Source organism: Calypte anna, chromosome 4A (genome assembly GCF_003957555.1).
Source record: "Calypte anna isolate BGI_N300 chromosome 4A, bCalAnn1_v1.p, whole genome shotgun sequence".
NCBI classification, from domain to species: domain Eukaryota; kingdom Metazoa; phylum Chordata; class Aves; order Apodiformes; family Trochilidae; genus Calypte; species Calypte anna.
In genome coordinates this window covers 8976448-9120626 of record NC_044248.1, presented here as the reverse complement: position 1 = coordinate 9120626, position 144179 = coordinate 8976448, and the positions used below count along the sequence as shown (strand labels likewise).

General features: G+C 40.6%; 1 protein-coding gene across 1 annotated transcript; it reads left to right on the top strand.

The window, feature by feature from the left end:
- The first annotated feature begins 72962 nt into the window (after positions 1-72962).
- Positions 72963-139313, top strand: PPARGC1A (PPARG coactivator 1 alpha). Its single transcript, XM_030449762.1, has 13 exons — positions 72963-73114; positions 78150-78329; positions 106330-106524; positions 107479-107601; positions 108504-108708; positions 112742-112787; positions 112896-112969; positions 120689-121601; positions 122165-122269; positions 122411-122531; positions 131914-132035; positions 132390-132541; positions 135411-139313. The coding sequence occupies exons 1-13, from the start codon at positions 73067-73069 to the stop codon at positions 135512-135514; spliced, it is 2388 nt and encodes a 795-aa protein (XP_030305622.1). The 5' UTR covers positions 72963-73066; the 3' UTR covers positions 135515-139313.
- Positions 139314-144179: the final 4866 nt, after the last annotated feature.

Here is a 144179-nt window from a genome sequence, read left to right as displayed (position 1 = left end):
TCTGTAAAATATATGTATAGTATGTTTGTCTCAGTGACTGAGTAATGGAGCTGGGCAGCCTGGAGGCAGCAGGTACAGATTCTCCTGTGGTCTGAGTGTTTCTGCTCAACATGAGCATCCTCAGGTGCTTGGTGGAGTTAAGTCATAGGTAACCTAGAACGGTGCTAGGAGATCAGGGCAGCATTCCTCTTCTTTTATTTCTCAAGGTTTCTCCTGAGATGAATCATGAATACACAGTTTAAAATGTGTCAGTATCTCCTTCTGTAGATTTCAAAGCAGATTATGTAAGTTTATGTATTGTTAGCTCATGCAAACTAGTGCACAGAAAGTTAGAATTTGTTTTTAAAAAAATGGTCTGTATTTTTGGCCGTCTAGTTATAGACATCTGTTGCAGCTTTTTCCGAGGCCCAAACATGCCCCAGCTGCTCTTGTTCAGCAGTCAACACTTAAAATAATAAACACAGTTTTATTACCCAAATACTTCATCTGGTGTCTGGCCCACCAAACCAATCCTGGGCTCTCAGAGTCAATGCTGTGGAACCCCCACGAGCTGTGAAGAGTATTTTGGAGTCTGGAGAACCAGCCTGGCAGGCACAGTTGCAGGGTGATGGCCTGGAGAAGTGGGGGGAAATATACCACGTGAAGAAAGAAAAGCAAGAAAATTTCGAGAAAATGAAATACCAGAGAGCTGAGAATATCATTTCAGGTGCTGTGTTTGGACAGACTTGTTTGAGCATTTTCAAGTCCAAATGAATAAGTGAATTTTAGACCTTGATGGTCTTCAGCCATCCGTAGGAGACCTGTGAAATATTTATACTGGATGTTTTCACCACCAGCTTAAGACCACAACTAGTAGTCTCACTTTGGTAGTAACCATTCCTAAACTCCTTAGAAATGGCGATTCAGAGAGATCTGCAGACCACAGACTAGAAAGTTCTGTTTCAAGCTCTCTGGCTAATTATAGGTTTGGAAACTGCTGAATCTCTAGAAAACTTCTATTTGGGGACCTTCAGATTGCCTGAATAAACAATAAATGCATCTGAGTTGCAGAAGAGTTTTCTGACACAAGCTCTGGGGTTATCTTTGTTGCTTTATACTATGAAAAGCTCAGTGGCTTTTTCTTCATTTACCTGGAAGGAGAGCTTAATTGAAGCTGAAGTGAAACCTTCTTCTAGTTCCTGAAGTCTGGATGTGGCTGTCATCTGGCTGGGTGTTCTCCCTTGCCAGACCATGGGTTACATGTCCCTTATCCACTCAATTCTTCCCTCTGCTTCCCCTTTTCATTTGTCTCCTTTCCTGACTCTCACCAGACCTAAAACATGTGAAAAAAAAAAAAAAAAAGCTGTGAAACTCCATGATGTTAAATTGTGTTTTTAATATAGTTTTCCCATTGAAGCTTTTTTGTTTATTTGTGCTGTATCTGTACTGAGTGTGTTCTTTCTCTGGAGATAGTCTAAGAAGATATTTTCCCTGACTATTTATTAGAGTTTTGCTGTACATTTTTATATATATTTTAAAGTGTAAGACACGAAGAGTGCAGAGCTTTAGCTGGGATTACCTTGTCAATAGTTGATTCTGAACCTTCAGAAATGGGGCATTTTGTCTTGTCATGTTAGCAGCTTGTTGCTGTAGATAGGGAAGATGACCCATGCTGTGATCATCCAAAAGAGATAATGGAAGGATCTGCTGAAAATGATGTCAATATCCCTGATGTTAGTTTCATAGGGATTCCAAAGCAGACAGTGTGATGTATTTCTCTGAATACAATTATGCTTATACTATGACAATATGAGGCAGAGAAATACATGCCCAAGTGTATGTGTGCTCACTTACTGCTTCAGAGGCCACCAGTGACAGTGAAAAATTCAGTTACTGAGGCATGAAAGGATGGTTTGAAGGTAAATGCTGTTAGTGCATGGAGCAGACTTTTGGGAATCAGGACATCACTGCATCATGAACCCAGTAGAAGGCCAGAGCTTGAAATGTGAGTGTCTGACATGTTTTTGTAGTACAGAGGGAGATTGTAAACCTGCTAAATGGGATTTTTTGCTTAACGGACAGAGAGAGCAGAATATTTTAATGCCAAGTAAATAACAGCTTCTACTGGTGTTTCAATTTTTACTGTACCTGTAAAATCCAGAACTTCCTACTGGCTGTAAAATTAATTATAGGCAAAGTCAATGCTAAATGGCCCCAAGAAAAAAAGGCACAAAAATCTTATGAAAAGTCAGGGTCGATAGGATCCCTCTTGCCATGCAATGTCGAGCCTTCTTTCCCCTTCTCCCAAAATAACATTGTCAGTTATACAGCAAAGCTTTTACTTACTTCTGTTAATGGAAAAGTGTGATAAGAATCTCTGAATAATGGGAGTATAGAAATAGCAGCTCCTGGGTCCTTATACCAGCTTTACCAGTCAATACTGTGGTTTTCTTTTCAGGAGGCTGCAGTTCTGGAGGCTGGGAAGAAATTGTTCCCACCCAATGTACCTCAAAGTTTTTATTTTATCTTATTTTATTTATTTTATTTTATTTTTTAATTTAGTTTCATTTAATTTCATTTATTTTATTATTATTTTCCCCTCTCAGATGAATTATTAAATGCAAATTCAGCAGTGCAAGGGAGGAAAAAGATTATTTTCCTTTTGAGTTTGCTGATTAGTCAATTGCTTAGTTGGTGGAGGATGCCACTTGTGTCAAGTTTCTGTATACTTCCATACAACTGGAGTATGATACTGTATCTCAAGTGAATGACTTTTCAATTAGCCTGCAGTTCTTTGGCTGTATCCCTTTCAGTCCTGCATGGCTGATGTAGAGCAAAGGTTTAAGAGGTTTTGGACAATTTATGATGTTTGGAGAGGCTATTGTTGAGAAACAATATCTGCAACAACTTTTATGTCCAATTTTAGTCCTTGGGTCTTTTGCTTATTTTTATAGCACTATTTTCTGAGTTGTTAAAGCTAACTGGAAAGTACTGTTTAAAGTGGGAAGGGGGAGAAGAAAGAGGAAAAAAAGGCAGTGTTAAAGTATCAAGATATCAGGGGGCACAAGACTGTTTTTATGATGGAGCTGCAGATGGGAGTGCACTGTGAATTGGTTTATTCTGCCAGCCAAACCAGGGAAGAAAGGAAAGATCAGAAACACTTGAAAATGAGATCATACAGCATGTGAACTATACAGACATCGTGCCCATGTTTTTTTTATGAGAAGTCTTACTGACATTTGAGAAGTAGAGACCTGTTCCCTAGTCTTAAGGTTGACTGACATTTAAGGGCAGCGTAAGGCATGATTTCCTTCCCCTCTTTTTAAATTGAAGTTTTCATAAATCAGGGTGAGGGAGAAGCCTGGTTACACCTTGCAAAGCGTTAAGATCTGTGTAGAAATACGAAAAAAATAACCTGTGACATTTTAAACACTTTGTTGAGTCTTGTTTCATTCTACATCTATAGAGGATATGGAGCAGCACCACATCAAGGAAGGGAGAGAACCTGAAAATGGGTTAACTTAAGGTATTTATTACAGCAGCTCATAACTCCACAGAATTGCCAGAATTAGAGAGATCTGGGGTAGTTTAATGTTACTGCTGAAGAAGCTGCTCCTCTGTAGCACACAGGGCACTGTGTTTTATCGTTGTCCCAAATGCTGGTGGGCAGCCAGGATGGCACCAGAGTCAGGACAGATTCAGGTGTGGGTGGGCAATGCCAGCACCAGCAAAGAAGCCTTGTTGAGTACCACTAAGATCCATAGAGCAGGTGCCTTTCTTCAGTCACTGAGTCAGTACCATCACTTAGAAAACATTCACTTTCTTTTCTTCTTCTTTGCTAATGTATTTCTTCGCTCCAAGGGGCTCGGGACACTTCCCTGGAAAGGGCAGTACCACAGGGTAATTTATAAAGCTACTTCTGTTTCCCAGCATCTTTGTTGAGGCTGAGCATCAGTCACAAAAAGCTTAAGTGGTAACAACAGACTCGATGTAAAGTCTCTATTTACCTCTCAGGTGCATTGCTTCCTTCCAGCAAAGTCTGAGCTGCTGTTTGAGAGGACTCTGAATTGTAGAAACCAAATCTGCTTCTTTGCAAGGTTTTAAAGCCTCTCTCTGAAATACCTTCTCTCTTTGATCCCCAAGCCAATTTAAAGTGGTGTTATGAAAACTTAACTAAGGGCTTGATCCTGACATCCTGGGTAATCAAAGGCAAAATCCCATGGAGTTGCTTAGGCTGGAACCTGGCAGGATATTCTGTGGTGGTTTGAAATTGGTTTCTGGGAGAGCAGCATCACTCTTCAGGTGGTGCTGCTTTTGTGGGTGACCAGGTGTTGCAGTCAGGCACTGAAACCAGTTTAGGACAATTGTTTTATAAAAAGTAATTAGCATCAAGGGATGACATTAATATTTAGGTGGGCTCTGCTTAAAACTAAAGAGGAGTGATATACAGTGATATAAATTTCCTGTCTTGTAATTTGAGTAGCATAGAGGAGTGACTAATGAACTGGAATGCTTAAATAGCTAAATAGATTGAGACCAGGTCTAATACATCCTCACTACACAATTATCATGGGAGGAATTTATATAACTTTTTGTATTTCATTTGCAATATCTTATATTGCACATGTGTGTCTGAATACTGGTGTCTTGTGTGCTGTGAACAAAAGCTAAGCAGTTCAGCTTAATATTAACTGTGTATTTATACCTCTCTCTAATCACAGAATGATAGGAGTTGGAAGGGACCTCTGGAGATCATCTAGTAAACCCCCCACTCCCCCTCCAATAGAGCAGGTTCACCTAGAACAGGTTGCACAGAGTTGCATCCAGGTAAGTTTTGAATATCTCCAGAGAAGGAGTCTCCCCAACGTGTTTCTGGGCAGCCCGTGCCAGTGCTAAGTCACCCTTAAGTAATGAAGTGTTGCCCTGTTGCTGGACACCACTTAAAAGAGTTTGGCCTCATCCTTTTGTCACCTGCCCTTAAGAAATGTGTAATGATTGATAAGATGCCCTCTCGGTCTTCTCTGGGCTAAACAGACCCAGATCTCTCAGCCTGTCCTCATACAACTGGTGCTTCAGTGCCCCAGTCATATCTGCATAGCCCTAATCTAGAAATCTTTATGTGTATATATAACTGAAAAGCACCAGCTAACAGTTTAGCAATTCTTTTTTTCACCAACAGGGGTGATTTGTGTATTTTTGTTACTATTGTTACCTTTTAAAAATAAACACCAGATATACCTGGCAAGCATTAGCCAGCAGGAGCAGGAGGAGCAGCAGTGAGCTATTTCTGACACCCAGCTTCCTGAGCAATTACTGCTCAGGACACCAAATAAATGGTTTGTTAGTTTTCATCTGGGGTTGAATTCACATCTGATGTAAGGACAGTTCATTGGAAATGTTCAGTTTACAAACCCAGAAGCACCCTTCCCTTTCCTCACCCCTGTGATTTTCCTCTCCTCACTGGTCCCAGCTTCCATTCATCTTCCCATCATGTAGAAGTTTCCTCCTTTCCTTTGAAGCAGTGGAGGTTCATGTAGAGCCTTGCATTAGCCGAATGGTGGCTCTGGTCACTACATCTTCATGTCCCATTGTCAGGAATATTTTTCCTCTTGGAAATAACTCCAAGGAGGATGCTCACAGCAGCACCCAAAGAGCAGGACAAGAGCTGAGAGGATGAAGTGAGGCCTTGGAGACAGGAGCTGAGATACTGGTGTCGGAAGCAAGTGAATCGGCAAAACTTCATCAAACCTCTGCCATGCTTACTTCCACTTTCCTTTACTAATGCTGGGGTTTATTTCTTCCATACTGCTATGCTGGTGGTACAGACTTATGATGAGAAAAGACTTGGTCCATCACCAAGGACTAATTTTCAGATAATTAATACTTGGCACTAGGGTAGTGCTTAACAACCATGACTGGAAGATGACTGACGAAAAGTCCAGGCATGGCATCATCTAATTATTGCTTCTTTTGTGTGTGCCAAGGACTTAATAATTTGATACTTTTTCTAGGGGAAGGGGAAGCGATTACAAGTTTCTTATGGGAAGCAGAGGCACCACTGGGCTACCATTAGCAGTGCCATGGGTAGGAAGGGCAAAGCTTGGTGGTCCTCCCAGGCTTATGTTCACCAAAGCCAGGCTCAGGATTTATAAATATTATTCTCTGGTGACATGTGTAAGTAGCCCTCTTAACAACAACCCTTTGTATTTTCTTCCCTTCTGTCCTTGTCCTCTACATCAGTTTTGTCTCTTAATGTTTTTGCCAGGACATCTTGATAGCTCCTTCTCAGCTGAGCTCACTGAGTCCATTATTTCCTTAATTTCAGTCTCCTCCTTGGTGTTCAACACTATTGCTCCATTACCTAAAAGAAGACAGCTCACCAGGTGGGTTATCCCTTCTCTTACTGCTCTAAGTGTGGCCCAGATTTTCAATATAAATGAGCTATCTGGTCAGCAAGAGAAAACTTGAGCATGTGGGACAGTGTGGCTCAATTCCTGGCTTTTTTGACCCTGGGCCAGAATTTTGCACTCTCATTATTCTCTTACCAGGATGTGGCTCACCCCCAATGCTACTTGAGGAGCTGCACTCTGGGTGAAATGCTGAGCTGAAGCACCTTGTGCTGGTGGCCAGGTGGAAGTATCCTAGAGAATTATTTTCTCTTTTAGCACTTTTTCAACAAAGATGTAATCCTCTTGTCCCAGTAATATTTCCTCTTTCACCAGAGCAAGTCCAGATGTGGATGTCTGTGTATAGAAGCTGTGGGTAAGCACACAGGGGCTTCTGTGTTCAGTTACATGGTCACTACCCTGCCAGTGTAGTAAAAAGTATTTAGGGTGCTACATATCTGAGAGGCAAATTATAAAGCCAAGCAGTATTCTCAAATATAAGAAAGCACAGAAACAAAAAAGCCAAGTGCTAAAGTGCTAGGTTTCCTATTGGATAGCTCATTAACTTAAGAACTGAGTACAAATGTAAATTATAACCCTTGTTATTACTCATAACTACAGTTCAGACGATAACTTGGCAGTTTGCCCACGACTCTTTTATAAACCAGTAACCTCCGGAATAAATTATACATCATACATAATACATAATTGTCCTTAAAAAGGCAATAATTGTTCTAAAAGGTACAGCTTGCAGTGTGTTTCACATGAAATGTGTGCCACAAAGCCAGCCTGGTTGCTTGGGCTGCAGGTTCCTGGATAACCTCTGTGCTTGAGTTTCAAGTTGTTGCCCCAGACCTGTGGTGTCCCAGGACAGGACTGTGTGACAAACCCAGTATATTTGTTTTTTCATTCATCCTCCTCTGCCAAGATTTTTTGTTTTTCTATCAGCTTGGGCTGTGGCAGATGCCCTCACCTTTCTTTGATTTCTCCTTGATGAATCCTGATGTGCACAGCATGCACCATCCTGGAAGGGTCGGTATCCTGGGGTAATCACTGTATTGAAAAAACAGTCTCATCTCTGTGCAGTAAACCTAAATCCTTCCATCTCCTAGGACAGTCCTCTTGTATTCACTTGTGTTCTGCAGGGGACATTGGGATGAAGGTAACCACAGAAACACACACCAGAAGGAGCATCCTCTCCCAAGTGTCAACACTCTGCATGTACACAAGATTCTGTGTACACGTAAGCTCGTCCTACTCTATAATATTCATGTGAAGAGGTAATACACTAAGAGTGCCATAGTTGGCAGATTTTGGGGTTTTGTACTGCTAATGGTCTGATTATTCAGAGATACTTGTTTTGTTGGTTTGTTTTGGGTTTTTTGTTTTTTGTTTTTTTTTTTTTGAGACTTGTGTTAGCTCAGTGCCAGTCAAGTGTTTTTAGCAGAAAAAGCATTCATAGTATTTTGCACCACTCACACCCTACCCTAACTCCCTGTTGAAACACCTGCTTCATCATGGTTTTTTCTTCAGATGTTTCTAGTTTGCAGTTTTAAAATGTTAGTGGTGGGTTGCCAGCACAAGGTTTTCTTTCTGTGATCAAACTTCCAATTAATTCTCTTTGCTTGTAAGTATTTTTGTAAGATAGACAGCAAGGAGGTTATGTGTACTTAGTCTTTCCCCCTCTGTGCCCTCCCCATGTTTATTTGCCTGCACAAGCACATTACAGGAAACCTTTCACACGGGAGTTGCCGTGTTGCTGTAATAATTGATACTGGAAAGTTATGTGAAGGTCTTACTGTGCTAAATAAACAAGCTTTTTCTCAGAATGAGAATATAAATGGTGGAACCTAAAAAAGAAAACCCTTTAAAAATGACTTACCATGTAAGATATATTAACAACAGGAAAAGTACCCACATATTTTTATCATTGGAAAGAAAGGTCGCTATTTTTCTACCCCAGTAACATAATAATAATATGTTCAGTTAGCAAAAGCTCGTACAAGAGAATGTTAAGATGCTAATAGATGTTGCAAGCCAGAACTTGAACAGAGAATTCTGCTTTCCTAATGTGGGTGTGCTGCCCTTCAAATGATTAGATTCTGTCAATCAAAGGCCGCTTTCACATATAAAGCTATTATGGCCTGATCTTCCTCATTTCTGAAGGGCAACCAAACTTGAATGCTGTTGGTGATAAAATACTGGTTGCTTTATGCCCTGATTTTATAGATGGTGTTAAAGCAAATTTAGTCTTAAACTCTCTGTGGAAATAATTTGAAATGCAGTTTGGTGGGCATGTATTCATCTTCTCTCCTCTTGCTCTTCAGATTTTTCCACTGATATACTGATCATAGTGGATTAAAAAGGTTATCTCCATTTTCCACCATGGGCCATCTCACCATCCAGTATTCCAGCTGACCTTACTCTAAGCTATCTAAATGAGGAGTCTACAAGAAAACACACTTTTTTGCTCCTGAGCTAGCAGTCTAAGTTTAGTGTGGTTAAGTGTGGTCTTGGAACAAGGCAGTGTAGGGCTTGAAGGTTGCCTGCATCTGTACTGTCCTGCTAATCCAGGTCTCCAAGTGACATGGAAGTCCTAAGTCTTTGATGGTTAACAATACCTCTCCCATCCTTGTTCTGAGGTGATCAACTCAGCTGGCCTTGGATTTGTGGAATTTTCCCCATGGTAAGAGGGGACAGAGGGGACCCTGGGGACCGAATGTGATGATGTCCCTGCGTCACGGGAAGGACATCTCCCCTCTGCTGCCAGAGTTAGGGCTTTCATTGGGGCTCACTGAGGTGCAGCCACAGGAGGTGGCAGCAGAGGTGTAGTTGATGGAGAACCACAACAGAAAAACACACAAACCCCCCTGGGACTGAATAATTTTAAGCAAATTATAGTTAAAATCTCCGTGTTTTCCAGTACACTGTTGTGTTTTTCCATGTAAACACTGGATGATAATAAGATTCTTGTGTCAACCTGTGGTAGTGCCTGTTGAGATTTCTTAATGATGTTTATTAGTTTAATTAAAGAAAGAGAATTCATCTAAAGGCATAAGCAAAAAGACAGAAGTACGATTGAAGTATCTGTTCAGGCTCTGTGTTTCCTGCCTTTTTGGGCACTCAATTTCAGCATTCATGTTGGAATAATATGAACAGTATTTTGGGGAGTTTTACATGTTTTTGACAGATGTTACATAAGGCATTGCTCTTGCTCTCTCAGGTCAAAAACTTGTTGGCTTTAGTGGTGCAACACCATCTCATCTACTGGGGGTAGGCCACAATTTCAGGGTAAAAATGAGTTACCTGATGAAGTATTGTAGGGCTTAACATCCCTAGTGATACAAAAGGGATAAACTACTGCACTCTAGTCACCTAAAACTTGCTCCTTCTAAACATGTCTGTCATTTTGCCTTTGTAAAATATTTCTGAAAGGGTACAAGAAAAGGTTTCAGACATGGCTAGACTTAGCCTACTTTAAAATAATAAGCATAGCTTTTAGCTATGATACTTGGTATAAACAGTCTGCTTTTGTAAGCAATGGGTGTCTGGGACCACAAACTGTATAAGGTTGTTGAGTAGGAGGCTAGATTCATCTTCAGCCAGGCAGGATGCAGGGCAGGCATACAGCCTACCCAGGACCTTTACTCTGAATTTACCCAAGTGCTGCATAAATGGGCAAAATTGTCCTGTGGGATGCATCCTCCTCCTGCCCAGCCTGAGCTGATGTTGGATGTCTGATGTGCTCCTGGCAGAGGCATCCCTCCATTTCCTGCACTGGGTGGTTTACTATGCTGTCTCATTTATCTCAGCCCCCATATTCCCCCCTGTGATCCATGGCTCCAGACAACTGCCTTTCTGATCTGCTCCACAAAGTTTTATCTGCTGTCTGTCCTCCCTTTGTCATGTCTCTTCTGGAGAAAACTGTGTTTATTGGGGCTTCTTAACGTGTGTTGTGGTGGGATGCTTAACTGCCTGCTCTGACACCATTCCCTTCCCAGAGGGACATCAGCAAGTGCCAGTTTTCAAGTCCTTGTCATCTGGAGGATGTCAAGTAACAACCAGCTTTCACTTGTGCTGCACAGTGCGTGCCAGGCAGCATGGGACAAGTAGTCAGGAGCAGCTTGGCATCTCCCTGCTTCAGCTGTGAGGAAACCCAATCCCAGTTAGGATGTGATTTGGAGCTCAGTGTGTTTTGTGGCAGATCCTGGTGTTGCCCATGGTCTTGCTCCTGTCAGGTTGTAATAGAGTTGTGATATTGCCTCCCCTCTCGTGGATGCCCCATGCCTGTGCGCCACACGCTCATTAAGGGCCGGTACCCAGCTGCAGTGCTTTACATTTCTTTGAGGGCTTTCATGGTGCTGTCACGTGGAGTTAGGTCTGTATGAAGATAGCCGAAGTTTAGAGCAGTTCCAGCTTTCAAAGGAGATTATGATAATTACAAGTGATCAACATTCAGCGCTTTCTCCCCCTGCCCAGCCCTTCCCCAGCACAGTGTATTTGCAGGACAGGCTGCAGAGAGGCCACCTGGAGAAAGTGGCCTGACAGTGACAGTCACCTGTGGACACCATGCCCAAAGGGTGACCTTGCTGCCTGCCAGCCAGACCATCAGGTTTCAGTTGTTGCTGTATTTCCACCCAGGGCACCTGAATGGGCACTGTGCTTAGTATTGCTGTTGTTGGTACCCCTTACCTTCATATCTGCATTTGTAGTTTAATCCTGACCTCATAATTTAGGTCATTGTGATTCTTGGTTAAATGGCATTTCCCATAGGATTGCTTAAGAAAATACCTACAGAAATCCTACTTAGCAATCTTCCCTTAATTACATCCCTTCCAGCACTTACTAGTGTTCTGAGGCAGTAGCTAGAAGTCAGGATAGTCAAAAAAGGGTTAAAAGCAAGAAATACAAGTACATCCTGGATAGATGAATCCATTTTTCCACTAATTAATAGCATACCTCTAACAATGGAAAGCTATTAAAACATGAAGGTATGTATTGTGAATCACATTTATCAACCACTGTACATGCTGAAGTTTCATTATTTATTCTGTATTTTTAACGGAGCATATGGATTTTTTCATTCAAATCTAGAAAGTACCAACAAAAAAAGATTTTTTTGCCTCCCATTTAAGTGTATATTCATGCAAAAAATGAAAATGTAATAAGAACAGTACATTTCTATGTCAACAGTAACCTTTCTATGGAGTTCTTTAGATAAAACTGAATATTGGGAAAAAAAAAAGAAAGATAAGTGGTTCCCGTATTCATCTCAGTCCAAAATCTATTTTACCCACTGCTGGTTGCTGGCATTGCTTGATAATATGACACAGTAGCAGAGTATCAGATAATCAGAAAGGAGATTCCCAATTTAGTAGTTAATTGCAGAAATCAAAGTATTTTTTCTGTTATCTTGACATCTCAAAAATAAGTAGCTTTAAATTTCAATTTAAAATTTAAATTTCAAATCATCTAGTCTTCCTGATTTATCATCATATCGTGCATGCACTTGGCTGTCTAACATCAGGGAATCCAATAAGTCCCATCACATAAGAAGAGAAGAGAAAATCCTATTGGATAACGGTTCGAGTTCTCCCTACAGTGATTTATTTCTGTCACAAGACTTAATTTTATCACGAGGCAGATGCTCCATCTATATCAATGCAATGCATTCCTGCATTCATTTGTTTCACACCAAAATTGTACCTGATCTATTTTCCGATGCATTTTGGCTTATTTAGTACAGGGAGTGATTAGATCGTGTTTAATCACATGTGTAATTTTCAGTTTTCATAATTCTCAAGCATAATAAAGCGAGGCCCTTGTGAGGAAGCATAATATTAAATTAAATTGCAGAGAGTAGCAGTTAGAGATGCAGCTGGTGTTAACGTTTCGATCTCCAGCGTGTCACAGCAGAGCACGTCAAGTGGAATAAGCTGAGCTTACTCAGGTGATCAGGTGACCAGCCCAAGGAGAGCATGGAAAACTTTGCTTTGCATTAATTTTGCCCAGGCTGTAATGAAACAAACAGTCCTATCACTTTCTCCTCTGAAATCTACAGTTCCTCCAAGCACAGAAAGCCTGTCCAGCATGTTTTAATGGGAAATGTGTGTCCTATCAACACTTCCCCCCTCCCCCTCACCCCCTTGTCTGCCACTTAATACAGATTATACTCTCCTGAATAATCATCTTTATTCAGCGGGGCAGCTGAGGTCCACTGGTTGGGCTCCCCTGCCAAGTGTCATTACTGGGTGGGAGTGGGCTGCAGCTGCTGCCAGCCAGGAGAGCCCCGTCGCCTCGCTGGGATGCTGAGCGGTCCCAGGGAAGGGCTGTCAAACCTCCCAACTTCTCAATCAGCAGAGGATATGTGTGATTCCCGTTTCTGACATTCTGCCTGGAGGACCATCTATTGTCAGCTGCCATTGAGAAGGTGACAGCAGAGCTGTGACTTCCAGGAAGTTTATTTTCTTCACTCTCCTTACTACGCGTCCCTTCTCTTTTTATAAGTAAGCCTTGACCAGCCACCCCTTCCTCCTGTATGTGTGTGAAGGTAGGCACGACGTGAAGTTGCCCAAATTTACAATTAGAAGTAGCACTGCAAGGGAATGAATAATGGGAAAGAGACTGAGTTAATGACAATTCTCTAAAAGCTTCACTACTTCAGTTAATTAATCAGCACCTTACTCTAGGGGAGATACTCGTTAGATACTGGTAGCAAACAGACAATGCTTTCATATCAAATATGTTCAACAACATCTAATACAGTGATAACTTCCACAAAAGAGGGCAGGGAATAAGGAAGCTCGTAAAGGCGCTCCCGAAGCAGCATTTAATATCCTTGTACACATGGATGTGCTACATATGTTGCTTGCTTTGTTATGCCTCTCTGGCTTAAAAAACTGTGGGCTAACAAATGCACGTTCTATGTGTTCGCTGGAGATATTTCTTTCAGATAATATTCCTGTATGTATGTTTCTGTAGGTACAGTGTATAAGTGCACACCATATATTGCTGTGTTTGAGTATTATTTCAGGGGAGACAGTACAAAAATGAAACTACTTTGTATTTTGCCACAGGAAGGAAAACAAGCAAACTTAAATCCTTAATGAAAATATATCTCCTAGAAAGTAAAAATGTGATTAAGATCAAAAAACTTAGTCAGGAGAGTGCTGAGTCTACACATTATGTTGGAAAATGACTGTTGTCTCAGAGATTTCCCTTCTTCCCTCTTCAGCTCTAAAAAGGAGATACATCCTACCTACTAAGTCGATAACAGCATTCATATTTTATGAGGAATAATGCACAGAAACCTTAAACCAATGAAATTACATCTCTATGTTTTTAGTTTATTTTTTTAATGCACTTCTAGACTTGCCATTAATGAACGTTAGCTTCGAGTTCAAGACAAAGCTGTTTTAAAAAAAAATGTTATGACAAAAATTTCCTTCTGCCCTGCTGATTTACTGGTAAATTGCAATTCAATGCACTGTAGTTCCTTTTCTGAGACCTCTTCTCTTGCTTTATTCACTTTTCTGACTTAACCCTCTTGTAGGGTAGGCAGTAAATAGCAATGAAAATGACAGTGCTTAAGAGACTGAAATATATTTGCTGTCAAATGTTCCATACATGCTCATTTTAATTTTTCAGTTGACTTTATTGATTTATTAAGAATGATAATAGCCTGGATATCGCTTCATATACATAATTGTCACATAAATCTTCAATATTACTGGCACATAATCGTGTCCACCATGAAATGTAGTGAATGGTTTTAAATGTTTAATGCAGTGTTGTTTGTGGAGTTCAGCACCAGGTGGTTTTATGGGGCTTGAGGTCATTCTGGGTCCATCCAAATCCCTGCAGAGCTGCAGGTAGTGGCATAACCTCAGGTAGGACTCACTGATAGAGTCACAGGAGTCACCAGTGCTTTGGAACAGGGCTTGGAATTGTATTAAGCAATTTATGTGGACAATTTATCCAGTCTGCTGCTACGTACTGATGTAGACAATTATAGCTCCAGCTCTTTAATGAAATGTACATTATGGTAGAAAGAATATCATAACTTCTATTATACTCAGGGGAACTATAAAGAGAAATGTCCTTTTTGAAATTAGCTTTACAGCACTGAAGCTTTTATGTATTTACATGCAAGTACACTATTAACCCAAACTACTTGTTTTGAACTCTCTCTCTGTTGTCAGCTCTCGGGAAGTGACACAGGCTGGTAGAAGAACTTCTTTTGTGCCTACCTTTAAACATTGCTGGCCTTTCATGTTGATGGGAGCTTGCTAAAACTTCCACTTTGCTGCAGTTGTTCACACGACAGTGAGAGCAGGATGCTTTCTTAATCCTCCCTAATCTGTAGCAAAAACCTCAGATAAAAAAAGGACTTTTGTCTAATCCGGCTTCTCAGGTATGGTTTACTTTAGATTTGAGCTATAAATATCTTTCTTTACTTTGTTCTTCTGAGAAGCAAACTGTTGAAAATGGGGCATGGATTCATTTTTCAGCTGCCTGTTCGAGAAAGAGAGAAAGACCATTTCTAATTTAAAAAAGAATAAAACAGAGACACTGCTTTGGTGTGTCTTGTCCGTTTGGTGACTGCGCTTGGAAGCAAGCCATGTTGCAGAGCTGCCTTCTTGTCTTATTAAACCCTGGGCAGCCATGGGCATGGTGCTGCCAAGCCTCAGGAAGGTTGAAACTCTGGTGTTTAAGGGTTTAGAATAGGTGCATCTCTACCTGATTCATTGTCTCCATAAACTTGGGTTTTAACTTTTTAAAAATATACCATTGTGTTTGTGCTTATTCATTATTGTATGCTAGAAATAAAAGTCACACTATGAAATGGAGAGATGGGGTGGGGGAGAGACTGTGTGCTTGGAATGCAAGAAAATTAACAGTTTTGTCATCGACTTCTGTCATCTCAATATTTCATCTGCATTTTCTCTATTTATTTACTCCACATGTCTCAGATATCCTTAAATCACAGTTGTTCTTCAGCGACAGGCCAATCCAAACAGAACTGAGCTGAACAGATTGTTTTCCTTCAATGCCTGCAATAAAGCTGGATGAAATACCAGTTGAGTTTCTTAAGTACTGTTTCTTGTCTGAGGACAAACTGTGGAAAAGAGGAATAGTTAAAAAGTGAAGTAAATGTGTAAGAAGTAAATTGGAATGACTTGATACAAAGGGCATAAAATTAATGGACTTTCTGAAGGCTTTCAGTTATTAGTTTTCTGTTACAAACTTTTTCTTTGGGGGTTATAGATGGATGTAAGAAAATTTCTGCTGAGAATTTACTTGATATCCAAAAGCAGGCTTTAGCAAGACTTTTGTAAGTCATTGCCTGGTAACAGTGTTACAATAATCTCAGTATCTGGATGAAAGCATCTCTTTTAAGGTTGTCACTGAGCTAAAAAGAAAGTACATTTATGTCATCTGCCTGGGTATGGCTTTTGCTCATCGTTTTCCACACAGCCCCAAATCTTCATCATAAGAGTCCCTGGATGTCTTTGTCCAGTCTGAATCAATTTTCCTTTCCCTCACTTTGAAAATGTACTGAAAAAAACCTTCTTTTGAGCAAAAAGATATGGCAGTTACCTGCAAATAGGATAATTCTGAAATCTGTAGTGTTTTCTATGTACTTAATATAGGGGAAAGGTAAAGGGTGGATTTAATAATCCCTCGAAACCATATGTGTATATCACAGATATAAAATGTATATAAAATTAGAGAGAAAAGGTTGAATTTGGATCTATAGCCATTTGGAGTCAGAGATTAACGATGACAATGTCATCTGGTAATGAGGGGCTAATGGGGCTAAACTTCATCAATTAAATCCCTTCTCTTTTATAGATTCATAGATTATAATGCCAGAAGGGAGTAATGTGATAATCTAGCCTGACCTCGTCTTACAATATATACTATCAAACTTCCCTGAAATAATTCTTGTTTGAACAAGAGCATTTCTTTCAGAAATAAAGCATCCAAGCTTGATTTAAAATTGCCGTGGCTGGAAATGCTGAGAAACCTTGATAAATTGTTCCAATGGTTAATTATCTCTCTCGTTTAAAGGGCACACCTCCTCTCTCTGATTCTTTCTCTCTTCAGGGGGACTTGGAGAAAATGGTGTCTTTGTGTGCTGTGGATGTGGCATAAGTCCCCTGGGGGTTTCTCATCCTCAAACGAGCATTCCATGTGGCTTGAGAGAAGAGAGGGTGAGCCAGAGCCTGCACTCCCTGTGCTGTACTGGCGTGCTTTGCAGTGTGAGGGATGCAGGCACTCCCCCGTGGGCAATCCTGGAGCAATTCTGTAGCACTCAGCATGCAGGCATTCCCTGTCAGCTGCCTGGAGCAGAATGCACTGTGTCTTGTATGTTTTTAGCATCCTGAGCCTTCCTCTGCTTATTAGGGAGCTACTCTAGTTCAAGTGCACCTTTTAATTTGGGGCATCTGCTGTCCCTGAATATTGATACGTGTGGCTGTCTACTAGGTACCAGCCAGTGAGTTGTCCCTTGCTGTAATCGATGAAGTTTGCATCCTGGGACTTACGTATGTTCACAGGCTTGCTAGTGCTAATTATTGGGGCAACATTCCATTGGAGGAGATGCTGTTGCTTACTTGATGATCTTTCTCTCTGCTGCCATGCTGTCTGTCTATGCTGCACCCTGCTTTGCTTTGAGAAACATTTTTAGAGTGGGCCTAGTGGTGCAGGGATGGAGTGGGGGATGTTTCTTGAGTCCAGGGGAACTTAGTTGTCCTATGCTGCTTCATTCCTAAATCAGTCACTTCCTTGCTGTTGCCTCCTAGCAGTTCCCCTGACAGGAGGCATCCTTAGGATGTGGCTGGGAATGGCCAAACTAGCTTCATGAAATGCTCAGCCCTGTCTTCAACTCAATTGATTTTGCTAGCCAGGAAGGAGGAAAGAATGAGAAGGATTTCAGGGTCCTGCTGGAGTGAAGAAGGGAATGTCAGTGCAGGGATCATGGATGTAGCAAATCTTTGTGTTACATCATCAGCCCAGCCTGTTCCTGTGCTGGTCTCAGCCCCAGTGTGTTCCTGCTGGGGGGATGCCATGGCCATTTAGGAAGCACTCATCTAGAAAATGGAAGTAGGAAGATTTTCTGAGAGACCCAGAAGAAAAATTACTTTAGAAAGTAATTAATGGTATTTGCACATGTCTAGCATTTTAATATCATACAAGATTTTGCATGCACTGAAAAGTCCTGTGCTGCTGATTTGAATATCTTGCAAATGAGGGACATAAAAAATAACAGGAATCATCAGTGAAAATGTAAGATCCTTGGATGGAGAACCTGGGTCTCCAGATCAAGAGACCAAAATTACCTCTCTTATTAGTACCTTCCTAGATTTTTGTATGGCTCATCCCAGTGTCTTTTCATGCTTTGTACATTTTTTGCAGGAGAAAATATCTTATATTGGCAGAATATTTTTCCTGTAAAATAGTTGTTACACTTCCAATAGGAGAAACTTGAGGAAAATGCACTTAATTAGCGGGCTGATAGCATTGTTGATGTGCTCCCTGTGGGACTGAGAGTCCTCTATTTAATGCAGTGAGAAAAGAAGATTGTCCATTTGGTGGCTGAAGACACTTGAATTCAGTCCCATAAAGGGACTGGCCTCTCAGACTGTGGTCTGCCATTGAATTTTTCCTAAGAACAGGAATGCTGAAACAATAAGGATTTCTTCCAGCCAGTAGTTGGAGCAGTATTCAAAACTGGTCAAACGAGGATTTTTAGTTTACATTTTTAGCCAAATGAATATTTATGGCTTTTTCTGTAAGTTGAAAAGCCCTGACTATCACAGGAGTAGTTCGTGGCCTTTCATCATTTTCATTGATCAGGATCAGCTTTAATCAGGTAAAATAATCAGAAAAAACCTTTGCCTCTCAGCATCAGAAAGCAAAGCTCCTCCTGTCCTGTCCCATCCCCCAGCATTTTTATTAAAATTATTAGGTTTTTTGCTAATGAAAAAAAGAGAAACCAGGAATGCTGGGTTGCTTCTGCAGCAAACGTTTCCCAAATAGCTTCCCATGTGGATGGTACCTATGCAGCTCCAATGAGTCAGGATCACCAGGGCACTGTCCTGAGCAGCTTTGCTGTTCCTGAAGTGCCTGGTGCTGCTCCTCAGCAGGAGCTCTGTCTCCAGAGAGGCCATCTGTGCTCCTCCTGCTCTGAAATGGCAGATAAATCGGGTTCTTGAAGGTAGATGGCAGTTTCTTATGGATAATGTAGTATTCCAGTAATTACTGTAGGAAAATGATGTAACCTAATGTGTATTAGTTCCGTCTACTCCAATCTAAAATGTATTAATATTGTGACAGTACTATTCTGTTTAATGGTTGCATTAATACATAGGCTATGGCTATTATGGTACACTTGCATTTATATTGCACACTTTATGGCATTATTTACAGTAGTACTACTTCCAAAATTATGGACAAAGTTGCCTGACTTCACAAGTGAGTCCTACCACAAATAGCAGATTTCATGGCTTGTTATAGATTATTAGCTATGCCATATGAGGGAATCATTTATATAGGTTAACTAGTTATCAATACAAATTTTATGAGCAATAAAAACAAACACCAGTCTTTGAGCAGTAGAGCTATTAGGATGCATGTTACAGCATTTGTATAGAGGCTTCTGACCACTTACTTATTCCCAGGTAGGAAGTTCAGGCAGTTGTGGGAGTGCTCAGGTGCTGAAAGCTAGACTGGGCTGCAAATGTTTCATGAGGACACAGACAGGATTACATGAGTACCTTGTTGCCAACAAAAATAGACCAAAACACAGAAGAAAATATCCCTTTTAAGGTATGTCCAAAAACACCATTCTAAACACCAACCCCTGGTTAGCATGTGCTTCCATGTGCTGTAGGCATAGGATGTTGGTACAGCTCAATGCCCAACTCTCAGGGGAATAAAGCAGTCCCAGGCCTCTAAGATATTAAGAACTTTGATTTCCAGTTCTTCAGCTATGAAGATGCTCATTACAGACTCCTGTGGGTGCTTTCTCACCAGCAGCCACCTCAGGTGCAGGCACTGCAGGCCCAGTCAGCCATGGGGCCAGGCTTCCATTTTGCCTTACTTGCCATTTCAGAGGACATAAAATCAAGCTGCACTGGGTGGAAACAAACCCATCCATAATTCTTACTGCTGTTTCTGATCTCTCAGTTTATTTTTCTGTTATCTAGAATGATACTGCATATTTTAGGCAATAACACTGGCAGGATCAGTTTAAAGGCAATTAAAATGCAAAATTTAAAGTTGCATGGGAGTATAATTTTATATGATTTATTGTCTGGCTTTTGCCAAGCACTCCACTGTCACAGCATAACATTTGGTAAATAACTGAATTTAAAGAGTGTGCTATCCACGAGGTATTACCACACCCAGTCTTTTTTTCTTCATACGCTTTGAACAAGCTGTGTCATACATTGGAAATTTGTTAACGAACAGAATAAGGTTTATACAAAAGGACTTGGCATTTAACATTTTCACACACTATTGAAATGTTAAACTTCAAAGATTTTTTCTGATTTGCTAAGCTTTAATTAAAACAGATTGCAAAAATATTAAGTGTACAGTGAGAGATTTGCAGGAGATATTTGGAATCAGAACATCTCAGGGATGGCTTAGTTACATTTTCTTCTGACCTTTGAGCACAGAACTTATCCCAGCTGAGGCTTTGAGTGCAAATCCTGACAGTATTAAAGTCAGCAGCAAATTCACTCAGTCTCTGGAAAATAGGCCCCACAATTACAGACTTAAGAAGCTCAATCTACTTACTTTGTCCAAGAGGAGGATATGAGATGATGGGATGATGGTCTACAAGGTATTACCTGAAGACAATACCTTTGATAGCAGATAGCTGCTTAATCTAGGCGAAAAAGACAAGGTGAGATGCCAGGGTTAAAAGATGATCCCAGCAAATTCAGAGGACATTTCAGGCATGCTTCCTGAGGAATTGGATCACTGGGTTCTGTGGTGAGTTGCCTGGGAGCAGGATGCATTCCCTGCATGCTGGGAGCTTTTCAGAGATATTACAACTTCAGAGCCCTTTTTTCCCCAGGGGGTGGAGGACTCTGCTGGGGCCCCTGGTGCCAGGACCTCTGGAAAGTCTCCCTTCACTAAGAGCAATCACCAGTTTGCTTCCAAAGAGTTTTATCAGTTTTGGCCTTGCAGTTTCCAGCCCTTTCAAGCTTCACCTGGGCATTGCTGTTCCCATCAGCTGCTCCATGGATATGTGAGTGCATGTCCCACACGTTAGTGACAAGAGAAGTGACAAGGAGCAGCCAGAAAATCAAACTTTAAAAGCATGTGGGTGATACCAACCTGTCCTAGGCTGCCAAAAGCTTGATGGTCCCAACAACTGCCTGTTGTAGGGTTATCAGGTGCCAGCAGACTGCAGCTATCACACTTCCCTGAGTCACACATCACTTCTGCAAGAAGGAAATCAGAATTTCCTCTCCAAAGCTTGTTTGGAGAGTTTGGAAGTTAGTTCTTTCCATTTACCCTTGCCATCTTGCCCTTCTTCTATAGGGAACTATCCTGGCAGCCCTGTACCCCACTGGGGCTGTGAGGGCCAGGTTCCCCAGGTCATTTCTTCCATGTTACTTGGGACCCAATGTGGCCCCAGGGCTGCAGTGGGAATGGGATGAGGGGAAGTTATCCTGGCATACAACCTCATTTGCAGGAGAAACTGGTTTTCTGTAATGACAGAAGTGATTATTCAGAAGATACAGTGCAAGGAGGATTAAGATAAGGCTATAATTTAATGTTTGGTATTGTGTGTTCTGTACATACAAGGGTGATGTACCTAAGTGACATGTCCCCAAAGTCTCTCTGACAAATATGCTGTGAGAGCCTTCAGGAGAAAAAAAATAAAACAATACCAAACCCAGTGTCTTCTAAACCTGACATTAAAAGTGCTATTTTGTTAAAAATAGTTCTGGGGAACTTTGTCAAGCCATGTTTTCTCAGACCTTTGCAATAGGCACTTTGCAATAGTCTAGTTCTGAGAACTTAAGACACAGAGTCACTGTATTAAAAGAATAATTGATGTGGATAGCTATCAGAAAAACTCTTATAGATAACTTTTTTTTTTTTTTTCCTTTCTTTCTTTTTTTTTTCTTTTTTCTTTGTTTTCCCGAGCTCTATTCTTCCCATGTTAATGTTTCAGAAGCATTTTTATTCTTCCTTAAGGCATTTCAGTTGATGCTCAGATCCATGCTGGTAAAAGCTTTACCTTATGGTTGTTTACTCTGAATTCCCCAGTATTCAGCAGCAGGTTTAGGACATCAATAGATACCAATGACTAACATGAAAAAGTGAATTAAATCCTTTTCTCTTGAGAGACCTCAGAGTTTCCACACTGTTTTAGGAAGGCTGTGCCTCCTCCCTTACTGACAGCAATCGGTCCCTCTGGTGGGGGCTCAGCAGTTTCCCAGAGGAATATTACTACACCTATATCTTGACTGTGGTCATGCCTGAAAGTGAAAGCTACGTTTTAGTGACATCATGGTTATGATTAAATCTAAGGACAAGACTGCTCTTAACTCATCCTGATGCAGCAAGGCATTGCAGTAATATTTATGATACGCAAGGGCATTTAGGAAGCGGCTGTGATAGTCTGTGAGTGGAGACTGCAGCTGACAGCACTGACCTGACAGATGTAAAGCTCTAGGTTAAGATAGTTAAAATAGCCTTTTATTTACTGCAATTACTCCTTGCTGAAATTGTACAATTAATTGTGAATCCCCTGGATTACTCCCTTGCCTCTCTAAAAGAGAACACAGATTTTTTTCATGCTCTTGTAGGTTTCTGTGGTTTATTTTAACTCTTAGAAGATCACTTTAAAAGGGCATAACATTCACTGGTGGCTTTCATGTGATATGACAAGTTGGTTTTATCATGAATTAATTTTAATATGTTAAGAGCAATGTTTATCCAGCGTGCATTTGTGGAGCCAGCTCTGTTCCGGGTGCTTGGAGAAGAAACTTTGTACATGCAGCACTGGGGAATTAAATGAAGTGTTTACATGCACAATGAGAATTTTCTGTAAGAGTCCTGTAATATTGCAGTATTATTGTAAAAATACCACTGTATATTTATGAAATACTGATATTTTCATATAGATACTCCCAATAATACTAGGGGCAGTCTTCCTCTCAGGCAATACAGTAAATTGAGTAAGACTTCTAAGTGTGGGACAAACTGAAAAGGTTGGTAGTGTTTGAAAGTAGATTAAAGGGTATCAAAAACTCCAAGCAAACATAGTCTAAGTGTTTTCTGCAGTGGTTTCACAATCTCTCAATGTTCTCTAGTTTGTTTTTTTTTTCTACTCTCCAGTATAGTGTCCTACTTCTATGGTGAAGTAGATGTTACTTATCTGCATATGGTATCATTTTATTAGTAGAATAATATAGACATATATATTACATTATATTATATTGCTGAGCAGAAGAAGAGAAGAAAAATCCATCATGAAGTCTGTGAAAGAGTATGTTATAGGAACCTAAGGAAAATATCTAGATTGTATCTCACCCTCTTGATTTAGGCACATAGTGAACCAGCCCTCCTGAACTAAATACCTACATTGTGAAAAGAGAGAGGTCCATGTAATTTAGGTTCCTAATCCCTAATTAATTAGATTCCTAATCCAGATCTCCCTCTCCGCAGGCTTTCAAAGGCACCTACTTTGCTTTGTTGATTACAGAGGAAATTTCCACCCTCATCTCCATAAACATGAAGGAGTAGGTTGAGCAGTAGTGGTGAGGAAAGCCTGGAAACTGGAGCGGCTGGGAGCAACGGCATGAAATGTGTTTTAAAATGTGGAGCAGGGATGTTATACAGAAGTGTGTGTGTGTGGATTTAGGATGGAAAGAGAAGACTTTTTGGAAGCAGCAGAAAGAAGGAAAAGAGAGTGAGCAGTTCCACATTGAGATTGCACAAGGCTGTTCAAAACCATCACTCATACAGCACTCACTTTAGTGGAGCTACTGCTTGATAATAGTATCGTGATGTCTATTTTAGACCATGTTCTTGGACCATTGAAAGTTTAAAGGCAGAAAACCTTGTCGAAAAATGTCTGTACTAGAAGCTGAGTTCCTGCAAAACAACAATGGCTTGAAAAACCTAACTCCAAAAGTCCAGTTCGTGCCCAGATTCCTCATTTGCTGGGAATCCAGTTAGCTAATAAAAAACGTGCAATGCTTTCTCTTACCCAAGTTGCAGCAGCTATGTAAATATCAAACCATTATTCTGGGTAATCAAACAATGGGAAAGTTGTTTGTGTGTACTACATTATTGTTAATTAATTTACAACCAGAAGTACTTTAAATGTATATGCAAACATACATTAATCATGTTTTACAGGTGAATGTGGGAAGAGCAGAGCTTGTGAGAGTAGCCATGTAGATGTAGAAATCCTTAATGTTTCCGATGCCCTGTGGCAGGAAGAAATATATTAAAAATTGATTTTTGGTTTCTGCCTTTTTCTTGGTAACATTTACAATAAAGGATATAGCAGAAAGTAGCCTTTAAATTGATATTTCAAAGCTTTTTATGTTCGGGATATGTTTTTCCGTATTGTTAATGGGTTTATATAGCAGAGTAAAAAGGTCAGCTTCTGAATATGACGGTTTTATTCTTCTATTAAAAAAAAAAAAAAAAAAGAAAAAAGATGAGTTTAGCATTCATGAATTATTTAAATATCTACCAAAATATTTGGCACACTGCTACAGTAAGCGGCGTCCTTAAAACCAGGCTCAGAATAAGTGTGCTGTCCTTTGAACGTAGCATGAATGCAGTGCAGGAGGGTGCTCAGCATTAACTCTCTCCCAGCTTGGAGCAAGGTGTTGTTTGCTGCTGTATCTGCTCCCTGTGAGCAGTGAGACGTGGGCTGATGGTACTTGTACTGCCGTGATTCGATCTTCACCCTTTTACGATTTTATAACTGAAGAGCCTCTCTCTTCATCCAAGAAAAGTGAAGAGTGTTTTGTAGCTTCTCCTGGTTCATAGACACACTGTATTGAGCAAGTAGCCCTGTCAGATTTTCCTCTTAATAAGATACTTGGGAAAATAGCAGCCTTTCCCCAGCTTTAAGTTATGTCTGAAACACAACTCTTAGGAACCACAGAGTTTGGAGTTGCTCTAGACAGGGTTTCATTAATTAAATGCTGTTTCTAGTAGTTTTTTTTTCCCTAAACTTTTGCAAATAAGATGTATTTTTGAGTAATTTAATAAAAGTAGTGCTGTCAGGTGGTAAGATTTACAGCATTTTGTTCTACTTCAGCAGAACTCTTCAGGGATATGGTTCTGTATATTTTTAACAACTATTTTTTAAACCTTCAGTATAGTCACATTGTTTTGAAGTGCTAATTGCCAAGCCTCCTAAAGTGTATAAAGAATGACATTTCATGCAGCATCATTGATCATATTTTTAGGGAGTCTGTTGGTGGATTAATAAACCGTTGTAACCTTCTGTGCAAAAAAATGTTGATAATAAATGGACTGTAATCTAAAAAGCCTACTGCTAAATGAATTGAAATTGCAGCAGTAACTGAAAAACTGAATAATTATAATACTGAGGTGACAAAACCCTGATGCAGAGGTTTACTTTCCCAGTTAAGTGTTCAGAAAGAGGTTGGGAGCACATTGTCCTCTGGCTGTCCCCACTGCTCAGCTTGCCAGTGGGGCAGTCAGGGTGGGTGGCAGTGGGTCTGGGCAGCCTGTCTGACCTGGAAAGAGCCTTTCTACAAATATTGACTGAAAATGTGGTAACTCTGATGCCATTCAGTGCACTGTTGTAAAATGTTTTGTGCCTTTTTAATGTTGGCATAGGAGCTGTAATACAAGAAAAGTGAAAATTTACATGGTAGGTGAAATAACATATAAAGAGTAGTAAATAATTTAAAATCAAACATAAAGGTATCATTTAGCACTGGATTATATTTTTACAAAGTTAGACTCTTGTTGCTTGAAGTTTGATTACCACAAAAACAGATGGATTCATTTTAACATTTAATCATGATGAAAATAACTCATTCTTATTTGCATTTATATTTAATTAATACAAGTCAGATAGGAGGTTGAAGGGGGAAAGAGAGGATTATGATATAGTCTTTTAATGCGTGCAGGCTAGGCTTGGATCAACTTTCTCCTCAAGCTGTAACCCACTAGTATATTTCTCCCCCTTTTTACCTCCCAGCTCATGTCTCATTAGCTGTGCAAGGGGTATTTTTGGAGGGGGTTTCAAGCCATTGTTCTCACACAGGACAAACATGACCTGGTGGGTTGTCTGTGGGATGCTCTATGTCCATACTAAATGCCTCAAACACTCAGCCTTCCCATGACAGTTCTGTATCTGCCTTTTTTTTTTTTCTTCCTGTGCTTTTAAAAAATAGCATTATGCTGTAGAGTGATATTGCTAACGTAATTCAGTGTCAGCACATGATGTTGAATTGCCAGAAAATCTTCCTGGACCCTTTTAATGTATATACAAGTATGTATACACACCTACACATGCATATTCACAGACATACACATGAATATTAAGGTTTTGCATTCTTCTCCCACCTGTAGTGCCCTGAGACAAGAGGATGCAGATACCAACATTGGTCCTTTTGTGTCCTGTTGAGCTGTGACAATGGGCCAGATCCTGATGATACCACCAGTACCACTGGTCACCTCTGTCCTTTCACGGAGGATTTTGGACAGGCTGGGATGAAGGTGGGTCAGTGGGGTAGAGCCTGCAGGTGACCCTGTCACAGCTGATGGTGCTGACCCTCTCATGAATGTGGATACAGAGCAGCCTTTTTTGAACGAGGACTTCCCCCTGAAAGGAAGGACACAGGGCAAACCAGGATTTTTACACTCTTTGTATCGTAATTGATGTTTCCATCTTATTCTTCTGTTCCTCTAAGTTATGACATTGTGTCCAAAACGACATTATGATATTCCCTCAAAATGTCATGGCATGAATGAGTAATTTCTGGTGAGCGAATCCCCAAAGGGACAATTTGAACTCTCTCTGCTCCTGCTATTGAATCCCATTCAATTAAACGTGGAAATCTGCAGTCAGTTAAATGTGGAAGAGGAAAGCTTCACGGGATCTGCCCTGAAAGGCAGCTGTTAGCGGTAGGAAAACATTGAAGTCAGCACTCTTTAGTGGTGTTTCTTTTGTGAGACATACATTAAAAGAGCTGAAATCTCTTGAGATGCTTCTGATAAGCACTGATATTAAATGCCATGGTCCTATCATGCTTCTTTAAAGGTGAGCATTATTAATAGAGCGCTGTGTCTTTCCATTGTGCTTCAGCTGTCTTAATCCTTTGGTTTCTCTTAGTTCCTTTGCCAACTGCTGTGTCCAATGTACCCATTTTCTGAAATCAGAGTAGCTGTCTCTTGATGCAGAAGTAGCTCTTCTCTACTTCACTTAAAAGACAACAACTGTCCCAGTTGTATGTCAGACAGGTTTGGTTACTTTAGTATCTCTTTTGTATTAAAGAATTAATTTGTTGTTATTATTATTAATAATTATTATTATTATCCTGGGACCTGTGGTTGCCAGCTGTACTGCAAGCCCTTTTCCTTAGAATGTCTCTGGAAGGCATCTGTGCTTTACTCTTCTGTGGCTGAAGCCTGCACATCTTTTCTAAGCCCTGCTTCATCTTTATCAAAGCTGGCATAATCTCAGGCAGCCTCCACACAGAGCTAACATACAGACAATGTTCGAAACAATCCTCATTTTCAGGCTGTCAGCACACTAAATAGGGAGATCTTTTTTGTGATTTCTTCTGTGTCACTTCCTCTAGATCTCTGCTCCGACTGCTGCAATTCTCTGCTGTGCTCCAATCTCTTCAACATAAGCCTTGCAAAGGGCCCATAGAGGCTTGGTTGAACACCTTAGTCAAGAAATTAAAATGCTATTGATGGAAGTTATTGGTTCATTGTTCAGCATTTCCATGTGCAATCAATAGTAATTCTTGTTTTCAAACAAAACTGCAAAGTAACACTGCCATTGTCTCACTTGTAGTGGGCTGTGGAAAATCTGTAGTGAATTACAGTTCAGCTGAAAAACAGAGGTTATTAAAAGAACAGTGTTTTTGGTGCTAGCTGCCAGCTTGTGTTTAGCCATGATCACTTCAAACTTCCATGTATTCTGTTCCCACAAAGCGTTCCCTGAAGTCTTTGTATCAAGTAGATATGTGTTGGTATTATAATTTTGATAAATTATAATTTATCAAAAATTTTGGCTGAGAGAAACCCTTTTCAACCTTGGATTTCAGTTTTGCAAGGGTAGACCAAGGTGAGGCCAGCGTTTCAGTTATTCAACTAAACTCCCAAAATAAACAGCACTGCTTTACATTTATGGAGCACATACTTCCTTTTGCCTGAGAGAATGTGTGTTGGGGAAGGTTGTGTTTACATTCAATTAAGACAGAAATGTTTAGTGCTTACAGGTGGATATTTTCAGCTGGGTGGAGTTAACTGAGTCATTGAAATGTATGTGAAAATTTACTGTGTTGAGAGAAAGCAGTTCTGTTCAACCAAAGAAAAGGGTGCATGAAATTTTCGTGTAGGCGGTTGGCTTTATCTTTAAGGAACATTAAAATGGACATCAAAAAACGTAGTAATGTAGTGGGTTTGAAAAAAAAAACAACAAAAACCAGCAAGCAGAAGCACGCGAATTTGTGTGACAACTGATTTCATAGCGAAAAACTTCTCAAGGAAAAATTATGTATGTCCAGTACTGATAAGGGACGTTGTGAGTGTACGGTTTCAGATGTGGTTCTCTTAGTATTCCACCCATCCACAACAGCACTCCAAGAATAGTAAGCACAGTCTCCATCCTTCTCTCCATGAAAGGGGAATATATATAGGGCATGAAACAAAACTTCTATGTACAGAACTGCCACTGCAAAGTTAAGGACCTGACACTGAAAGGAATTTGCAGAATTTCTTTCCCTGGCTCATCCCTACACTGAGAAGCTCTGTCCCTCTGCACGCCATTTCAGTTTCCTAATGGGGTATGTATTCCCTGTCTCTTCTTTTTCAACTCTGCTAGACTTCAGTGCACGAGCTGGTCAGCAGTCAGTAAAAATATATCTATCTAAAGCAGCCAGTGACTCCTGCCCATCCTGAATTCATTTTGTTGGGCACATTGTATTACAGTTTTAGCAAAGGTGCTTTTTATCCCAGAGCTTTGAGTTCCCTGACTGAGATACTGCTGTCGGCAAGGGGCAGCAGAAATACAAGTCAGGCACATAGTTGGTGGCATGAAAGAGAGAAGAGCCAGGCCTGGGACTGATGGCAGCACGTCCTGAGCAGCTGCAGTGTGCTTCAGCCGAGCTGTGGCCTGCCGGTACTCAGGGCTCCTTCCAACAGCACCGTCTGAGAGAAATCACAGCAAAATACCAGATCTCTGCATTGTTTTTTTGCCCCGGAATAACAATCCAGTCTTCTTCTTCTTCCACAAGTTATTTCACAAGTCTTTTAAAGAACTGCACTTAATAACATGCATTTGCATGTAGGTAGACAGGGATTTTGAGAAGGGTTTTTCCAAGTGTTTATTTTAGACGTAGGCTTAGTTATGACATTCTCGTGTGACATTGCTGGAGGCTTGATATTTGTGATCTTCACATAGTAATAATGTTCCCTGTGTTAGGTAAAACACAGCTATGGTAATTATACCTTACTGATGTTTGATGACAGGATGTTGTTTCTTTTTGTTTCCAAATAAAATCACGAGGAAAGAAAAGAAGAGCAGCACCCTGCTGCCAGAGAGGGAAGGAGTGTCTGGAGTGACCTGGCAGAGAGGCCAGCCCATGGTTGCTGCTTCTTTGCTGAGAAAGGATTTTTGTGTTGAATGTGCTGTCAAGAAGCTGCTGAAAAAAAGCCTGGGAGTCCCCATTTCTATGGCAGCAGGCCCTGTATCTATAAACCCTATCTATTGGGTTTATCTATAAACCCAATATGCAGACAGATGTAGGGCTTAGTCACAGCATCATTCTTGCTATGGTCTTCATATGTGTAGGAAAAGGCAGAGCAGAAAACTAATCACTGTTCAGTTAATGGCTTCTCTATGTCGTAGGCTTATAGGACCATTGAAGCAAAAAGTTTTAAAATCTCATGGACTGAAACCATCACTTTTTATTCCCTGTCCTCTCATACCAACCTCATTCAAAGACGTTATATACAAATATATCTATTTGGAGCCACCCATCCCTTTCCCTCACACAAATGGCATTTCATTTTGTTGAGATTTTGATAAATGTGCAGGCGGAGAGTATTTGGTATTTTCAGGCCCTTCCTTAATACTATTAAATAATAGTGTAATTAAAGGCTCCAGTAATATGCCATCTCTTTTCGCATGGAATTACTTCAGATGTCTGGCATACACACTCACCCCGTTGTTCAAAGCCATTACAGTCCATATAGTCAATAATCTGCAAATTAAAAATTCAATAAGTAGACGCATTAAAAATCGCATGGTTCCAATTCAGTCCATACTCCCTATTCAGGCTGCTTAGTGCTGGAAAGCAGCTTCTGAGAAGCAGGAGGTGGTGCCACTGTTGCAGGATACCTCAGCCCATCCTCAGCACATGCCTAACCACATCCTAGCTGCAGAACAAGGGCTTGCTTGCAGGCTGCACTGAATCTATAGCTATCATATGAGTAGACAATATAACAAATGGGTGTCTGTGGTGTTTTCTCTCCTAAAACCAAGGTCGGTGCTGGTCCATGTATAAACCTAAGGGAGGATAGATGTCTTACTGAGTTCCCAGCAGCCCAGGCTGGGTGTTCTGCAGCAGGCACCCCTGCTAGGTCTGCTCCAGCCCAGCCTCTCTGGATCTCTGGAGTCGGGAAGCAGTGTGGCTGAACGCCATCCATTCTCAGAAGCACCCGATGGGGATTATTGAAGGAGCTGATGTTAAGTCTCTGTAAACCCTCTTCTGTTTGTTTGTTTATTTGTTTTCATTCATCCTGTTATTATAGGTTGGCGGGAGGGAAGGGAGAGGTTGCAAACCATCCTGCTTAATGTTCTTGCTCCCACCTGTTTTGCTGGTGTTTCAAGACCTGGTTTCTAGCGGGGGATTTCTGTATTGAAGCTCAAACCATCAGTCTTGCAAATGTTGCTGTTCAGTAAGTAGTCCCTGCTAGCAAGAGGCCACTGTAATTCAAAATGTTCTTTTTCAAAACATCTCCCAGCCTTCCCCTGGTGGGAAAAGCCTGTTACCTTTGCAGCAGTCAAGTTGTTAAAGTGGGGTGCAGTGCAGGTAGTTTTCCTTTCAAACAAAATACATGACTAGGAACTAGCTAATACTCCTTAGCTGCACTCTGGGGGCTCTTGTGTTATGCAGTCTTTGGGAGCAGTTCTGTAGGCACGAGTTGCTTGCCCCCTTTTGAAGCACCATTAGAGCTGGCAAAATGGTTGCTCCCTTGAAAACAGAAGAGCCCTGTTTGCAAAGGGCCTCCTGTCTTTACTAAGGTTTCTGTTCCACCCACCAGAAATGCTATTTTCTGCAGCTTTGTCCATCCCCACCTTTTTCCCTGATGGGAAAGGAGCTTCTTACTGCAGTGATTGTCTCTCCTTTGAATCCCTGTCGGTCTATGCCTTTTACGCAAGAGATGCCATCAGACTGCACAGCATGCTTGGGAAGATGTAAAGCCCCAGATGGCTGTGCCTAGCACAAGCTCGACTTGACAGCAAAGGTAAAAAAAAAAAAAAAGCCTCACCAAAGCTACCAGATGACATGAGTTTTAATCATGAATGATCAATGCAAAAAATATTTTAGACCTTTACTCACACATGATATTGAGGGCAGTTTTATCTCTAATTCTGATTGATCAGCGCACTTTACACCAATGCTTTTTATGTCTCCTTTTTTAATCTCTGGTGAAACCTCTGCAGGGTGATTTATTAATTTTTTTCTCCCTCCATTGTGGTGAAAAGCAGAAAGACCACAAAACAGGAATTTCCCTCTGGTGATGGAATGAAGGCAGCCACAGTGCTAATGACAAAGGGGACTGCATATGCTGTGTTTGGAGGTGCAGGGACCCTCTCCAGATGCAGGAGCAGAAGCTTTGTATGCCATACGTGTGTGCTGAGTTTCTGTCCCAGCTGTACACGATGATGAGCAGGCTTGGGGATGCCTGGAAAATCAATTGTGTCAGTCTACTAGGCATCTGAGTGGGAGTAAAATTTTCATTCAGGACTGGGGAAGGGATAGGGATGATGAATTTTAGCTCTGGTAGGTTTCAACCTGAGCAAACTTGGTCTTCTGGAGAGCAAGAGGTGTTGGATCAGATAAGGATGTGCAATACTATAGCACGGCTGTGGTCCTCGATTCCTCTCCCAAGTGTATTTAGCCAAGCAGAAATTAGCCTGTTTATCCTGATAATTAGAATCTAGTTTTCTATTTAATATTTACTAATAACACCATGCACTTACAGGCCTTCCATCCAAGCACTTGACAAACCTTAATGGAATAAGTCTCATAGCACTCTGGGGAGGGAAGTGAATACTGTTTTGTTTATCATACTGAAATAGTAAGATGATGTAATTTTATCTCCCTGAGTTTATTTATTTCCTTTCTCCCATTGTCTGTCTGATAAAAACCACTAAAAAAATTCTACTCTTTTAGAAATTCTTCTGATAGTTTAACTGTAAGATAAGATTGGTAGACAGGAGCATAATTAGGGTAAATTTTTCCAGGAACTCTGTCTGATGAATGCTGCTGCATTTGGATATTCACTGGTAGGACGTGAAGCTGAGTAATAAATAGGTTTTCTCTACACAGAATGTATGAGTAGTGTCTGTGAATGGAAACAAGGCTTAACTGGGACTTCCTGAGCTTTTCTGAGACCAACTGTTGGTGAGCAGAGGCAAAGCCACATCAAGTGTAGGTTGCATTGGACACCAAGAGTGCAGAAGGAGATGCTGTAGGGCCTGGTGAGAGGTGCTGCAGAAGATGGGAGCAGCCTAGACAGCTCAAGCATTCGGTGGAAGATGCTGAGATCACCAAAATGTCATGCTGTGGTTCTGACTGGAAGAATAGAGAGAGAGTAATTATAAGGTTGTATATACAGTGGCGATGGGGAGGTCTCTATCAGGCACTTCTAGTGTAATTAGTATAAATAGTATAATATATATTAGTATAATAACCCAGAGAATTGCTAAAAAAAAAAAAGTAGAAAACAACTTCTATGGGTGATGTATACTGCTGATGTGAGTTGGGGCAGAAGAACTACAGGCTTTTCTCCAATATACATACATGCTGGGCTTTAGCTACAGGTTGGAATTACTTACCATACCCACAAAGTCTGTCATCTGCCCATGGCACTCACCATGCAATTGCTGGAATTAACACTGTGCTTTATGCAATGTAAAAAATACTTGTTATTTTATATCAGACTGGGACAGGACTTTATTAGTCCTAATTTGAAGGTAATGCACTAATAACTGTATTTATCAGATGGGTTTTTCAAGTGTGAAAGCTGGTAGGGACTGTGGGAAAACAATCCAGGACAATGATTTGGGCTTGTTTTCACATTCCAGCCTGGAGTGCTTTCTGATACAGCACAACAGCTGAAATGTATGAGGGAAACACATTTTAGTTCTTCTGGCTCAGAACAGCAGCAGCAATTTGGCGAGCAGGCCCACCATTCAGATACTGGTGCATTTTAAATGACCAGGTGTCCGCTCAGCCGCCTGCCTCATTCGTTCTCAAAAAAAAAAAGGAGTTTCTTGCTCACTGTAGAGTTCATTCCCAGTGACCACATGGTGCATGATACCTCCCCTTCAGTCAGTGTGATGGCATTTACTTTTCCTTTCTGATCAGACAGTGGAGGAGGACTTCTTCATATTGGGAAGGATTGTGGTTTGGTTTTTTTTTTCCAGTCGCTTTGCTCAGTGGGTGCTGCCAATGTTGGGCAATGCGAAGCAGCAGTTTGGGGGTTTGGAGGAATCGCTGCAGCAGACTGGTTGGATATCTTCTCATTAGAGCTCTGGAGATTTCTGCATGACCACTGTGTGTCAAGATAAAAATACTGTTAGGTTTCCATTTCAACAGAAATATTTGTTAAAAAGTATTTTCCAGTATGCACATATGAATGAAAGTCTTGCAGTAGAACATTACATCTGATAAGAAAAATGCTTTTTCTCCCTCTCTTCCTCTCTTTCTTATAAATGACTGTATCTGCTTCAGAGGGGAAAGCTGAACCAGCTTGCTGGACTATCTGTTAATTACAGGGATTATGTTTAGACTGTTGCATTCAAGATTTAACTCGGAACTAGAAATACATACATATTCTCATATGATAAAAATATATCAGTACTCTTGAACATACTATTACAGAATTGAAATTAAATCACCTTCATCTTTTGGTTCATTCTTAATAATGTAGCAGAAATATTTGCTGAGACTCCTTTAATTTTAGTAGGCAGTGGTAAAAGACCCTAAAAGAAGCACCCTGAAGGATTTCTGCCCTTTTTGCACCACTTTTAATACTATAACAAGAACAACAGTAGGAATAACAATTGCCAGTCTAGGACATGCTTTAAAATACCTTCCCTACACATTAAAAAATGCCAGGTATAATTTAGTTAAATATTTTTATGCCATCATAAGTAATTTTTTATTAATTATAAGCACATTTTAGTTGGATAAATCAGTTTTGGTTTTGTATTCATCGCAGATAAGAAAATGCATTTTCAAAGGTTTTCAGGGGTAAAAAAATTAGAAATTCTTAATAGAAATGTAAATGTTATCTAGTGGTTTTGATACAATTAGAAAGTATCAGCAAAAAATCCTAGCCTTGGATTTGTTTCCCATTTCAGATAATATATTACAAGACTAACAAATTTAGCAGTTGGAAATTGATTTATGCTGAACCTTTGTGATATTAACATTCTTGTTTTATAATTATGAGCAAAAGGAGCATAACCTTTCCTTAATAGATGGAGAAGAGAGATGTGATGTTTCAGGAAAAATGGTATGTCACTGGTTTTCCTTTTCTCCAGCTAATGCTGATGCACAGTGACACACAGTGAAAGCACCAAGGCTGCAGCAGAACTCGTTGCTTCTGTCTCCTTCTTGGGAACACAACGCGTGGTCTTTTGGCACTCTCACGAAATACTGAAGTAGCACACAGATCCTTGCAGGCTTCTGGGATCTTTATTAGTACAAAAATAACAAAACCCTTTGTAGCCTCTGCTTCAAAATGTTGACACAGACTAATAAGACCCGATTTAAAACTACCTTGAGTTGCATTGGTGTCATGTCTGTCTTTATTTCTCAGGACCGTGTTCAACATGATAATTCTCACAGTGGAAAATGAAGTATATTGAGATAAAAGATTTTTACATTGCATTATACCTGTGAAAGCCACAAAGTGCATGCCATTGTTCTGCTTTGGCTCTGATGCTGAAGGATTGTCAGATCAAAAATATTTTTTTTCTCTGTTTGGGTGGTATCTCTTTACACCTTAAGTTCCCATTAATATAGTTAGAGGGGTTGACACTTAAATCCCCAAACAACCTACACACAGCTGTGCTGTTATTTAAAGGGCAGCTCCTCTCCTCACCTCCTCCTAAGCCTGCCTCCTGGGCTGCCAAGGGCTGCACAAGTGGAGCTGTGTAGCAGAGCTGCTGTGTGGGGTCAGGAAACAAAAGCTGGTCAGGAAATAATTTAGAGTTGTTATTCTGTCTTAAAAAATATCTATGTGTATATATATATATATATATAAAAGAGGGAGATATTTTTTAAAATACTCCTAAGTCCCAAAAAATCAGAGCATTTTCTTCTTAACATTAGATGGGCATTGTTTGCCTTTCTTTGGCCAAGTACCATCTCCCCATTCTAAAATTATTGCAAAGCATCAGATACCAAACAATGAAGTGAGGAGCTTTTGGAGAATAATTTTTTTTTTGTCTGGAGAAAATGTGAGTTGAACAAAGAGATTTCTGATCAATAATCTATTTCTAAAAAAGGATGACTTTCTATCAATACATTTTTAATAGGCTTTAAAAAAACCCAGACATCCTGGTTCTCTAAGAGGCACCCATCTAAGCATTGAAAACAGCTGCAGTTTCCAATTGATGTTAAAAGGGACCTTTTCTGTGTCTCACCTGGGTGCTGTGTGAGGTCCTGGAAACACCTACAGGTGTCTCACCCTCTTCTCCTACATCTCCTCTGCAATTTGGGAGCCCCTGCAGAGATAGACTGTGTGCTATGCATAAGGGCTCCAATCCAGAAGAGCATTTAGTTCAAGTGTGTGAATAATCCTACTGAAGTAATTTAAAGTAATCATATGCTTAAAGTTAAGTGTGTGCTTAAAAGCTTTGCTAGGCTGGGGCATGGTCTGCCCCCCTTCCCCAAATACCACACAAAATCAGAACTGTGGCCAAGAGATGCACTGCAAGATTGCCTCCCAAGTCTACTGAACTTGAATTTCATCAGCTAATTCATACTGAGGCTACTGGAGTTTCCTGCCACATGAATACACCAAAATATTTAAGAAGGTTCTCGAGAGGTTAAAAATTATGAAGTATGAAACACATAGTAAGTGAAAATTGCAAATGTGACACAATTGCTAAAAAAGCAATTAAAGAAATTATTAATGCTAAAACCAAATATGTTTTGTGTTATACAAGCATATGCCTGGGACTTGCCTATTAACAAATCTGCAATACTTAGAAACAGTGAAAATCCCTGTACATTACTAAACTGCTAGAGTGGAAAAATTAAACATGCTTGGGTTTGTTTTTTTTTTTTCCTGTCCATATTCAGTATAGTCAGTTTGCTCTTTTTTTTTTTTTTTTTTTTTTTTGCTCTAGTATACTGTGTTGCTTGATTTTGGTTTTGATTGTGATTTTTGAGAAGGTAAATATCCTGGGTACAGTTTGACAGAAGATGCTATCGCAGAGATAATACGTGTCACATGTAGAAGCTGATAAAACGGATTCGGATTTCCCTTGCTCTGCTGCAGTGTTGGTGGTGCTTCTGAAAATGTAATACAAAGGGAATTCTATCTTCTTGTAATTTTAGATATTTTAAGACTGCTTTCAAAACCTGATTTTGAATGAATGTATAGGTGTTAGGAACATGCATGATACGAACTCCTTCTTTCTCTTCCCTGTACTGCAAGAAAAATAGGCTGTGTTATACCACAGTTTGTGAACGATAGTTTATATTTTTGAAAAGCTGTTATTTGTCTGGTTAATTCAGTTTTAGCTGTCCGTTCAATTTAAAAATGTAAGTGAGTTCTGTTTTCCTTATTTCTTACTGGGTGGATGCTATGGTGTGTGTTAAGTATATTTATGGTTTAAAAGAAAGATGATTCAGCAAACTTACTGCATAATAATCTTTACTTTATTGTTATAGTATAAATGGTTAAAGCCAAGTGTACATGAATATATAATGTGTTCCTCCAATTTTCATAGCACAGTAATACATTATGCTGGTGAGCTACTGAGACATTTATTCCAAAGGAAATGCAGAGAGTGATTTAGAAATGCCAATAACAATAATGCAATTACGGCTGCAAAACATCTTAGTTGACCAAACAAATCTTTTCTAAATGCACCTAGAATATTTCTTTAGCACATTTAATTAAGTATATATTCCGCATATTTAGTTTAGGACCCAATTAAAAACCAAAAGCATAGAGGTATAAATATATGGCACTTGCCTTCCAGGAACTCCAGCTTAAATTCAGCAACAGTTGCGTTTGGAGCTATAATATCGGTGCAGAGAGGGGAAAGACAATACAAGCACAAGAGGCCATATTGTAGACTGGCACTGGTATCTACAGCAATTATAGCAATCATTCAGATATTCTATCAGTCTATATAGCTGAACTTCAGGCATGTTGCTGCTCTTAATTTATTAATGCCATATTTTTTCTTTGTGAATTTGTCAAGTCAATCTCTACCTTGTACATATGCAGTTGATTGTCTTAGATTATCTTCAACTTTATATGAAGAGATCCTAGCTCAGTATTTACAACCATCTTTGAGGCTCTGGTTTGTATATCAAGGTGTCAAGTTGTCTCAGAGGCAAAGAGCAGAACACATGCAGCGAACGTGACAGTGACATGAAGTTACATCGCAGCAAACAGTAAATCATGCTGCTGAGGAAGCAGAAAACATTGACAATGAGGTCTAAACAGAGGAACAATTTGACCTACAGCACAACACCAGATTAATGACTAGCTGATACTAACTGGCTGTATTTCCAGGGGCTGATAAAAAGCTGCTATTGATGTTTGCTTAGCTCCTACCCTCTGGTGGGCAGGAGGAGGCAGGGAGCAGCACACAGGGTGCCTGCCAGGCAGCGGTGCCTCTGCTTCGGGTGGGCAAGGGGTACCACCCAGCTTCCCTTCCAGCTGGGGTTCCACTCTCACATGCTTTGCCAGGTACCGGGCAATGTTCATATGTTCCTACCAGTACTTTCCCAGGTGTTGGCCCGTATGCCCTTAAATCACTTGTCTCCTCCTGTAAAGAAAAGTGTGCTGGGCAAAAGTCTGCAGGTGCTGGGCTGTGTGTTTCTGTCTGGCTCCCCTCGCTCGTGGTCCAGTGGAGCAGCTCCTTGAGCATGGGGATTTTCACAGCTTCATCTTCCCCTTGCAGAGCTGTAGCTGGCAAAGCTATCAGTTTTCTTGTGCTGTCCTTGATCTGGTGTAAAGCCTTCTATCAGGGTTAGAGGAACAAGGTGCCTTTGTGGTGGGTGGTGCCTGTGGAAGAACGTGTCTTCCAGTACTGCTGTTGGGCCTGTGGCTCCAGTTCACGAGTGGATGCAAACACTGGGTGTGGTGTACCTAACAACAAGTGGCTCTGCCATCAAAACGGATCCTGTGGGGATCTCTTGCATGAGTACTGTAATTTGTGTGTGTTTTTATGATGGGTATATGTTGCATCTCTCTGAGATTTTTTAATTTTTGTTTTCATTCCTGACTGATGGTTCCTGTTACAGCAGCATGTCCTTAAACTCCAGTGTATGCTTGAGGTTTAGGTTAGGCAAACAATGGAAAAATGCTAAAAGGAAAACCTCTGAATGTCTTGTAAAGGATTTTTTGCCCTTGAAAAATTGATAGGCTGTCATTTAACCTTGTGGCACCTCTTCAAGCTGTCAATCACACACTGAACATTTAAGACTTGTGAAGTATGATAGGGAGTAACAAAACGGTATCTGCTCGATTAAAATAGTGAGTATTGGATTAATCTCTCAAAGTATGTTGATAACAGATGGAATAAAAGATCAGATGGCACAGCTCACATAGGCTCAGGTTAACCCCAATGTCCTGCTCAGTGTCCCTTTTCTAGTTTTATGCCAGTGCTAATTAACTGGCACGAGTGTTTGCAGCCGTATGTGGGACGTGGCTGAAAGCCTGCTGACTGCTGGCATACCTTAATAAAATTGCTACCTGTATGCCATTGCTTCCTATAGTTTAGTTTTGTTTAGCTTAGTGCTGGGAGCCCTTTTGCAATGGGTGCTTAGATTTACCCATTTTCCCTGGGTCTCTGTGTCTGCTTTCAAGTGGGGAAGTTCAACAGAAAGTGAACTGCTCTGCTTTTGGACTCGGGGTCAGCTTCTCCAGCAGCAGCAGAACTGGTCAGAGCAAGCTGAGAAAGATAGAGCAGATAACATGGAGATGCTGGTCCTCTCCCCAAATTTGCCTTTACACTTTGCATTATTTGCAGGTATTGATCATGGCTTGAAAAAGGGACTGTGGCACAGGGCCCTTCCTTTGTTATGGACAAGGAGGATGGTATTTCGTGGGAGCACAGCTGTGGTTTTAGTTTAGGAGGCTGCATAGTAAATATTTTTCTCTTAACTTATATTTAAGTTCAGGGTAAAACGATTTTTTTTTTCCTTGATAAGCAAAGGAAAAGCTTTCTGTCTTTGTTTATCTAATTACTTACATTTTAATATATTCATTCCTTATTTTGAGTCAGTAAGTGCCAAGTACACTTATGATTCTATGTATCCAAGAATAACAGGAGCATCCTGTAGATCATGGCCCATATCTCTTCTGCTTGTGCTATTTCCATGGCATGTTTAGTGACGTGACCCCATCAAAAAGGCAATGTACAATTCAGGTCATCTGTGTGCACGAAGGATAAATTCAGTTTAGAATGGGTACTGGGAAGATCAGAGGAATGGAGAGCCTATCATGTGAGAAAAGACTTAAAGAGCTTGGCTTGGGTAGCCTAGCAAAACAAAGGCAGAGAGAGGATCTGATTGCTTACCAGAAACACTTCAGGGGGATAAAACACCAGGGAGCCAAAGGGCTGTTGGAGGTACAAGATAGTGTTGCCACAAGAATAAGTGGGTATAAAATAGCCATAAGTAAAGGTAGGCTGAAAATTAGATAAAGCTCAGACCATGAACAGGATGAGGTTCTGGAAGACCTTTCTGCCAAGGATAGCGGGGGGAGATTCCTTACAGGGGCTGGTGATTGCTTTCCAAGAGGAACTGCACCACATTGTAGCCTGTGACACCAGGGGCCTGGATTTGAGGACTGAGAAGATCATTTCCATTCCCAAGTCCCTGTAGCCCTATTTAGTGCAAGGTTTGTCTTGTACAGATATGCTGGCAGGATTCCTTTTCCTCTCTTCCATCTAAGAGGGGCAGATACCAGGCTGTGACTTGCTTTTCTTTCTGAGCATCATGGTGCTGAGATTAGAATCAGGGCTTAAAAAGAAGGTACAGGACTTAAAAGAAGATACAAGAACAAGTAACACTGTGATCTTTCAGAGGATCTTTTATTTTTCATCTCTATTTTCTTCCTCACATGCGTATAATAGGGGAGATTTTGCTCCTTTGCACACCAGTGCTCTTTTTCCATTAGCTTTTTTGGCATGCAAAACTGGGCAAAGAAACTATCCTAGCATTAAACTAGAGACCCAGGGATTGGGAAATACTCCTGTGCTCTACATGTAGCAGTACAAAGCTATTCTTCAACCTGAAGGCACTATAGAAGGCAACACATTATGTTGGCAATTGTTGCAGTGAACGCTGCATCGTCTGGCAAGAGGCTCAGCTTGATGTGGACAAAAAGTGAATTTCTCCTTTGTGCCTACATCCTTAGCTCCCTCGTGATGAAAATAGAACCTGCTTTAATCTTCCCGAGGCTGACGGAAAGATATCTTGCAGACTGCAAGTCAGCAGTTGCCCACACAATTGTTTGGCAAAATCTATTTTTAAAAGTCCATAAATTCCCCAACTAGACAAACGGGGATCTAACAAAAAAAAAAATATCGTCACTAATGTACTATCCTTTTAAAGAAAGACAATACTCTCCCCTCTCCTCTTCCTCTCTTGTGGAAAACTTGCCTATTTTAAAATGTGAATTCTGAGTGCCCCTGAAGAGTCACGCTAGGCCAGATGCTGCCTCTCCACTCTTGCTTCAGTGATGCTTTGCTGACCCCTTGGGTGGCCGTGAGGTGGAGATGCTTCCTCCTCTCTCTATTCCTCCCTCCGGGCAGGGTGCAGGAGGAGGGGGTCCCTGCAGCAGCATCTCCGCAGATCGCATGCGAGCGACCTTCTGGAGCGTGCGTCAGCAGGGCTGGAAATACAAACTAGGAAATCAGGTTAAGCCTCTCCTCGGTCGCCGTTCCCCTGCGCATACCCTTCCCTGCTCTCTGGAGTGCTCTACGTGGGAAGCTTTTGCTGACTGTGGAGTCCGCCTGGTAATTTTTTTTCCACTTTTTAAAGCTGCAGACACGGAACGAGTTAAAATCGCCTGTCCTCACCACTGCTGAAGAAACCTGGGAGATGTAGGAACACACTGAGCACATGAGTCACCTGCACTAAGTACCCTGTGAAAATAGAGCCCTGGGCTTTGATGTGCAGGCTTGCATTATTTTCCCTATATTTTTAAATCATTCGTAAAGTGGTTTTCAGGCTTACCTGCTGGTCTTTTATGCAGAAAATTGTACAGATAACCCAAAGTGAATCTGTAGTGCAGAAGTTTATTACTCTCCAGCTCTACACTAGGAAATTCATATATGAAAGGGTTATTTGTGCATGAATGAGCTTGCACTCCAAACATAAATTGTTTATGTAAATACCCAAATCTTACTCTAAATCTTCAGTGAAGAAGCTTCCTTTTTGAATTAACACCTCCTCCTCCTCCTCCTCCCCTAAAAAAAACCCCTAAAACCAACAACCTGAAATGAGAAGTGATTATGATAGAATTATGGTTTTCAACGTGTATTATTATATGTGTCCACATTTAGATTCCCAAAGGGACCAATTTACTAATATTAAGTATTCTTGCAATAAATAGGATGTGATAAAGAGACAGAGAAACATATCTTTTTCTTTTTTAAACTTAAGAGTTTAATTTCAAATGAATAATAGTAGCACCAGAGTTCCAAATGAGTGGGACTTTTTCCTAAACCTAATTAGGAATTATCATAAGTCAAAACATCTGCATTAACTTGCCAAAGAGAGAATAAAGATTGGTGTATTGCAGTACTCACAAACTTATTCTGGCCGTGCTGCAATGCACAAAACTTCTAATAAATTGGGAAAAATTATGGATTTGACAACAGGCAATTAATGCTAATCTTTCCCTTTGCAGGGGTACATTTTATGCTGGTGTTTTAAGAACAGAATTATTAGCTCTTCTACTTTGTTTTCAGCCATACTGCATGCAACATTCTTCAGTATGTTGTAGGAGTCTGTAAAATGCCTCCTTAAAATAATGCTGGTGGCTCAAAAATGGCAAGATGCTGAATTTTTAGGGATAGCTCTGTAGACAGCAGACAGAGTAAGCCTGCTTGGCTACTTCTGGCATCCCCTTTGTAAACCTCTTGTCTTCAGCACTGAGATGATGCTTTCAGAATAGGTTGTGTTGTATACTTGAGCAGCTCATTGTTAAAAGACTGAAATTTGGATGGATGTGATTCATTTACTGAGGAAAAGAGCAAAGCACTTACTGAAGCAAATGGCAGTATTTTAGAAAGCTAATAATTCAAACTTTTCTTCATATATAATTAAAATCGTGTTAAAATATATCAGAAAAAAAAGCCAAAATTCTTTCTTGTGGTTATAATGGTGTCTGGTTAGCAAACTTCTGTTCTTCTGAATACCTAGTGCATGTAATAGAGCATGGAAAGAATTCAGGATCTTTGTGAAAATATCTTGATGCAGAACTGACACATATCATAAAAATAAATAGCTTAATATGCCTGTATGCATTCTGAGTAAGGGTTTAATTTTTAAAAGTGCCTATTGTTATTGGTTTTAATTTCTGAGCTTTTTCATATTGGAATAGACACATGGGACACTATAGTAATATTTGGGCATTGAATATTTGCAACTTTGATTTAATTTTTGTTGAAAATTCCTTTCATTTTATTGCAAGTTTCCTTTGGCAGAAGAAAAGTGATGCATCAGTCTCAGATCCCCTCTCCCTCTCCCTTTTCCTCTCTCCATCTGTCTCCCTGTACCTCTCTCTCTCTTCCTGGGTTTGAAATCTTTAAGGTACAAAGTGTACAGTAAACAAACACTATTTTTTTCTTTTTGTATATGTAGATACAAGGTGCAAAGATAAATAACTGTGAGTTAACACACCCGTGCTGAGTGACAAATCCTAGTGCTTCTTGACCTGTGATGGGATTACTGGAGTGGCCGCATTGTTAGGAGAGGAGGTTGAGTGGCTGGCTTAGCGTTATTGTCATGCTCTGTCTTGAAATTAATTTCAAAACTAATTACAATGCTTGCTTCTACTATTCCTTTTCTTGCTCAGTAATTTATCTGCATCTCTTGTGTCTATTTATAGATAGGCATGCATTTATATATATGCATTTTTTTTTCTTCTCTTGTCCCACCAGACACCTCCATCAAATGCCAAGTTCCCCTGCTCTAATGGAAGTGTCAATATGCCAAAGGCCAATACTTGTCCATTACTTTCATCTATGGTTTCAGTGCCAGAAACAACAGCTATTCACATTTCTCAGTGTATCTTTATAGGCCACTGTAAAGCAGTTGCTTGGGTTGTCTTGTATGTCTGACATGAAATCATTTAAATATTGCTCCTGTCACCCGTTGGTCACTGCCCCATCCAATGGGCACAGCAAATCCTGCTCCTGGTCTAGTGCAAACAGCTGAGCTGTGCCTGGGGGATCTTGGCCTGCACAGGGAGAAAAGGAAACTGCCTGTGGCAGGCTGGAGAGGAGGAAAAAGTCTAGATGAGATTTCAGATGATGTTGCTTGGTTTCTGGAGCGCTTGCAGGTTTATGAGTATATACGAGAAAATATACAAGTTCTCATGTGCCTACATGTGCACAAAAATGCCCCATGGCATCTGTAGATAATTTTCTGCCTGTTTAAGACATTGGGGTTTAGCCACAGGTCTCAGCCACCATCCTGTTGGATTCTGACATGCACAGTCCAGTGGCAAGCTCCATATAGGACTGGTAAAATGAGAAGTCAGAAGTGGTCCTTTAGAATGGGACCTTCTGTAAGCCCAACTAGACTTCTAGAGCAGAAGCCTCTTGGAGGAATATTAGGGCATAGGTCTTTCAGTAAGCAAATAGAAAGATTTTAAAGGTGTAAGACGCAGAGAAAGCCCATTAGGTCTCCCCGGATGAGTAGCTGTCCTCACAGTACAGTTAAATGACTGAGGAAAGAAAGTGGAGAATTCTGTAGCAAATCATAGTTTCTCTGCCAGCAGCTAAATCCCATATGGGAGCATCAGCTGCACTTCCAGACAGGAGTGTAGTCCTTTGGCTGCTAGAGAGATGGTGTTAGTTCCAGCCTTAAGATTGCTGAAACTCCCCACAGGGCTTTCCAACCAAGAATAAATCTGTTATTCCCTGACACAAACTGCTGAAGCTGGGTCTTCCCCATCTGCACAGTGCCCCTTTTTCCCCTGAACAGAAATAAGGCATCTCTTGCCTTCCAAAGCTCCTATGGTTCAAGCAGAAGTGGTATTTTACACTGAGTTAGGTTCAGTGAGCTTTACATATTCTTTTTGCCATATTTTGCTCTGCAGAACTGCTCAGGAGATGGGGGACATTCCTTCTACCTGGACTTTGCATAGGTGCAGTAAGGTCCAGGACTGCTTCTTGAGTTTTCACCCGCAATGTTACTTCACATTTGTTAGCACTCTATCATTTGTGCTGCATCTTAAAAATCACTGCAGTGCTCGCTGTGAAGGTGCCCCATAGACGTTGATACTGCAATTTTTAAGGAGCAAAGATCATTACATTTTTAAATGTTCATTTAGGATTCTGATTTAAAGCCAGAAGAAAAACCTAAAAGAATCTCAAGTTAAAGCAGGAATTGTTCCATGCTACAATAGCTGCAAATGGTAAATCATACACTTAGTTACGTTTGATTGAGAGAGTTTATTGCTCATGTGAGCAAAATGTCTAGCCCCAGGCACTGTGCAGGTAGTTACTGCACAAGCATACCACCTGCAGCCATGCCAGAATACTCAAACCCCCTGATACCCCAGCGTTTGCTGTCCTGAATAGGAATTGGAGGTCATGCCAGATTGCATTGCAGTGCAGTGAAGTGGACTAGAAAGAGGCCACCCACCTCATTTGCACTTTTGCCTTACAGTAATCGGTGCTTGAATGTCAGTGGGTGGTGATAAAAAGCTAATTTACAAAACCCCAGCACTGTGTGCACCCCCTTTCTGCACGTGTGGTGGAGATCACAAAGTCTGCAAGATTGCTCACTGTACAGAGACCTCCAGGTTATTTTCACATCTTTTAGAATTATTATTATTTATTTAATCTTATATGCTCCAGTTGAACTACATTAATGGATTAGAATACAGCGTGATCTTAGGAGAATTCCACTACAATAGATAGATAGCTGGATGGATGGACAGACAGATGCAAGTTTAAAGCACAAGAGGATTTGCATATTTAGTTCTGCTTTACAGTCTCCTTTAGAGAGTGGGATTAATGATCTGCTAAATTATCACAGTTGAGAGTCTTCAGCATTAGTGTGAATGTGTATCCTGCCAGAGCTCGTTTCACAACTTTTCCAGAGACATTTAAAAATTTTACATGGGGCGAGGTGGGGAGGGGAGAGGGGAATATCTGGTTGTGTATAAAGCAGGTGGTGACTAAAGGAGAAAGGAGAAAAATCAGAAAGTCGTCCCTTTCCTGGCAGGTCTGAGAGCCTTTCCATCACCCACTGCATGCATTTACAATGAGAGAGAGAAGAGTGTTCTCCAAGGACTGTGTGCTTTTTGAGTACCCGAGATGCTATGTCAAGCACTTACTGCAAGTTGGCTTAGAGGAATGTCTTCCAAAAACATTTATTTGGAAGGGGGAAAAAAAGCTTATGAAGGCAAGTGAACTTAAGATGCCTAGCACACCTTTTGGTCCTTGATTTTTAAGATTTTTAAAGTGTGCTTGAGCAAGGTGCTCTGCAGAGGATCTGGGGCAAATGCCACTACTGACTGAGCCAGCACCAGCCTCATAAACTTCGCTTTGATCTAGCCATTAAAAGAAAGAACATTACTTGGCATATTTCTTGGTTACACATATTGCATTCTTTGGTCCCATTAAATAATAATGAATAATAAATGGTGTCGTTTGGAACAAAATTCTCTACATCTCAGTAAGAGAAGAGGGCTAACATACCCTCTGCCTCTCATGAAGGGAGATGTAAGTGCATCCCAGAGCCCTGCCTGGGGTTAGAGGTCTTAAAAAAGCAGGGAGCTGTTTCCAGCCATTTCACTGTTGTGTAACACTGGTTTTGACATGTGTCAGTAAAGGAGAAAACATGCTCAGGCTGCAGTTTGGCAGGAAAAATGGGTGCTCACTCCTGAGATGACACCAGGTAGTCTCCCCTCAGTACTCAAACTACATCCTAGAGGTGAGTCTTCAGGAACTGGGGCCACCTAATTTTAGGAAACAAGCTTCTGCTCCTAGATTTATCTCACTTAATCGATGGTTGGTTTTGTTGTGCAGTGAAGAGAATGAAGCATGTATGTCCATAGAGTGATTCAAGTTTTATCTGAGCCAAGAGATGCCTGTTCGCATCCCCTGAGCGTAGGCAGCCTCTGCATGCAAGGCTTAATGTGAGTGCCCCTTTCTTCCTTCAGTGTGATACCCAAGAGACCTGGGAGTGCCAGGGAAGGGATTTCTTTCTGTTGTGCAGTTTTTCTCTCTTTGCTGAGGGTGTCTGGTGGAGTGGGTGAAAGACAGGTCATCATTCTTGGCAAGCCAAGGCCTGATCCTGTTGTTTTCTGGACAAAGTCTGGGTGAGCAGCCTCTGCAGCCAGCCCTAGCTGAGTGCTGGCAGATGGGTACCAAACACTTGCCCTTTTCTCCCTTTTGTTTTGAATTCCCTGGCTTCACCAGGCTTGTTTGACACCATCCTTTTTGGTTGAATGAGGGGCTAAATATGGGGATATGTTTGCTGCCCAGTAACAGTTTAATGTTACAGTGATTAACCTTTGCCAGGCACTTAGCAGTAAGATTAAAAATTCGAATCTCTGCCTCAGAGGACAAAACTTGAGAGTTTAAGAGATACAGATAAAATGTGCTGCAGTATATGACAGAGATAATTCAGGAAAATAAAGCAAAATAGATTTTGTTGCTATTTTCCCATTTTCTTCTAGCTTTTCTCTAATTCTGTTTCTCTTTCATATTTTTTTGCCTTTGCTTCACTCACTTTCCCTTTTTTGTCCCCTGAATTCCCTTCCTTCCAACAGCAGTTTCTTTCTACATTTTCTTTTCCTCCCCTTGCTCTTTCTGCAAGCTGATACTCTGCACTATTCTGCACAGGTCTTCTCATTTCCCAGTGGTCCAGCTATCCCCCTTGCCTTCTCTGGAGAACTTCTCCACACCGTGTGGCCAGGCTGGCAGCTGCCTGAATTTGGCCATATTGCTGAGGCACATCCTTGTAGAACCCAAGAGAGGGGCAGTAAGACATTAAGCAGTCCTGATGGAGCTCTGGCAGGTTAACACGATACTTTTCAAGGATGTCTTCACATCCCTTGTAGCTCTGCAAAATGACAGCCCTTCACCTCTTATTTAAACAGGTATTTGTACCATTTCCCTGGTTTGTTCCTAGCCTGCTGCTGGATTTGGCTTTGTATTATTAATTATTTTTATTTATTTAGCATGCTGGAACACCAAGGCACCATTGTACAGGAAAATTTATGCAAACAAAAGAGGCAGCTCCCTCAGAAAGAAGGGAAGAAAGGAAGGAAGGAAGGAAGGAAGGAAGGAAGGAAGGAAGGAAGGAAGGAAGGAAGGAAGGAAGGAAGGAAGGAAGGAAGGAAGGAAGGAAGGAAGGAAGGAAGGAAGGAAGGAAGGAAGGAAGGAAGGAAGGAAGGAAAGAAGGAAAGAAGGAAAGAAGGAAAGAAGGAAAGAAGGAAAGAAGGAAAGAAGGAAAGAAGGAAAGAAGACAAACAACAGATAGCTTGAGCTGACCTGACCTCTAAGTGGTGGGTATAAGCTGTAGTTCAGAGTCCAGACCCTGTCCCTGGGTCTGGCCGTAGGCACCTTATGAGTGGGTTCAGACTAGATGAGGCATCTGGAGCTGGAGCTCTTTTCTTTTTTTACATTTTCCTTGTTTCTTTCATTACTCGGGGCCTGCAACAACCAGTTCTATCCCTTTCTATTTTATTAGCCTGATTTCTTGCACCAGTTTATCTGTTCCTGATACTTCCTTCCCTTCTTTTGACCCCTACATCTCGCCACTTTTTGCCCTTCCTCCCACAGCTCCTCCCATTCTTGCCCACCCTTCCTCATGGCACCCGCTCTCCTCCACTTACCTCTCCCCTGCCCCTGCCACCCACCCTCTCCCAAGCCGGGGTCCCCGCTCCTGCCTTGCCTCTCCCCTGCCTCTCTGCTCCTTTCTTTGGCCCAGGGTAGCTGATGCCTCCCTGCAGCCCTGGAGGCAGAGGAGAGGTGGGAAGCACGGGTCAAAAAAGGAAATGTCACCCCGTGTGCCCCTGCCAGAAGTGCCTCCCTCCCCCTGGAGACTGCTGGTAAAAAAAATGGAGGGAGGTGTCCAGGGGCTGTCTCCGGCAGTCAAACCTCCTCTCTCTGCAGAGGAGAAGCCACAGGGTGCTTGAGGGGTGGCGGAAGGTTTTCCACCACAGGTAGAGGGAAGCGTCCGTAACGCCGGTGAACCTTGTGCTGGTGTGGAGCTATCTAAGCCAAAGTTCAGGTGAAGGGCAGCCATGTAGCCAGAAAGTCATGTGGCTCTCATGTTGGTTAGTATGTCACTTTGAACAGCTCTTATCTGATATTATTATGACTAACCCGGTGCTGACAGCATGGAACAGATTACAGGAGCCATGTGATGATTATTTAAGGCATCGCTGAGTATAACAGGGAGCTAATATTAACCCGTTCTCTCCAGGGCAGCTCTGTGAGTGAGACCTGCAGGCAGTGTCCTGCCCTGCCCGGGAATGCTCTGACACCGACCTCACCGTGGGTGCTATATTTCAAACACAACTATTTTTTAACCATTCCTCTCTTTTAATGTGGCCTTACGGTTCAGAGGAGTTCTGCAGGCTATGATTGCTTTTTTTTTTATTATTTATTTTGTGTGGGAGTTGTGACACAGTTGTGACAGGTGCCCCTACTTCACGTTTCTTGTGGCAACATGTGCAAATGAAATTCAGAAGCCTTTTTGTTTTGTTATTGTTGATCTTTAAAGTTATTGAGAAAGGCCCTGAAGTCATAGCTGTCAAAAATAGACCTCACTGTTCTACATAAATGTCAGCAGCAGCAAGGCGCTGCATTCCGAGAGGTAACGATTCGCGCGCTGATGGGGACGGTGAGGTGAGCACCGCTTTAAATGCACCTGCACAAGGCATTTCAAAAGGAATGCCAAAAATTTGGTGGTGTATAAAGCATGAGAGCAACCCTGCCTCTTAAAGCACTTTTATAGATGTCTTAAATGCCAGGTTTGAGGATACTGAGTGAAAAAGCTTGGGCTCCTGGTGATGAAGTGCAGCGTGCTGACCCCGCGCTGCAGCCTCAGGCAGGCTGAGGTGGCTGGGCCTGTGGTGTCTTCCCCTCATGGGGTAACATCAAAGGTGTGAAGGATTTAAATTCCACGCCTGGAAACTCTGGTCACATGAGTAGCATTACTCATGTGGTAACCCAGTGGGTAATGTTACACCAGGGACTGCTGGAGCATAAAGGGAAGTGCTGGTGGGATGGGCTTGTGGCTTTTCTCCTGAGGCAGCCCCAAGCACCAGCCAGCAGGGCGGGAGGCATTCGCTGCCTGCAGCCTGCCCCATGCCCTCCCCTGCAGCATCTGAGCAGGGTGACAGGAAGTTTAGGCATTGGGATCAGCTTCTCTTGGAGGGAAGGGGAGATGTGGGAGTGTGAAACTAGCATTATCGGGGATGTGAAAGCCTTTTCCTGCATTGCAAAGCCAGAGGGAGTTTGTCTGCTGGCTTGGTTGGGAAGCAGGAGGTAGTCCAACAAAAAGGTGTAATGTGAAGGAGATACCCTACCCCTTCTCTGGCTATCTATGTGCAACCATTTCTCTTCCTCTCATGTCTGCAAAACCTCTGTCTTAGGGAAAAAAAGGCAAAGGAGAAAGGTTAAGAAAGTCAGGAGCAGGAACACGCAGTTGCCACCAACCTTGCCCTCCATTTTAAACTGGATGATACCCAGTTGCTATCTATCATAAACAATAAGAACTAGAAAAACATAGTTGAGATGAATAACAAGTGAGACTTAAAGGCCCAAGAGCTCAAAAATCCCTGAGATGTGGCCCTGAGCACTTTTTTATTTTTTTTAATTAAAAAAATAACCCTACCAAAAAAAGCCAAAGCAAAAAGAGGGAAATGAAAGAAAAACAAAACCCCCTTGATCTTACTGATGCACATGCACATGTTAGTATGTTGTCAGAGAGCATTCATGTGGGATTTGTATTGCTTCAGAGACGGAAACTGCAAAAGCCCAAGGATGTCCGTGCTGGTGTGGGACTTTGCTTCCTTCTCCAGCAGAACAGTGAAAGGTTGAGACAAACAAGAGAACAAGTGATTGAACTGGGTAATAGTATATGTAGTTGTAATAATAGTCATAGGACTAATTCCCTGTGAGCTTTGGTTGGTACTTGAGCCCAGCTCTCAAGGTGCTCAGGCATGCTGGGTAGTTCACTCTGCTGGCGTGAACTGTAGTTGTTCCCTCTGTAAAACAAAACTGATGAATTCCTAATGTGAAGACTTGTGATGAGATCAGATCATTAATATTTTGCATTGATTAGAAATTGTAGGGGGGCTAAACCGTTAACTTTCTTTTCTTGAGCTGAATTACTGACACTGGGAAAAAACGAGAGCTGCAGAGGCTCTGTGAAATGTTTGTCCTAATGCTCAATTATCATGAGTGGCACTGACAGAACGGCTGCTGGTGTGAAGCAGATGTATCTGTGTAATAGTTTACTTTGATGACTCCTTTAAAAGGCTTCATAATCTTTATATTTTACCATTGGGCTTGGAATTTTATGCTCCTTTAACAGGTGTATTACCTTGATCAGATGTTTTCATTTTAAACTATTGACTTATGAGCACATGGCCTGCAGGGTTTGATGAGCAGCAAATTGATTCCTTTTACGAGATTTATTCTTATTTTCTCTTTTTATTTAGTGTAGGAGTTCACTATAAAACATAAATGATTGATAATGACAGTTCATGAGTGAAAATGAAAGTGTCCCACATTAAAAACTTTGTTTCTCTTTGTTTAAAAACACATCTGCAGAAAGAAATCAGTAAGGATGGGAATACACGTAGAAAAATCCAATCTAAAATCAAACAGGGCTTAGTTTTCTGGGTTAACATTTAAAAAAAAACATCTTTTTAAACATTTCTTCTTCACTCACAGCTACTCTTGGTTTTGTCCTCTTTTATCATTCAAAGAGTTCAAGCTATTTGAAAAGGATGTGTACAAAGATTACCTTAAAATGACTCATTGTAAAAGCTCCCTACCTGATGAATTTGTCCTATCGGAACCAACATCCATTTTAACAGAATCCACTAAAAAAGCTCAATCTGTTCAGTCTGTGTGATGGAATGCAGCAGCAGAGTCCTGCCATGAAAATAGCTTGTGTAATCAGTGGAATATAAATGGCAACAGCATCTTGTACTCCCTTTTATGATGGTGGAAAGAGAAGGAATTCAGTGGGCAGCCATATGACCAGATCCTGCATGACTGAGAAGCTCACATTTTTGCATTGCGTAGTGGCACAGGATCTCATGTGTACAAGAGGAGGTAAATTGTTCCCATGCCTTGTGACCAGCATCTGTGTCTGGAGGAAGAAGCAGAATAAAGGACCATTATTTTAGCAAAGGCATTAGAAATCTGTGCGACTGCTGGAAGCATTAATTAACGAAATATTTTCTGATAATGGCTAGCATCCCTCTGAAAATAAGAGTGGGGAAACGGCTTGAAATAAAAAACTGCCTATATATCCGGGCAGCTTATAGTTTTAAAGCACTGCCTATGCTGACAGAAGAGGCAAGGACATGGCAATTACCGAGCATTTAATACAAGGATAAATTTAAAGCAACTGTTTGCGACGTGTGAGCCTCCTCCATGAATGCATGATTTGTGTTGGTGCCAATGTGGGTGGCATTCGTTAGACTCTGGTTGGAGTCCAGTCTGTGTTGCTGCATGAAACGAGCGTGATGGGGTCAGGTCAATCCTCTCTGAATGATAATCGGCATCATAAAACCACTGTAAATGATTCAGCATGCTTTAGTATTATTTTCAGTCAGTGCCCAGGAGGGGCCAGGACTGAGCTAGCATTAGGAATGAATTGTCCAAGCTTCCCACTGTTATATAACTGTGGGTTCAGGTCACAGAGCAGGATGGCAGGAAAATGAGTGCAGCCTCCTTCCCAATGTGGATTGCTTCCCTTCCTTAAGCAAAGGTGGTGAACCAGGATGGAGAGATTGGGGTTACAAACTTGGATTTCAGGAAGCAACCTCAGGGCTTCCCAGAGAAATTGACTTAAAATTCTGCAGGTTGCCAGGACTTTTAGGAACGGTGCTGAATATACTCCCACAGTGACAAGGAACATTTCCCTCATTTTTGTAAGAAGTTGGAATGTTGAGTTTGCATGTTGAATTTCTAAGTGGATATAATGTGTTAACTTAAAGCTAGCAATTCAGTTGCAGGCAGTTTATTGCTGCAGTTGGTGGCCACTGGGATTTTTTTTTACTGCCTGGTTCTTCTTTGATGTCTTACTAAGAGACCTTTACAACATTTATTTCATTAAATTGTTGTTTCAAGTCATACCAAATTGCTGTTTTCTTCTATTGTCATACCCAAAAGGGTCTGGGTAAGTTACTGATGCAGATATCTAAATAATTCTTTAAGTGATTCTAGAAGGCTACAGTAAAGCAGATTGGGATGGACTTCAGAAAAGGACTGGCCAGAGAAAAGAGAGAAAGATCACAAAAAGCAGAAACTGTAACTGTCTAAACTTCATATTGTAGAAACTGCATTTAGGCTGGGTGGATGGCTGGATGATTGCTCCATTTCATTGAGTAGAAAACATGAATATTGTGAAGTTTTACTTATGTACCAGGAAAAAAAAAAAATAAAGCGTATCTCTGTGAGCTTCAGGCTTGGCTAGTGAGTCCAGCCAAGAACAGATGGAAACTCTGCCAAGTCCTTTTTCATTGAAGAGTTTTATTGTAGCTTTAAGACAGAAAGATCAGAACACACTGCAGACAAATTTGCTGATTCCTTCTCAGGGCATTACTTTCTTTCCTGCGCTTAGGAACCATCCTACCAATGCAGGATGGGCATTGGCAGACCTAGGTTGGGACTGAGTTTAAGCAAAATCTGATGGATTTTTTTCATGTATTTTTAAGATTTTTGAAGCCTTGCTGCAAATAGGTAGTTTCAGACTATTTTTGGGTGGTAGGTGATCCCATGTAGAAGGCTCAGTAGTGCTCATGTTACTACCTCATGACAGAGCTATATCAGCTATAATGTCATACTGGTGCAGGCCCCACACTTGTCTTGTAGAAATGTCAGTGTCTTTGTTTTCCTAGTTTTTCAACTATCATGTTGTCCTCCAAGTACAAATGTGCTCCTTTACTTACAGACTTTTCTTTCCTTTAGGACTATACAATCCTGTAGCCCCTCTGTTATTTCAGAGGGGCTGTGTCCTAAAAGACTAGGAAAAATTTTTGTTTCCAGCTTGGGCCTTTTTTTACTCCTATATATAAAGAAATGCCATGAAAAACCCATGGAGATGGAGTTCATTATGTTAATCCCATCTCTAAAAATGCTGCCATGCTGCAGGCCTTTGTTGTCAATAAAATGTCAAGCAAAGGCATGTACAGCACGTTGGGCAGACTTCAAAATGCCACAGCTGTATGACTCTGCTGTTTTCTACACAAAAGCTGAGAAATATGGGAGGGATTAATATCAGGTGCGAGCCCAAGTGTTAATACTGAAAACCAAAAAAACCAAAAAAACAACCAAACAAAAAAACCCAAGCCCAAAACCTTACAAAGAGTTTTCTTCAGCGTATTTGTAAAAATAGGTTGTCAGTCTTCCTACTTTAAAAGATGTGTTCACATTTCATAGTTTACGCCTAGTTTACCCAGGAAAGCTGGTATACTAGTTTGCTTTCTGAAAGGGTCAATATCTCTCCTAGTGTTAGCACAAGTGTACAGCTTAGTAGTTTCAAAGAGCAAAATCTTAAAAATTGGGACCTCCTAGAGCTATAACATAGTTATAGCTATTTATTTATCACACTGGTGATAATATGGGGCCTGGTAAAATACAAGAAAGAAAATTGCCCTTTAAATACCAAGAAGAGGGACTTTCTTAGTCAGCACTGACCTGGCTTATGCCATTGTGGATTTTCTGTTACAAAGGACCTGATGCACACCTGTAAACAGTTTAGAGAGCTCCCCTCCTGTAGTGGACACGCCTGGCTTCAGGAAAGTGAGCCAAGCACATTCATAATATGACCCTCAGCAGCAGAAAGCAGTGGGTAAAATCCTGCTTTCCCAGAGATGTGTTTTTATAGGTGTAGTACTGAGACTAAAGGACAGTGCTATTTTTCATTCTCCTATGCACTAAAACAAGAAACTTTTCCAGAGTGTGGGCATGGGGTAATGACTATGAACAGGTAAACTACTCCTATCCTGACTCTGAAATAAGTATCACCCCTTGTTTGTCAGATGTAGTCTGAAAATTTTCTTTTTTACTGGAGTAAAAAAGTGCTTCTTTTTACACAGCACTGACACATTGCTAGCCACTGATGTGCATTAATACCAGGTCTACATTATGGACACAGTTTCTACTGATTTTTAAAAAAGAATAAATACACTGGAATGAGGACTGCCCATGCTGAGCTCGTAAATCAAGACCAGTGATTTAGTGTAGGACATAAGAGGGATGAGGGTTGTCCTGTAGAAGTAAGAGGGATGAGGGCTAAAGGTTGTCATTTCATGTCATGTAGGAAGCTCCAGCCTAAACCATGACCTCAGCATTTTCATCTCCATGGCACTTTGACACTGATTACAGTGACCAAATGGCAGAAGGAAGAGAGATGCTACTATTATTATTTGATATGTGTGAGCTCCTGTGGGTGAAGATTTGCCTTCAGCACAGGGCACCAGGCACTCTGCTGTGCAACTGTTCCCTGCCCCCTGGAGCAGCTTTGTTAGGTTTCATACAATCATGGTTGATGTCTCTCAAAAAATACTGCATTTATTGCATAAAATGCTGCATTTTATGTTCCTTTTTGACACCTCATGATGGGTTTCTTTCAGCAAATCCCCATGTGCAAAATGTCAAAAGATGGCAGCTATAAAATTAATTTGATTTGTATTTAGCCAGGTGCGGGTATTAAGAGGCAACCAGAATCTGGCATCATAAATCCTCTTCCAGGAAAAAACAATAAACCAAACCAAACAAACAAACAAAAAAACCAAACCCCAAAACCAAGAAGCAAACACCCCAAAAGAAGTTAATATCTGCGTTCTGTGTTTCTCTTGTCTTTCAGGCTCTTTTTTGTCGTTTCAATGAACACAGTGGTATTGTCAGGTTCTTTACATCCATTCTCATTTTGTCTGCTGCTGGTTTGTGTGCTGGTTCAGTAGCTATAGTATCATATCCTTTCTTCCTCCTTTACTCTCTCCCTCCTTTTTTCCATTTATTCTCTCCTTCCTTTTTCTCTTTCTCCAACGGGGGACAGACAACCTGAAAAACAAAAACACTTTCATCAGCACATTAAAAGGTTACACTTGCAACCACAACCAGCTCTGCATCTAGTGATTCTGAGACAAATTTTATCAAACCTCTTTTTTTTTTTTTTATCTGGGGATCTCTCTTTTTATGTGTATTATCAACAGACATTCTCTGCTTATGTATGATTTTAGAGTATTATAGTTAGCTCCAAAAGAACCTGCATCTCCAAAGAAGTGGTTTCCTACTTGGAGGAGTGTTTGGGTTTATCATGGGAAGCCAGGGCTGTTGCCAGGGCTTAGATGGGTGGTGTGGTTAGCTGGGCTAAGTTAGGCAGCAGTGGGGGACTTTTTAAGAATAGGCATGAGGATGAAGAGGTGATACTTTTGTATAGAGTCCTTGTGACTCTAGTGACATTTCTACTTGGAAGAACCCCCTTTTTAAAGGTGAGAAATAGTTTAGTTTGTCTGCTTGGCCCTCTGTGATATGTTCATACCTCACAGTAATGCCACTCATATCATAGTTCTAATTATAAATGTGACAGCTCTGAGAATTTGGATTTTAAAACCCTGTTTTGTTTAGGTTTGATTTTGGTTTGTTTTCATGTGATTTCTTGCAGCTCCCAACCAGAAAAAGTTGCTAGTAGACTTAACCAAGTAGAAGAGAGTGCTTTAGCCACAAAAGTACCTACTCTGCACCTGGATTTGAGCCAGGGTGTACATCTGCTATATATCTCAGAGAGAAAAACAGAAGTATCCTATGCCATGAGATTGGTATCAGCAGGGTCCTCTGTTTCCAACCATGCACATTTGCTCTAAGTCATGAAATTAATTAATGGAGAAAATTTCTTGTAAAATAGAACAGCAGTCCTGATTTACATGACTTCTGTGCATTCGCAAGTATTTTTCCCCCTATGGCTAGAGCTGCATTAACAGGTTTTGTTCCAATAAACGCATGCGTGTGGCCGAGATCTCAGGGATCCAGTCTCTGCCACAACTGTGGCATTGCATCCCTTTTATTTATTTGCAGGCATCTAGAATCTCCCCCCTTCTCTATGCTGCCTCTCTCTCTCTCTCTCTCCCCCCCCAGCTTAGCTCCTAAGCAACCTCTTGGGTCGCTGCAGTGAATCAGCACTTCTGGCAGACTCATCCCTCCCGCGCTGCCTCCAAGCACGATGCCAGCACGGTGCTCAGACCCATCTTGGGCTCTCTCATTGCTGAAGGAGGAAGGCTCAGCCCTTCAGGCAGAATTTTTCTTGTAGTTTCACAGAATAGCACAAAAAAAAAAAAAAAAAAAAGATAGATCAAGAAGTCACACTTGCATCTGCTGCATCCTTTTAGGAGGGTGAGATTTTTGCTGATAGTGACCTGGGAGGTTATTTGTAGACTTGGTTAGAATACTGTGTGGGCATTTAGATAGTTTATAAGAAGTGTAATAAATAAATTAAAAACTAAAAGACATTGAAACTGGACACATTGCACTTGGGAAAGAGGGACCTTGTAAGATCCACAGATCTTTGAAAATTTTGAGAAACTCTTTGGAAGAACTGCAGAAAATGAACAAAAATCTAGTAAACATATGAGTTCTCTCCCCTCTCCAAGCTTCTTTGCAAATCCTTTTTTAGGTCATGCTACCTACAAAAGAAAGGAAGAGAAGGGAGTTCTTGTATTTACTTCATTACAAGGAAGATTTTCAAACTCAGGAAGGTGTCTCATTTCACGTTAACACCCCCTGCTCCCACCATAAGATATTCAGTTTCTGGGCCTTTTGACATGTTCCCCAAATTATTCATATCTTCTAGCAATACAGAGCAAGAAGATGTGTGTAGACCCTTTGCTTTGAATGAATAATACTTGAAACCACGGCTAATCTCACGGAGGTAGCTGGTGAATAAGGTGTTATTGAATTAAAGGCTCAGAGCACGGCCTGCAGGAAAGGATAAACCCTGCTTTGCTGGAATCAGTGCTAAGGCTGTTGTTGATGGGATTGCAGAAGGGCAGGATCAGGCTGCGTTTTGCTTTGAATGCTTTGAATTTTTCTTAAATTGTAAGGGAAATGAAAATAATTTTCTACCAAAGAAAAAGTTTTTTTCAAAACCGGTACAGTAGCAACACACAGCAGGATTCAGAGGCCCTGAGCTGTATTGTTGTTTTATAATTGAATATTTTTTCTCCTAAAACCTTCACCTTCAGATTTGAACTCAAGTATGGTTCATATCCTTCATGTGTGTTTCCATGTGTGATTCTGTAGGCATTTTTTTTTTTTTTTTAATTTCCATTCATGTAAAGAGTTAAATAACTGAGGCAACTGGACCCATCTAGTATTACTCCTCTTCATCAGATAATTGGTGCTTTGCAGGCATATGTTGATGAGTTCTTTTGTTATATTAAGGAGTTTATTTTTACCATACACCAAATCTACTCTAGATTAGTCTCCTATATGCAGTTTGTTAGATGTCCTGGATGAGGTGTCAACCTTGTCTCTACTTGGGAACTCAGTCCTGCAGAAAATCACGGTACAATATATGCAGGCAATTCCTGCCATCAAGTGAACCACTGGCGCTTCAGAGCCAACATCAAGAGCCAACATCTCATGTTTTGAACTCTGGAAGTCCCCAGAGCTCCTTGGGTGATCTCAAACAGACCTCCCTCCTCTTCCTCTGGGTTGGAGAGTGCCCCACAGTATTGCTGCACATCTCCAATGGCATTCGTGTTTTGTACCTTGTGTGTTGGAGCCTTCCCACCTCTGCTGTGCAGTGAGTGGTAGGAAAAAATGTGTGCAGGTGTTGGCCCACAGAGGGATGTGTGAATATAAACAGAGTCTGTATTTTCAAAAGTGGTCCATTGTCTTGGGGATTAATGGAAAACTTGATCATCCGGTTATTACCTGCAACTGTATACTCTGTGAATACACCAAGTATTCCATGTCTAGTGGTATGTTTTTTAAGGTAACAGTTGTGGAGAGGATTATCTCTTTCTCTCTCTTTTTTTTTTTTTTTTTTTTTTTTTTTTTTTTTTTTTTTTTTTTTTTTTTAATTGTATTTTATTTTTATTTTTTTTTTAGCTATTTAGAAATGTTAAAGGCTTGGGAATGTTTTTCCAGGTCTTGTGATCCCAGTAGTTAAACAGGGGAGGAATAAGTGAAGAAAAGAAAATAGACTGCAGAAAATGCTATGTAAGTAAAATACAATAACTAACTTCTGGTCTTGTAGCATCTTGCTGAGCAGTGTTGAGTACCCATCCAGTTCTGCTCATATGGCTAACATAAATTCATCTTTGCTGCTTTTTTTTCCAATGCTAATGCCAAAGATCCAGAGGAGTTCTAGTAAAGGAGAGCTGGATTCAATTCTGGTCCATGAATCACATATTGAATTGTCAGGGAAGGAACAAATTCTGCCCCAATTGCCACTATAACTTTGATAGGTTGTGCTTGTGTGTCTCAGGGCAGAATACAGTCTGAAATGAAATAGATGAGGTCAAAATCTGTTTTCATTGATCACAGAGAAGGCAGTGAAGCTGTAGAGGCAAATTTGACAGCAAAATATTGTCAGCAAAGCCATTCCTCTCGCCAGCGATGCATCACAGGAAAAAGAAGGCTGTTTGATTTTCAGCCTCCATGATGTGTTGGTCAGGTTGATAAACATAAAACAATCTTTCTGTAAGCAAGCAAACTGAATGGAAAGTAAGACATAGTGATTGACAGTAAGTTGAGAGATACATACAGTGTTCTTGCCTGGAAAAAAAAATCAAGAGGTATTTTGTTTTTATTAGAAAAAGTATTCATTTTAATTTATTTGTTTTTTACTTACACTTTTAGAATATTAAAAAAGGGAGACCTGGAAGGTGGTTCCTGGAATAACCTTCTTTTATTCCGTCATGTATTCTGCAGCCTATTCCATAAAGATTATGATAGTAAAAAAAAGCAAGGGACACAATATGAGAAACAACTTTGTTTCAGCCAGGGGAGATGGCTTTATAGAATAGATACTGAAGCAGCAAACAACTGAAAGTGGTTTCTGAGAAGTGTTGACCTCCTTTCGTGCCACTTACTGTGAATTAAAGCTGTGAGTGAGAACTAGTTTGGGCATGTGGTACAGCACTTACAGCAAGTGCTGCCAAGGAACAAGATTTGTGTTTCTAAGGAAATGCAACAAAAGAAAATGGTTTAAGAGGCAGTGGCAGTCACTGTGTAAAAAAAGTATCTATCTGCAGATAGGCCAAATAGGGTTATTCTGTACGCAGGTTAGTGTGTGCGGGAATTCTTGTAATGTGAGATTCAAAATCAAACAACTGTGGATTGTGCAGGGTTTAGCATGTCTCACACTGCTGGCTTTTGCAAAGTGGAGCTAGCTAAAAGCAGTTGTGACCTGCTCTGTGCCTGTGATTGACTGTTTGTCATTCTTACAGGCATTATTAGGTATGGTGACCTGCTGTAGGAAAGGGGTACATTTAGAGCAAGGAAACTTGGTTTTGTGGCTTCTTAGAATTCCTTTCTTAGCAAACCAAAAGGCAAAAATCTTCAGCACTTCGAAACCAAGGCTGCCAAACTGTATCACTTACCACTTACCTTTAGGGTTATAAATATCTTAGGACATGACATCCACTCACTGATTTGTAGCAAAGATGTTATGAGAATTGTTCATGCACTGAAGTTTCATTAAGGGATGAAAACCGTGGCAGAACACCGAGGAAAAAAATATTGCAATATTTACATAGTGCCTTAACTCCTTTTTTTATCCCTTCTGGGTTGGAAAGGGAACCACCTGTCTCCTTTGCTGATGTCAGACTGCTCCCTGGAGACACCTTGCTATGGGAAAGCACGTGATACCGTACGTATTTACACCAAGCCCGTATCTGATTGAGATTGGGCTATGAGACCTGTGAGTTCACAAGCTTCTTCATCATACTCTCATGCATTAAACATGTGTTTGAACTCTGGCTTGAAAGCCGTGCGATCTTATGATAGACATATTTATGTAATAGTTAAATGAATGATCATGCGCTCTCCAGCTCCTTTACCATGCAAATGCAGAGGAAATTGAATATTATAATATTTCAGTGAGATGTCCTCAATAACAAATTACTGTTTAAAATAACCAATATTTGTATGTATATCAATTGCCTAGCAGTTATTTTTGTCCGCTATTTGCATGATATGGAAAAGACTTTTCCTAGCAAACGTTTTAAGCTACTTGGTGCTGCTTTCCTTTTGGAATGATCACAAGGGTGCACATTTAGGGATGTGTTTTCCATCTGTTTTTCTGAAGCTGGCAAAGCACATAATTTGAGACAGAAAATAAGAAGTCTGAAACTACTCAGATTTGTACCGGGTTGTGTTTAAGCCATTCTAGGAATTTTTATTTTGTAGCAGTTGGTAAAAGAGAAGGACTATATTGTGCCCTTGGATGCAGTACACACACAGTGCTCAAGTCCAGTGGGAGCCCTGTGTGAATGCCCAGGGGCACACCAGGGCCTCTGAGAGCTTTCCTGCTCTGTAACTGAGGCAGAACTTGAAATGATCAGGAGGACTTTGTGAACCTCAGCTGCTCATTGCAGTCCTGGAGTGTGCAGTCCTGTCTGAGGTGGGTCAGGATTCTTTTGGAAAGGTCTTAGCTTGTGCATGGCTTCATGCAGTGTTGAGTGGTGTGCCTGCCGCAGGAAACCACTGGGTCTCCTGTGTCCTGCAGTGGTAGGCATGGGGCTCTCAGTGCAGTCAGGCTCTGGGCTTGTTCAAACATTCCTGTGACTTTTGCTAGAACACAGGGTCCTTGTAAGCCAGAGTCAAGCTTTGCTACAGCTGTGTGACCCAGGTAGGCTTGAGGGCTGAGCTTCCATGCAGACCAGTGCTGGTCACCCACGCACCCTCTGCTTCTCCAGAGGTATCACCTTAACTCCTCACTCCAGCTCACCCTTTTGATGGGACTGCTTGTTGCATGTGGTGAATAGAGATGACAGAATCCAGCCCTGTTCCTCTGACCGTGGTTGGATCAATCTGGGCCTGGTTCACATAGAGGAGTATGAAAGCAACAAAATACTCAGGGACATCGTGCTCTTGGAAATCAATGGGATTGTAAGCAGCTGGGGAAGAGCAGCTCCAAGACCTGTGAACTGCCCCAGAACCCTGCTGCAAAACCTTTCTAACTATGGGGACTAGAGCAAATTTGGAGACTGTGTTAGTGCGTGTGGGTTCTCAGGCTGCCGCAATTAAGCCCTGAGAAAGGAACTGAATTTCTTTTTGCTGTGATCTAGAGTAGACAATACCACAACTGTTGAGCTGCATAGGTCCCCTGAGTTGTTCAAGCACAATTCCTGGGCTGTGAAAAGGTGTTTACACTAACAACTGGTTTTTGTTTTTTTTTTTTTCCACTGGGAACCAGTAAGTACCAGTGGAAAAACCATACCAGTGAGTGTTGCTGAAGACAGCCCTGCAGGGTCACTGTGGGATCTATCTTACTGCCAGTGCATGCCCGACTTACAGTGGTACAGAGGGAGTTATCATTATCTCATGCTCCAAGATCTCCTTCTTGTTTTTAAGGACATGTGATATATTTACCATAGCTCTTGGCTGTAGGTTAGAGATTTTTTTTAAAATGAAGACTGAGGGGAAGGAAAAACTGGCCATCCCTATTCTAGAGACAGATGAACAGCAGCAAAAATGAATTCTTGGGTCATCTGATTCAACCTCTAGTTTCAACCACACTTCTAGAAAGTGTGCTAAAAATGATTTTTTTAATACTAAACTACAGTCTTGTAATATATGATTGATATTAATTAGATTTCTCCACTGCACTCCTCAATTTTAACTGAACCAGAAATAAATATATTGCCATATATTAACATTTTATTAGTTGAGAAGAAGAATAGGATGAAGGCACCTATGTGAAATCTGAAGTATGAGCTTCAGATTGAATTAGTGCCAGCAACACCTTGAGATTAATTTGGTTACTATGGGTACAGAATACGAAATAGTATACCATAATGTAACTATGTTTACTGATTAATTTCTGGCATTAAAAACTAAAACCACATTATATATGCAACAACAGTCTTTTCTTCCTTGGAAGAAGGTGGTGGGTACATTTCAGTAATTAAAGTGAATGTTACCCTCTGAAAAGTGCCAGTACTCTACTTGAAGAGCTTTTACAGGATCTGCCCCATCACAAGCAGCAGAGCTGTGAGATACCAAAAGAGACCTAAAATGCAAAGAAAATACTATCACCCCAGGAAGCTTGCAGTGTTCTAAAGCTTCTCATTAAATACCTCTTGTAACACAATAACATCTGTTTCATGTACCGTGCAACTGTATTGGTCAAATGTCAGTTTTCTAACCTCGTGCCACTTCGTATCTCATCAGTATGTGGGAGTGTGAACAAGTCTTGCATCTTAAGTTGCTGAAAGCTGGGTAATAAAAAATAATGCAAGGGAAATACCATATATTCAGAAAGCAATTATTTTAAGGAGTTTAAGTTTTGACATGGCTAGATTAAGTATGAAACTTTTTGGGTTTTATACTTGCTGTCAAGAATGTTGTTAAATACTGATACCACCTCCTAAGAGAACAACTTTTAAATACCAAAATGAAAAGGATAAGCATTAAATATTTTGGTAGATATATTGTGCCATAATATCTACTGCCTTGTTCTTAATACAAAGCACAGTAGGGCTTAATTAAAAAGTGATTGTACGATCTATCACAAACCTGCATTAGGGATATGGATGCCAAGAAAATTAAGTTGAATAGGTGGTGATAATGAAATCAATATTTTATTGAATAGTTTTTATTCCTATGTCTTTGTTTGGTACTCTTGCCTTCCTGTCAGCAGGTAAGACATTTTCTATCCAAAATTCTTTGAAAGAACTCATTTAGTCTGTTGATGTTTTGTTTCTTTGTTTGATCATTTTTTTTTGACAGAGAAAAATGCCTTCATAAACTTTTGACTCTGTCAGAGTTGAGCCTGACAGTAAGCAAAGAAAAGCAAGTCCTTTCAAGCTTGTTCCTGCTAGGAGTATCTAGCTAACAACTGGTGCAAGGGTGTTCTTCTGTTTCATGTAAGCAAAGTCACAGTCACTCAAAGCCTCCAGGGCAGTGCCACAACCTGGTTTAGTACAGATTTCTCCAGCTTCTGGTGTGGCTTTAGGACCTGCTAAACAGAGTGTTTAGCAGTAGAAAACATGGAAATACATTCACTGGAGCATAATACCCAGTGAAGAATATACACAATAAAAGTAAGTGTTGGTACAGCCTGGGCCAGAATCACCGTGGTTATAACTTCATCAACTTGAATGCTATTGATTTTTCAGGTGCCACTGACCTGAAGTTGCTGGGATTGTGCTTGGGATGAATTTGACCCATGCTGTTAAGGCCGAGGAGAATCACAATTTAGAAAGTGCAATGCAAAGAAATAGTTACTGTGTATTCTGCTGTCTTGTAATTCTACACCAGTCACTGGGAGTTAAGTGCACTGTGGGAAAGTCTCATCTTTAAACAGGTAGAAGTGTGTCTGCGAGCTCTATAGCAAACAATAAGACAAAAGACCTTATTTTTCCCCTTCGTATTATTAAAGAGTGGTATGTTGCAAACCAGACAGCTTGCTTTTTCTGAGCAGAGCTGCTGGGCCAGCTGACACAGCTTCATTTTCACATCCTCCCTGGGTTCAGTGTTGCCAGTGTCCTTTTTTGTGGCTAACTCAACCAACCAAGTGGGGAGGCAGTTTTGATGATCTTGCTACATGTCCTGAATGAAGGCATATCACATACTGCAACCCACTGCACATTGCAAGTGCCTGGGTGCCACATGCAACATGGGGTAATATGCTAGAGGAGAAGGCAGGCACAGCACAAGGCTCTGAAAGCCATGAGAGGCACTGAAAGCTTGCATTTCTGGTATGCAGCAGTATAGATATTTGAAAGGCTAGGTTCGGTCTATTTATAGGTAGCCTTCACGTTGGGACTGATCTAAAAATGAAGGTGATATAAAAATTGCACGTGTCTCTCCTGATTTTTTTCTGACAAAATGCATAAAAAAGGCTGTTCTCTGAATCACAAGTATTTTCTTCTGAAGTAAAGCTGTGCCTCTTATTTAGAAGAAGAGCCTTTAAATTCTTGATTAAAATGCCGGTGCCGTCTATTTCACTCCAAGATCAGCATTTTCAAATTTTAGCAAAGTTAAAGAAATATGACTTTCCCACTTATTGTTTCAGAAGATTTATTCACTAGTGTAAATGAATTTTAAAAAATTGGCAGGGCCTTTTATCTCATATAAAATAAACCTGAAGATAAATGATCTTTTCCGCTACCATCACCTATCATCAAAGTGGCTAAATGAAAATCAAAATGTGTTGCTATTTAGTGCCTGCTTGCCTTTTTTATGGGAGATGAAATTGAGCATGTTTACTGGGCAAGAATTGTCAGCGATGCTTCGATTTATAGCACTGTCCAGGGTACAAATTAACAACCACCACGTGTTTCCCCAACACTCCCTGGAAGATGGTATCCCTTTCTCCCCAAAGCTAGTGCTGTGCGTGCTCCTACCCTGCCTCAAGAAAACCTGCAAACAATGTAAAGTTGTGTTGTGTTGGACTGAAGGGAAAACATTTTTTTGTGGTTTTGTAAACAGGAATGCATGTGAGAATGAAACAGCTGCCTCCAGAGAACTCTTGGGATATTTCACACTCATTTCTCCAGTCCATGCAATCTCAGTTAATTTATTGGTAATAATATTATGAGGAAGTGCTCTTTGGCATTGTTTTTGCTCTTGTTTTTAGAGGTTTGTGGTTTGGTTTTTTTTGCATAGTACCTTGCAATATAAGGTTAAAATAATCTTCCATTCAGTCACCTTCCTATTTTTACTTATTTCTTTGTTCCTCAGAAAAGAAGGTGGAAGGAAGGAGGTGGAAGCCTGCAATGGGCAAAGGGGAAAGGGGAACTCTGGTGAAGTCTCTATTTCAGTGTGAATCCTACATGGTCCTTCCAATGCTTATGGTTAAATGTATTGCCCTGGCTTGCTGTTCTGCATGTGAAGTTCAAGAGAGCAGAGACAACAAATGCTCAGCTGCTTCAGATTGCTGGGGAAATTGACAATGGTAGAGATCTGGGACATTAAGGACAAACATGAAAGTAAGAAATTTGTCTTATCTGTTGCTTGGCATGAAGTAATGAACATAAATTCATAGCTCTTTTTAGGAGGAGGAATGAGTCTTCATTGGTACCCACATAAAAAATAATTAGGAGACTAACCATTGCCCCAAGGCAAAGGATACTAGATTTCTTGGGAAGAAAGATATCCATAATGCTGATAGCTGATGCAGTCTCAGTGCTTCATCCCTGCTTGATTCAGAGGAGAATGCTGGGGAAGCCTAAGTAGGATGAACAATTTTAAGAGGTCAAAATGTGTGGTGGAGTTTCTGCTTTGAACTGTCTTGGTCCCATCTTCTGTGATAAGGTCTGATTCAAAGCCTACCTAAATCCATTTAAAAGTTCCCATTCCCTTCCAAAGGATTTAGAGCAATCAGCCCTTCCAGCCCATTTGGCCCCTCTTTTACTGTATTGCATTTTCCTGTACAGGTATGCAGGCAAGGGATTTGGATAGAAAAAAAGAATAAAACTGGTAACTCAGCTCAAAGCTTTCTGTGGTTAGCATTTCTCCCATTCCATCTCTGTATCAGTGCGTTTGGCCCTGAGTCAAAGGTGGAAGTACTGACAAATGTCTCATCAAAAGCATTGCTGGAGGAGGGTCAGCCTCCAAAGGTTTACAGCTGCAATTGGTACAGCTAATAACCCCTGGGCAAAATGCTTATCTTCTTTATTTCAGTTATCTGAACTGGGGATGGAGGGAGGATGACATCTCTTTCTGTTTGTGCAACTTTTTTTAGATTAATATTGCAGCTCCAAGAAAAATGAATAATTGGCCTTTTGAGCAGAGAGTGGAACCACAAAACCCATAGGGATTCCTCTAGCACTAGTCACTAGTTTGCATATTGGAAGTTAACTGCAATTCATGGAGAGTTCTGGCTAAAAATAACTTCAGGGCTCAATTTTGGCTGGCAGGAACTACTAGTTAAGAGGTCAGGGGAAGCTGATCCTTCAGGAACTTTGTGTGAAACTGCATTGGCTGTTGTGGTGAGGTGACCCCATCTCCTTTTGGTCTGTCCTTGGCTGACTCGGTGAAATGGGGTTCAGGAGCTGTGGGCAGCTGGGGAGGGGGAGGTTTGCTGCAATCTGGGACTGTCAGAGACCAAGTGGCAAGCGCTGGCTGCTGCATGAAGCTCAGCTGTCCCCCAACAGCAGTGTCTACAGGAGCTTGCCCTCCTCCACAGCCAGGCATAACCCTGTAAAGGGTGACTTGGTGCATGGGCAGGTTTGGGGTTTTTTTAAACAAAACCAACCAACAGATATCTTTGATATCTTAATTTTATTTTGTTTGCCTAAAATTGTAGCAGAGTGTGTCTGTGGCCTGAGTTACTGTAATCCGATCAGATGACTAGAGTTCAGAATTATTTCCACATTATACTTTGTTTTAATATGAAAACTGCCAAGAGCTAGGCCCAAGAAAAAAGGCTGACTCAGTTACACTGAGCTCTGTCTGAAGAAAGTCTTATTTGAAGATGAGAGATGTGTTGGTAAGGCTGTCTGTCATCTCTAGTTTATTAAAAAAAAAATTGCTAGGAGGCACTAAAGCTGTCCACTGCCTTTCCCTCTGTTCCTTCTCTCAAAGGTGCTTCATACACATTGACTTTACCATACCATTTTTGTGTAAAACAAGATTTGATTTTAGAGGATTTAAAGGTTACTGTTCTCTCCAGTGCTGTGCTACAGACCTGTGTGTGCTCCAGTGCCATTGCCTTCCCAGCCATTTTGGAGAAGGGATAGGCTATATTAGGGAAATAAAGGATTTGGGTTTTTTGTATTTTTTTTTTCCATCAGCCTTGGTGTGGATCTGTCAGTGCTTTGCTGTGCTGATGTGGCAGCTGGGGTATCACAGCATCCCTCTGAGCTGGGAGGACCTGGCTCAGTGGCTAAGCAAGCCCCAAACACTGGGTGTCATCAGGGTGGCAGCCTCAGGGAGGAATGGTAGCTTTGGAACAGCCTCTTCTTCCACCAAATTGCTTATGGTTGCATCAGGGAATCTTTTCTTTACCCAAAGATAAGGAACTCATGGTGGTTGTTCCTGGGATCATCCTCTTCAAATCCCTCTCTTGAAGACTTGGTAAAACTTTGTATTAGTGATGACTGTGTCAGGAAAAAAGAGCTCTGGGGTAATACTCTAGGGTGCCCCAGGGAAGTTGGTGCAAGGTGGATGGTAATAGGAGTAAGAAGTGTATCTGGGTGGGGTTTTCCAGGGCCCTGCAGAGAGTTACAAATACATGGTGTATCCCTGAAGCTTCCCCAGGTTCTGCCCTTTGTGGCTGGAGCTGGGGAAGACAATTGCCCATCTCCAGAAGGAGTGTCACAGCAAGGCTGGGACAGGGAGAGAGGAAGGGAGGTTTTTGTTTTGGTTTCTCCCCAAGGACTTAAATATGTAGAAGGAGAAAGGTGGAAAAAAACCCCAAATTTTATGGTTTCTTTTGTTCCAAAGAAACATCAGCAGAGAGGTGAGTAAAGGAGAGATGATGAAGTTCTGCAGTGGTCTGTGATTTTGATGTGGTCCTGCCTGCTCTGCCAATGCACCAGAAATTTCAAAATAGAAATATGTCTCCTTGGCTTGCCTGTGCATCTGCCTTCAAGTAGCACCAAAGCTTCACCAGGAAAACGATGTGTTTACATGGCTTGGTTTCTCAAACATATAGGAGCACTGAATTTAAAGGTAGATGCTCTTTTACAGATTAGTCACTGTAGAACAGCAGCATCCAAGTGAAAGACACTCACTGTCTGTGCTGCTTTTAACAAGCCAGACAAGCTGTATTTTCTTGAAAGTCGTAGCAAAGGTGGGTCCTGGAGAACACATACTGCAAATCCTGGGGAAAACAAGTCACAAAATGTATTTAGGTAATCAGCTGGAGTGGCTTTGCTTTTCTTGTTTTAATAATAAGTGAAATATGCTTGTGAAGAGGGAAATATTCAGGGAGGTATGAGAAAATTAAGGAAGATTTCTTCTTGTGGGTACCTGTGCTCCTGCTTCACTTAGGTACCCCTGGAGAGTTTTACTACAAGCACCAGGTTACAAAGAGTTGTGGTTAACACTGATAATCAGCTAATCTTCACTAATAGTGAATATTCACAGGCAGGTCCATTTGCATGTGAACACGCAGGTTCTTTCCCCTGGCATTCAGTGCTGTTTGTTTGAGCTCTCCCTCTGTGGAGGCAGATGTGGCAGGGTTCAGCCTGGTGTCAGCAATGTCAGTAACGCTGTTCGGAGAAAGTTATTTTGGACTCTCTAATATCCAACGACTCAGACAGCAGCCCGTGACCCAGAGCAAGGCCAGGAATTAACTTGGCCCACATCTCTTGAGTTTTTTTGAGAGATGGTACAGAGCACCGTCATGGGTTTCCTCTGTTAAACCCCCAAAATCTCAGTTCATAATTGCCCTGATAAAATCGAAGGGGGTGCACTGCTTTATCCTATTGTAGAATTACTGCACCAATGAACCCAGAAGTTCAAGGAGTTTGACTCACTGGCTTTTGCTATTGAGGGTGTATTCTGGGTAGGATGAACTGGATAAATAAGGAAAGGAGCTGAGGAGGAAAAAAAAAAGAAATCAGCAAATAAATAGGATAGAAGTGGAACAAAGAGAATGGACTGGAAAACAAATACAGGACTGTGCAAAAAAATAAGAAGGAAGGAACAGAGAAGAAAGATTTCTAATAAAAAATTAATAGGGTACATATACTTTATATAGAACACCATTCACACTAACACACCTTTGGAGTGCAGTTTGCTCTCTTATATACAGCACTGGCTCATCTGATGTAAGGCCATTCACTTTTTGAGGGTTGAGCAGAAGGGCCTGAACTGATGTGAGGACGGGTTTGCAAACCTCTTGCTGAAATTCCAGCACTGTTTCTTATATATACAACTTTGGTTGTCCTTACTCCACTGGAAAAGTAGCAAACTTTGCTGAAGATCAGCAAGTACCATTCTTCCTCAGTGCCACAATGTCAGGACTAATTTTTGGATTTCAAAATCACAGGGTTCCAAAATCAGTAGCTTCTTTGAGAAATCTAAATTACAGGGAAAGAAAACATGACCATAGTTAGGAAATGAGGGTGAAAAAAAGAGGACAAAGAGATAAAATTAATGCTGAATCCAGGAAAAAGTCAAAGATGCTTGAAGGCTCGGCCCTTTCAATTGTGTTTTGCAGTTGCAGGCAGCCATACTTTTCAGTCCTGTTAAGAAATGTATTGGGATTTGGGAGGTAATGCCTAAATGCTGTTGGAACTTTCTTGAATTATGACCTCTGAAGCTGAAGAAAAGGCAAAACTCATAAATAGCTAAGATTAGGTACATGTTAACCTGAAAACAGGGCAATGGCAGTGACGGAGGAGGTGATTTGATTACGAACTTTTCAACAGGGCAGAGTGGTTCAAATGGACCAGCAGACTTTTCCATCTGAGAGGGTTTTCTTTGTATGGGTTTGTTATGGAACCAAATAACGTGTGTGCTCAGATAATGCCCCAGGGAAGATGTTTGTGCAATTCTTTCGTGTTGTCAAAATACGAAGGGAGAGCATTGCTAAAGCTACTAGGGAATGTTCAGAAGACAAGGTTTCCTTTGAGGAGAGCAGCTTAGGTGCTGGCTGGGTTTCACAGGCTTAATTTACATATGCTGAGCCTGTGCTGTTTCCAAACTACACCACCACTGCAACTTCCTTCCTCGCTTTTCTCCTCTTCTGGGCATTACACTTAAAACCCCCACAATATTAAGACATGGGAAAAAAAAAAAGAAAGATCCTAGTGAGTACATTTTTACTATAGCTGGGGTTAGACACTTTGTTTTTTAAAAATAAAATTCTGCCCAAGCAATCAGGAGCCCTTGTTGAAACCTTGCAGTCTTTTGTAGCTGGAATTGTGCTTGGCATCCCTTCCAGGCAATGCTGGAACTGCCAGCAGAGTTCAAGCTGTAGTGTGGGCAGGGCCATAGAAAAGCTCTGGGGGACTCTGTTATTATTATCTATTGCCTGCACTGTCTACAGTGCACTAAGAAAGTTCTCCAATCTCTAGAGCTTGTATGGTGAGAGCACCACTAAAGTCACAGTTTATATTTATCAGTTAACTTGCTAATTTGAAGGGAAAGCAGTGAAGTGGAAATGTAGAAAATAGAAACAACATGAGCAGGTCAAAATATCCAAAACAGCAATATGAAATGTTCCAGTGTAAATACATTTCTATAAAAGGTGTGAATGAAACGTCAAAAAAAACCAGTGATGGATTCGGCACAGTCAATGAACACAATTATAAGTAGGTATTGAAGGAGAATATTCCACCAGACATGGATCCACAGATAATAATTAATAAGAACTGACTCCACTCCAGGTGGGCAGGTACTCAGCATTATTTCACAGTTGACTGTTTGAGGGGTAGAGATACTCACCTTTGCCCCAGATCTTCATAATTTACTGCAGTTCTATCATTAAATCAGCATATAATTGGGAAGGAAATTAGTTTGGTTTTTTTTCGTCGTGAGAGCAAAGCAATACTGTTAATTTAATCATTCATAGGAAAGGCTTTCGTAGTCATTTGGTATTTTGCTGGGTTTTTTTTTTTTAATTAAGTAAAGTAAAAACAATGCCATTTTTTGTCATCTGTGCTTGGTGAAAATATGACAGTGTGATGTGATTTGCAACTTAAGCACAAGCTGGGAAAACTGTATGTTTTATCAGGACTGGCAATAATGGATTACAGAAGAAAACAAATAAGCTAAGAATATATCTGAGACCTCCTACCGTGCCTGGAGTTTCCAGTGTCTGTGCGAAAAAAGACTATTTCAAGAATTGTACTTCTCTCTTTTTTCTCTCAGCAGAATTGCCATAGCCTTGTATAATAACTGAATTCATTTAGCCTTTAGAATACTCAAGTTTGCAAATAACAATGAAAATGAATATTTCATGACAGGGAGGATGATCAATTATAGTTTTGTGACTTTGACTGGTAGCTCAGCATGAGGGAGGCAGCGCTTACATTTCACGAGAGGCTCTTTGCACCCAGCTAATTAAAAAAAAAACCCTGCAACTTAAGACAATGGGCAGGCAGGCAGGGATAGTTAAACAAGACCATTATGTGTCTGCTTGGTTATATTTATTCCCTGTCGTGGGCAGTGCTTTGAGGTTCAGTTTGTTGTGCATGCAGTGCAGAGAGGGGCATCATGAACCAGTTGCACCTGCAGCAGCTCAGGCTGTCTGGGGACACTTCTGCTGGCAGTGTGTCTGGGCTTTTACACGACAACAGGCTGGGTTTTTGTTTGTTTGCAGTGGGAAAACGCTAGGTCCGAGTCAGAGGGGTTGGTGCACGGTGTTCATACAGAAATGTACCCTGAGGCAGTGGTGCTTACAGGAAAAAGTAGGGGAGGGGGGTCTGAGCAGCTTATGGGCAGGACGGTGGCAGTTGCTTGTAACTACTCCCTGGTTTCTAGAGGGAGTATCTTGAGTCAGAGAAGTGGTTAAAGAGCAGCTGAGAAATACTGTAATCTAGCTGGGAACAGGATCAGGTTCCCTCCTTGTAGCAGGTGAGATAACTGTATGAATGTTTTTTAATAGATGCTTACTCCAGTCTCGGAAAATGCTGTGGAGGGGTGGAATTTGCTGATGCGTTTAGTGTGGAAAAACTAACTTAAGTTGCAATTACTGATGAGAAACCGCTAAGCTGACCAAAATACTTGGCGAGGTGCAGAATTCCCGAGTGAAAAAAAAATATACTGGAAGGCATTGTAACTTTTCCTGAACTCTGGGGTTGCCTCTCCAAAGGAAACGGTGCTGGGCAGCCGGTCCGAGTGCTGCAAAGGTTAGGCTGGGGCTGTTCGGAGCATGCAGGCTGTAGCTCGTATTGTAAGTTACTTTTTAATAAACAAAGCTCTGCCTGTTGTTTGCTTGGAGAGGGGGGGAGGGGGTGGGTTAGGAGTGGAGGAAGAAGAAAGCAAGCCAAGAAATTTTAAAAAAAAAAAAAAAAAAAAAAAAAAAAAGGATAAAAAAAAGGGGGGGGGGGGGAAACCTGTGAAGGAACGGGAGCTGTTCTACGGCAGGAGCAGAGTTTCGGGGGTGTGGCGTGGAAATGTGCTTTGAATCGCGGCGTGGTGCTGCGGCCGCCGAGGTCTGAGCGGGTTTTGGGAAGATTTACTTCTCTTCAGGCTGGGTCTGCCCCTGGGTGACGTCACGGGCTGGAGCCGCGGCACCAGAAGGCTGGATGAGTGACAGCCCAGCCTACTTTTTAATAGCTTTGTCATGTGACAGGGAACAGTAGTAAGACAGGTGCCTTCGGTTCACTCTCAGAGAGGGTCTCGTTGCCTGCATGAGTGTCTGCTGCCTGCCTGCCTGCCTCTGGACCCTCCTTTGCCAGCTTTCCTGCCGTCGCTCCGCAGCTGGATGGCGTGGGACATGTGCAACCAGGACTCTGTATGGAGCGATCTGGAGGTGAGGGGCAGGGGTGGGGGGCGGCGGGGTCGGTGGGCTTGCCGGGGAGCCGGCAGGACGGCCGACTTTGCAAACAAGTCCCAATCTTATCTTAACTCCAGTAAGTTTGCTATTTTAAGGTTACTCTGCGATGCCTTGAGCAAATCAAAGCTGAGCTCCTGTCATCAGTATCTCCTGCAGTTGGAAACTATTTTCATGTGCCTCTGGCTCGCTTTCCTGTCATATGCAATATTTATGCTCTAAGATATTGATATGAATTGGTGTCTGAAGTCTTTCCAGTGCTGTTTAGTGGCCTGGTTGGAAAAATGCCATGTTTATTTACAATAAGACGAACATTTTGGTTTTTTTAAATTAAAAAAAAAAGTTAAAATTAACCAACAGCTTCATAATTTAATTGCTTGTTTCACTGTGCTCTGTCAAAGGTTTTTTCCTTGTTTATCAGCTGCAGAATTCAAACACGCACACAGGAATGAATACACTGTTGTTTGGCTTTAGATGCTTTTAAAAGAGATTTCTGGAAGGAGACGTTTCCCTGCTTCTTGTGGTGTTGGAATAATGACGCTGTAGCTAATGTCCTGTAGAGCAGGGTTCTCAGTTGATCCAAGTAGTCCAACAAATGGTTAAATCTCACTGTACAACAGAGACAACAGGATGAACCATGAGAATAGAGTTTATGCAGGACTGTGTGAACTGCTGCTGCTGCTGCTGCTGCCGCCGCTGCCGCCAACGCTGCTGCTTGTGTAAAAATAGACAGCAATACATCAAATCCACAGCTTCTGCTGGCTACAATTCATAAAGGGGAAAAAAAAAAAAAAGGGAAAAAAAACCCCCACCCTAAGCAGCTCCCTGGTAATCTCTGGAGTATAAAGTGAGGTTTGAGGATCTCTGCATGCTTGCATTCCGCAAAATGAAGCATTACCTGAAAGTTCGGGCAACTTGTGAAGCGAGGGAAACTTTCTTTGAACCCCATGGAGAGGAATCCCAAATACAGACCTGCTCAAAGGAACTAACCCTCTGGCTGTGAGCTTGGAATAAATGCTTAAAATGCTCCCCTTGGGCAACAGGGGAGGGTAAAACAAGTTACAGACGATGCTTTTTAAATAAGATGTTCATGCGTAGAAAGCTGCCCATCTAAAGCAAAAATGTTACTGTGTTCTCAAGCGTGTTTTTCCTCTCTGGTGGAGCATGCGTGTGGATTCTCAAATCTTTTTGCTGTGTTTTAAATAATCGCAGCTTGCCATTGTATCCACTGATTTCTGTTTGCATATTGTAATTGCTCTTATCTTGTTTTGATTTCTTGGTAAAGTGGAATAGATATGGATAATTCATATGTCCTGTAGCTATTATGAGTCAAGACTGTAAGTGGATGACTTTCTGGCTCCAAAGTCCTAATTGTTTCTGAGTAGCTGGAGTATCCTGTGGGTTGTTGTCTGGCTTGTAGCATGGGTCTCAGCTGCCGTCGCTTCATTTTTCCATCATGTATTATTCCTAGTGCTGCTAGGAGCTGATTGAGGAACAAGCTTATATGGAAATACTGAAGATTTATTTTAATCACTAGAGTTCCTGCAGTAATTTTAAGCTAGTAACAGAATAGATAATTTATGTCACTGACTTTTTCATAGTGCAGAGGGGGAAAAATGTAAAGAAAAAAGAGGTTTTATCTTCATATTAATTGTGTGGTGGATGGATTAACTGTGGGTAGGATTTTACCAACATGCTCATGCATTGCACTTCCTATAGCAGTACAGCAGTGTCTGTGTGCTGCTTTGGCTCAGGGGATCACCTTTACTGATCTAAAATATCGCAGGCAGCAGGTACTGGAGCAGCTTTCATTTTTTTTAAGTATTAAATTCTCACTCACATAATGACAGGATGGTGTGTTGCTTAATAAAGGCCTGCATCACTGTAGCTGATCAGTGTCCCCAGTGCTTCACAGCTTAATGAAGGTGATGTACAGTAAGGTTGTGAAGATTGATAGAGAGAATCCACATGACACACATTCTGTCAAGTCCCTCTTTCTTTCCTGGGTTCATCCCCTTGGCTGTTTGAAAAAACTTGTTAAAAATAAAACACATTATTTTTTCATTAATATAATTAATATGGCACAAGTCCAGTGTGGGGTTTTTTTTCTTTTTTTTTTTTTTTTTTTCTTTTTTTTAATTTTAATTTACCTTCAAAGGCACAAAAATGTCCAAAAGGTTAATGGAGAATTATACTTAATTATAATGATTCACTATAATCAGTGCAGTTAAGCTAATTTATTGTTTGCACCTGAACTAAGAGAGAAAAAGTCTGTTGGAGTCAAATAATGCACAGTAATTAGCCTTTTCTGTTTAGTGACTGCTCTGTCCTCCTAAATGTTACAGTAAGATAAAGCTATAGTTATGGAGTAACTATCATATCAAATAACGGTGGGAAGACAGTAAAATCTATGCTAGCAATGCAGGTGCACCTGTTACAGATGTATAGGCAAACAGTAAATATCAGTGTGTCAGGTGAGGACAGTTTTAGGACTTGGAGTGTTAAACCTGGCATCATCCAAAGGCCAAATATAAATTAATAACAGGAACACTTGCTACTAATGTGTCTCAGATTAGAAGCATAATGTCATATTCAGAAACATTGATTTTATTATCATGTCAACATTGGCAAGAGCATATATACTTCATTTCAGCAATTACATTTTTTTAGGTGACATTGCAGTCCCTATAGGTGAATGAAAGCTGCAATGAGCAGGACTTTTTAAAATACAATTGTTAATGTCCCTTCAGAAGCCCACTCTAGGAACTTAAAAATGCAGATTACCAAGAGTAAACATGTTTAAGTAGGTGGTTCACAGAGTGAAGCTATTTTTACAAACGAAAGCAGTAGCAGATCAGCAGGATACTTAAGAAGTCTACGGCATCAGTTATAAACTACTGACCTCCAGAACACAAATCTGAGAATGATGCTGAGAATCTACCTTTTCAGTCAAAAACCAGATTATCCTTTAATGAGATCAGAGATTTCGGCCAAGCAGCAAAAAAGGTCATCTCTGCATTATAAGATTGCTGCTGGAAGGTTGTGTCTCACACTAAAGGATAGGGAACTTTTAATTTTTTTCTTCGGCTTTTTTTTTTTTTCCCCTATGACCAAAATAATGATAAAAAATTGTGTGCAGTGAAAATTACTTAAGTGAGGTTTTGACTTGTTGAAGTTTCGCAGCCCCTGAAATAACAGAAAGGAAAGCAGTTGTTATTTCAAAGCCTCGTGTTGCAGCCTCTCAACTCCCTTGCCCCTTGGCCTATTCGGTGGTTATCTCGTAGTGTCCTGGTAGATGTAGAAGTTGTCTGGTAAATTACAGCTCACACCAGCTGCACTGAGTCTTTGTGCCAACAGACAAAATCTTTGCTCGTGGCTGCGCTGCTGCATCCAGCCCGCGCACTGCAGACGCCCCGAGATTCCCAGGGACAAAACCCTCAATGAGATGCACCTTCAGCAGCTCTTGCTTGCATTGTTATCAAAGGCGGTTCTTTGGGAGAGTGACATAACCAGGACTGAGCGATTCACATCCGTGGACACGGTGTTAGTGCCCTACAGACATCCCTCTTCAGAAAGCTGCACTTTCTGGGTTGACTTGAGTCCAAATAGAGGCTGGGAAATCATTCAAACCACCCAGTCAACTGACAAGAGTCGAAGAGGACCTGCTGTTGGCCATCCATAGCACAACTGTAGGAATGCTCAGGGTGGAAGCCTGTAGACTCAGTTGACTTTAAATGGCTTTTAACCATTCAGTGCCTGGTGTTTTCGCAGCTTGATGTGTGCTTTGCAGCATACCTGTATCAGTGTAGATGCTCAGAGAAGAGTAGGTATTACAGTGCAGGAGGAAGTGCTTCATTGATCAGCACTGACAAATGGGACTCTGCTATTTCCAAGCTGTTTTTCATAAGTAGGTAATGGTTTTGGGGGATACTCTTAACATTTCAATTGCAATGCTAAAGTGTGTTACTAATTTTTTATTGCTTAGCAAGTCAGTCGATACCCTATCTCGCTTCATACTAGGATACAATAGGCCACTTATTCAGTTTATTTGTATTTATCACTACTCTTGTTGTAAGTCACGGAGACAAAAACATTTTGCACTTCTGAAGAGGATGCATGCAGACTAGTCTCTGTTCACTAGCTCAACCAAAATGTTTCACAGACCCTCCACAGTAAGTTTACTGAAAAGGGGGCTGCCAGAGGAGGAAAACCCCTTTGGTTCCCTCACTGCAGGTGCTGTCTGGGGACATGTAGGAAGCTGACTGGAACAGTGTATGTGTTGACACAAAGCAGGTGAAAGGCTGTTTGGACTAACTATTCCTGTCACCCAAAGGTGAATGTAAAAATATTTCAGAATGCAGTCAGTGGCCAGGACCCTGATGTGTAATTGGGTGGCAGAGGTCTGTGCATCGAGTGCATTGTGGAAAGAGCACAACAGCCTCACTGACCTGTACTTTTTTATGCCCATATGGTAGCCACCATCATGACTGACCTCCAGGATTATGGTGATGATCTGTAGAAGTAAAAGTGTGACTATCTCCAGCTTGAGCTAGCCTCCAGGGCTGAAGGCTGTAACAGGCTGTGCCTCTTTAACCTGAATGCATCAAGAAATGCGTGACAGACCTTGCCCAGAGGTATTCATCTGTAACTTCTACCTGCATTGGTTTGCTCTGAAGCAGGAGAATAAGGCCATGCTTTGGCTTCTGCTGTTGGATTAAATAAAACTTTAAACACTTTTGTTATCAAAGAGTATAGGGAGAAGAAAATTCCTTATCCTGGTCAGAGATGAGATAGAGAAGACAGTTTATGCCCTCCTGTTTCCCCCTCCCCCTTGCATACCTGCAGAGAGCTAACATTGATGTAATGCTTTGTGGGTATTTTTTCCAGAAAACAAAGTCAATTCTAATGACCTGGTGCCATGGCTTAATCAAGGCTTAATTCTTATCACATGATATTAAAGTTAATAGATTCTTGGTAATTAATGAAACTATTTCTGTGTTGCTGTTTCCTGCAGTGTGCTGCTCTGGTTGGTGAAGACCAGCCTCTTTGCCCAGATCTCCCAGAACTTGACCTCTCTGAACTCGATGTGAATGACCTAGACGCGGACAGCTTTCTGGGGGGACTCAAGTGGTACAGCGACCAGTCAGAGATTATCTCCAATCAGTACAGCAATGAACCCGCCAATATATTCGAGGTAAGGCAAGGTGATGCAAATGCACATTGCAAAGTGCTTCCTTGCTTTAAAAATTTTCTTTTAATTTCTTTTTTTTTTTTTTTTTTTTTTTTTTAACATGCTGGGCAACAGTTTTACTACTTTTCCCCCATTAAGAGACGGCAGAAGCAGTGATGTGTGTTACGGTTTCTGACTGGCACCTTAAGTACTCATGATCAAAACCAGTCTTGCAGTATGGAGAGAGGGGGGGAGGAGGGAGAGTAAATAAAATGGAGCGTTGATTTTTTTAAAGGAAACAACTAAAGACAGCCTAGACCACATTGCCCTGTGGCACTGCCCCTGCATCATGGCAAGGAGTTGCACAGTTTTCAGCTACAAAGAAAAAATTTGGAAAGTGTTTGTTGTCTTCCACTTGCATTCTGTGGAAAAAAAAAAAAAAAAAAAAAGCACAGCAGCTAGCTGGAGTGGGGATTTTTCTAGCAGGGATATTCTACCACTTAGAGCATTATTGTGCAAAGTGCTCTGCACACAAATTGAGAGGTCCTTTACAGTTAGTTGATGTATGGGGAAGAAAAAGTGTGGATGTGACAGAGAAGACAGTGAAGACTGTCAGTAGCTCAGGAGCTTCGTTTGGGATATTTCAGTTACCTTTCATCAGAGAGACGTCTTAAAATAGAAGTTGAAGAGTGGAAGGGTGGTTTTCTTTAAAATACTGCCTTGAGGATGAGAGTGTAGAAGAGGAGAGTTATAGTCTCTTTGTCTCTGGTTTTCTTTTATTGTGTAAAGACTTGATGGTTCATCAAGTGCTTGTGGAGCAGCCGTGCTGCTCCTGAACCCTGAGCTGATCATCCCTCCTGGATGATAGGAGATGCTATAGGAGAGGAGATGCCACTGACTGAGAGATTGGACAATAAATTGATTAGCTGGCAGGAAGACCTTGTGCCATAGCAAGCTAAGGGTGCTGCCATTCACATGGCAGGTACCACAGCTCCGGCAAATACGGCTGGGAAAGCCCCAGAGTATCCCAGTGGAGTTTTAAAGCTGGAAAAGACTAACTGAAACAGTACAGTAAAATGCATATGTAAGATGTCCTAAATGAAATTCTTCTCTTTTTATATACAGCTCTAAACCCACAGTGATTTCCCTGATGCAGATGAAGTTACTCTGGATTTATACCAGTGTAACTGATAGCCCTCTCTGTTCAGTTTCTATCATTTACACCCAAGTACCTTGGAATTAATTTTATTCAAATTAGAATGAAATTATCCCTGCAAAGCCATGTGCTTAGATTGTCATTAGTTGTATAATGTTCCTCGCCTTGTTTTACAAAGTTTCCAAACCCTGTCTCATTCTTGAATTGCAGTTGTACTGCCTGGGGCAGGGTACAGTGTGTTGGTGTGTAGATTTGGATGGTTGGTAGCAGGAAGGGCAGAGAACATATTTTCAGCTGGACTGGTAGAGAGTGGCTTTGCATTTTTTTTTTTTTTTTACCAAGGAGATGTATTTTCCTTATTCATATAAAGCCAAATGCAGAGACATTTTACTTTTGGAAAAATCATTTGAAGATGCAAACTTTCAAAGTGCTAATTCCAAATAAGTGATACAATTAGACATCTACTGACTCTAAGCACACAAACTATTCCAGTAAAACCAGTGGAACTTGACCAGAGGCTCGCTGCTTGGCCTGTCTGTAACTGCCTGGCCACAGCTGTTGAGTACAAAATTGTCTCAGATAGGTAGAGGCAATTCCCCTACACGTCTGGTATAGGAATTGTCACTTCCTATATAAGAAAATTCCCATTCTGAAAATCGAAGCATGTTGCCAACAGCAAGACAACCAGTTAGGCGTGTACTTAACCTCATTGTGAGATGGTGACAAGAGATACTGGTCTTCACGTGGAACCTCTCAGAGGCACATTTGGGTGAATCTGAGGATGAGCAGCCTCTGCGTGAAGGAATAAGTGTTATGCAGCTGGGAGAACACATCTAGGCAGCAACCAATAGGCCAGAAATAATAGTTTCAAATGAAATGTGCTGCTTCTTTCCTAATGGGCAAATTCTTTTGGCCCCTTTGCAAACACCTGGATTTCCTCACACTCGTCAGCTTCAGTTGCAGGCTGTGTTGCTGTCTCTGACAACATAGCATAGCTTGGCCCATACTCACCTGTAGGAAAAAATTATTATCTATTAGTATTTTGCAATGCTGCAGTGAAAAACTAGGCTGCTTTCAGCTTCATAGCGTGCTATGTTTACGTTTCTTGGTTGCTTGGCCTAGGAAGATGGGAATGAAACAGTTATTTTCTCCTCCCATATATTAACCCTGTCCCCATTCTCCATCGTGCAGCTGGATACCTTTCACTATTCCTCGCCTCTGCTGCTCTGTAATGTGACGACTGGGGGTGCTCAAGAACAGAAGAAGATGTCTTCTTCCTCCAGAGACTATCTTACATACTCTGTGAGGAACTATTTGTTTTAGCTGAGAGAATGGAAGTTTTGTGCATTTTCCCATTTGGTAATTTCTAGATTTTTCCATATTGATCTGCATTGGCTTTTCCTTCTTAAAAAATAACTTTTGGGGTTCTTTGGTTTTTTTTTTACTTTTCCTTTTTTCTTTTTTCTCTCTTTTTTCTTTTTTCATTATGTGAGTAGCATGTTTTATCTAACATTAAACTTCAGATGAGCACTTGTCATACAAAAATAGACACACAGTCTGTTTGGGGTGGAAGGAAAAGAATCAGAATGGCAAACAAATGTTGGGAAGTGCAAAAGCGATGTTAATTGAACAGGCTGTACAGTGTTAATTGCCAAACCAAACCCTGAATGAAGCACCCTCTTCTTTGAGGTATAAATGCAGTACATGTGGCATTGCCTGGATGCTCTTGGATTTCCCAAGCTCATAAACAAAAAAAGAATGGCCTGCATTTCAGAAAGTGAATTTTCAGACTTTCTGCAAACTGTTTTCCTGCTTGAGCCAAGCACCCACAAGCACTGGCACTGGGAGTCTCATGGGCTAGAAATCATTAATAGTTATGGTAGCAGCCAGGAGCCAAGCCAGATAAAGGTGCAATTAGTCTAGATAGTATGTAACTGTTGAGTATAAATCCCTGCACTCATCTGCTTGGGTGTGATGAGATACAGGCTTTCACTTAGTATTAAAACACACCAGTATCTTGTATATGCACCTGATTCATCCCTGAATTATTCCATTCTCCTGCCAGGGTAACTGATACAAGTCCTGAATCAAGCTGTACTGTCTGCCTGAGTATGGAGGCTCTTCTTTTCAATTTCTGTACATATGCATATTATGGATTAGTTGATTTTTTTCTATTCAGTTTGATCACTTCTCTTTTTGACCTGGTTTTCTTTGCCCATTTTTCTGGCTACAGGACAGATAAAATGAAGGAGTTCTTGCCCCTCAAGGCACTGTCTTATTGACATAAGTTTTGCAAGTAAATAGTTAACAAGTCACACGAGAACATTTATTTAGATGACTCACTGCACCATTCACTTTTGTTATCTGCTTTACTGGACTAGATTTTAAAAAAATGTATTTGTAAAAAACCTGATATTGCTACTTTTAGAAAAACAGAATGGTTAGTTTTACATTCTCAGAACCAGTGCTATGTGAAAATGGGAACAACTGTACAGCTTAATGTGGCACGAGTGATAAGGCTTTTTGTTTGTGAAAACTCTTTTCCCCTGAGGCTTCTTCAAATGTGCTGTACCCTATCATATATCATGTAAAGTTATTCATATTTAAAATTATTTATGACTCATGCCTAGCATTATGGAGAGAGGAGATATCTACACTGGATATCTCTCTTGGTTGGCACTAGTTACAAATAACTCAACCGATGTTAAGAGAAAATGCAGTCCGTAGATAGCCAATAACCTCTTAAAATATAAAGAACTAGTGTAAAATTATAAATATTTGCAAGTGTGAAATTCTCATTCTTGGCAAACCACTTTTTCTAGCCTCTAAAAAGACCAGAAGACCCAAAGTGCTTGCCCTTGCATGGATTTCATTTGTTTACATAATTCAGTATTCCAGAGATGCTCAATTTATTTGATAACTTTATTTTTACTCGTTTTGCATAGTGTAGCCCAGGTTTCTTTTCCAGATTGTGCAATGTGCTGTGCATTTGGGAAGCCCGAACAGGCTACTACGTTTTATTGTAGGCTGCCAAAAAATGCTGTATTACAAGTGATAAGAATGTGGGGAGAGAAAGAGATGCACAATGAAATGCATACTGTCTTGTCCCTGGCAGCAGGGAAATTCGTGGAGATAAATGATTTCTTACTTATTTGGAAGGATTTACATCAGGAAGGTGTTGAGGGTAGAGGAGAGCCTTAAACATCACCAGGGTAATTTGCATTGGTTCATTTTATAAACTTCCTCATGTTCTGTGGTGCTGCCAGTTTCGTTCACTATTTCAGGTTATTTATTCAAGGTTTGCAGCCAGATTGATTAATGAATTACCAGATCTTGCGTAAAATGACTTGGCCTGACTTTTAAACAACCACCAATGTTTTCTTTGCCAGTCTTGTGACTGGTGTTAATGGGTTTCCAGAGAGCTGAGCCTATACAGACTTTCTGTACTGGCCTCCCCTAGCATATTTTCCACTTTCTAATTTTCTCCAAAACTAGTAGCCCAGGGCAGGCAGTTCAAGGAGATACAATCTCAAGGAAAGTAGTCAAATCCTTGATGGCTGATGCCCTTCAGTGCCAAATCAGCATGATTTATCATAGCCATCTATTCAGCACAACAGAGGCTGGAGGTGAGCTGCATGGTGTACCTCACACAATATGCATAACTAGAGCTCTGAACTTTGAAGGAAAGCCTCAGAGCTATTTGCAAAGTGCTGGTGCTTAGTGAATACTAAATTACATTTAGGAAATAGTCTACTGCTACCAGTTATACTTCATTTTTATTCTTGACACAGACACCTAAATCAGAGAACAGTAACATTTCAGAGATTATGGTAGCAGTTTGGGTATGTTCCAACACTATAATAGGATCAGAATTTTAAGGCCTTTTTTATTATTACCAATAGTCACTTAGTTTCTACTGCAGCGTACTTTGTAGGGAATTACAGCTTTTACTAAAAAGATTAAAATGCTATTATGCAAATGATTGCAGTACGTTATTATGTTTACAAATTAACATCCATGGCTCAACACACAAATTAACTTACTATTCCATCTATATTATTAAGGATTTAATAAAGTATCTGTTGATAAAAATGAGGAGCTTGGAACAGTTAATAGGAACTGATTGTGATTTAACATAAAACTTAAACATTGTGTTTAATGTTCTAGATGGTATAATGGCAGAATAAAGCTTATCAAAGTGCTTAAAAGAAGTGAGATTGTGCGAATGGCATAGCAGCATGTCTAGGACCTCAGAGAGCACAAACTAAATAGCTCTGGGCAGTAATGTAGAGTGGGCAGTATATCAGTGAACTGGAAGGTGGCACAGCACCATGTCATATCAACATGTAGTTTCCTGGTCTAATAAGGAGGTTTTTTGAAATTCAGCTTCATAGACACTGAATGTTTTACATGCTAAGCACACGTAGGGTACTTGGGAACTTGTGTTCCTCTAAAATGCATCCTGTAATGAAATGCTTCTATGGCAAATGGGATTTCACTGCAGAGAGTGTTGCTGTATAACAAAAAAAGGGGAAGGCTGAGTTCAGGCTGAGAGGACTTTACAAACAGCGCTGCAAATTGCTATTCCTAGCAGTTCATAAGAGATCATAAAAACAAATAGATAAGAGCTACTGAGGTGCTAGAGAAATGAATGTACAGTATGTGGTTATGGGATAGATTTAGTAGGGTAACAGACAGTGTTGTAGGCTTAATACAACATTAAACACAGAAGGCAAAAGATGTAGATTGGGGATAGGAAACTTTATAAGAACAATAAAAGGTAGGAATGTATCATAAAAAACACTTGTGAGACTAGGAGAAAGACCCTCAGTTCCAAGGGAAGAAAATAGCAGCGGCTGGGTGAAAGTGCAAGAATTTTTATATTCCTAACAGAGCAATGTCGTGTCAGAAATCTGGCTGAGATTTCTGGATCTGCTAAAGAGGAGACCAGCACAATGACATTACCTCTACAGAGATGGTGTATATAAACTATAATCTATGACTAGCTATGCTGACATTTAAAAAGGCTGAAGCAGTAAGTGGAATTTATTTTACTCGAACGAACCACCTGCTATGTGATTGGGAAGAGTTTATGCAAATGCTCTGTGTCTACTGTGAGCAATGTGTGCTGCTGCTCCCTTATCTTTCCCTCTTGGACAAACTACAACTATCTAAACGAGTCTCTCTTTTCATGCAAGGACCTTGCATGTTGGTTGAAATCTTCAGGCAGGAAAGAAACCCCAAATGAGCAAAAAACAATTGCTTTGAGAGCTTAATGTTTGATGTATGAGGCCAACAAGACCATTCCCCAGGTGCACGATCAAGAAAACTCAACTGATCATCTTAACAGTCCCATTAAAAAGATATTTCAACTGAAACAGTGAGGCCTGAGATATTCACCATGTCTCTGCTTTGATGAGCACCTGTTTTGGGGTTTTTTTTTGTAAGACAGAAGACTAATACTCAGAAGAACAATAGTTACCTCATTAGGTCATTAGCCAAATGTCTGGGTCCTGTTAAAACCAGCCCTTGAGGACACTGTGTAACACTGTGTTTCCACGGGCTACATATCTAAATACAAACGGGTGTCAGCTGCCATACAGACAAAAATGTAATAACCTCCTTTCACAGAGGTCATCTTAAATCCACTTTGGTCACAGTCACACTCCACATCTGTTTTAGTGAGATGCAGCTTCTTAAGGTGGCATTTGGACTTCACAAGTACACAAACAACTGAGCTATAAATTGCTACTGCTGGAGTTATTTTAAATAAGTGTATACTGTTTCATATTTATAATGGTGAGGCTTCATAATATTCACAGTGAATATATAACGCAGATCAGTTCAACAAGCATGAAATTGTATGTTGTCAACTTGTCACATAAATAGAGCCATATTCTAGCTTACGATAATGTTGAACTAAATATTTTCTCTCTAGAACTGAAGAGAGGGTCACAAAAAATTGGGACAGCGGTTCTGTCTTTTGTTAGAAAAACACTCAGAGGCACTGTTAGGGTGAAGTTAATATTTCTGATAAGATTTTTCTGGTAATTTCTTCCCATTTACTTAACAACAGTAACAGAAAGTTTGCCTTTCTTAGATAAATGCTAATTGGCTAAACAGTTAAATTTATTTCCCTTAATGATTTTATTTCTAGTATAGCCTCTTTTTTTTTTTTTTTTTTAATTGCTATTTTTGCACTGTTCATCATTGCTAATTGCTACTAAATGCTCCATCTTAACCCTGCCATGCTCTTTCCCTGCTGCCCCATCCCACTTAGCATTAATTCATGCCCATGCCATTAAAAGAAGGATAAAATCATAGCAAGGCTTAATTTAGGATTTTTTTTTTCTTAGCCCTGCTAACCTATTGTGCATGTGTAGGTCAGGAGGGGGAAATTGCATGGACCAAATTTGTTCCAGGGAGAAAGTTTTTGGTATTGAATCTTGGTATTGAACTTCCAATTTGGTTTTGAACTTTCCCACCACCACCACCACCACCACGAGCAGAAAAAAGTTCAAGAAGACTGTGTGTGTGTGTGTCTGTGAAAAATTACCCACTTGTAGCTTTTGTTGTGCTACAGTGGTTAACACTCAGACGCTCCAGAAATTTGCAGCCCATCCAGTGACTGTTTTTCATTTCAGTAACTTTGTGAAGGTGCAGAGGGGATCCTGCTGCCCATGTTTGCAAGTGTCAGACTGCAGCCTTGGCATGCAGAGAGCTCTGCCTGGCTGCTCAAGCAGGCTCAGTCACGGAGGCTGCTTTCAGGTACCAGTGGAAATCATCCCCTTTGCAGCGGGTAGTTGGTGGCTTTGGCTGAATTCTCCATTCTGACACAAGGGAGCAAGAGCCTTGCTTCGTAGTGATTGAGAAATTAATTAGCACTTCGTGGTGGTGACGGGTCTGAAAGGCCATGATTGGAGTTTGCTTTTTACCACATGCAGTAATCACTGGGTTTTGTTTATGAAATCACAAAACCAAAACCTATTGAGATTTTGATGGTGTCAAGAAGCCTGAGCTGTGTGATGCACTGGAATAATACTTCAATTTCCTCACACACATCTGTGCTTTTGTGCTTACCTGTGAGTAACACAGTGGGGTGCTGGTCTATAATGGGTGCTTCTAGTCATTAAGACAATACTCAGAAGAACAGAGTATTTTCTGTGAGAAGCCTCAGTGGCAGCTTTGGGCAAGTGTTGTTGACTTATGACAGCTTTGAGTTGCCTGAACTGCTCACAGCCATCCAGCTCATCACATGATGTTCAGGAGGATCAACCTTTCCATGCATGTTATGAGAGGTGTCAAATGGGCAGAGAGAACTTCCTATGCCTCTACATTTCTGTTTTCTTCCACATCTGCCCCTTGAGGGCTCAGTTATATGAAATAATTGTAGGGATTTGGAGGGGCAATCCACCAAGTGGTCTGATGGACTACAAACCTCTCCAGATATCTCCTGTATCTCAGGAGATACACCTGGCTGAAAATAGAGAAATTGGGTGGAAAAGTTGTTTTTTAACCAAGACAGTAATTGCAAGGAGGTGGTGGTAATGGTTACCTAGAGGACTGGTTGGGTTAGAGGAACATTCTGCTTTCCTGTGAGCATCTAGAAGAAACAGTGTGAGTTTTCTCCTGGAATGGTACTTTCTCCCAGAGAGAACTCAAAATTGGTTCTGAAAGTACTGCTAAACCTCTGTGAAAAAACCCAATTGTTGTTCTCCCAAGCTGCTGTTTAATGAGTTCAGGAACTGCACTGGAGAGCACAGGTAGGAAACATTATGGAAGTGAGACTTCTCACTGGGATTTTGACACTGGTGAGAGCACTGCAGGCTTGCATGGGACTCTAACTGAGAAGCAGGTATGATGAGAGTTTTAGAAGTCTTCTAGCATTCAGATTAATTATTTTTGTTTTAATATGCAGCAGTTAACTAGCTGTATCTAGTTATAATGTGCTCCATTCTGCCAGGCCCTGTGGGTTGGCACTGAGAGAAGAGGAGGGCTTGTTGGTGAGCTGTGGGCAGTGCAGGTGGCAGTGTAGCTGGGAAAGGGTAAAGAATGGACTTGGAGCAGGGAAAGGGTGCATAGAATCACAGAAGGTTTGAAGTGGGAGGGGACCTTGGGAGGTCATTTGGTTCAGCCCTACCTGCTCAGTCAGGGCCACCTGGAGCAGGAAGTTGAGGAATTATTTCAGCGTTACCTACTCCCCCATTAAAATGCCACTTTATTAGGGCTAGGAAGGAGTTCCTGATGCCATTTGGGAAAATCTTCCACGACAGGCTTAAGAAACTATGCATTCTCCAGGAGGCATGTCTTTATATAGCAAGGAGCCTGTCATGGCCAAATCCAAGTTTTCAGAGAATGATGGGTGGCTGGCAAGCACGTGTACTCCATCTGGCCTCAGTTTTCATGTCAAATTTCTGTATTAGGAAACAGTCTTTTGGGTTGGCTTGCACAGGTTCTTAGCTTGCTGATTTTCACAGGCTTGTTGGACTAAAATGAAATCCTAAAGCTGTCAGGTAAAAAAAATTATGCATGTGCAATCATTTTAATATTATTTTAATAAACAAAACCCTAAGTATATGCTTATTTACATCTGGTTGGGTGTGTCCCATAAGGGATTTTGACCCTCTGGCCATGCACAAAGGGAGCAATAGGCTTTCATTTCTACCTCTCTGGAGGAAACTTAGGCATTTTTGAAATTCTTTTTTTGGCTTTGCTTTGCTTTTTTCCCCCACCATGTCTGGTGTATTGGCTGTCCTGAAAAGCCCAACAAGCACTCTTTACATTAATAGGAAGATATCAGGTAAAATGTGACCAATTGTCACCTCAATTGCATCTGGAGAAAAGCCAGGAAAAGCCTTTGGATTATTTTTTTTTTTTTTTAAGAAAATATCGCACAGTCCTTCACACTACAGAGACATTCATCCGTTTCCAGGGAAAGGGTGTCAAACTGCTTCTGCTTGTATGTGATAGGAGTCTTGCCATCTCTTGTCATTTTCTTTGCTGTTGATCCTACTCTCATATGGGAAGGGTCAGGTCAAATGCCTCTCTAGAGACCAAGTCTCCCATTTGCAGCAGGAAATCTCTCGGGTGGAGAGGATAGTGTTACAAACAGAGGCTAACGTTACAAAACAGCTCTGCTGCCTCTGGCACAGTCTGAAGCATCACAAACCAATAACTCCTATCGTGTCACTCTTGCAGCACCTTATTATCTATATTTTTCTGTAAATCCAATCCAAGACTGTCATTACCAGTTTCAGGTAGGTGAACACCATCTGGGTGAAATAACCACGTGCCACTGATGGGCTGGAGGGGACTCTTGTTAGCTAATCATCCCTTCCTTCCCTTTGATGAGTTAATTTGTCTGTTGAGCCATGGAGGAGCCCCCAAGAACTCCCAGGAGCCCCTTGTTAAAATTCTACAGACAAATGGGAAGATAAGGATGATTTCACTCTTTTTGCTGAAGCCTCTGCTATCCATAGGGCATAAGATTCTATGCAATATTTTTGTTACAGTTCTGGTGGCACATTACTTCTTTGTGCATTTACTTCTTAAGCATTTTCAGTGGATACCTAGCCCTCCTGAAAATCTCATCCCATGAATTAAGGTTAATTGTAGTAGTACCTCCATGCAACCTTTGGGTGGCTGGTATACCAGGTTCCTTGGCTCTGAACCCAGACCATACTCTTGTTAGCTTGGGTTTTTGGTTTTTTTTGCTTTCCTTTTCAGTTGCTAAACACAGTCTTTGTTTTCTTGTCTTGTGGTAATGTCTATTAACCCTGTAGCAGGGAAATAGTCTCTCCATATTTACTAATGACCAACCCATACCTGTTTGTGGTGTAGGAGTAAAGGTGGTAAAAGAAGAAGAGAGCTGGTCCTTGGGGCTGGTGAATGAAGATAAACTTGAGAACCATGCTGCACATAGGGGGTGTTCTCTTTCTGGATCTCTCATAAGATTAGATCTGTGAAAACTTGATTTTTAAACCTAAAACCAAAATGGGAAAAAAAGAACCAAAAACCCAAAATATCCCTAAACTTCAACCTGTAATGGTTATTTCCTAAACTGTGCTTTTGACAATTTTGTATATATATTCTGAAAGAAATACTTGGCCCAGCAGACATTTCAGAAGCTTTTTAGAAAATTATTTTTGTGAATACTGGTCTTTTCTGTCAGTCCAACATGAAACATCCAGGAGTGCTGCCTTCTCCAGCCTGATACTCCACCTGTATCAGGCATTTAGTGGGAATCTTAAACTGGACCCTTCCACTTGATCTCCTATAATTCCTTTCTACACCATTATTTCAGCTTGCCCTCCATCACTATAACATTAGCTGTTTCCACAGCTTCCTTCAGCTCGCTTTTTCCCCCAACCAGAATTCATTGGGATTAAAAAAAAATCCAACTATGTCTCTTGTCCTTCCCTACACCTGCTTCTGGGAGTGCAATGACAGCTACCAGTTTTATTGTGTGCCAATTTTATTGTGTGTTACTGCTCTGTTTACAGCAGATTTAAGAGTTTACATTAGGCCACAGTGTTATCTTCCAGTTTTCCTAATTCTATCTGCTGGCAATCCCAGCTATGCAGTTGGGGTGGCTGCCCCTGTCCTAAAGGAATTTGTGTCAATTTCTGCAGGGACAAATCCTCCCTGTGCTAAACCGCTTTGCAGTATTTGCTCAAACTGAAATTTTGACAAAGACATTCTGTCCACATCCACCAAAAGAGATTGCCTTTTTTTTCAGATGCACTTGGAGGTAGATGCATTGGAAGCTGCCTGTACCTGGCTGATAACTGAGGCTGAGCATCTATGTAGCACGATCCATGCCCTTTTCTAATTTGTCTTTGAATGACAAATGTGTCTTCACTGAGTCAGCAAAAGAAGAGATCTTACAGTAGAACTCATTGCCCTTCTGTCCCTTTTAACAGAGTGGCTAGGTTTTCCCAGTTCCTTCCCAAAATCAGTCTTTAAAAGAGAGCTTATAAAGACATCATTCAAATATATTGGCCAGAGCTGCCTTAAATTCTCTGGTCATTTCCAATCAAGACTCATCACATGCTGTTATTTCTTTAGAATCCCTAACCATACAGATATATTCCCAATTAAAAAAAATTAAAAAATAAAAATTCAGAGCTTTGTGAAGATCAAAGTTGCCGGGATTTGGATACAGTCCACATTAGTCCTCACTACTATTGCCCCTAGAGAATCGAATCTAAGAGCTGAGAGGGGATGAGCTCAAAAAAAGAAAAGCAGATTTCATTGCAAACTTCTGCATTTCGTGCAGGAACCATGCACAAATTAGCTAAGGTTCTCTTGAGAGGCTTTAAGACAAGAATTTGGTCACATTTTGCATGGCTTCAGTTTTCATTGCAAGTGCTCTGTTCAGTTCTAAAAAGAAATATTTTTTTTTTCCTTTTTTTTTTTTTTTTTTTCTTTTTTTTTTTTTAAACTCTGAAGCTGCAAGCTGGTGAGCCAGCCCTTTCTCATGGGACAGGCTTTAGCAATAGGACTGTGTGCAAGGAAGATGGCAGGAAAATAGTGTGGCATAATAACATGGTTGTTTTCAACAGCAAAGGAGTCAGAATGCTCAGAGATATGGAATGATACCCTAAAAAAGATTGCTCACTGCTATTTTAATGTTTGAATTGATCTGAATTGTTTCTGTGCAAAGAAAGTTCATCTCCCAGTGCTAGATTTGTACACTGAAGTTCCTGGAGATATCTACCTCTTGCTTCTTGAACATTTGTACCTTAGGATGTGTGCAGGTGTCCTTTCTGGTCTTGAATGCTACTCAGCTAATGAAGAATTGGGTCTGCTTCACCTGATGTTCTCCCTCTCTGGATTCTAATAATTGTTTTGCATCAGGTTATAATTATACCTCTATGTATTAGACAAACCTGCTAATTCAAGCTCTGTGACTCTTGAATATCTTCCCAAATTGCATTCCATGATTTTGTTAGATTGTATCTTATCTCTAAACGTCTTGCTTCAATAACCACCCAGCATCTAGCCTGTCTTCTCCCACCTTACACAAGGAAAATCATCAGGACTTAAGTCTGTTGCTGGCGTTAATGGCACAATTCCTTCTCCTAATTCCAATTCACTGTACCTGATATCCCACAGATGCTTTTAAGAAAGTGTTTTATCCCTGGTCCTGTGCCACAGACACGTTTTTCCTCTATCGCTGCCATCTAACTTTCTGTGGACTTTGTCAAAACCTTTGCAGCTGTGTTGGATGACATGGTCTTATATACAAAAGTCCATTAAGGAGCACCACATCTCAGAGTGTCACTTCAGCTCAGAAGGTCCCTGACAGCAGATCCTTGATCTTGAGCTATCACTGTAGCGAGAAAGTGTAGTCTCTTCACTAGGAAAGCAAAGAATGGAAAAAGTATACAGGAAAAAGGGGAGAGCAACTCAAAACCTTCTTTTCTTTTTTCTGTCTGGAAGGTGGTTGGACATTGCAGACACCTCATGCATTGCCCTTGAATGGGCCCTGATCCTTAGAGCCCACATGCAATAAAGATGCTGTCAGAGGTTGCTTTTGTGAATATATTTGTTCCTAAACCATCAGACCATCCAAATTCTAAAGTAAAAAAAAATAATTCCTACTTGGCTTATAGTAGTTTGGGAATCTTTGAGATGAAGCTCTGCTGAACTCTCAGCTTACTTTCTTCTGCTTACCTTCCCTTGGGACAAACCTGTCCGTGTTACTGTCTGTTCAGGTTCCGATTTACCCAGTTGGATTTGGATGTGTTCTGGTTCTTGTCTTCCCAAATTAATTCACATAAAGACAGGGTCCCACTCAAAATAGATGTTTTCTGAATCCGTTGTTTTTCCAAGACACTTCCCAAGTAACTGTTGTATTACAATGTCTTTGTCCCGTGTTTTGGGGAGTTAGCCCAGCTCTCTGTGTTAAGTTAGATGGTCTCTCTGCTCACTTTTTACCTCAGTCATGATCATGTTCCTTCTCACTGGTTCAAAATTGCCTTTTGCAATGTTCTCCCCAGCAACTGCTACATCATACAGCTATCCTGTGTTCTTTTGCTGTGGAGGACATGGGACATCTGATTCACCAGCCTTGTTCTGTTGTAACTATTCACTACTGTCTCTGCATTAACTTTATCTCAAAAATTCCATTCTGGTATGTCAGTAATAAGTAAACAAATATGATAGGGACATTTTCTGTATAAAAAAGGGCAAAATCACCAAGTTCCATGAATGCACAAAACAAGCCTCCTCTTAGTTATTTTCTTGTGACTTGACATGCTCTCGACAAAGATTTTTCAGTCTTCTTCTGTCAGCTGGGAGCTCAGCTGCCAAATGCTTGGGGACAGGGATTCTGCAGTGTTGGCATTGGTGAAGTCTTGCCCTCTGCTTGGAGGGAAGGTTTCTGCTGCTGGGTGGAGGCCTGACTCCTCCATGCTATCTGGCTTGGAGAAATTGATTAATCTCTGCACATGAAATCCCCTGCTCTAAAGCGAGGATTATTCGCTTCCTGTCTTAGTCTTGTCCTTTTGAACTTGGAATACTTTTTGTAGAAACTTTCCCTTACAATGTAACTGGAGATCATTCAGTCTAATAGGGCTGTTGCCTTGGTGTAGTGCTAGAGCAACACTTAACCCCAAGAAATTTAAGTTGCAGGAGGTGGGCAGTAACGTTAATCATCAAAATGAAGATGGAGTGTTATATTTGCTGTGTGGCTGTGGGAGGAAAGGCTGAGAAATAGTTGAAAAAATATTTTCAAACACAAGGCTTGCTCAGCAGCCAGGTGACAACAGACATGTTTATTTGACAGAGAGTCTGTGAACTTAACTCCTGAATCAAAAAGAACGCTTGCTTCCCAAATGAAGACATATGCAGTGTTTTAATGGCACTTGCAAGACGTGGCTAGGTTATGTCACTATGTGTGAGCTTATAAAGGTTTACTGGGTATGTATCTGATGGTGGAATCTGTGAATTCCACCACTATTCAAGGGTTAAAACATTTCTCACCCTGAAAAGAGAGTCAAAGAACGCTAGTGTCTGAGAGGACAGGCTTTACCAGCTCCATGGCAGTCAGATGCAATGCCTGCCCAATAAGGGCAGGAACTTCTGTTCAGCTGCAGGGTTGAGTTTTAGCTTCACCTTACCCAGCATTTGTCTCTAGGTTGGCCTTATTCAAGATGGGCGGGTTACAGTATATCAAAACTAACTCAGACTGAAAAGTAGCCGTAAAACCAGAGGGAAAAGGTACCGGGAAACATGCTAAGGTGAGTGTCTGAATCAGTTGCATTTGGTACTCCTGTTATGGCAGTCATCCAAGTGCCCACTCTGATGTAATACCTGGATGTGGTGGGCAGGAATGTGGAGGCATTTGCTGCTTGAATCCAGTTAAGTTTCTGATCTGTGCTCATAGTACAGCAAGTTCCCACAACAATGTTATCTGCACAAGTGTGGGGAGTTGAGGCAACAAGAGCAGCAGAGGTGTGACACCGCATGACTGGTTTCTGCGGTGATGCCTTTCAGGCTGGCTGTAGCACAAGTAAAATGTGTATATAAAAGGCCTGAGAACATTTGTGCTTTGCTTTGGCCTTTCTTTGGTTTGGTATCTTGTCATGGTGCTCAGTGAGAAACAGGTGAGCAGGTATCCTGCTTGAAATGACTTAAAAAGAAATGTCTGTAGCCTTCAAAAAAACCCCAAACAGCTTCATTTTACATGTTTTAAAGATGAGGTGGCTTTATTGAAGACTGTAAGGTCTTGCAGTTTTACCCCAAAACTGATAGCTCCATGGTTCAGCTGGCAGGGAACCATGTGAGAATGTAAAGCCTTGCCCATAAATGTGAGTCCTCTTATGGTACCGAAAACCATTCAGTTTTCTTCTAAAGTCCCAGGCAGTCAGCTAAAAATGTCTCGCTCAGATGCGCATTTGGAATTCTAGAATTAAATGTAATAAAGCAGATTTTTATTTTTACTCTCTTTTGATGAGACATGCAATGAGAGAGTGAGGACGCTGCGTTACAGTGGCTTTTGATTTGCTATTTGCTGTGTGTTAAACATTTATATTTCAAAGAAGCGTTTGTACCTATACTGAGTGTTTGGCAAATCCAACAGCTCATTAGATGTTAACAATAGCAGCACTGCTAAATACAAAGGATTCATAGGCAAAGTACCCCTCAGGCTATATCTCTGAGAGAAAAAGTGGCAAATAGAATCAGAAACTAATTAAATAGTCAGCTAAAGCGAGCATAACTTTCAAAAGCTCTAAAACTACCAAAAATGGAAACATATTACAGTTATCTGCATTCACAGTGCAGAACAAGTTTGGTAGTATTTAAGATAATTCTCTAGTGCCTGCTATTTTTAGTCCAAGGGTAAGCTTCTGTAAGAGCCTTTCAGCATTGCATCCCTTTAACCTGGCCTAACAAGCTAAGCCAGTAAGCTGTCTGATTTCTGTCTTACAGGAGGCAGAGAGATAGCTAAAACAAACCATTTGTGGTGAAAATGCTCAGTCTATCTTAAGAGCTTTCTTCATATAGATTTTTTTCCCTCGCATGTCCCACTATTAAGCGTCACTTGTCAGACACCAAAATGTCAGGTTTGGCTGTTTGGAAATGCAGGGATGAAAGAATTTTGTAGACCCAGCCTAATGGAAATAAACATTTCAGCATTGCCACCTATGAAACCCAGTCAGGGCAGTTCGTGCTACTGCTGTCAATGTGTCTGAGGGAAAAGGAATGTATTTATTTTTTCTTTGGGAAGGAAGGACAGACATAAATGTCCTGATTTGCTTCTCGTTTAATCTGTGCTGGTTTAACTCTCTCGACTTGTCTGGGTGACGCTTGGTTTGTGCTGCTCTAATCCAAGGGAAGCCAAGCTGGGGTCAGCATCAGGCTCCCTGTGCCACCAGCACTCAGCTTTGGAGCACTCTTTGCTGTCAAAACGGGGCAAGGCCACATGCAGCTGTGAAATGCTGCAGTGCTCATTGCATGCTGATGGTCTGGGGCTTGAGGTGGATAAAACTTTGAAATGTTATATGCATACAGGTAGTTCTTTTTTACTGGAAATACTGTAAGGCTCCCCCTCCGAAAGTGGAGAAGGAGCTGCAACCATGTTTACTTTCTTTGCTTTCCTTCTTTCCCCTTCCTCTGTCTTCTTCCCTCCCCCCCTTCTTCTCTGATTGTGTGTGTGTGATCCGTATGAATGTTTACAAAACAGGATTTTATTGCTACCTAAACAGGAGTGGTCCTACCCTCTCTCTTTGAAACAGGCAGAAGCAGAGGTTGTGCTGCCTGGGTTTGTGGTAGTAGCTCCAGCCTTCTGCCCCAAGAAGTGACACTTAGACAGGTTTTCCCTTCCCAGAACACTGGACCAGGAATGCTGCTCTTTTGTTGTGGGCTGTTACCAGTTCACAGCTCCCTCCTCCTCATTCTTATCAGTTCAGGTGCTGATAGGGCAGGGCAAAATATCACAAAACAAAGGGAGGCCATCTGAGCCAGGAAAATGTGGGCTGAGTTGAAGCTACTGTTCTTCAGGGTCCCATCTCTGGTTTAGTATTCAAATGGCTCTAATTTACTTATTATTCCTGGGGTTAGGCACTTCCCATGGGGGTTTGCCGGTACATTTAGCAGCTACATAGTCTCAAATTAGAACTTGTGTTAACTTCAGTGGGAATAACTTCTAAATTGAAGATGCACTTGATATGAACAAATACGTCAGTGCATTTCCAGTAGGAAATGCCAGGACAGCGTCTACCACACTGTAGGCAGGATGAACCTGAGCCACTTTTAAACTCATCTTCTTAGTTGTAGCAATGTACTGTTCTGCTGCAAAACTCACTTGATAAGGAGGAAGAATGAGCCCTTACTGCCTTCTGGCTGGACTGCTGTTAGTCGTGGCACTGGTTGGTGCAGATAAAGTATGCAGAAGCTGCTGCTCTCAGCTTCAGCATCAACATAACCCAACAAGTAAACCAGGTCCCCAGCTAGTGTAAATCTGCATAGCCCCATTAAAACCTGTGGAGAAGCCCTAATTTACAGCAGCTGAACATCTGGGACCAAGTTCTTTTTCTTTTGGTTACTAGAAGGATTAAATAGAAGTAACCAAAATTATTTATTGTAGGTGCTGTGGCAACATCTCAAAGCTCAATTGTAAATCAGAACACTATTGTAAAAGGTGTTGTGTGAACACATAACAAAAAGACAGTTCCTGCCTAAAGGAACTTATGGCCTGATGAATAATGGAACTTAGTGCATTAATAGGTACATCTGGACTTGGCTACCTGTTACTGGTCATTTTTAAAGATGCAGGGAAAAAAACCCACCCAAGTTCATTTTCAGTATTTCTGATGAAAAAGGAATTGGTTAGCATCAATACCACCCAAAGAAAAATGCAGTCTTTTACATTGTACAGATGGAGGGCTGGTGATAAGGAACATGCACTTTTAAAAGATGAACAGAGAATGAGCAATATATTCAGCTTTGACTAAAAAATAACTAGAAGAGAGGCAACTTTGGTGGAAACTGTGGTGTGTATCACAGTATGCATGCACTACGTAACTCTGCTAGGCTGGCTGAGGGTAAATGAACAAGGTAGCTTTGTAGCTTTAGTGTAAACTAAAATTAGTTTTACATTTTAGTGTCAGTCTCATTTTATCCACATTATCAGTGAAGACTAGTGAGGCCGGGGAAACTTAGAAACAAGCCAGTGGTGGATGTGCTCCAGAGGAGGCTTTGCAACAGATAACTCTCCTGTAATCTTCAATATTTTTTTATGTTTTCTGTTTTAAAATCACCATCTCTAGTTTATGATTCTATTCGCATACACAAAATTGCATTGAAAGAACATTAAAGTCTTAGCACCTAGTGACAAATCAAGGAAATACATAGTTAAGGATATTATGAGGCATCTAAATGAATCCAAATGCTTAACTGGCAGAAAATTCAGACACATCTCCTCATCCTGAAGTGTATCCTTGGTGGTTGTAGTGTTTTAACAGGATGCACTGTTCTGTTGCTGCTTTTGAGGAGAGGGCTTATTAGCCTGCTTGGGGCAAGGTTACATCTTTTTGGAACTGTAAAAAGTGAACTGGAAAGCCTGACAAAATGCACCTGCAATCTGTGCTGTGTTAAAGCCTATACTAGTTAGCACCTCCCTTAGTGTAGCATCTCCACATTGTCACTTGGTGCTTCATTATAAAGGAGCCATTTATTGCTTTCAGCCTAGGATATGGATGTGGGTATCTGGGGTGTTCTCTCAGCTGAGCACTTCCTTACATACTGGAACTCTAATGATATTTTTTTTTAAAACTTTGTTAGCCTGGTAAGAGTAGAACCCACATATCTAAAGCTGCAGTTTTTTCTCTTCATGGTGATTTCCTCATTTTTTTTAAGGCTCAACCACCTCTGTAAATAGTGTGTGTCACTCATCACATCTGCTCTTTTATACCAGGAGGATATTGGAGCCATTGCTGTGACACTTGAAGACAGGAGTATAGCTACATAGGTAAAACATACAGACAAAATCCATTTTTAGCCTTGTAAACAAGTTTTTGTGCTGTGTCTGAATAAACTCTTTTAGTCAGCTCAGACCAGATGGCAGCCATCCAGTTAGCTCACAATAAAAATTGATGGGAAGCCCAGATGTATTAATGATGTACTGATCCATTCATGCTGCAGGTCTAAGGAAAACTGGTGTTTTTCTTCCTGTGAGACATGCCTTGTGTTTGTCATACCTGTTCAACAGGCATGGTGAGTAGGTTTGATGAAGCTGAACATGCTGAAAAATTAGAACATTATAAAAAGCATTTAATGAAGTTGATCCTTTACACATGCTAATTTCCTGGTCAGGTTAAATTCCAATTTCCTAACAGTAAAAGCACCAGATAGAAATGTCTTATTTTGTTGTTTAAAAGAGAATTTTTGAGTATTTGTTTTGTTCACACAAAAACCAGTCTCCACATAATTGTACAAAATTAACAAATATTTATAAACTCTTCCCTGCTGTATTGTATATAATTTTACTCTGAAATTTATATTTGTGTAGAGTTATAAATCTCTAGAAAGAAGTAGGGATTATGACTGCAACACTGAAATGGAGAATGCACAAAAATTACAAGATTATGCTTTACAGTTTGCAAAGAAAGGTTGTATGTTACCCCTCCTGTGTGTTTTTTAAAGATGTCTGTCATTATCTAGAGGAAAAAAGCTCTCCCATCAATTTCACAAGTAAAATAATCGCTGCCAAATGTACGTAGGGTTTTTTTCCCTAGATCATGCCATGCTGCCTAACAAAGGTGTGTGAATGTTGAAAGATTTAGCATCAGAGTATAGAGAGATTGTTCTAGGCACATACCCTAAATCAGATAAATACATAAATTTGAAGCAAGCAGTGTTTGAATATTTGGACTGAAATACTGCTGATACCATCACTGAAAGCTCTGCAGTGGGGAGAGTCCCAAACATCTTCCCTATCTCATGCTGTAGCCTGAAGCCTTCCTCCTCCTGCTTCCCTCTTTTTGCAGTAGTCATTCCCCATCACAGCTTGTCTGGACTGGGACCACTGGTCTGGAACTATGACTCTCTCTACACTCCTGTATACTTTAGGTGCATAAGAATTGTAAAAAATCTGTCTGGGTTTTTGCTCAAGACCTTGTCATGTGCATGGGTGATTGCCTGTAAAAGGGGAAGGGAGAATGAGTGAAAGGTGCTGTGTACTGGGTGGTGGGCTTGGGTGGCAGCCTGGGTACCCTCTCACACCCTGGGTTGTGCTCTTTTTTCTGTGGCTCCTCACCAGGCTGCTCCTCCTCCCCTTTGCACTTCTGCCCTTTTTCTGCTCTCACTTTTCCCTAGCTGAGCTGTACACAGAATTTTGGGATTCAGTCATACAGAGCTCTGCCCAAACCGGAGGCCTAAACCAGATGCCATGCCAGATGCTGCTGCACTTCTCCATCATGCAGGGGTCTTTCCTGGTCAGTCCATGGCAGGCCTCAGTGTTACAGGCATGGAGTTCTTGGTAAGAAGAGTATTTGGTGATGCTTCTACAGTATCAAGTCTTGTACAAGTTCAAAAGCCTCTCAGGTGAGGCAACCCGGTCCAAACCACAGGTAAATGCATTTATTTAGCAATCAGCAAATTAGCCTATGTAGTCAGTAAAATGGTGAGGCCCAAACTGCTGATAAGATGATTTGCTTTCAGGTGTTTTCTGAATATTGTGCTCAGCATCAAGTATAAATTGAATAGAGTGACCTCTTGATACTGAGTCAAATTGACTGCATTTCCAAAGATTCTGTGGTTTCAATTACCATAAATTTTTGATATTGAATCTACCACCGGTGCACTAATTCCAGCACAGCAATATCTTATCATTTCTCCCCGTAACGCAGTCGACAGCACAGTAGCTTACTCTCAGATTATTTTTTGTTTTGTCTTTTCCCCAGAATCAAAGATTACTATCACAGAGGGGAAGGATGCAGTTTACAGTAATGAAATTGAAATGGCTTGCAAAATGTGAATGAATTTTGGTGAGAAGATGTAAAACGGGCTACAGGTTTCTAGCTGGATCCTCCGTTTGTGAGATGAGCAAGTCAATTAGTAGCTCTTCAGTTTATTACAAACTTAATTGCCAGGCTGTAATGGAAACTTCTGAGCTGCAACAACTTGTTGGAAGCAACAAAAAAACTGACTTTGTGCTAGACGAATATTTAGTAGGATCTTTTAAACTTATACGTTTAGCTTAGAGCAGGAAGGTTAGATTTTTCACCTCAAAAGATAGTACACCTCACAGGAAATATGGCAGCATTAATTTGGGTGATCCAAGGCATGGTCTTAAAGAAAACCCTATTTGCAGATGGTCTGTGCTGTGGTTTTTCCCTGAGATGAGGTTTTACAATGTCAGGTGAGTGTCTCTTTCAAGAGAAAGTAACCTGAGTTCAGTTACCAAGGTTAAAAAGGGGAACATTTTGAGATTAGAAATATACACCATGTCGGTTATATAAATTATGTGATATTTATAAATATAATAATATTTTTTGCTACTTTTATGCTGTTACACCCTAGAGAAAGGAGAGGGCAAACAGATGTACAGGTGCTCCCATCTTCAGCCTACGGGTCTTGCAGAAGTCCTTGTGGTGCCATCGTGTCCCTGGAAGCTATGTTGGGAGTTTATTCCACTCTAGGGACCTGGCCCTGGAAGTTAAGCATTGCAATACCTGCATTGTGTATAATTACAGTATTTATTAACATTTGGGGGGGGGAGAGTGGAATGGCTGAGCATATTGCATCAAGTCTGTACAATACCTCCAGAAACCCAGTTGGAGTGGAGCTTTTACATGAATGTGGTCAGTCCTACAGATGAGACACATCTGCAGTCCTTATGTTGGGCAATGGGACTGCTGAAATGGGAAGGCAGGCTCTGGATTCAAGTGGTCTTTACCAGGTGCATGTGAGAAGTATGAGTATCGCTGTCTCCTTCACAAAGAAGAGAAGATCTCTTGTTTTCTTCCCATACCCTAAAGGCATTTGCACAGGGGTGGTGATAATTAATCCCCACATTTCTACTACATATAAAGAAACTTGGCTGTAATTTTCTCCTTGTGGGACTCCATTTTGTTTTTAAAGATAATTGATAGCTCTGGACTTAAGCATTTCAATTATGGGAGTGTCTCTTGGGGACCAAACTAACAGACCTTGGAAAGATGTTCTAATGCAAATGCATCATGTGGATTTTTACTGTAAGGGAAAGCAGGGTGCCTAAGGATTTGCAGAAAAGTTGAACAGTAAAATAAAAGCTAAAATACTTTACTTCACAAAATACATAATCGCCTGGGACTGGTTGTCAGCAGGTAGGGTTCTTCATTTGGACCACTAATTCCTCTTTGGCCCCAGGAGGGAATACTGCCAGGTACAGCCAGCTCTTAAGTCGAGGAGAAGGAGACACTTGCCTTGAACAGAAGATTGAGAAGACAGCAATATCACCATGACAGCACTGTCTGTGCCAGTGCCATGGCAGGTTGTCTCCTTCTGCTCCAAAAGAGGGAAAACTTGGGCTGTAATTCTTCCCTCTCATCATACCTGACCTCAGCTCTCATTTTTCACTGGCAGAAGCAGGAAGATCAGATTGGATCCTGATTCCTTCCCTCCTCCTACCTTGCCTGTGCTTCTGCCCACCCTGCAGCTTCTTATCCTTAGGTGGCAAAGCTTGGTTTGTGGAGCCAGGGCTGAGATACCACCTGCCCCCACTCCCGCACGTTTGCTTATGGGAGGTGCTCAGAGCTGGAGTGATGTTTGTGAGCTCTTTGATTCCTCTGCATCCCAAAGTTCAAAAAGGACCCAAACTGTGCCCCTCATTAATTCTAGTGGTGTGAATCTTAAGGATGTTCTTATTCCAAAATGTGTCACTAAGGAATTAAATCCTGTTGGAAGTCCCAGGCGTGCTCACAAGTCATTTTTGTACTTTTGAAAGCAGTGCCATAATGTGTTAGTATTTTTAGATCGCTTGGATATTTTCAGCTGGAGGAGAATCTTTTATTTTCTTTGTTAATTGTACTATGAATAGATCTTAGGCTGCTGAGGAGAAATGAGTTGATATGTTGAAATGATCCCTTGTGGTTTCAGGTGTACACCTGGCTGCTCTGAATTGTTTCCTGAGCTGGGCTGCTGGAGCCGTGACAGCTCCTACCAGCCACAGAACTGTCCCAAAGTTTCCTGGGCTTTTTATGAGAATGTGGCAAGCTGCCACTGCTCCCAGCTCCTCAGGGCTGTGGAATAATACTGCAGTTTAGACCCTGATCTTTCAATGTGAATCACAATAGGCCCCTGCACTGTTCAACTTACAAGTAAAACTTGAGAGCATCATCATTCATTAGCTCATTTCAGTTGTAGTGGTCCAGTAAGGAAAAGCCATGCATATAATAATCACAAATGAAAGGTGGAGTGGAATGAACCAGAGGGAAGGCATTGCAGATATTATGAACATGGCCTTGATCCTCTTCTGTAGTGAACCAGCAAACCTGTGCTGACTGCAAGAGAGCTACCAAAGAATAGTCGGGACATCTGCACCATTGTTTCAAAAGTTTTATGAAGGTATTCATGGTGGCGATGATGGTTTTAAAATTTTGCATTATTTTTTAAAAGAAGAAAAATTTAAGGGAGGAGCACACCATTGCTCAGTATATGCACCCTAAAAGGGTGCATGTGAAAGAAAAGTTCCCAATTTGCCATTACAGTTCAGTCTTTGGCCTTTGTAATTGCTGACAAGTAGCAAGTATTACAGACATAAAATGCTAACCACGAGGTGAACTCAGCTTCATCAATAGGCAGAAAAAGCAAAAGAGAAAGAATTATCAGGGGTAGAGGATTTAAATACCTTTGTGTTGGTAAATTATCAACTCATTTCATACAGCTTTTTACTGGCCAAAGAGAGAATATCTCTGGAGACATTTTACTGAAGGCAGAAACTCAATTAGAGTAAGATTGTTACACAACTAATAACGTGTTTTCAGACTGAGAATTCTTTTTAGTGCTGTAGAGATATTAAAGCATTAGAGCAAAACATGTAAAAGCAGAGAATAGCCTGGTTTCCATGGTCTTTAGGCACCTCAATTATTCATTTTTGAAGACAGGTTGGTGTTCTGGCAGTTTACAGCTCTACACAGTGACACCAATGCCAAATCCTATTTCTTCTCAGAGTTAATGCCTTTCTGGATACCCTAGAAACTTCTGCTGTCTGTCAGAAACCTGGAAGTACATTCATTCAGTGACATACTCAGGTTCCTGGTCTCCTTCAGCTGGGTGAAAATTTACAGTGGTCAAAACCCCTCTGGCCATGATGTCTTTATGTTAAACTAGCAACCAAAGATGTTAAGAAGTTCATGTGATGTGGCTGGGAAGTGATGCATAACTGCTTCTGCATTAAAAAAAACATTACTGAGCAAGATGCAGTCATTATGAATTGTTTTCATAAGTGTTTAATAAGCACATGTATTTGCCTTGCAGCTTTATGTTCGAGATTATCCTCCACACCTTTTTCTCACATGCTGTAGTTCAATTAGTTGGTCTAAATATTAGAATTACTTCCTTTAGAGAGGAGGAAGTTTCCTTTCGGTGAAGCCTTGCTTGAAAGTTAGGGACATGGCAAAGTAAGTTCCTGATAACACAAGGTGCTTCCTCTGACCTCGGTAGAGATGGATGGTGCCCATCTCCTCCTGATTCACTGAGCCTGGGCAATGGGCAGGTTGGATGTCAGTCTGAAATGTGAACTTGTGCAGTGACAGTGCTGAAACTGTGAAAGAACCTGCATTTGGCCATGGCATTGCTTCTCCCCAGTGCTGTCAACACCAAGACTCAGGTTACGACAGCAAAATAGAAAGCTGCTGCTTCAGTGATTATTGCTCAGACGTGGATGTAACCAACCATCTCTCCCTCTGCATCTCCCCTCAGCACCATTTCTGCTGTATATAATTATTGTGTTTCTTTATAAACAGCAATTTAGGACAATTAGGAACAATAGCATAGTTAAACCTTTAAAAGGTTATCTCGCAATGTCATTTTCTTGACTAATGTGTTCCTGCTGCCATGTCGTTTGTGAATAGACATGTGTTAGCCAGCTAGTGTGCTTCATCTGTGGTGACTTTGATTTATTTGCTCTGTAAATTGGGACTGAAGCAATAATGGAAAGTGACATTAATTGTTTAACAGAGTCTTCTTTGTCACATCTTCTGCTTTCTCTGGGGTGTTTGAATGTTGAAACTTGTACAAAACTAATTGAAATTGCTGTGATGAGGACCAGTGTCCACTCAACTTTCTATTCTTGAATGTCAGCACACTTGAATGTCTGTTTGAAGCATGAGAGCTGAGCAGTTAACAGCAAATATCAGAGTTTCTTCTGGCATGCTATTATTAAAGAAGGCATTCCCCATTACAAAGAGTAACACTTCCAGTTTTGCTGTCAGCTTTATAAGCTGAAAGGCTGCATGGTGTGCTCCACCAGCTACACTTCCTGGGGAAGTTCCTGGTGCAGGGCTGGGGTCAGGCAGCCAGACCCCTCCACAAACACCCTGGGGTTGAGGTGTGGCTCATCCCACTGCCTGTGAGGGACTTGAAATGCTATTAGAAAAAAAAGTCAGCACGTCGTTACATTGCAAAGTTGGTGGTCTTTTGCCCAGTAATGCCTTTTTGAGCAAGTGACACCACAATTTTTCTCTTTTCCTGTCAAAAACTGGCTGTGAAAAGCTGGATTTGGAGTGTGGTTTTATTCACAAGGTGGTTCACTTCTGCTTGTTTCCATCCTCTGCACACTGAATTACTATGGCACTCTGCATGTGTCTGGTTGGTATGGTGGAAACCACCAGATACTGGAACTTAGACTCTTTTTCTCAGTGGCCAGGCCCCTTTTGGCCTTCTAAATAAATGCTTCTCTTTAACATTAGCTTTTCCTGAGTGTTTACTTGTTTCTTGGGGATGATGCCGTCAGCACCAGAACAGTTTGTGCTCTGCTGTAGCTTCCTAGCTCGAAGACAGAGTTTTTCTGTAAGAAGCTGTGAGGTGTGATTTGGCAGAGCAGCCTGGCAGGAGCAATTATCTGTGTGGTTTATGAGCAGCTCTGTTTGCAGTCTGGAAGGCAGAAGTATTAATGAAAAAAGTCACACTAAGAGGATATCCAGATTCACTTAAATTATTTTTTTTTTCCTGAGATATAACTGGTAATGTTTTGTAGTTTGCTTTTTTAATTTTTTTTTTCCTCACACTCTTATATTTCTTGCTTCTAAACTGTGAGATTTGAACTTAGCTGAAATCTCTTTACGGTGTTAACCTGGAGTGTGATGAGTCACTCTGAAGCTGGTGGAAAAACTCCCAATTTGATATCCCTAGAATCAGTGAATGGCTTTTCATTTACTTCTGTAGCACTGGGATCAGCCTTGGAATCCTAGATAATTGATCTGTCACGATCAATTTCCAGTCTTTCTGAAAAATAAATATAATGATTTTTACACAATTCCATTCCTCAGAACTCTCAGCACTCCAAAAAATCCTTACCTTAACATACAGTAGGGACTATATTTCATTTAAAAATCTGAAGGCATTTAAATTTACTCAGTTTGACAAGAAGTCTTGTTGCTGAAACAAGATCTGTAATATAAATTAACATTACAGCCACATCTGATTAGGAATTAATCTACTTTTTATAATTGCAGTCTGAATTAGATAAATGCATATAATAGTTGCATTGAGCACTCAAATGACATAACTTGAAACGACAGCTTCAAAGGCCTAACACATTTCTTTAAAATGAACCCAAAGAGTCTGCTATTTACACTGAATCCCAATGGTGAGTCCTATGCCAAATGCTCAGGAGTCAGAATTTGTTCATTTGGACTTGGAGCAAGATATTCCAGAAGTATTTCTCATGTACACCGGGCTGCATATGTGAGCAAGGTTTCCCAGATTTCACTGGTGATTCATTTTGATATTCTGATTATCTGCCTTATTCCCCAGTTCTTGCAGTTTTGTCAGGTCAGTTAGCTGGTGTTCAGTGTTGAAAAGGGAAAGAAAGAGACAGCCTGGGCTGACACCATCATTAGGTGTCAGCAGTGTAGGTGTATCCTGTAATGCAATCCCTGGGTGATCACTTGTTGTTGCTAACACCAACTAAAATAAAAAATAATTGTGGAAGAAAAGCAAAGTAGAGCAGTACACACTGAATGCAAAGAGTTTTCTCTGGAATGCCAAGATGGATCCCTTCGTTGCACATAATTACATCTTCTGAGGTTCTGTTTCAGGTGACTGTTTCAGGAGCTGGTTTAAATACGTTTTGCTGCTTTTTCACATTCGGAGGAATTGCTTTGTTCCTTTTCTCTTCTCACCTGGTCCTTCTTTTTGTTTCGTCCCCTCCCACAGAAGATAGATGAAGAGAGCGAGGCAAACTTGCTAGCTGTTCTCACTGAAACACTGGACAGCATCCCTGTGGATGAGGATGGATTGCCTTCATTTGATGCACTGACAGATGGAGATGTGACCAACGAAAATGCCACTAGCCCTTCCCCAATGCCCGACGGCACCCCTCCAACTCAGGAGGCAGAAGAGCCGTCTCTAGTAAGAACCCTTCCTACTGTTTAACAGGAATTGGATGTGCCTCTGGCCACCCGCTGCATGGGTATGATGTAGTCACAGTAAGGTCTGGACTTTGCATTTAGCCTGAAAAGGAAAAATCAAGGGAAGAGCTGAAAATTAAGTGGGGAAAACAGCCCCACCAAATAACCATAAGATGACTAATAAGGAAATCTGTTTAAAAGTGTGTTGAAGAGATTGTTTTGGAAATTGTTTTGCTAACAGCTGACACTTTTGCTTATTATTCTGTTGCAATAAGTCAGGGTGATGTTTTTTTGTTCATATTTCTTTTCTGGGGCTCTTTTGGAATGAATATTTAGATGCTACTTATGGTGATCTGTTAAAAAAAAAAAAAAAAGCCCAATGAGTCTGACAGGATGTGGGGCTAATTTTGTGCCTTGAACATTGATTTGACCAGTAAGCACCAGCTTAGTGCTAATCAGGGCAAACCTGAACCTTGGGTGAGGAAGTGGGTGAAACCTTATATGTGTTTTGCTCAGTAAAACCAGTTTGAGACACGATTCTGTTTCTGCTGAAAGCCCCTTATCACTGGCTTTTGCTGAAGCAGAGCCAGATACCTGCATCTTGATGCTGTATCCATTAGTCTGTTAAAGTTAATGTCTCTGTTGAGATCAGAGGCTTCTTCTGTCAAACAGATCGCCAAGAATTTCGTTTTGCTGGGAGTTCAGAAATCCAAGATCTCTGTCGTTTCTGCTTGCCCTGCAGGATACTGCAGTAAAGGGAGCAGAAACCAGAAGAAAGTGAAATCTATTTGCTCTGGGGAATATTGAGCCCTTCTTTGTGTTTTATTGTATTTTGCTTGCTGAAATTGATATAGCTAATTTTAAGTAACTATGCAGAAATGTAGATAAGTAATTTTAATCCATGAAGATGCATAATTTTACTCTTTTCCTTCCACTTCCCTTTCCCTGTTTGTAGCTTAAGAAGCTCTTGCTGGCTCCAGCCAACACTCAGCTAAATTACAATGAATGCAGTGGTCTCAGCACACAAAACCATGCAAACACTAATCACAGGATCAGAACAAGCCCTGTGGTTGTTAAGGTACAAACTTAATCTTTGTAATAAGGGAAAAAAGAATGAAAAAAGAAAGAAGTGTAACAAGGACTTTTATGCTTTTTCTTAGCAGGCATTAGATCTATATGTATTGTATTAATCTGCCTACTGTAATTGCAACTGATTTAAAAAGAAAGTGAACAGATTATAGACTGGGTTCCAGAAAATCACCTGATTTCCTTTATGCTCTGAATATTTAATTTATGCTTTTTCTCTTGGCAGAGTTCAGTTGTAGTCCCACCGTCTGTTACTTTAGCCTACTTTATTGATACACAGAGTAGTAGGGGGTACAATAAAACTTGCTGATGGGCTGGTGTTGTTTATGAGTGACTCCAGGATGTGGGACTGCCATTTTACCAGCTGTCTGAGCTAAGAAAAATGACGCTGGCTTCTTGGCAAAAGATATTTATCAGCCATTAATTGGATAGAACGGGGGCTCTGACATAATTCTGTTAGCAGGCAGTATTAAATGATGTTTGTCTTGCCGTTCACTGTAACTGAAAACAGAGCATTTAGGGGTACTTAAGAGAGTTGTGAATACTGGGCTAAAGCAATCAGCAGCAAATTAAGGTTTAAACCAGCTTATTTTTTTTGTTCTCTGTAAAGGCGCTGTAGGGTCTTGTTAGTTACATGTTGCTTAGTGGGAACATTGAAATGTAGGAGAAATGAAATAAAAAGCTGCATAAATGTCATTTAGGAATTTTAAATGTAATTTTCTTTCCTTGTTCTGCAAACAATTATTCACAGCTCATAGATCTAGTACACTTAGACTGAACACTTCATTGAAAATCTCATCTCTTCAGAAAACCTATATCCATTCTGATAAGGTTCAGCTCACTAATTTTAGCTTTTTTTTATTTTATTTTATTTTATTATGCCCTGTTTTTAAGACTGAGAATTCATGGAGCAATAAAGCAAAGAGCATTTGTCAACAGCAAAAGCCTCAAAGGCGTCCCTGCTCTGAACTTCTCAAATATCTGACTACGAATGATGACCCTCCTCAGACCAAACCAGCAGAGAACAGGAACAGCAGCAAAGAGAAATGCACCTCCAAAAGGAAGCCTCATCTGCAGTCTCAGACAAATCATCTGCAAGGTAGGTGTGGGACCAGAGAAGACAGCTTTGGTACCAGCAGTAATGCTGAGAAGCTGAAATACCACAGTTGTGAATACCCTTGATACTGCTTCTGTTCTTTGGATTAGAGTTGTAAATCTGGCATCTCCTCTGTGTAGGGAGAATTTTAAAACATTGTAATGAAGTTAGAATTAGTTAGCTAGATTTAGCTTTTAAACAATTTTAATCATGTGTCTGTCACCTCCCACCCTCAGAAAGAGTCTCAGGGGAAAAAGAAGTTTTAACAAATACCACATGTTACTATACCAAGCTAGCTGGAGATATTTATTCACAGACTACTGTACCACCAAGAAATCATTATACCCCTAAACAAGCTGGGCAGGCTGGTTCATTAGTGAGCTGCTTTCTTTTTTTGCTAGTGTAAAACTGAAGGCATTGTTAACCTGCCACATAGTCCTTAAGCGACAATAAATAGTGCTCTCACTGCTACAGAGAAAGCAATAAATGTGTCATTCCTGTTAAAGCTGGAATGCTGGTTTGTAATTTTATTTTGTAAATAGTTGAAAGTTTAGCTGCCATCCTGATCTTTCTCTCTCTATTTAGATTCTTTATGGCCAAAGCTAAACACTTGTGTTGACTTTTAGTATCCCCCAATGCATAAGGAACTGGTCTATATTACAAGTAGCTTCTATGACAGAGATGCAAGGACTCAAACACCCCCCTCCTCTCACTTTCTCTCCCTCTCTTCCCCTCTCTATTTTCCCAAGATAAAGAAAAGCTGTAAAAGCTTAAAAGCCCAAAGGGACATTTTTTTTTAAATTTACTGTTACTTTAAAATACATCTATGTATACATATTGGTCTGGCAGCTGAAAGGCCAGGTGCTTATTTCAGTCACATCATTGCAGATCCAGTAAAGTCAATGGAAGTTATCTGCCTGCAAACAAGTTCAGGATATGACCTTAAGTGAGTTGTTCTGGTATTATTACAGCAAAAAGTGTAAACTGTACCTTTATTTTCTCCATTTCCCTTCCCCCTCCCCGCCTGCTTTTTCAGCCCAAATCAAATCTGATTTTTCACTCTTAATGCAGCTGTACATTCTGATACTCTAAGTAGAATTTTCCCCATTATGGTCTCAAATTCTCTGAACAATGTTTCTTGTAAGAAAGAAATCCAGCTGCCCCTTGAGCTTCTTGCGTGCCAACTGCCTCTCCTTCTGGATGGCTTCAGCAGTCTGCTTCATAGCAAAACACAGACTGGTCTGGACACATCTGGGTCTTCATTCGTACTGAAACATAGACCTGCCAGAAGTTACAGGAGGCTTTAGTAAAACTTTTGGGTGTTAGGATGATACATGATAAGGTTTATCATTTATATTTATCATTTATAACCTGCTATATACACATGGGTGTTAGACACATACATGGATGTAGTGTGCACACACAGCAATATGGGTTGCAATATATTTATAAGATCATATGTATATATCCTATTCAGATCAGGGCTGTGTTTTTTTCTCCAGCTGAGGCAATTGTACAGATTCAGTGCACAGAAGCAAGGCATATTGGGTTGTGGAAACAGTGTAGATGTAGAGGTTAGGAAGGTCCAAAGGGACATACAGCTAACTTGCCAGTGCTTAACAGATGTCTGTGACTTTGGTGGTATTGCAGGTGAAATTGCAGGCAGAGAGAAATTATTCTCTTCTTTAATTCCTACAGTTTAATTTATAGGCTTCTGAATTTTATTTTTTTTTTCATCAAATTTGCCTTGTACACCAATATATGACTTCAATATCAATGGATTTGCATATAATACAAATAGAAGAATGTAATGCTTTCAGCTTGGATAGTCAATTCATGCAGAATCAACCTTGCAAATTTAACTGGTATTTGCAGACCTGCAGTCATTTGTTCATATGTTTAATCAAAAGTATGAGAAAATTGGCTCCTGGGTTTTTTTTTTAAATAATCAGTCTGATACTTTCTTTCAAAGTTATAGAAGGCTCACAAAGGATAAATCAAACAGTATTTTCCTTTAGGGTTACTGTTAAAACATATTGCAAACCCATGGGAATGTCCACAAACCCATTCATGCCAAAGATCATGTGTGGTTTTGCATTAAAATTTGCCCATGAGGAAACTTAGTTCTTTTGAACCTGGATGTTTCCAATTTGCAGGGACAAGCAACTTCATGTGAACCCTTTTTAGTAAGAAAAAAAACTACACCCCAGTAGACCTTGAAACTCTCATAAAAAGGCTCCATGTAAAATGATAGTTTCTTGGCTAAATATTTACACTATCAGTAGCTGTATGTGAAGATGAATCCTTTGCAGGAATGCTGTTTGGTCAAGCCCTTGTCTAGCAGTAAGAAAACTAGTGGGTGTTTCAGTATGAAAATGTCTCAGAGGGAGAATTCAGTGATATCTGCCTAAAATTAATACATACAGTGTGAGATAATCCCTTGGTTCCCTGCCCATCTCTGGCAGATTTTCACTGTGCATCAGTGCTTCAGAATTTTTTATATGTATTCTGGTGTGGGGCTGTTCTGTGGGACTGAGAACTAGAATGAGACTTTCTAGAGGCTTAAATGGTTCTGACACATTCAGCTTCCTTAGAAAGCTTCAGTTGGGTAAGAGTGTGTAAGCTTTTATCATCCATAAAAAAGTGGAAGCTTTTATGTATTTATTCCAGAATCTTAATGTAAGATTTTTAAAGCCAGTTTTACCTCTAGCTAGCCACTGGCAAACATTACCATCCCTAGATGTGTATAAAACACACACAAAGCTGTGTCAGGTTACATTCAGTCTTACTGCACCTGGTTTTCTGCACAAACCAGTGGCAGTGCTGGATCAGCCAACTCGCTGAGCTGCATCTCCTCACTCTGGCAGTGCCTTCTGATGAAGGTGAACCTGAGGTGAATACCTGAGCTTCCATTTCTAACTTTCATATGAGGAGGAGGAGTAACAATATGCAGCTCTTGAGAATTGTGCTAATTTTTAAAAAATGTAGTATTACTTCGGGAATCTCTAGAGCTTATAAAAGTAATCAATTTGCATTTAAAAACCTTTAATGTTGATGGGAGCTCCAGGCCTGGGAAGAATATGAAATATGCAGTAGTGACACTCTGGACAAAAGATCTGCAGTGCAGGAGTGTTCAAGGGGAACATTTTGTCTTAAGTAATTAATTTGCAGAAGAGATCCCCTGCTGTTGTTCTTGGTACAGTGCTCTCTGCATTTAAACATCAATCTAACTTCTGAAAAGTAAAATTTGCAAGTAATATTCTTTTAAATTTTTAAACATTTTAATGGCAATTAAAGGAATCTTAGTTGTATTACAATATCCTCATTTTCATCTTGCTATGGGAAGATATAAGTTTGCATGCATATATGCCAGAAAGACTTGCATTTTTATAGCTAGAGCTTTGTTTTTTTTGTTTCTACATTGGGATTGTACCTGAGAGTTTCAACCCCATTTTTAACTATCTGTGAGTATGTCTTTGCCTTGTCATAGTTTGTAGGATAATTTGCAGAAGTTTGGACTGTAACTGGATGGACTCTAGGCTCATAGAAACAACCTATTCTCAGTGCTATATATAAATCTGTAAATTGTAGAAGTAAAATTAACCAAATATTCATAACGATCTGTTACTTCATAGTTATTCTGCTGCTCCTGTTTCCAAATAAAACATGGACTGTAGTCTAAATTAACTCCAAGAGAAAGAACATTTTCACAGTGTGTCCTGTAGAGTTCTTCATTGATTTTTAACATGTAGCACTCTTCTGCTGAAAGGTTCTTGGCATTTTTGTTGTGCACTGTATTTCAAAGGTACAGTAATTGATGTAAATCATTGTTGAAATTTAGGTGCCGTTTTGGTACAAGTAATAAGGGATTGAGATGAGACTCCTAATTTATCTAAGACACACTGGAATGGCTGTTAAACTATCAGAGCTCAGCCCTAACAGACACATGGGATTCCAGCATCAATATAAAAAAAATAAATCTTTTTAGTATATGTTATGGAATGTTATTACATAATTGTTTTCTTTTTCCCTGTAGCCAAACCAACAAGTTTATCACTTCCATTGACGCCCGAGTCACCAAAGTAAGTACTAAAAAGTGCAAGCATTTATAAAAGGGAGGGGGGTTCAGTAGATTTTGGCTACAGCAACTCCATTTCAGCTTGTTTTTATAAATGTGCCCTGTCTTCCAGTGATCCCAAGGGTTCCCCATTTGAGAACAAGACTATTGAACAAACCTTAAGTGTGGAACTCTCTGGAACTGCAGGTGAGAAATGGGGAGTGCTGACTCTTCCTCTAAGCATGGCTCATGTGTGTGTTTGTTCATTTTAATATACCACATGTACACTGAGATCTCACAGAGGTCTCCAGTAAATTAACTTCAGTGCAGCTTTGCATTGACGATTTATCCAGTTACCTGAGAAGGAACATGCTTGAAAATATGGCTCCAAACCTACACAAGAGAGCATAATTTCTGGGAAAATATGAATGAAAACATTTATCTGTTATACTTCCCCATTTCCCTACAGATTTGTGTACTGCTGAGCACCATCTTTCAAAAACAAACCCCACAGCACTGTGTAATAGATATTATAAATGGAAAATTTATGTCATCCAGTCTGTCTCCAGTCTGGTCTAGGGCTGTATGTGACTGCATGTTTCAGTGCTTTGTCAATTCTAGATTAGTATGTCACAAATAACAGCTTTCTCCTCTACTGTTGAAAAGCTATTCCACAGTTTGTAGGTAAATTTCTTTATAAATTGTTATTTGTTTTATATGCTTGCTTTCTGTTTATTTCTTCCATTAGCACACAACCTCCCTTTATCCTCCTCTACTTTTCAGATCCCTGGTGTTTGTGCGTTTGGAAGATTTGGGGATTTTTTTAATCGTATGCTGGTTTAGTTCATGTATCACACATTGCAATCATTCAATTAATCTGCTCTTCTTTCTGCTACAGTCAGTTCCTTCAGTTTAGATCTGTTCTATTGCTTTCTCTCTGAACTCTGTTTTGCCTGCATTTTCCTGAAGTGTCCAGAATGGAGCACAAGAGCACATGTTGACCTCCACCTGAGCTCTTGCTATGATCATTTTCTTTCTCAGTTGTGTAATATTGAAAAAGATGTACCTGGCATGTGTTTCTCTCAGGATAAAAGTGGATCATGTATTATGTGATCTCCAGGGTTTTGGGGAGCATTGCAAAATACATCTTCAGGTACCATAAATCAGCTTGGTACCTCTAAATTCGGTGGCAGCTTTACACAACAGCAGGTCCCAGAGCTAGATTTGTGTATTTACTTTGGCCTTTTTACCTCCCTACACCCATCATCTCACTTTTTCATAAGCTTCTTTATTAGTTCAGTATTAAACATGCACACTTTGCTCTGTCTTAATAATTCCTTAATAATTCCTCGTGTGACAAAACAAAGCCTCCTTCCAATGCACCTTCCTTTTGCAAAGCAAACACAAGCATGGAGAAGCCTTTTTTATCATTACTGGAAAGCAAATCTGTACAAGACTCTCCATTTGTCAGCCCCTTGGTAAGTCAGTGCTTAGTTCTGCCAACTGAAAGGGGCAGATGAGGTGACTACAGCACAGAGTGGTACAAGCAGCCCTTGAGATCACTAAAGGGAGCAATGTTTTCTCCCAGCCAGAAAGTCAGGAGCCTGCTCTTCCCATCATCTGACTAGACAGAAATTGGGAGTCTGTCTGACCTCTGGTTAGTCCTCTTGTATTGCTTCCATAATGGCAACAGGTCTTGGTGTTACAAGATTTATTGCTCTCCCTCAGCTGTGCACAGAGGAGGAAACAAAACAGCTCTGTAGTTGCCTTAGACAATATAACCAGGAGGGTAAGTTCATTTAAAAATGATGTGAAATGGCACAGATGAACAAGTGTGTGAAAAAGAATGTCATACTATGAAAACAATATTTTTTTTCTACTCTGCAAGTAAATAGAGTCTAGCTAGTAAATAAACTGATGATAATCTGGAAGAATCAGAGTTAGTGGAGTGTGTGTGGCCAGGGATTTGGAGTGGTGTTACCAAGCCATGTTCATGATGGTGGCACTTGGACTTCATGTTGCACTCACTCTGGTCTTCACAGTACCTGGTGAGAAGGTTTCTGGAGATTGTATTTCATCCCTTAGTAACTGTATTAATCACTGCTTTCATATACACTAGACTTTTTTTTTTATATTCTTATATGTATATGAATCTATAAAAAGATGAGTGCTTTTGTATGTCTTTTTAACTCATTTGTATTGTGGTAGTGTCTTGTGTCGTGAGTCTGCTGGAAGTATAACCAAGTACACAACCTTGAGTACTGAAGAACTTACAGCATATATGAGTGAATGGCAGAACTGGGACCCACTTCAGTAAAAGAAAAACAAAAAACCCCACAACAAAATCAAACAACAAAAAATTAGGAAAAAGTAGAGGCAATAGTGATTAATAGTACCTTGTTCTTTAGTGAGACCCTGGCAACTCCAAATTATACCCAGATAACCGCATTGCTCATTGTTCTTATATAGGGCAGCTTGCAGTGTATGAGCACTATTTATTATAATTTAAATAGGAGTTGCCTTGATCTCAGTGCTGAATTGAAAAGACCATTAGCAGTGCTGTTCACACTATCGAAGCACAAAGTATTTTAATATAAATAGCAGCTCCCTTGATCTCTCTGCTGAAAAAAACGTTGGTTCCCTCACTGATGAATTAACTATAGAGTAGAAAAATAAATAAATAAAAGCATTTCCCACATGAGCCATCAATCTTCGTCACACACACATTTTGGATTCATGTATCTAAAAGTCAAACTGAAACTGTACTCTTGCCAGTGCTATATCTTGCTTTGCAACAGATTTGTCAGTAGTTGTGGATGCAAGTCTGTCCTCCCTAAAACTGCCAAAACATTGATTTTTCAAATTACAAGGAACAAATATTTTAATGTGTTTTTAGACTACATCTAAGAATTTGAATGCAATTTGAGTAAGTGGCCTATGGTAGTCTCTTGCTAAAATTCCAGCTCCTGTGGCTGATTTCTAATGCTGTTCTAAGGAGAAGGGACCAGAGCAACGTGATATTGAGGGAGGTGATGAAAATGTAGTGGAAGAAATTCCTGTGTAAGGCAGATCTCATTCAGAGTTAGAGGCTTGCAGAAGTTCTTCTCTCTTTTTTTGCACCATTAGCTGCATTGCCAGTGCCTTGCTAAGAGGCCATGGGCTTGAACCATCTAATTTCTTCCACGAGCATGGGAGGTTTTTGTGTCACTGGAAGACCTTTTTCCTCTTTGTTCCCAGTCAGGTTGATGGACGTCTGCAGACACAGGGACGAGGGGAATGTTTCACCCTCTGGAGGTGTCTGTGTTGCTCTTAGTGTTCAAGGGGTCCTCAGTGATTGCTTTAGACTTCCTGCTGAACTTCTAAATGCCCAAAGTTAGGTGGCATGGCACTCTCTATTCTCTCAGTTTCTTTTTAAACCTTCACTCCTGAATACTCAAAGCCATTGTTTAAGTGCACAAAGCGAGTTTACATGCTTGAGGCTCAGTCAGTAACTAGAAAGCTATTTCCACACTGATATACACCAGGTGACTTGGTGAAAAGTCTCTTATTTGCACACAGATCCCTGTAATTTAGCTGAGCATAAAACTCCTCGCCAGTCTCTCTTGTGTGCAAAATTTGAGTACTCCAAAAAGTTGGCAGAAAAGGCTGTATGAAAACAATCAGCTTGAATAGTGAGTTGGAATTCCTAAGCACCCTTGAGGATACTTATACCCTGCTATTTGCCCACCTCTAGATCTGTGCTGCCTCTTAGTTGTCAGAACAAATACTTAAAATCTATCATGTAAGAACTTGTTTGGCCTCAGAATGATTTCTGATAAAATGAGATGTGAGATGCAGAGAGTTGTCCAGAGGGAATAAAATCTAGTAAATTGTTTGATCTTTTCAGGCATCTGTGTTTATTCTCTGCAGCACTGACAACAGGATTAAACTGAATACTCAACAAGCATGTAGTTTTTTATTATATGATGGCTATTTAATTTAATTGTATTTTCCTGGATTCTGCAGTCTTGTGCCACACAAAAGCTCTTCCAAATCTGTTACTGAATTGAGCTGTTATCATGTGTTCAGCTTTTAAAGCGGCCTTAAATAATGCTTCCCTTGACAATGCATTTCCAAACTTAGAAGGTATAAAAGAATTCCTTTTGAATGCCTCTCAAAAGCCCGTTGCACATGTAGGTTCCAGGGCTGCGTTCCCCAAAAGACATTAGTTCTCAGCCTCCTCAAAGCATAACAAACATCATCAAACATTTAAATAATAACAGTTACAGTAGAGGTTTGGAAAGGTTGGTGTCTATCTAAAACAGCATTGCAAATCAGTTCTGAAAAGTCAAGATGTCACGTTTTGTGCAGAAGGACTCCCCTAATATCTGTTTATCAACCTAGCTGTGCTAAATCAGTTACTGTGTTTTGGGGTTTTTCTGGGAGGAGTTTTGGAGTGTGTCAAAAAAGTAGTTTCCCTCTTCTGGAGACTTTCTGTAAAGAAGTCACTTGATCAAGGTGGCAGTCGACACACGTGCAAACACCTTTTGTTGCACGGGCACAGGAAGGGTGTTGCTGCTTTGGCAGCAGTGCTGGCACACTGATATAAGCTGTTTTCAGGCACAAGATCACCAACTCAGTTCGTAGTATATAGATGTAGCAAGGCAAAGTGCAAACATACCATTTACCAAAGCCATTCAATTAAAGAAAAGTCCGAATAAAGAAAATGGTTTTGTAGGATGTCATGAGAGAATACTTGCCTTTTACTTTAAAAAGAAAAAAGGCTGTTTAAGGGGGATGATTGTAGAGTATGTACCACTTCTAACAGATTTGCTGTGCAGAAGTACATAAGTGTGAGTGATGTAGAGGTACTTGTTTATTATAGAGCACATTTCAATGCAGTAATCATAAATATTACTAAGGTTGTGCTCTGTTGAAATATGACCTACATACTCTTGATTGTTTGTGTTACGTGATTTGTCTGACACCCATTACATTCTGGGTAATGGCAGCCATTTGTTGCTGTGCACAGCAGGCTCTTTTGACAAAAGAAAATAGGCAGCAATAAAAAAGCTATAGTCTGAATTACATTCTGCACAGCGCTGCACTGCTGAGAGTTTGTGCAAGTGTGTTAACAATGCTCTGAACTGCCTCTTGTCAGCCTTCAGCCTGTAATGGCCATCTGTCCTTCCATAAATCTGTCAAAACCTGCTAAGTTCAAGAGAGAGCACAGAATATACCTTGTACTGTCAACACTAAAATGTACACGTCGACGGGGAAATCGGCACGCGTGAAATAATCCAGCAGTTGTGGAATATTGTAATGCCACTGATGAGGGATCGTGGCCCTCAGTGGAGATTACCTGGGATTAGAGTGAAGATGGGCAAGTGTGCAGCCAACTGGTTTTCTCAGAGTTCATAGTTTGGAGTTTGGCCATAGGACATCACGGAGGTGGAGCCCATAGCAGTGACATAGATTCAAAATTTGACTTTCTCCTCCATCCCACGGTGGAGGTTTGTTCAAAAGTTAAATGAGCATTTTCCAACTTTTATCTGTTTCTACTTGCCTGTGCACTTCCTGCTTCTGCTGAAAACCAGGAAAAAAGCCAAAATGCCACGAGGAAGCCCTTTCTTAAGCTGTCCCCAGCACAGTTCTGCCAGCAAGAGAACTGCCAGTAAATTTAGCTCAGTCTGTACTTTTGCAAGGTTTTTTTGTTTGGTTGGTTTTGGGTTTTTGTAGGTTTGGGTTTTTTTCCTTCTTTTCTAAAGGTTGTTGGACTTCCTGTCAGGCTTCAGGAAATCATTTTGCTCTGTGTTTAGCTTGCTTCCTGCTGGGGCTAGCTTTAAAGAAGTTGAAATGGCAACAATATTTTATGTTGAATATTGGATTATCTGTGGGGTTTCTTCGCCTGAAATTCTTAAATATGCATGTTTGTCGTGGAATGGTTGTGTTTCTGCTTCACTCTTTGTTTAAAACTTCATCCAAAAACATCATAAACTAACCCTGAAGCTTCTCATGGGATGTATAATTTCATGAGTAAAAGTGACAGTTCTGAATTTTTTACTTAGAGTCTTTGCTTACTCAAATCGTTGTTCAGTCTGAGCCTGAAGTTTTAACCTAGAAATTATTACTGCAGAATTTTTAAGACAAATTTTCTATTCATTTTACCAAACATTAATTTGATAGTGAAAAAAACCAAAAATATTTGTTAGTGAGGAGCTGAATAAGGTATGGGATGCAAATGGCTGATTCAGGTGAATTTTTGGGAAGGAAGTAAAAAATGAAGACTATTAAACAGTGATGACTTTACATGAAACTTTTCGCTATTCATTTCAAATTTTAGGTAACTAGAGTCTTAAGTGTCAATATCTTTGTCTCAGTTTCCCTGAATTTTGTGGCATTAGATGAAGTCTTCACGTAGCCATGGGTAGCTTATAATTGTTTTTTCAGAACATGCAGACAAAAAAAAAAAATCAAGCTTCTCTCTTACATCAAGTATTCATGCCTTGGTACTGCTATCTTTTTTGCTGGAACAAATTCATTGCAGCTAATGCAATGGGACTCCCAGTCTCCATTTATGATCCTTAGGGACCACCAGGCATTGATGGACTCTTTTCCTTCTTTACAGCAAAACACTATAAAACGTATTCCATTTGCATTGATCTGCTGAGCTCAGTTGCATGGTTAAAAATACAAAACAAAACACTATAGCCATGTTTGAAATACACATTTCCTGTAAGTGTGTCTGCTCTCTTTTCATTCTTGCTAAGAAAGTAATGAAGAGCTCAAGCTTGGGGTAGAAGAAGAAATTGTGGGCAGCATCAGCCTCTGGAGTGCTTAAGGACAGACTGGATTATTTAGGAAAACTGCCTGATTTCTGTCTAATTTGTTTAATTTTAAGCATATAAATTTATAAATTACATTAGGGTCAACTGGACAGAAACAAATTTTTCATACATAGCATACTAAGTACCAGCCTGAAGAGTTAATGATTTCCTGCACAGTAGCTGCAGTTCACTGCAATTTTGAAGAATTTCTGTTGTTGTTACAAAAAATACCGAGTTATGTTCTTTAAAAAAATAGTTGGAAGATGCTTCTTCAGTTCCCATATTTTACTGGAATGGCCTGTAGTCCTTCCTGATTATAGTGGTATAATCTATTATAGTTATGTGAACAATTCTGGTAGTTAGTACTATCTGTAGTCTTTGAATAGTTTCCTGGTTCATTTTGACTCCCTGCTTCATGACTGTCACTAATATTTAGTTCTAAATGCAATGGTTCATTACAGTTGCAGTTCTCTTGTTGTTCAGTGGGTTTCAGTTGCAGAACCACATTTCAGGAAAAATGTATTAGTTATGCTTACAAGAATGTATTATACATACATTAGCAATGGTTTACTAAGTTAATGAACTGTGAAGACAAAGAGTCATTGCAGTCAAGTTGGAGAGTTGCTGTACTTCCTTGCAATCAGGTTCTGTGTCCCACTGAGGTTTCTTTGGTAGCACTCACGTATTTTTCCTGGGCCTGCTTTTATCCAAGTTTTTGTCTAATATCATTAGGATTTTGACAGTGCAAGTCTTTTGACTTTTTATTTTTATAGAGAAATCTTTTTGATTTTTAACGAAAAAAGTCTTTTGGTTCTTGTGTCTTGATCTTCCCTATCAAAATCTATGCCTATCAAAATCTATGCAGATGCCATGGAGGAAGGGGAGGGGCAGAAATGACACTGAAGATTAATATCAATGCATTAGTTCTCTTGCCATTGTTGTTACCAGGCCTGTGGTGTCTCACACCTTAAATACTCCTATTCACAGTATTAGTAGTGTTAAATTAAAGTGACACGGTATGAATCTTGTTTTCTAACTAATTTGAAGAAGCACATGACCTACCTTCATGAACATTCTGTGTCTGCTCATAACCATTCTGTTCCTCCATTTTCCCCTGTAGGCCTAACTCCACCTACGACCCCTCCTCATAAAGCCAACCAGGATAATCCTTTTAGGACTTCACCTAAGCCAAAGTCATCATGCAAGACTGTTGTACCAGCTTCAAAAAAGCCCCGTTATAGTGAGTCTTCCGGTTCTCAAGGAAATAACCCAATCAAGAAGGGTCCAGAACAGACTGAGCTGTATGCACAGCTTAGCAAGACTTCAGTACTGTCCAGTGGACATGAGGAGAGAAAGACAAAACGGCCCAGTTTGCGGCTGTTTGGTGACCATGATTACTGTCAATCTGTGAATTCAAAATCGGAAATACACATTAAAGTATCCCAGGAACTTCAGGACTCCGGACAACTAGAAATTAAGGATTCTTCACCTGGGTGGCAGTGTCAGATTTGTTCTTCTCTAGAACAAGACCAGTATTTCAAGAAAGAGACTTTACAGACAAGTAAGCAGGCATCCCACAGTAATAACAGAAAACAGCTCCAAGACCAGGAAATTCGGGCTGAACTGAATAAGCATTTTGGTCACCCCAGCCAAGCTGTTTTTGATGAAGAAGCAGATAAGACCAGAGATCTGAGAGACAGTGATTACAGTAATGAACAATTCTCCAAACTACCTATGTTTATAAATTCAGGACTAGCAATGGATGGTCTCTTTGATGACAGTGAAGACGAAAGTGATAAACTATGCTACCCTTGGGATGGGACACAAGCCTATTCATTATTTGATATATCACCATCTTGCTCTTCTTTTAACTCTCCATGCAGAGATTCAGTGTCTCCACCCAAATCCTTATTTTCTCAAAGATCCCAAAGGACACGCTCTAGATCAAGGTCCTTTCCTCAACGCAGGTCTTGTTCCCGTTCTCCATATTCCCGATCGAGATCAAGGTCGCCCTGTAGTAGATCCTCTTCAAGGTACAGTACCATCATAACAGTTAATTAAAAGGAAGAGGAAAAAAAAATCAAATAAAAGGAAAGAATGGAAAAAACCCAAGAAATTACTTAATCTGAATTACTTAATCTGGTGCTCCAGTGCAACTTGTTCCTGAGCTGATTAACTCTGAAGGTTACAGGGTTGCTACAGAAACACTTGTTGCCATTATCCTTTGAATGTGCCAAGTTTACACTTTCAGAGTGGAGCCAGTCAGGTCAGTGACAGAGCAATTGGTGAGAGATGTACACAACTAACCTTTCCCATTATCTGTGAGCTGCCCGGTGCCAATCTAGCTGCAGTCCCTATCAGATGAAGCTGACAGTGGCTGACTCTCTGCTCTGTGTTAGCCTCAATAAGGAACATTACAGAGGGGTTGTGGGGAAGGAATCACGTGAGGCCCTTTAGTTGACTAGGGGATCGCAGCCTGTCACTGGAAAATCTCACTGGTAGCTTAGAAGAAATTGTAAGTTCAGGGAAGAGGTAGAAATAGTGTCAATAGATTCAAACATTTGAATGACAGAGGTGAATGTGTTTTTTCCTGCAGATCTTGTTGCTATTTTGAGTCCAGCCACTGTAGACAACAAGCATACAGAAGTTCTCCCTTACGTGCAAGATCGCGATCCAGATCACCGTGCAGTCGCAGACCCAGGTAGTGCCTTTTGCCTGCTCTACCAAGAGGTTGCTTTGCAATTGTTTTTTAAGAGATAATGAAGCATTCTAGCAACTGGATTCCTAATTTTCCATTCGTGAAGTCAGGTGCTTGATTTAATGACTAAGTTATGTTTCCTAGGTATGACAGCTATGAGGAATATCAGCATGAAAGGCTGAAGAGGGAAGAATACCGCAAAGAGTATGAAAAACGGGAATCTGAAAGGGCCAGGCAAAGGGAGAGACAGAGGCAGAAAGCAATTGTAAGCACTGTGAAGATAACTTTCATTTTTAAATAGAGTTATGTTTCTTTTCATGGATTTCTAAAACTAGAACTCAGGTTTTACTTTCTTTTTTATAAATGAAAAAATATAAAAATCTGGTAATGTATTTCTTAGTATGTTGATTCTTAGGCAAATACATGTTCTCATAACAATTTGTGTTTTGATGTTACAATACTGATTTTTTCAGGTTCTATAAATTGCAAGTCACCAGCATTTTCACAGTCAACAGGTACAAAAGGCTCACTAGAAAAAGGTTTAATTTCCAACAAAAAAAGAATGAAAATAAACTGGTCTATTTTTTATATAGACCTATCTGCGAATATGCCAGTTTATATTATATATCTCCTACCAGAGTGCCAGTAATCAATGTCTATTTTCTGTAATTTTGGGTTTTTACATAAGCAATATGAGAAGTCATCCTATATTCCAATCACTGGACTTCTATAGTACTGTAATTGTCTGTACAGGGGCTGCAGATAACAGAATTCAAAACTGGGATCCAAAGGCATGAGTTTAATTTTTTTTCCCTATCTAGGCTCAGTTAATTTTAAAGTTATTTTTAGCAAAATAAATAGTCTGAAGACATGATGCAATTTAAAAATGTCACTTAACACTGGCCCTTTCATAATGAATATGTATTATTTAATAATTTTGTTCATCAGTGTTCTGTGCAAAACAAATACCTGAGGCAAAGGAAATACCCATGTGGGGATAAGCAAATCTCTTTGTTGTTGTAGCAGGAGGACAGAAGACTGGCTATTGAATGGACAATGGTTTTTGACCCTTTTTAGTTCCCTGTTGTCAACTGCAAGATGTTTTTATAAATTAGACTTGGAGCTGCTGTAGATATGGCCTCCCCTTGTAGTTGCTAAGACTATTTTTGTGGCTCACCTTAACATTTTCCACTTGGATTTTCTGTGTTCTGCTTTTTCCATTCTGTTGTACGGGTGTTCTGGTTGTCCTCTGGCTTTTGCATGAACTGGTGCAGACTGGAAAACTTAATCTTCATCTCCAGGTTTTCCCATATTGTTCTGTCCAGGGCTCAACAACATGAATATTTCTTCTTTGCAGTGCCTTTAGTGGGCTTTGTAGTAAAAGTTTATTTGTCAGACATTCGGTAGCTTTTCCCCTAATGCTTACACCTGCAGAACACAGAGTGTGTAGAGACTGACAGAGACTGGTGCGGTCTACAGCAATGAGAAATTCTGGGAGGGAACAAGCACCTTTATTTTCTGATTTTTGTCTCTGCTAGTGTTGTTCTTAGTGAGCTTCATCAAATTATTTCACTTCTCTTTGCTTCAGGTGCCTTATCTACAAACTGTGGGCAAGAGGTGCATTTTGTAAAGAATGAAATGTAAAGCTATAACATGCTCTGCTGTGCTGATCTGAAACTCAGTGAAGGCAATGGAATGATTTTGCTTGGCTTGAGACAGGGCTATATTTAAGTCAATTGTTGCAGTTAGTTTTAAAATATCTGGCTTCCATCTGCTCAGAGATGAGCACTACCTTCCAGCAATCGTAACTTACGCTGTCTGTTCTCCCAGATCTATCACAAATTAGAGATTCAAGTAGAACTCTTTCATGGGTGTATCTTGCTATTTCTCAATTACTGTCCCTTACTGCTATAAATAAACATGAATCCTGCTGTGGAAGTAGAAAATGTGATTTAGTTTTAAACAAACAAATATATGGCAAGTGGCTAATCAAGAGAAAATGAAATAGAAGTTTAAAAGCTCCAGATATGCTGCATGTTAAAAAATTCAGACTTTTGAAAAGCAAGGTTGAAACTACCTCCTTTCTGAAGTTAGCCTTGTCATGATAATTTACTTCATTAATGAAATAATTTATTAATAAGCATAAATAAATCAGAACTTAAGAAATAAATATCAATAAAAAGAACACTGCAAAAGCTTGAAATCCAGTCAACTGTGTGAGAGCTGCAGGAGGGCTAGATGAAATCCTATTAACTCTTTTCCCCAAAGTCTATCAGCACGTGTACTTTAAAGATCAGTATAGAGTCATGTCAGTTTATTCCACATGACAAAAAGTAGGGGTTAGGGGGCAGCAGAGAAAGGGAAGTTCTGGTCCCATGAAGTCAGTGATAAAACTGGTATTATTTCTAGCATTCTCTGCTCTGTTTTTTGCTCCTTTTGGCTTAGAGATCTCTTCTGTATGGCTTTCAGATCTCTTCTTGAGGGACTCAACTCAACTCTTCTTTCGTTCAGCTACAAGAATCTCCCCTTTGTTTCCTTGAACTCTTTCTACAGTACCAGAAATTTAGATTTCTTTGCTCTCTGCGCTGGGGAATTTAAAAATTTTGTTTCTAACCCATTTTTGTGCTGCCAGAACTGATTCATGGCCACATAGCTCCAGATACTGTTCCCAGAGTATCCCAAACATTGGGCTACTAATGCCTCAGGTGCTTCCCAGGGAAGATTATTCTTCATCCCAGGAGTTAGTTGTATTAAGGATGCACATTGCAAAGGGAACAAAAGTTATGAGTGAGCTAAAAGTCATCAGGTATTATTGGTTCAATACCTAAAATTAGTTTCCATGTCACAACAGAACTGGGAAACCCAGGAAAGAGAAATGAGAAAATATTTCACATACTTTAATCTGTGAAAACCATATGTGCAGCAATGCCCTCTGATTGTACAGGCAGCTTGTATTTTGGCAGACGTGAAGGCATATTGGCAGAATGCTGAGGAGGCTTCTTTTAAAAGCCTGTGCTCATGCTATGTGGCAGAGACATGTTTAAGTAGCTGCCCCTTCAGCCTTGCACACAACACCTGCAGTAGCTTCAGATCAGGTAGAAGCCTGGGCTAGTATTTCCCTGTATGGATTCCTGAATTCCTCTCCAAACTTACAGCTATATACAGGTGTCCTGACCTCCAAAGGTGCTTTGATATTCTTCTCTTCCTGTACTTCTTTTTTTTTTATTTTCTTTTTCTTAATTTTGGGCATCACACTTGAAAAATACAGACTGAGTCCATGAGGTATTTTCCAGTTAGAGAGCAAGAAAAAAATTTTTATCTTTCGTTCATTGGTTTATTTACACTTTTCATTGTGATGCCTTTGCTTTGTGATGCTTTAGTTTGATCTTGACTTAACTTATTTCACTGGATCCCCATTTTGTTTTAGAATGGGTCCTCACTGAACATCAGAATGCTCTGTCACCAAGACATGCTTAACATTATTATGCTAACCAGATCATAGTGGAGACACATTCACCATGGAACTCTAGGAGCAGGACAGGACAGTCTACTTAGGACTTTGTGAAAACTGGGATCCAACCCCCAACCAAGGTAGATCCCAGTGATTCACCAAGAAGGGTGAGGACTCCTTTTTTCTTCTGTTAGGACATTTCTGAGTTTTATGGGCTTTTCCTCCTGCAGCTCATTAGACCATGAGGCAAAAACTTTCCAAATCATGGCATCAGAAGTAGAGTTACCACATTTCAGTTCTAGAGTCTTCAGTTCATGATGATTCCCCATCAATGGTGCACCAGGACTGGGGCTGTCTGATGAGCAGCCTGGTGTTCTGGATATCTGCTGCTGGAGTGCTCTGGTCACATCCTCCATGCAGCTCATTTCCTCTGTGCACTGGCTGCTGCCAAGAGGTATAACAAAATCAGCTTTTATACCTACTATTAACATTACTACTTTTCATTTCAAAGTGCTGACAGACTCCATGAGACAAGGATCAAGAGGCCCTCTCCCAGAGAGCTTACAAATGTAAGAAGATAAATGTGCTGTGAGGCTGCTGCAGCAGAAAGAAACACGTAGTTTCAAAGAAAATAAATTGCTCTACAACAGGAAGGCAGGAGAAGGGTGGTTTCACAAATGAGTTCTTGGCTTCTCTAAAGTCTAAAACCAGAGTCAGCCTCTAATGGAGTGCATTTCCACTAATGAAGGATCCAATGTGCACTGTATATTTAGGTTGTATTTTTTTGTCATTGCTCATCTTGATGGCCTTGATCCCAGGCACTCTACCTTTGCTGCTTGAGTTGCTGAAAATGTATCAAATGGATTACCTAAATCTTGAGGTTTACTAGCCCATCGTTATTTTTCTAGCAGTCACCATGGTGTGTGGCTGAACTGTTGAAGTCCTCAGCTAGCAAAATGGCAGCTCTTGTCCATTCTGTGCAATGGTCTTTCTTTTTTCTTGTTTTCTTGTTTCCTCCTTTTGCCATTCATACTTTCCCACAGGTCATAATTATTCCTTAAGACAGTCTAGACAAAATTTTTTCTTGCTATCATTACTGCAGAATGTAATGCTCTAATGGCTTTTTTAAACCGTCCATAGCACTTCTGTTATTTTAAACTCTGTCCAACCTTTCCCGTTGCACTTTCAAAATGATATTTGGCCTCCAGATCTCAGGATAAAAATCTTCATGGCATTCAACTGGAAGAGAGCAGTCACTTTGCATTGAATGCAGTGCAGACACAGAGCTTGGACCCAGCTGGCCACCCATGCTGGATGAAGCAGATAAGCCTTTGAAAAGCCCATGGCAGATCCCAGCTTTAAAAATTTTCCTGGATTTCTTCTCTCAGCTTCACATAAAGCATTATTTGGCTCTTGGAGAACTAGTTATACACCAAAGATAAAAAGAGGTAGGGAAAGCAGGAAGAGCAGCACTAAGTGGTGGTACCTCTGGACTGACTGCCTTCAGTTCAGTTCAGACCCTGCTTAGCAGCACCATGGGCAGGCAAAGCTAACAAGTGTTGAGTGAAGAAGCCCAGTAATGTGAAAAATAACACTTCCAGCAGTCCAAGCTTTAGTTTCTTAGGAAATACAAGATTAAAAATGAAGAAGGGGAACTGAAATAAATCTTTTGCAAGACAAAAAGGTCCTTAGCATCAGTGAACATTTTGCGGGATGAGTGATCCCTTTATTGACCTTTAGATGTGTAAGGCACATCCTGGTTCTGTTTTCACAAGTTTTGGCATTTTGATGCTTTAGTATTATTATTTGGGACTTGCAATACTGCTTTTCATTTTGAGATGTTTCTGCGATTTTTTCAAATACATTTTACTACTCCCCCTCCTGTTCTTCCCTCCCTCAGGTCCATCCTTCTTTCCCTCCAGTCCATTCTTCCTTTCCTCCTAAGATAATCCCATGCATGAATACAGGTTAGGAGCAGAAAGGGTTGAAGGCAGCCCTGAGGAGAAGGATTTGGGGGTGATGATGGAGCAGAAGCTCAACGTGAGCCATCAATGTGTGACTGCAGCTCAGAAAGCTAACTGGGTCCTGGGCTGCATCAAAAGCAGCACAGACAGCAGTCCAGGGAGGGCATTCTCCCCCTCTGCTCTGCTCTGCTCTTGTGAGACCCCATCTGGAAAACTGTGTCCAGTCCTGGAGTCCCCAGCATAAGAGGATATAGAGCTGCTTGAGGATGTTCAGAGGAGAGGCACTAAAATGGGAGCTAGAGCACCTCCCCTATGAAGGCAGGCTGAAGAGGTTGGGGTTGTTGAGCCTGGAGAAGGGGAACCTCTAAGGTAACCTTATAGCAGCTTTCCCATATCTGCAGGGGGCTTACAAGAAAGCTGGGGTAGGGCTTTTTGCACAGGTGTGTAGTGAGAGCACAAGGTGCAGTGGTTTCAAACTTGAAGAGGGGAGATTAAGGTTAGACATTAGGAAAAAATTATTTCCCATGAGAGTGGTGAGATGGTGGAACAGGTTGCCCAGAAAGTTGTGGCTGCCTGAACATGTTCACGGCCAGGATGGATGGGGCCTTGAGTAACCTGATCTGGTGGGAGGTGTCTCTGCCCATGGCAATGCAGTTGTAACTATTTGGTTTTTAAGGTCCCTTCCGACTCAAAACATTCTATGATTCTGTGAAATCTTTTTACTGGAAGGAAGAAGGAGCAAGATTGTTAAGCTTTAGATAAACCAAAAGGAGCCATACTGGGCCTGAGGGATTTGGCTGGTCTTGTCTTCCTTTTTTTACCTGGCAAAGCAATGAGATATACTTAAAGCTTATGATGCAAAATAAATCATTTGCACTTTTGGAAGGGGAATATGTACAGTATCTTCTGGAGTTTCCTGCAAGTTCTCTCTGCCCACAATAAATTGAAAACAATAGCTTTTCTCTGCTCTTCTCTAGGTTTTACAAGTCATACATCATCTCCTCTAACAAGTGTGGTAAAAAGCACACTTAATATGCACATATGGGCTTTGCAACTTATTATAAAATAAAGGTCTTTAACATTTAGAGGTATGTTGTAATCTTGTTAGGCTTGGATGGCACTTATTATTAATGGGAATAAAAGACAGGTGTCTCTGTGAATACAAATACATTTTTCATAGTTGCTTTAAATAAACTGAAGTTAACCAAGATGAAGTGCCGTGATGGTATAAAATACTGAAGAACACAGGATTTATACCATCATGGCACTTAAAAAAAATTCTTAGGCACATCTCCTCATGTGTGCACACTAGAGGACATATGGTGCATTTCAGCTTTAAAGTTGAGTTTCCTTTATTTTGCACAATTAACTTATTCCCTTAATGATAGTTTAACTGGGGTTTTTTTGTTGTGGTTTTTTTTTTTTTTAATTGTACAGTTTGGTTTTATTACAGTTGTCTTAAAGGGGTATTAGAGATACAAAGGTTATTAGAGGTATGGAAGAAGGAAAAATTACACAGGCATGCACACATGCTTATGGAAGAGCATGTGATAGTAATTTCTATCACACTGTAATATAACAATCTCGATGTCAGTGAGTGAAACATTATGTTTTTTCAGTCGAGATGTATTATCTCAGCTAAAGTATATTAGACAGTCTGCTATGTTATGTTCTGCTCCATCTGGTCAGTCATTTAGGTTCAATAGCAAGTATCAATGGAATTGTTTCTTATCAAGTGTTTCAGTGCGGTAAAATCCTTGATTTGGTAAAACAGTCTGACAAAGTAATTATGGTGCATATGCAGATTTTCCTGGTTTTGAAGTTTATGGCACCCAACCATACTGAAAGTAAGCAGAATTAGAATGAGGAAAATGGAAGAAATGCAGATTTTTGTTGCTTGCACTCTGTAGTCCCCAGTTCTCAGAAGTCCCACCCAAACCCGTGTCAGGAGGGTCAGAGTGCTGGATTCAAACGCAATAGAGACAGATAAAAAGCAGCAATTGTCTGTAAATTACTCATGTTCCCAATATTTATGGCCACCCATGAGCATACTTGTCCTTCTTTTTAGCCATGCTATCTTCTCCAAACTGCACTGCTGTGGCAGAGAACAAGGGCAGCTTTTTGGATGGAGCACTTTGGAAGGCATCACATTTAAAACTGAAAGTGCCTTTCTCAGCAGGGTTCTGCAGGACTACCAAGTTCCCTTACATAATCAAGAGGCAGTTGTTTCAAGCATCTAAATAAGATATGTACCTGATTCCACTGAATAAGGAGAACATTCATATATTTTGCTGGCATGGAGCAACCACGGTCTCTGCTGGGCTGACAAGGATCCTGGCTATAAAGGACCCAGGTAGTTCCAGTGGTGACCTCTTGATCCATACCTTGGTGGGCAGGTCTTTTGAGTAGGAGTGTTTGATTCTTGGATCTCTGTTTCATAGAGATTTAAACTCACTTTCATTTCTCAGGAGCTAAGATTAAGTGGATCTTAGCCCCTGAGATTTGTGAGGCCAGGAAAAGAGTCAGCAAAAACAGTCAATTGAGTGTGCTAGTGAGGAATATCTGTTGGGAGACAGATACATAGTTTCAGCGTTCTGCTGCAGGAGTTGTTTATTTATTTTGCATTAAACAGTTTCTGGGAGCAGAGTGCTCTCCTGGGAGTGGGAAGCCAAAATTTCAGGTCCCCATAACTATGAATTCTGATCATCCCTTTATCTCAACGAGAGCTCAAACAACTAAAGAAGAGGCATCAGGATAATTTCTTTCTCTACATGTGCTTTGGTCTTATCTGAATCCTATTATCTGTGGTCTGAGAATGACGACTGCCTTATGCCTCTGTGGGGGCTCATGGAAAAGATAGGTTTTGTGCTATATCTGAATTCTGACACTATAAACTACCTTTCTCTTCAGTCTAGGATATTTCTGAGCAGGAATACAAGTCTATATTTAGGTCCCTGGAGCCTTTGCATTGCACAGTTAAGGTGCCAGTAGCCTTTAGGCACCTCCAGGTTACACTAGTCACAAATTCTCAGCAGTCAGTGTAGCTCCTTCGGCATTCGGCACCTAAATTCTGCACAAGTCTCAGGTGCCAAAGCTGATGGTTTGAACTGACATTGCTCCCCTGACTGACAGATTTACACCAGCTGAGAATGTGGTGGTGGTGGTGGTTCGATTTCTGGGACAAATGTGCAGTTGTGTAAGGGATGAGCAGTAGGACCAGTAGTGCCAGGCAATCTGAGACACGAAGGCTGAGCACCCAAGCCATGTGTAGCTGGTTCTTCTTTGCCCTAATTACCTTAAGGTCAGTGTTTTGAAGGTATCTTTTTGCCTTTTGCCTTTTGCTTGCAGCTCACTACATGGCTCTACCCTCAGCAAAGTGTTTATCCAAAAATTCATGAAGTGACTCTCACAGGGTTTCCTAGTCCTGCCGTTCTGCTGAGCATTTCCACTCAGGAAGGGAAGAAATGACAATGACTCGATTGTTTTGCAAGTTGTCTCTGGGGCTTTGCTCCAGGTGTCTGGGGAACAGGCAAATAACACCGTAGCCTGAAAATCAGGGATTTCAGAGAGGTTTGGAGGTTTTTTTGGTTGGTTGGTTGGTTGGTTGGTTGGTTGGTTTTTTCAAACAGGACAAAAGGTAGTGGTGACCACAGGTATTGAGTCATCTGAGTTCATAATGTTATGTTTGTCTTACATTGTTCCATGCCTATGGCAAATTTATGCTATTACTGTGTTACTTTATATGACTCTACAAATAGGATGGAGTTTGCCTGGCATTGTAAGAGAAAGAGAAGAGAAAGGGAGCTCCTGGCTTGGAAAAGTTGACAGTCTTGGAGGGGAAGTGGTAGAAAGAGTAGAAGGGAAGAAGGCAGAGTGGCATACAATGGGTGTCACAGAGCAATGATAGCAAGCAGTGAAACCTCCCAGGAGCACACCATCCCACCAATGTAGTGTCCTTTAAGTGCCTGAGATGCTTTCCAGGAGAGAAGCAATTCCCTTAGGAGCAAGATACAGTAGGTTTTCCACAAGAGACTATTATAATTATACACCCTCTGTGTCTTTTGATTAGTGATTCCTTTCTTGCAGGCCTAATTCTAAGTTTTATCAAAACACAAATTTCTAACATTTTAAAAAATGTATATATGCATGTGTCTGCATGCATATATGTATAGCTTCATCTCTATTAACACATTTGATAAAAATATGCCTTCCCTGTTGCTGTTCCTCAACAGGAAGAACGTCGTGTGATATATCTGGGTAAAATCAGACCTGACACAACCCGAACAGAACTGAGGGACCGGTTTGAAGTTTTTGGTGAAATTGAGGAGTGCACAGTAAAGTTGCAGGATGATGGGTAAGACCTTCTGGGATTACTTCTTGTTTTGGAGCTGACATATGTAAAAAATTATATCAGTAAGCTAACTGGCACGTGAGTTACCAATGTAAGTGCTGTGACAGATGACATGCTGAGTTCTAAACCTTATTTATTTTCTTTGATCCTTCTTTAATAATCTTGCTAGTTGAGATTTTCTGTCCCAGAAATAAGTATTTAGCTGCATGACAGGACAATCATGCTGATAAATGGATGCACTACTTCTGGCATTTCCACTGCTGCGTCTCCTGCAAGTTCTTGCTTTCAGGAAGGGGTTACACTAGTGTGTGTTAATTCTTCTCATCTTTTGTTCACAACTGTGTTTTCCAATTGCAGAGACAGCTATGGTTTCATCACCTACCGCTACACTTGTGACGCTTTTGCTGCTCTGGAAAATGGATACACTTTACGCAGGTCAAACGAGCCTGACTTTGAGCTGTACTTCTGTGGACGCAAGCAACTTTGCAAGTCTAACTATGCAGACCTAGGTAGGTATTTTCCCTTATGGGAACTGAGGTACATAAATGGAATGTTGTAACTCAGGAGAAATGAGGATTTGCCTTGCTCTTGTTTGCTGCTTATATTATTTAAGTGATCTGAGGGGTTAAAGGAAGTGCTTTGCACTTGCTGAAAGAAGTTTAGAAGTCTACTAATCAGAGCTCTAATCCGAGCTGGCTTCTTTCAGATATTTCAGACTGTGAAAATTCTTTTAAAGCTGATTTCCATCATTATAAAAAAAAATGCCCAATATTCAATAATATGTTTCTGTATTGAAATGATAACACCACAGAAACCTCCTGCACACTTTACTGTTCATTGCTGTGCTATGGCTGCTTAGTTTCAACACCTGATTTATTTATATAAACAAAATGGATGCCTTACCCCAGAAACTTAGTTACAATTCTTACTTTGCTATGAGTTGAGCTGTAGATTTCTAGAACTTGCCAGGCAGACTCCTTAAACACAATCCACAGTTTCTCGAGTTTGAAAGTTAGAAGGATTTATGACCAAATCTGACCTTTAGTATAGCAAAGGCCATGGATCTCAACTGATGGTTCTTAAATTGTGCATAAGCATTTATGTACAGAGGTTTCTCCTTGCAGGGACTTCCAATCATGAGGCAGGAGGCTCCAGCCCATGGAGAGCTTAGCAAATCTCTCAGTATTTGCTGTCCCACTTCTGTGGGGCAGTATGCATCAGGGTCCAGAACCCAGGATGCTGTGTAAACTCAAGTCCCATGTGTGCATACTGGCTGCATTAACACATCTGTGTCTGTCCTAGTCCTGCCTGGGCAAAAATGTATGGTTCTGTCATATGGCATTCTGTGTGACACTTCCCATGGCCAGGATGCTTAGAGTTGTTCAAAGTCTTGCAGCAGGACTCACATTAAGTATATGCATAAAGAGATGATGGAATCTACCAAAACATCATCTGGAATAGTATAATGTATTATAAACTCAAACTTATTTAATTACCTTTTAAAATTTAAAGCATTCATTAAATGTTAAGCCTTTCCTAATATCTATATAAATAGACTAAAGGTATGGGAGATCCTCTTTTCTGGATAACATAGCAAGAAATATTTTGCTGTTGAATCTGTATTATTCAGATACTGTGTTTTTTGTATGAATAAATGACCAGTCATTAAAATCTCTCATAACCCTGTAACACCCTGCTAATGAAATCTTGTATGTGCTGCCCTCGGCTTTTTACAATGCAGGAAGTGAATACAGATACATTTTTCCTAAGCAATTGATGTCTTTTCAGAATAAATGATAAAGATGATACACATTGTTCACAATGAATATGCTATAATTCACTTCAGTGGCTAAACAGATAATGTAAAGCTAAGAAAAGGCAATTGCCTGCTGAAGAGATATAGGGTTGATGTTGAAAATATAAAAGGTAACAAAGCATTTGTGGAAATGTAGGCTGATAAAAACAGTAAAAACAGATTGAAGTTTTGACTCGATTTGACTTATCTTTAGCAGTGGAAGCCAGGGTTGTCTGTCTCAGAAAATCTGGGCCTTAAAATAAGTTGTCAGAAGGGAACCTTCTTGAACATTATTCATCACTGGGAGTATTCCCTGGCAGGTCTCTCCAATCTGAGTGGGATTCCCAAAGTACCTACGAGCAGAGTATTTTCACTTTGTCCTGCTGACAGCTTGAGCTTCTGTACTTCACACTGCCTTCCCTGTATTTTGCAGAGTATCTGATAGAGCTACATAAGAAAATGGCAGGATGAACTTTAAAATTCATGAGCTAGTACAAGGACAGACAGAATTAATCAGCCTTGGGTTGAGTACAGAAGAAAGAAAATACTTGAAAATAGTAGTCAGAAGTTTAACACCTCTCCTCTGTGAGAAGATATTGTCTTAACAAAGCTTGTAATGAACATTTAATGCACAGTGTGTCTTACGGTGGTAGATGGGGAGTTCTGATTAATTCAACATAAGAAATGGCAAGAAAAGGGCACTGTCATAAAGGAGCTGTGACATAGGAACTGGGGAGAGTCAGTGTTAAGCAGGGATGACTCCTAAAGGAAATTCAGTGCTTGCAGACACATCAATAATTGCCTTCCTGGAGCTGCATGGCCACATGTACAGTGCCTGCTCTGGGCTAGGAACAGACTGATGTCTTTGTCTGAGCAACTAGCAAAGCTGGAGCAGGTTTTGCAGGACACAGGAGCTGCACCATTATTGCTGCTGTGACTTACCATGCGTGCTGAGGAGCCCACCTGACATTGCTTGTACAGCCCTGCCCTGAATTGCTCACATTCTAAAGAAGTAAACCCCCCAAAAAATCAGAGTGGAAGCAAAAACAGAGATTCAGAAAGATACAGTGACTTGTACAAGACCCTGAGGAAGGGCAGCAGTGTTTCCTGCACGCTGCCCATGGGCTCTCCTGGCTTTCTGCAGAGCCATGCCCCAGTTACCTCTCTCAGGAAAAGTAAGTCTGGGATATTGCATGTTGCAGAACAGGAGTCGTAAACCAATGGTGTTTTGGATAAAGCATCTGTCAGAATTATTTGGACTGCACTGTGACCTAAATTTAACAGTGTGTCAGTGCTCAGTCCATGGAGAAACTCCTTTGACTTTACCTGCTCTGTATGCACGTGCAATATATGGTTCTCCCCCACTGGTGATGATATGTACCACTTTTGTTAACTCTTGTTTCTTACCAGAAAGCTCTGTTCATACCTAAAGCTTCTCTGATGACCGTTTTCCGTGCTTTTATCATTCCACAAAGTTGTGATTTTAAGTGGGTTGTGTCTGCAGTGCCTTGTTGTACAGAGAAAACACAAGTACTTGCTAGTGGTTCTTGCCTCTTACCAAAATTGAATCCTTTGGTTTTCAGATACAAACTCAGATGATTTTGATCCTGCTTCCACTAAAAGCAAGTATGACTCCATGGATTTTGATAGTTTACTTAAAGAGGCACAGCGGAGCCTGCGTAGGTAACATGCATCACACCTGAGGATAACGGAGGGATGGCGAATACCTCACGGACATCACGTCCTTCAATAATGGACAATTAAGAAGTCATACTTAGGAATTTCTCCTACTTTACACTCTCTCTTCGAAACCATGGTTTACATGAACACAGCTGCTCGATGAGCTGAGAGGCAGGATGGCTGTGCCATAAGCACACACACGTGTCCATGGGTGTCAGCTTTGTTTGCTCGGGGGATCGGTGGCGGGGGAGCCGGGGGCGTTCCTTGCGAGTTCGATGCAAACCACGAGACGTGGCAGCAGTTCCACAGAGATACACCTACAACAATGAACTGCAAAATCTGTACATATTGCATTTTAACAACAACAAAAAAAAACAGAACAAAAAACAAACAAACAAACCAACCAACCAACCCCAAATTTGAGGACTATGGCTGCTGATGTCTGGGAATCAGACACTGCATTATTTATTTTATTTTTTAAATGAAGCTTCTCCCTACACGGTGATACTAATGACAATCCAGAAGAAACCACAGGTCCCAGAAGCCTACAGTCTGGTTTAGCTTTGTTTTAATATTTTTCCTTTCTTTGGGTTATTTTTTGTTTTGTTCGGGGTTTTTTGTTTTTTTTTTGTGGGTTTCTTTTTGCAGAAGAGAAAATTAAAGGCTCAAGCTTCCCTAGCATTTTGAAGTTTCATCTTTTAATTCTGACACCCATGTAAATGTCTACAACGTTGATCTTCCACAGCAAAATTTTCAAAGCCTTGTTAATGGTCAAATGTGCAGCTTGTTCAGCGATTTATTCTAATGAGCGGACGTGGTGTTACATTATTAATGAGAGTTGGATGTAACTATCTGGGTGTGTGCACAGATAGTTTATTTGCTACATTCTCTAAAGTAGTTGAGTATTTACAAATGTTAAATGGAGTATTTTTATTTATGTACATACTGTATGACGATGTTCTTTTTTGTTACAGCTATGCACTGTAAATGCAGCTTTCTTTTCAAAAACTGCTGACTTTTTCTTAATCAAAAATACTCAAATGTAATTATATGAGGTGAAACAATTATTGTACACTAACATATGTAGAAAGCTGAACTTACGCTTATATATATTTGATTGTAAAAAAAAAAAAAGAAAAGCGTGTGGGTGAGGGTGTGCGTGTGTATACGTGTGCGCGCGTGTGTCTGAGTGCAAAAGTACTTTACACACATTCATCCCTTCTTTGGTGAGCTTATATGTAGGAATTTTGTCAGGAATTATCCTAGCCCAAAAGGTATTAACCACTTCTGCAGTATTTTTCCACATTTTTCTCATTGCTTGATTTTCTTTTGCAGTTTTATACACTGAATTTGTTAGGGGAATGAAATTTTCTCATCTAAATTTTTCTAGGATATATCATAATTTTATGTAAAGTCTCTCAAATGGATAATCATTAAGAAATGTTTTTATTTTATGTATCAACAGTAGTTTTGGAACTAGAAGTCAAAAATCTTTTTAAAATGCTATTTTGTTTTATTTTTTGTGATTTTAATTTGATAAAAATATGCTGAGGTACTAAGTACAGTATGATTTTTACAGTAATTCTGTGTCTAAACACTGTTCTTGAAGCCAGTAATCTTTTCATTGGCAGAGTTTAATGATGGTATTTATCTATATTTTTTACAGTTATACATCCTGTATAAATACCAATCCTTCATTCCTTTGTTTACTAAAGAGACATATTTATCAGTTACAATTATCGTATTTATTATAAATTATGAGATGACTAAAATAATAAAAAGGCCAGTGGAAATTTTATACCTAGGATGCATGACAGTTGTCAGTTTGGAGTAAGTGCTTCGTTTGGAAATTCAGCTTTTGCAGAAGCGGTGGGTTGGTTTTTTTTTTCTTTTTTTTTTTTTTTTTTACTATGCACTAGCATGGCCTCAGATGTGCCCATGACATTGTGGCTGATGACATTGCTTCTGCTAAATTAAATAGAAACTTCAGGAAAGAAAAAATCACAAGAGTAAACTACTGCTATTCTGAGCATCAGAATTTCATCTGAACTCGGAGTCTCTGGACTGAATCAGCAAAGTTTGGAATTTGCTTGCGAATGTATAGATTTGGTATTCTATTACTGTTTGGCATTCATGACTCCTCTTAAAGGTATGGCACACCTAACTATTTAATCTCCTTTCCCACTCCCAATCTTAGAAAACCGATTCCACCCCCATGCCAGTGCAGTTGATTTTCATGGCTGCATTCATTTTATCACCAGCATATTGTGTTCTGAGAGATTCCACTGTCTGTCCTGTTGGATGCTTGCTTGATTTTTCGGCTTCTTATTTCTCAGTAGATAGATAGCAATAAAAAGAAAAAAAATTAAAAAAAAAAAAAAAGAAAATAACTTTTTCAGAGGTTCTGTGTTACAACTGTAACATTCTTTAATCTGCATAATTCTTGTTGTTGCTCTGTAGGTTAAAAATGCAGGTATTTTAACTTTGTGTGAATGCCAAACTAAAAGTTTACAATTTTTCTTTCTGGATTTTGAGTATCTTCGGTTGTAAAGAAAAATATTAAAAGCAATAAATTATTTTTAAGAAATCAATATTTAGTATATCATATTATGTGTTGAAGGACCAGATACATTACCTATTTTGCCATTAAATTTCTGTGATTAAATTTTAAATATATTCTCTTTTGCCCTAGATTGCTGACATGAATAAATTGGTGTGGGGTTTGAGGGGGGATATTTATTTTTCACCAAGCAGGCATAATGACATGAGTCAATTTTTTTTTTCACTGGCCTGGCAAACATTCTCATCTTGAAGATGGCTTTCCTCTGTGGATTTACAAATTACATACAAAATTAATAGAGCTAGGATTGCTGAATAAAGCTATTTGTATCCTTTGTAAACACTGTAGTAGGTAACCCATCAAAATATAAACTTGGTGTTTCCTTTTCTTTTTTTCTCCCCCAAGAACATTTGAAATTAGCACATGTACCACGTTGTCACTGGAGGCAAATTGCAGCATAGCTCTGTGTGTCTTTTAGATGAAGACTGTACTGTTGCTTTCATACTGTGGTAAGTACCACATCTACAATACAGGTAACGGAACTGGTACTTAGAAAGTATGGCCTTTCCTAGAGCTGTAGAAAAGTAATTCCTACAGAATGTAAAATGATCTAAATCCAAACAGAGGGAGCCTAAAATTGGAGAAAAATACCTGTGGTAAGCTACTCTGAAAAGCAGTTGGGCTGCCATCACCAAGAGCAGCACTGACAGGAAAGTTTGTGCCTCTGGGATATAATACTTGGGTCAGTTGAAAAAAAAAACCAAACAACAAACCAAACCAAACCAAACCAAACCACAACAACCACACTTTCTTCTCATCCCTTTAGATGTAAACTTACAGTAGGTAATGATTATGTGTCCTTTTTGATGGCTGTAATGAGAACTTCAATCACTGTAGTATAAGATCTGATCTATAAATGACCTAGAATAGCCATGTAATATAATGTGATGATTCTAAATTTGTACCTCTGTGACAGACATTTTCAATAATGTGAACCACTGACCTGATGGAGCTACTGTAAGATTTGTACAGTAGGTGAACATGTGAAGCTATTGGTTGGACTATGCTGAACAGGGAAAGCGAGACATTAGTTAAGCCCAAACTGGGCTATTTTCCACCTGCCAATTCTACATGTACTTCTGTGGTTTAATTCATTGTATGAAAATTCCTGTGATTTTTTTTTTTCAATGTGCAGTACACATCAGCCTCACTGAGCAAATAAAGGGAAACGAATGTTTCAAATCCATTTCTGTTTCTCTTTTTTATCACAAGTGGCAGGGTTTCCCCTCCCAACTGGTCATGTACTGGGTTTTCTGTAACTCTGTGTAAAGGTTGTAACTGATTTCAGATTGTAGTCCAGATCACACTTGCCCTACTGCACTACTACTACTACTACTACTACTACTACTAGTACTACTACTGCAGGGGGCAGAACCATTAATATACTTAGGAGCTATCTGCCTTTCTGCCTTGAGTACCCAGGGGTGTTGAAGGGCTTTCCTTGTAGGAAAACTTTCAAAAAATGCTCAGTGGAGTTTTAAAGAGTTGCTGGCTCAAGTGAGGAGGGGTGGGGAGGTTTTCCTACATGGCCATGCTTGGATACAAGTTGTGCAGGTAGTAGGGACTCAAAGTCCAGAATGGTTGGTATCTTCCATCCTGATATGGTAAATACCTGTAGTAGGATAAAGCAACATCAGAAGAGCTCTTCACCAGCCTCTCTGCCTCAGCAGACAGGCTAGGAGGATAAGACAGGTAGGTGGCTGGACAAGCATGGGTTTTCTGAAGCCTTCCTGGATGGTACAGGGTGCAGCATGGTGTGCTTCAACACCAGCATTGTCACTGGGCAAGCAACAGTGTTTTGTCCCTAGCTAGGCAAGGGACTGGCAAAAGGTATTCACAGCCCTCTCCTTTACATGCACATAAAAAAGTGGAAGGAATTGTTTGTCTTCATTTTGCCCAGGGTTTGTTCACTGGTAGCCAATGAACTGCTTTAGGTCTGTCTCATTGTGTCATTTTATGGGGCTTAACAGCAGACAACACAGCACGGCTGAGCTTTCTCATCCTCATGTGTACCTCAGAAGGTCCCTGAGGTGTGATGTGATGAGCAGGGCAGGGAAATCTACACAGCTTGTGGTGGTCTTTAGGTAGAGAGGGCTCCTGAATTCACTTGAAAAGAATTTCTTTTCTCAAACCACCAGCCTTCAGCTCTTCTTTCTTCCTAACATTATTTTACACTCTATAATGATTTTTTTTTTACCTGCAAAAATGTTTAGCTTTTGCATTTTCACCATTTACTAAACCAAACTATTGTGCTGGGTGTTTGTAATGGTGGTAGAGCAAAGTTCTTTGCTGTGTGGGATTTGTGGTGTTGACTCACTGCTCCTGATTGAATCGATGCTCAAAACATAGTGGGCCAAATCTGTCCCTGATGTACTTCATTAGTGTTGCTGCTGTTCCACAAGGCCTGAATTTAGCCCAATATTTCCCCAGTTACTAGGCTTTTTAATTTGATTTGTTTATTCATTTCACATTTTTGCATAGCACTTTGATGCTTGCAGAAAAGCACTCTATTAGATTTCCAGTAAAACGCTGCTTTTTTTTGCCTCCCATCCCCTCATTTTATGCTATTAAGGTTTATTGCATGAAATCAGGATCTCACTTATTAAGAAATCATCCTTCCATTGCCTGTTCTCCTGGGCTACCCTTTCCTCCCATGGCGAATGCTGCAAGCTGAGCACCTGAAATCAGATTCAGGCGCCTCAGTGAGCGGCCTGATTTTGGGAAATGCTGAGCATCTCACAGCTCCCATTGGCTTCAATTAGACCTGCCGGCTCTCAGCACTTTTAAAATCAAGCCACATATTTAGAGCCCCAATTCAGCACAGCATTTACATTTGTGCTTAAGTCTGTCCTGATTCAGCAAAGCACTTAAGCGCGAGTGTTTTTAGATCCATTGAAGTCAAGTGCTCGGCTGCTTTGAATAAAAATAGAGTCCTGGATTGGGGCCTAAGAAACCAAATACAGACACTGCAACACCTAATTTTAGGCTCCATTTGGAAAACTTTGGCCTTGCCTACCACCTTTAACCTTTAATGCTTACAAAAACCACAGAAACACCTTTAAGGCCCTAAGAGGAAGCGAGGGAGGTTTAGAGAAGAGAAGCGATGGACAAAATTCTTCTGTGTAGAAAATGTTGTGAAAACTTTGAATCCAACTCTTCCAAGATGCTGAGATTCATCAGCATTATTTCACATTGCAATTCCAGAATTCTTTCCAGGCCAATACCCAGTTATTCTATTGTCCTTCACCATTAATTAATAAACTGCTGTATTAAACTTTAACCAGTGCCAGCTTCCTGTGCTTTTCTGTGAATCACACTCTCACCATTGATATTCCACGTTAACAAGTAAACTAAACTATAAATCAATTTTCTCTACTTTATCAAATAACGGAAAGTAATAAAGAAGGTCACAAATAGTACAGCAGTTCCTTGGAGGTTTGTAGCATCATAATTTAAAGCTCAGAAAGATTGAATCAAAAGTTGAATTAATCCCTAAGGGAAAAGATTCTATATAGATTCTATTGATAGACATAGGGCAGCCATTGTTCATCGCAGCTGATATATTTGTTAATACTTCAGGACAAAGGAGACTGCTCTTCTCAGCAAAGAAGAAAATGAAATGCTCCATGACAGGAAGTGAATATATCCCCTGTGCTTCCCATTGGTGTGATCTCCTTAACACTGCTCTGCTGAAAAAAAGAGAAAACCAACTCAACCTTTGCTGCTCAAAGTGCTCTGCTGAATGGCTGTTGTCTGTGCAATGGAATTATGGAAACTGCAGCTGGATAGAATACATCTCTATATTGTAAATGTTGCACTTGATTGGTTCTCATTCCCAAACTGATGGGCTTTTAGTTGAACAACCTCAACCTAAAATCTTAGTAGTCTTTGAACCCAAAGCAAAATGAAAGGTGTGGGGTTTTCTCAGTGACAAATTTTTTTGAAGTTACATATAATTATTCTGCAGCTGGAAACATATTCCTTAAAACATGCTTAGCTTTCCAGGTTCCTTTGAATTATTGTAGTTTCTTTCAACATGCTTCTGAAATTATATTTTATAATAACATTTCTGATTCTTTTATAAAAAAAAACAAACCTATAACCATAATGACATGACTGGGCTTGATGAATTAAACTCTTCCTTCCAAATTCAAATGGAGTTAATAGGGGGGAAATAAGATTCCCTTATAAAGAAAACCAATTAAAATTCACCAGTGGCCTCGTTTGGGAAAGTTATGCACACAGGTGGGATAAAAGGTGAGATATGGAATGAAGTGTGTCTTTCTGGAAGGCATGCACGGGGAATTAGGAGATGATAGAAGGGTTTGGGTTTGCATACTGACTGTTTCCTTACACTGTTTGCTAGAAGAGAGAAACTGAGCTGCTCTGTGGCAAAGGCAGCTGAAGAGAAAATGGGTAGTTTGAGCCTCTCCCAAATCAGTGACTAAACTCAAACCCTTTTTAGCCATTTCATGAACCCTGTCTTGTGATCAAATGTAAATAATCTCATGTACCTTATTTGCATCATGCTGGGTTGTTGGCCAGATGTAGTGTGAACAAAAGCCGAAGTTAAGTATGAAGAAAGCCATGTCCTAAAGAGCACAATGTGTAAATTGCTATTAGGACTCTTAATTGTAAAAAATATTTGCTACAATTTATTTTTGACAACATGCATTCCATTCTGTAATAAGCTAGTGCTTGATAAAGTAATAAAATTATTACAGTCATAAAGTTACTGTGCTATACCTTCAAGGCAAGGCATTCAAGAAATCCTCTCGTTGTTCTCAGATTATTGACTTTGGCATTATGAAAAAAGCACATTGGTGCCTTGTACTAGTTCTTTCCTACTGCATTTGCAACTCAGGCCTATTCATGCAATGTGTTAGCAGTAAATTTATAAAAACAAAAAAACAAATCAGCCATGCACTTGAAAACTAATGGAGGGCTTTTTTTTTTTTTTTTTTTAACCATTTATTGGAACAATACCATGGCTAACAGTAGTTTTCTGTTGCATGAATAACATATTGTGGAAGCTGGGCATGCCCTGGGTTATACACTCCTGCCAGCAAGTAGTGGAGTGGTGAGTGTTCTTGCTGAATAATGATTAATTACTCGCCCTTCTGAAGGAGCCTGGTTTTGTAAACTGGTCACACAGTGTGTTACGTGGATTGTGTCTGCTACACAAAAGGTTACTTGCAATCCCATAATGAGACATAATGATGCACATCACAACAATTCTTTGGTACAAATCTGCACACAATGGAATTCAGATAGAAACCCATTTATTTATGTATCCCGTTTGCCAGAGGGTACAAAACTTCCCTGCATTGCTGCAGCGCTGCCATTGCTGCTTCTGCAATGCTGACATTGAAGGTGCAAACAGGCTGATGGCTTCTTCAAGAACCTCCAGGTGTGGCCTTGCAGAATTGCTCTATGGCAGCTTGCTGGGAAACTCTGGGAGGGACTTGGGTCCCACTGCATGATGTCAATGTGAATAGAATGCTTTGCTGAAGCATGTCCAGACTCTTGGTGGGAAGTCAGGATGGGAATGCTCACCGGAAGGTGGGGAGTTCACTGGCAGTATGGGGCAAGCAGACCTGCATGTGCCCATACCTCTCTGACCTGGGAAGAGTTGGCAGGGAACTCAAGTTTTGCAATATATTCAGAAGTATCAATTTCAAGCCTAGAGTCACAGCTTTTCTGAACCCTAGAGGAAAAAAGATGAAGCTGCTCCTGGCTCCTGCTCTCTGGAAAACAAGAAGTACTAGACCAGGGCTGTTTCAAGGTTGTTGAGACTACTGCTGGAAGCATCAATGGCTCAGCACTGATGTCTAGTCCTGCCTGGTCTCCATAGGAAGCATTTGACTTTCCAGGCTGCATCTTTGTGCTACTTTGAAGTTTCTTGTGGGGCACTAAGACCCTGTTGGCCAACCTCTTCAGCCATGCTGCAGAAATTTTAGCTGCTAAAGATATATCCTGAGGTTTGATAAGCAGAGGCTCTTCTCTTGCTGTGGAGAGGGTGGGAATGGATGGCAAAGCCGGCTGCAGCAGC

Excerpts from the sequence above, each read along its gene's own strand:
- PPARGC1A (XM_030449762.1), top strand. The coding sequence starts at position 73,067 with ATGGCGTGGGACATGTGCAACCAGGACTCTGTATGGAGCGATCTGGAG. Across the intron at positions 122,532-131,913 it reads GACAGAGGCAGAAAGCAATT|GAAGAACGTCGTGTGATATA; the intron begins GTAAGCACTGTG and ends GTTCCTCAACAG. Across the intron at positions 132,542-135,410 it reads GTCTAACTATGCAGACCTAG|ATACAAACTCAGATGATTTT; the intron begins GTAGGTATTTTC and ends TTTGGTTTTCAG.